The sequence below is a fragment of the Oryctolagus cuniculus genome, chromosome 5 (genome assembly GCF_964237555.1).
Source record: "Oryctolagus cuniculus chromosome 5, mOryCun1.1, whole genome shotgun sequence".
Taxonomy (NCBI): domain Eukaryota; kingdom Metazoa; phylum Chordata; class Mammalia; order Lagomorpha; family Leporidae; genus Oryctolagus; species Oryctolagus cuniculus.
This window is the reverse complement of record NC_091436.1, coordinates 168,506,420-168,648,470: the sequence shown is the minus strand read 5'-3', so window position 1 is coordinate 168,648,470 and position 142,051 is coordinate 168,506,420. Positions and strand designations below refer to the sequence as shown.

The following is a 142,051-nucleotide window of genomic DNA, read 5'->3' as shown; positions in this document are numbered from 1 at the left end:
GGCCGTTCTGCCGTGCTCCTGTTCTGCTATGTTGCCATTCTGTTTTCATAGTCATGGGTGGTGGGCAAGCAACCACTCCCTGGCAATGCTCCAAAGAATTCTTTTTAAAAAACAGATTTATTTATTTACTTGAAAGGCAGAGAGAGAGAGAGAGAGAAAGAGAGACAGAAAACAAAAGAGACAGAGAGTGATAGGGGGAGAGAGAGATCTATCAGCCGGCTCACTCTCAGACAGCCAGAACATCTGGGCCTGGCCCAGGAGCCTGGAACTCCATCTGGGGCTCCACGTGGGTTGCCGGGACCCAAGCCCTTGGGTCATCGTGCACATCAGCAGGGACATAGATCAGGAGAGGAGCTGCGGGACTGGAGCCAGCACTCTGATGGGCTGTTGGCATCACAGCCAGCAGCGTAACCAGCGGAGCCACAGTGCCTGCCCCGAAAGAGCTCTGAGCGAACCCCTCCCGAACCAGTGCCTGGGGCATCTGACAGAGCAAAGAGCCTGCAAGTGTGTCCCCCACGAGCACTGGGAGGAGTAAGGAAAACACCTCACCAGCCGCGAAGCCCACACCCCCAGGCCCCAAGACGAGCTGCCAATCACAGACGCCTCCGGAGAAAGAGGATTCTTTTTTTTTCCCCATTTCTCGCATAAAGCACTAACAGTTGAGACACCATATGTGGAGCCCTTGGCTTCGGAGCGCCACGCTGAGCCAAAGCTGCCTGCTTTCTTCGTGCAGCCCCTCGCGGCCACAGCCAGGGAGCTGCTGAGAGCTGCTGTCATCTCAGACGGCGCCTCTGTCAATGACAGTCTTTGGAGACGGCTTCCACGAGCCTTCGGTCCCGGGAGGCAGGGCAGGTGAGAGAGAGAACGCGAGCTCACATAGCCGCACAGCCCTCTCGCACCGAACAGGGTCTCTCCCAAAATGCAGTCCTTATGGTACCTAGGGCTGAGGTTAGCAATTCGAGAACTGTGTTTGGCGTCCTACAGATCACGATGGTCCATCTCCAGGGTCATCCCATTCGGGGTGTGTTGCATTTAACCAAAGAGGACAGTCCTCTCCCGCCACCTGCACTCGTTGGTTCTGAGCTGTGTTGCTTGCCAGGAGAGTAGGCAGTAAAATGAGTCTCATGCTGTTTATTCCACCTGTATTTCTTGTGTGGCAGAAGCAGAGCCTGGGCTGTGCAGGACTCAGGTGTCTGTCTTCAGTCTCCTTCGCTTGTGATGTCGCCAGCCGAGCCAGTCCCTGCTCAGGGTCACACTCCGCCTGGCCTCTCCCTAAGCAGATGTGGTCCCTCCAGTGGGACTCTGGGCACACATAACAATGACCCCAGGAGCAGTGCTTGGCAAAGGAGAGACAAGGAAATCTTCCCGGGAAACGTTGTCTCTGCTGAGATGTGAAAGGGAACAGGAAGGACTTACATGATCTCCAACCTCCGGATGCCGCCGTGAGTGACGTCATCACCCAAGCGGGAGGCACCTCATCGTAGCTGGTTGCATTTGGAAGTCTAAGATCCCCACGTCTCTCCTGACACCACAACATACGAGTGCACAGACACACACACATGCAGGCACACACGTCCCGTGAGTCCATCCCAGTGGGCTCTTCCTCATTGCCAGCAAGTTTATTTTCTGACCCTCACTGGATGGAAAAATCTCTTGAATGTTGGGATTGGTTCCTTTTTCTGAACTTACAAACATTGCTGGCTCAACTTAGCACCACCCATCAGAAGGAAATGGTCCCGAGGTCTGGTTCCAGCCGCCACCGGTGTCCTTGTCAGGAGTGAGCGCAGGTGGCACAGGGAGGGGGGTGGAAGAAAAGCTAAAAAAGGAAAGGTCTAAAAGCCCAAACAGACTAAAAATAATTCCTGAAATTATCTTTAGAGCTGTTTTCACCTACGTTCCCTGCAGACGTACGCCTTGCCCGCAGCTGCTGGAACTGCAACCTCTCTACCGCAGTACAAAATAATAATGATGATGATAATAATAATAATAATTACTCCCAAGTTGGTTGTTCTCCTGCCCAGCTGCAGTTGATCTCAAGATACAGAGCAAAATTAAAAGGGGCCAAGTTTTCAGAGAAAAACATCGTTTGCTAAGCCCTTTCCTGGGCGTCTGCGACAGAAGGAAGCGATCACACACCTCGGCCCTTCTCAGAGTCCAGCCAGCGGCCAGGAAGCAGCAGGTGAATTCCTGAGACCTTGGCGGGAAGCTCATCCGACTTCCCACTTCAGTCGAGCAGAGAGGTGAGACCCGGACGACTGCAGGGCTCTGCTGCCGGCCCTGAGCTAGGACTCGAGCCCTGGTTTTCCTGGCTCCTCGTCCTGGACACGCCGACTCCCAGGGCTCAGAGGGATGGCCCTGCAGCGCTGGAACAGGTACCAGGTGCAGACCTGGCGTGACGGCGCTCTGGCTTCCCGTCCTGCTGTCGGGCAGCTCCGAGCGCTGCGGGGTGTCCTGGTTCTACCCGGTCCCTCTGCCCTGTGCGTGCCGCGCCCTCAGAGTCGCGAAGGCCGAGTCCCCTCCTGTGTCTCTGTCTTTCTTCTTGAGGCACAGCCTGTGCCCGCTGCACAATCCGACACTGGCTTACTGAGTTATTTAAAAATGAAGAATTAGAAAGACCTTTTGATTGCATGTGATGTCGCTGAGAAATTCTGAAGTCAATCTTTTTGGCACGGATTTGGGAAACATTTATCAGAATTTCAAGTACCCATACTTAAAATTTGACTCAGAAGTTCAGCTTTCAGCAAATTACTCCACCATAAATGATTGTACAAGTGAACAAAGTCTATATTCAAGAACATTTTCTATAGCATTGTTTATAATAAAAATAACGGAGCAACTTCTTATATTTATTTGGTAACATTTTGGTAGAGCCATATAATCTCTTATGCAATCATAAGAACACTTGAGCTTAACTAGAAAGATTTTGCCATTTTGTTGTGAACAAAGAGGGCTACACGCATTCTATTGGTGTAAAGATGAAACTCACAGGGCGAGTACTGCGGCAGAGTGGTTAAGCCACCACTGGTGACACAGACGTCCCAGACCAGAGTTGGTTTAAGACCCAGCTGCTCCACTTCCAATCCAGCTCCTAGCTAATCCCCCTGGGAAAGCAGAGGAAGATGGCCCAAGTGGTTTGGCCCCCCGCCATTCATGTGGAAGAAAACCTGGGTGGAGCTCCAGGCTCCTGGTTTCAGCCTGGTCCAGCACAGGCCACTGGGGGAGTGAACCAGAGGATGCAAGTTCTCTCTCTCTCTCTCTCTCTCAAATAGATAAAGTGGATCTTTGTAAAAAGAATAAACGTGTGCATGCATGTGTATGTGCGTGTAGTCATCACTTTTTTTTTTTTGACAGGCAGAGTGGACAGTGAGAGAGAGACAGAGAGAAAGGTCTTCCTTTGCCGTTGGTTCACCCTCCAATGGCCAGTGCACCGCGCTGATCTGAAGGCAGGAGCCAGGTGCTTCTTCTGGTCTCCCATGGGGTGCAGGGCCCCAGGACCTGGGCCATCCTCCACTGCACTCCCTGGCCACAGCAGAGAGCTGGCCTGGAAGAGGGGCAACCGGGACAGAATCCGGTGCCTCGACCGGGACTAGAACCCGGTGTGCCGGCGCCGCAAGGCGGAGGATTAGCCTAGTGAGCCGCAGCGCCAGCTTGTCATCACTCTTTCTAGCAATGACTAGGAAGGGGAAGGGGACCCCGGCCGCCTTAGGCAGCAAAGACAAAGACTGATCAGGTCAGCAGGTGCTGGGAGAATTCCTTGAACCGGTCAGGGAACCACCCACCACCCTCCCAACCTCTAGCCCACATGCCTTCGTTCCTGCACAGGGATGTTATCACGCAAGACTGGGCCAAGGGCCTTGCTGGACACCCTGTGGCTGCAGCATTTCCTGACCTGCCAGTCCGGTGGCCCTGTCTAAAGAAACTGCATTTGCCTTATCGAGACGTGCACTTGGCTGTGCACCACCACTGCCCTGCCGCTCAAGCAAATATTGACCACGACGCTCCTGCCCCGCGTGCCGACCCTCCACCTACAAGCCTGGGAGCACCCAGCTGACCGAAAGCAAGGGGTGCCCAGGAGTGCCCAGGAGAGCCGAGGCTGCAGGCTGACCCCCAGAGCTCACGTGGGCCCGTGTCCCGAGGAGCCAGCTGCCTTTGCCTCATGGATTCCTGGAGGACACAGGGTGAGCAAGGGAGCCCTCTCCAGGGCTGCAGCTCGGAAGATCTCCGAGCAGGCTGGGCACTGGGTAACTGTCCACTCTGCACTTCTGGGTTCAAGTGCTCAGGCCCTGCCCATCCTTCAGAATCCCTCACCAGCTCTCTGGAACAGGCTCTGGCATCGCCTGCGTTTGGGTCACCTCGCGTCTCCCCTGCGGGCCCATCTCCATCTCCCCACACAGTACCCACGCCCCACTCTCTCAGGGTCAGCTCTACGAACTGACACCGCAAAAGGACCCCAGCACAATAACACAGCCCTGTCCGTGAATTCCTACCCAGCAAAGACGCCCAACCAACCCCAGGCCCAGGGACCTGCCGCCCACCCACCAATGTGCCACTTGTCAGTCCCCGTGGCCTGTGATGGCGATGTAAGGGCCCTCTGTGTTTGCAAAGCCACAGAGCTTCCTGACCAAAATGCCATTGCAGACCTGCAGCCCGAGGCTCTCTCCATGGCGTCTGGCATAAATATTATTTTTGCTGTCATTCCTGCCTCTGTAGGTGGAATCACAGCCAGGAGGCAGAGACAACGAAGCCTCCAGGTGTTGCTGCTCTTAAAAAAATCCTTCAACAAGTAGCTGAGGTCATTTTCAGAGGCAGCTATTAGAGAAGGCTCCTGTGTAGGGGAGCCTTAAAGAGACACTGGCCAGTTTGGCAGCCCCAGGACAAGAGTGACCGCTGTTAGGCTCAGAGAGACCAAGCGCGACGTCCGTGTATCGGATCCAGTGGAGCGGAACACAGTCACTGCTCTGCTCGCTTCCAGCAAATAGAAGGTGAGGCTTAGAATGCAGGCAACACTCAGCTCGCCATGTGCGTCTCTGACCTGCCCCAACCCTGCACGTGGCGAGCACACAGTGAACTGCTTCCTGGCCGCGCCGAGGCCAGACTCCACATTTGGGGAATTCAGTCAAGGTTGCCAGACTCATTAGCAGAAGAGGTAGGTTTCTTTTATTTTGATTTTTTTTTAAATCATTTATTTGAAAGGTAGAGTGACAGAGAGACAGGGAGAGACAGTGTGGTCCTCCACCCACTGATTCACTACCCAGATGGCCACAATGGCCTGGGATGGGCCAGACCAGAGCTAGGGCCTGGAATTCCTGGTCTCCCACACGGGCGGCAGGGAACCAAGTGTTCTGGCCAACTTCTGCTGCCTTCCCAGATGCATTATCAGGGCGACGGGTAGGAAGCAGAGCAGCTGGGACTCCACGCAGTGCTCACACGAGACGCCGGCACTGCAAGAGGTAGCTTACCCTGTGCCACAACACCGACCCCTAAACCCAGGTTTCTTCAATACCAGACAGACTTTCTATGGGATGAAGATGGAAGAGCTGTAAGCCAGACCCACACAAACTTGCACATGGCCGGGGGTAGTCATTTAAGCACTGGGACTCTCGCCTCATCTGCACACTGAGAGTCTATCTCTTGGGAAGGTGGTGAGAACTGGAAACAAGGCCTGCAATGTGCTTGGCTTGAACCGGTCACCCCACAATTCTGCAGATTCTCTCCAGCTTGGTCCTCCCTCGCCGCATAATGGTCTTGCCAAGTGAGCCCCGGAATGTTCTCCTGAGTGCGCCTCATGCCAAGCACGCTGAGGCCTCACCTACTTTGAAATCAGCGTCTCTTTTTCTAAGATTGTTATTTTATTTGAAAAGCAGAGTTGGAGAGAGAGAGAGAGATGGGGGTTGGGGGGTGGCGGGAGAGAGCAGTGTCTTGGTTCACTCCTCAAGTGATCATAATGGTCAGGGTTGAACTGGAACAAACCAGGAGGCAGGAACTCCACCTGGATCTCCCATGTGGGCAGCAGGGGCCCAAGCACTCGGACCTTCTTCTGTTGCTGTCCCAGGCCCGTGGCAGGGAGCTGGGACATTAGTGGATGAGCTGGGACTCTACCAGAGCTTACATTGGATGCTGGTGGAGGCTTAACATACTGAGCCACAACACCCACCCCACAATCAGCAACTTAAAAACCCTGCTGGGGGCCAGCATGTGGCATAGCCTCCGCCAGTGATGCCGGCATCCCATGTGGGCGCCAGTTCAAGTCCTGGCTGCTCCACTTCCAATCCAGCTCCCTGCTATGACCTGGGAAAGCAGTAGAAGATGGCCCAAGTGCCTGGGCCCCTGCACCCATGTGCGAGACCTGGAAGAAGCTCCTGGCTCCTGGATTCAGAGCAGCCCAGCTCCGGCCATCGCAGCCATTTGGGAAGTGAACCTGCAGATGAAAGATCTCTCGATATTTCTCTCTCTCTCCCCCACCCAACCCCGCAACTCTACCTTTCAAATAAATAAATAATTCTCTTTTTAAAAAAAAATACAGCCAGACTTTAACCCCCACGAGGGCAGGCACACATTTGATTTCCAGAACCTAATACAAAGCTGGGACACATTGGCGCCATGAAAATCACCGACCCAGTGAGTGAGTGAGCGAGGAAGCATGAGGAGTCCTGCTCCAGGAAAGCAACCCGATGCTTCCAAAACGTGAGTCACCCGGCCTCCTTCCTCCGAACGGGCGAGTGTGTGTGTGTGAGTGTGTGTGTGTGTGTGTGAGTGTGAGTATGTGTGTGAGTGTGAGTATGTGTGTGAGTGTGTGTGTGTGGGTGTGTGAGTGTGTGTGTGTGTGTGTGAGTGTGTGGGTGTGAGTGTGTGTGTGTGTGTGGGTGTGGGTGTGAGTGTGTGTGTGTACATGTGCATGTGTGTATCGTTTTGGTGGTGGTGCTTGTCTTCCCCAAACTCTTCTTAGACTTTTCCAATCGAATTCCACTTTGTGAGATTCAATTCCTCCCTCTTATATACAGATGTTCCTTGGTTTATGACGGCTCACGTCCCAGAAGAGCCATCACATGCTTAGAATATCTGAATTGGAAATGCATTTCATACACCCAACCCACACAACACCCTGGCCTCATCCTATGTTCACCTACAATTGGGCAAAATCATCTACCACCAAACCTCTTTCCTAACAGAGCCGACTCTCTCCTGAACTTAGGGAACACTGCCCGGAAAGGGAGAAGCAGCACGGTCGCGTGGGGCGGCCTGCACACTTTCATAAAAGCTGGAACCATCGCGCTGACCACGGAACTTGAGGCCCTTCTGCATAAGGGAAAAGAGCCTTGGGGAGTTAACCCTGCATTAGGTGTAGAAGCAACACTAGCTTCCATCTCCACACCGCACAAACCAAAACCAGTTCCTAATGTTCTTAACCGCGTGTGCCAGGGAAACCGTGCCTTTCTCATGAGCTTCTCTCCCAGGAGAGGGTGCAGAAACGAGGCCGGGCCAGCAGAGCGAAGCTGCAGACGGAAGTGGTGGCGAGCCCCGTGCTCGCTGGCGAATCTTAGTGCCCATGACCTGGGCGAAGCTGGCCTCAGCTGCGACACTCAGCACGCGCCCCTGTGCTCAAGTAAGTCACAGCTGCTTGTTTCTCCACGCAATTTTAAGAACAATCCATGCCCAGGGAAGACTTGGAAAAATTCTGTTTTCTGTCTCATCCCGAACGTCTTTAAAAACAAATCTAAGGCCAGCGCCATGGCTCACTAGGCTAATCCTCCACCTTGCGGCCCCGGCACACTGGGTTCTAGTCCCGGTCGGGGCGCCGGATTCTGTCCCGGTTGCCCCTCTTCCAGGCCAGCTCTCTGCTGTGGCCAGGGAGTGCAGTGGAGGATGGCCCAAGTGCTTGGGCCCTGCACCCCATGGGAGACCAGGAGAAGCACCTGGCTCCTGCCTTCGGATCAGCGCAGTGCACCGGCCGCAGCGCGTGGGCCGCGGCAGCCATTGGAGGGTGAACCAACGGCAAAGGAAGACCTTTCTCTCTGTCTCTCTCTCTCTCACTGTCCACTCTGCCTGTTAAAAAAATTTTTTTTTAATTTTTAAAAATCTAATTTTGTCTTCCAAATTCCTCGTAGCTAAGCAGCGAGGCGCTCCTGCGGCTAGTGTCTTTACGACGGCAGTTCCTATAGAGGCCCCGGGTTTGAGTAAATGCACGTTGCCCATTCACCTAATGGGCCAGACAGTGACTCAGGAGCAGATTACATAAAGACTATTACACGGACTCAGTGTGCTGCTCCTCTGACTCACAGGGCAGCTTGTTTGTGTTGCATTTATGGGCAGAGGTGGTTTTAAAAAAAGCTCTGTGTAGGGCAAGAATTGTGAAAGAATACCAGTCACTGAAAACCTCTGCCAAAGGGGGGTGGCTTTTCCAGAGAGAGGCAATGCTGGAAGTGCCATGAACACCAAACGGCTCTCTAAGCTGCCCGCCTCGGCCTGGCCCTCGCCCCGGCCCTCGCCCCAGCGCCAGAGCTAATACCGGGCACCAAGAGAAACCGCTGCGTGAGAAGTGGCCCAGCTTCTCCCAGGGCACCCCTAATGCCAGGTCGGCGAGAGTGACAAGAGTGGCAGACTTTATCCTATTTATTCCTGGTTGAGGAGCCAGGATGCCTGGGATGCAAAGGAACTGTCCCGGGCTTTGGTGGGGAATTTCAAAGACACAGTGGCCAGTGCTGTGTTTTTGGAATTGTGGCACAGCACACATCACATACACTGCGTCTTCAGGCACGTTCACATCACCGGAACCTCTTCAACTTCCCAAACTGAAACTCAGTGCCCGGTAAGCACTAACTCCCTCTTCCCCCTCCCTCGGCCCCTGGAAAACTCCTCCTGCCTTCTGTCTCTACACACTTCCCTGCTCCAGGTGCCTCAAGGGAGTGGAATCAAACAGGATTTGTCGATTTGTTTCTGGCTTGTTTCATTTAGCATCATGTCTTCAAGGTTCATCCACGGAGTGCCTTGTGTCAGAATTCACTTCCTTTCCAAGGCTGTGTAATATTCCACTGTGTGCACGTGCCTTCTTGGTTTATATGTGTCGATGGACTCTTGGGATGTGTGGAGGGAGGGACACTTTTTATCTTTTTTTTCTCAGTGCTTTTATGCAATTACCGGTGTCTGAGCTGTGGGCCGGCGCCATGCAATCCCCTGCCTGCTGGTTACTGGGCCTCAGCTGTGTTTGCACACCACAACCTCCAGACAACATGGGCAGCTCACGTCTGCTCAACCTCCGGCTCTCTCCTAACTGTGAGATGACGGGCATCGCAGGTGTTGACCAGGTGTGTTGGTTCCAGCACGAGGTTAGGGACCTACAAGGGCAGGAAACTTTCCACCCAGCTACAACGTGAGGCTGCCATGTTATCATCAGCTGTGCTCTGCGGTGGGGAAGACAAGGCCATGAGTACTGAGACCCAGGCCCGTCCCCAGCCCCTTCATCAGACGAAGTCACGCTGCGGCAAGCATCATGTTCACAGAATGTCTGCACACCTGCCACAGTTGCATTTGGAATTTCTTTGTGACTACAGAAATGCCACCCTCCCGTCTTTATTTCCTCCAGGGAATTGGACAATGGGCCAGGAGGTGGGAGCCCGAGCTCAGTTCATCCGGTAATGCCTACCAGAGAAAATCCCTATTCACTCTCGGAACACGTTGCCTGTGCTAACCTTCCTAATGGTAATTTTGTCCTCATAGACTAAAAGTGAAATTAGCATCTGCATTGCATTTCTAAATTAATTAGTGAATGAAGAGACACTCAGCTAAGTAGAGGAAAGGCAGCCCAGGCTTTTTATAAAACTGGGAATGGCTGGAATGGAAGCCCACTGGGTTCTAGCTCACCTCCTCCCCCAGAAGCAGACATCCTTGGAGTGCACCTGCTCGTCGGGAGCAGCATGTCCCTGACAGCCTGCACACCCTCACACTCATGCACACACTCCCACTCTCACACAGCACTGGTTTTTTAAGATTTGTAGACTTATCTGAAAGTTGGAGCTACAGAGAGAGAATGAGAGAGAGAGAGAGAGAGAAAGAGAGAGAGAGATCTTCCATCTGCTGCTTCACTCCCCAATGGCCAGGGCCAGGCTGGGACAAAGCCAGGAGCCAGGAGCTTTTTCCAGGTCCCCCATGTGGGTGCAGGGGCCCAAGTAGTTTCCGCTGCTTTCCCGGGTGCATTAGCAGGGTGCTGTATTGGAAGTGGAGCAGCTGGGACTCGAACACACGCATACACACACCCACACACAGATATACCCACAGTGATTTTCACTGGGTGCTAATGTGTGCCAGCTTTGCATCAGTGAATCTGGAAATCAGATGTGTTCTTGCCCTTGTGGAGATTAAAGTCTGGCTTTTTCTTTTTTAAGATGTATTTATTTGTTTGAAAGGTAGAGTTACAGGGAGGGGGGAATATTGAGAGATCTTTCATCTGCTGGCGTTGTGGAGGAGTGGCTTAACTCGCTGTCTACGATGCTGGCAGGCTGTCGGGAAAGCAGCAGTTTGAGTCCCATCTGCACTGCTTCCAATCCAGCTCCCTGCTAATGCTCCTGGGAAGAACAGCAGAAGTTGGCCCAAGAGGCTGGGCACCTGCCACCTACCTAGAGGACCTAAATGGATTTCTAAGTTCCTGGCTTTGGCTTGGCCCAGCCCTGGCCATTGCAGCCATTTGAGGAGTGGGCCAGTAGATGCAAGATCTCTTTATCCCCATTGCTCTCTCTATGCCAATCTGCCTTTCAAATACATAAAAGAAATCTTAATGTTAAAAAAGAAACCACTGGGGCCGGCGCTGTGGCACAGTGGGTTAACACCCTGGCCTGAAGCACCAGCATCTCATATGGGCACCAGTTCAAGACCCGACTGCATCACGTCTGATCCAACTCTCTAATGGGGCCTGGGAAAGCTGAAGAAGATGGCCCAAGTCCTTGGATCTCTGTACCCACATTGGAGAGAGACCTAGAAGAAGCTCCTGGCTCCTGGCTTCAGATCGGCGCAGTTCCGGCCGTTGAGGCCAATTGGGGAGTGAACCATCGGATGGAAGACCTCTCTCTTTCTCTCTCTCTCTCTCTCTCTCTCTATCTGCCTCTGCTCTCTCTGTGTAACTCTGACTTTCAAATAAATAAATAAATCTTTTAAAAAAAGAAAAAAGAAGCCACTCTCCCTACTCCCCCAAGTCCAAACATGCCAGTCAGCCCCTCACCCTCTCAAAAAATGCCTGCCCATGCTTCTAAGTTGCTACCCACACTGAAACCTACATAGCCTCCTTGACACATGCGCTTCATTCTTAAATTTACAAATCTTAAAAGACTGCCCCTCCCAGCAGTGGAGCAGAATGCATTTCGGCCTCTTCGCTGCCAGCCTGAGTCCTCCCGCGGCTCCCTGTTCAGTGATGAGCGCCGTCCGCTGCGGGGCACCCAGAAGGGAGCACGGCACAGGGACGACCTCCCGGCAGCTCTGGTGTGGGCCGCAGGCCTGCACGGAGTCCACCCACAGTCGGAGAGCGGGAAGGAGATGGCCTCGATGCTCCAGTCTCCGCCAGGCTCCCTTTGAGAAGGAACCGCATCCTTGTATTCAATTAAGTTCATCGACTGAATTAATTTCAACCGATTTTACGAAATTATGTTCAAAACCTTTAAGCAGTCCTTCTTCCATTTCCGTGTGTGTATGTGTGTGTGTACGTGTGACGTGTATGCATGTGTATAGTGTATGTGTATGTGTGTATACGTGTGTATGTGTGTACGTGATGTGCATGCACGTGTATAGTGTATGTGTGTGTATACGTGTGTATGTATGTGTATACGTGTGACGTGCATGCACGTGTATAGTGTATGTGTGTATGTGTGTATACGTGTATATGTGTGTGTATACGTGTGACTTGCATGCACGTGTATAGTGTATGTGTATGTGTATATGTGTGTATGTATGTGTACGTGACATGCATGCACGTGTATAGTGTATGTGTGTGTATACGTGTATATGTGTGTATACGTGTGACGTGCATGCACGTGTATAGTGTATGTGTGTGTATACGTGTATATGTGTGTATACGTGTGACGTGCATGCACGTGTATAGTGTATGTGTGTGTGTGTACGTGTGTATGTGTGTATACGTGTGACGTGCATGCACGTGTATAGTGTATGTGTGTATACGTGTATATGTGTGTATACGTGTGACGTGCATGCACGTGTATAGTGTATGTGTGTGTGTGTACGTGTGTATGTGTGTATACGTGTGACGTGCATGCACGTGTATAGTGTATGTGTGTGTATACGTGTGTATGTGTGTATGTATGTGTATACGTGTGACGTGCATGCACGTGTATAGTGTATGTGTGTATGTGTGTGTATACGTGTGTATGTGTGTATACGTGTGATGTGCATGCACATGTATAGTGTATGTGTGTGTGTGTAAGTGTGTGTCTGTGTCTGTATGTATATGTGTGTGTCCATAAGCATCGGGTGGATGAGCATGACTCTTTTTTACAAGGAAAGAAAAAGGAGAGCAGAAATTTTCTAGCTAAGTCAATTTAATAAGAATAAAAAATATACATATAATTATCAATCCTGTTCCACGGTTTCTAGCTTCCTCTGTCAACCACAGATTCTTTTTTCTGTTTTTAAGATTTATTTAATTTATTTTAAAGGCAGAGAGACAAAAAGACTAAGGGAAGCAGACAGAGAGAGAGAGAGAGAGAGATCTTCTACCTGCTGGTTCCCTCCCCAGGTGGCCGTAACAGCTGGGAATGGGCCAGACTGAAGCGAGGAGCCAGGAGCCCCATCCAGGTCTCTGACACGGGTGGCAGGGCCCAGGTACTTGGGCCGTCACCTGCTGCCTTCCCGGGCACATTGTCAGGGAGGTGGATTGGAAGCAGAGCAGCTGCGACTCGAATCAGTGCTCCGATATAGGATATTGGCCTCACAGACACTGGTTTAACCCACTGTGCCACAATGCCGAGCGGTTTGGGTAGCAAGTAATCAACAATGCTAATAGCTTAGCAGGACAAATACTCATTGGAGGAAATGAGAGCTCGATGAAATGAGGAAATGAGAACATCGATGCATTCTGTATCAGACAGTGTGAGTGGTGCTGCCTCCACGTCTCCCTGCCACTGTGCCACAGAGGCACACACACCCCCCAGAGTTAGCCATGCATGGGACCACGGAGAAGCCTTCATGCCTTTGCCAGCCCCTCACTAGGAGAGCAGGGTGGAGAGAAGAGGAACACAAGGTCTTCCACCCACATTTGGGGCACCGAGGGGGAGAGACTGCCTGACCACAGGAAGGAGGGCAGGCCTGTGGCTCCACCTGGGGCCCTAACCTTCCACTTCTCACAACAGCACTGCCTCCACCACAGGGGCCACAGCCGTGCCTCTGCCTGAGCAAACAGGCCCCACTCTTCAATGAGAACAAGGTAAAGCAGACACACGCAGGTGCTACGTGCAGTGGAAAGCACACTGCGGAAGTCAACTGGAGTCGCGTTTCACAGCCCGCCCTGTGTGAGTGCCCCAGCCTTTCCCACCTTCTTTCTGGAAAACGCGTTTTCTCTTCTAGACTGGGCTGGCTTAACAGGGCCCTCCTCTGAGCTCTCCCTGGAGAGCGCTCCGTATCTGGGGCTCCCAGAGCCCCACTTTTGAGGTGCTGGCTGCGTCTCATTGTGACTGTTTCACTGCACTGCAATCCAGGCTGTTTGGAAATGGCACATCTCCCCTGCTTGCATCCACAGCTCCATGCCTGGTGCTGCGCTGCTAAGGAGACGATGCTGCTGAACCCAGGCCTGAGTCAGCCATCGGCATCTATCTGACTTTCAGCAGCGATTCTCAGGTCTCCGACTGGACAGACAGACGCTACAGGCGAGGGAAGAATGAGTTGGGGCTGTGCTTGTTTTCTGCAAATAGCTCATAGTTTTATTGGGAAAACACCACATGGTATAGGATACTATACCAGGCAAGAAAAGGCACAACTGGATGGCAGATTGTGTAAGAACACTTCAAAAATTCAAAGAAAATAAAATAGAAAGATAAGTCTATTTTGGTGCAAAAAAATTTTGAAAGCCAGGCATAAGAGAATTCATGGAAAACATGTGTTATGAAAAAGCTATGTATAAATTTCAAATTTTTCTTAAGGATTTTTTTTTAAAGATTTACTTATTTATTTGAAAGGCAGACTTATAGAGGGAGAGAGAGAGCCAGAGAGAGAGAGAGATTGAAAGAGATGGAGAGAGAGAGAGAGAGAGAGGTTTTCCATCTGCTGGTTTACTCCCCAAATGGCCACAATGGCTGGGGCTGAGCTGATCCGAAGCCAGGAGCCAGGAGCGTCCTCCAGGTCTCCCACATGGATGCAGGGTTTGAAACACTTGGGCCATCCTCTGCTGCCTTCCCAGGCATATCAGCAGGAAGCTGGGTTGGAAGTGGAGCAGCTGGGACTCAAATTGGCATCCATATGGGATGCCAGCACCACAGGCAGTGGTTTAACCCACTAGGTCACAGCACCAGTCCCTTAAAGATTTATTTATTTATTTATTTGTAAGAGTGACAGAGAAAGAGGAAAAACAGAGAGAGAGAGAGAGAGAGAGAGAGGGAATATGAATCTTCTACCCACTGGTTCACTCCTCAATTGCCTATAACAAGCCAGGCCAAAGCTGGAAACCAGGAGCTCGTTCAGTTCTCCCACAGGGATAGCAGGGACTCAGGTCTTGGGCAACCATTCACTGCTTTCTCAGGCACGTTTGCCAAGAGCTGGATCTGAAGCAGAGCAGTAAGACCTTGAACCAGTAGCCCGTGTGGGATGCGGAGGTCATGAACAGCAGCTTAACCTGCTGTGTCACAATGCAGGCCCAGATTGCAAAATGTTTTTAGCACCAAAATTAATTTCTCTCTCTCTCTCTCCCCTTCCTCTCCTCTCTCTCTCTTTCTCTCTCTCCTCTCTCTTCTCTTCTCTCTCTCTCTCTCTCCTGCCTCTCCTCTCTCCCCTCGCCCCTCTCGCCCCTCTCGCCCCTCTCTCCCCTCTCTCCTCTCTCTCCTCTCTCTCTTCTCTCTCTCTCCTTTCTCTCTCCTCTCTCTCTCTCTCCCCTCTCTCCTCTCTCTCTCCCCTCTCTCCTCTCTCTCTCTCTCCTTTCTGTCTCCTCTCTCTCTCTCCTCTCTCTCTCCCCCCTCCCTCCCCTTTCTCTCTCCTTTCTCTCTCCTCTCTCCCCCCTCCCTCCCCTTTCTCTCTCCTCTCTCTCTCTCTCTCTCTCCCCTCTCTCCTCTCTCTCCTTTCTCCTCTCTCTCTCCTCTCTCTCTCTCTCCCCTCTCTCCCCTCTCTCCTCTCTCTCCTTTCTCTCTCCTCTCTCTCTCCTCTCTCTCTCTCTGTCTCTCCTCTTGCTCACCGGTTCACCCCTCAAGTGCCCACAACAGCTAGGGGACCACAGCTGAAAGCCAGAAACTCAATCCAAGCTTTCCACAGAGGTGAAAATCATCACCATTGCCTCCCAGGATCTGCACTCTCGGGAGACTGGAAACAGGAACCGAGCTGGGAGTGAAACCCAGGCTCTCTGATGCGGGACCCAGGAGTCCCAAGTGGCCACACTTCTGCCCCCTAAACTTATCTTTCCATTCCATTCCCCACAAACTTCGTAAAGTTCCATTTTATACTTTAGACAACTTTCTGGAGTGACCCAGAAGAGGCAGATAGAGGCGCTACCAGTCAGGGAAGCTTCATGGAAGACAGAGGACTTGGGAATGGGAAACAGAGGCAGGACAGAGAAGGCACAGGGCTGCGCAGTGAATCCACTACCCCGTCTCCAGCATGGACTCCTCAGGGAGGGACGGCATTTATCACTTCACTCCTGCATGCAGAGATAGCTGACCTTGACCCTGGCTTCAGCCCTAAGATCTACCCTTGACCATGGCCTTCAAGGAGCAAGCAGGGTCCCCGAGATAATCCCCTCGTGGTACTACCAATGCCTGCCTCTCTGCTCTCAGGCTTTGGAGCTGGAGAACTTCCCAATGGTGACGTCTCAGAAACTGTGGAAAAAGTAGGCTACAGCTTAAGCAACTGACATATAAGTAACTGGACGAGCACTAACATAACGCCCTCAGGCTGCATATTATCAGATACTTAAGACAAACTTGAAAGAAACTCAACATGGCCTTATTTTTCTACACTCTGTTTTGCATGTGCAGAAAATGCACACCTGGATATAAAATTGTTCTTGCAAACTAATTGCACTTGCAGTTGACTAATTGGAGGGGCAGAGTTCCAGCCGTGCTTGCAATTAGGCCGTGGCTGTTGAAACTCCTGTACTGGGAGCAATGATCCTTTTCAGATAGCACTCACAGTGTTTTGAGTAGGTTATAGGCATCGCAGAGTTACTCTTCCAAGTAGCCTCCCACGCCACTCCCATGTAGCAGATGGCGGACTGAGCAGGGAAAGAGCGCCATCAAACCCATCGCTGTCTTGTGAGGTCTCCAGCTGTGGCCGTGTGCAAAGCAGGAACAGTGAGTCCTCAGGTAGACAGCACCCTTCACTCCTGGGCTTAAAGTCAGACTTATGCCCCCAGGGCCACTAAATAAAGGCCGGCTTCCTTAGAAAGATACATGAGGGGACTTCAGGAAGTCAGAGTGTGTGTTGAGAGGGGGAGTTGGGCGGCATTGTGCTGCAGCAGGCTAAGCCACCGCTTGACACACTGCAGTCCCATATCTGAGCACCAGTTCAAGTCCCAGCTGCCCCACTTCTGATCCAGCTCCCTACCAGTGCACCTGGGAAAGCAGCGGAAGAAGGCCCAAGTGCTTGGGCCCCTGCCACCTGCATGGGAGACCTGGACGGAGTTCTTGGCCCCTGACTTCAGCCTGGTCCAGCTCCAGACCAGGGGCCACTTGGGGAATGAACCAATGGATGGAAATTTCTCCCTCTCCCTCACTCTTGCCTTGGTTCTCACTTGTTCCCTCTTTTTCTCTGCCACTCTGCCCATCAAATCAATAAAAGTATAAAAAGAGCTGGTGGAAAAATAAGTTTGCATTGCTGCTTAAAAGTTGTAAAGTCCATGCAAAGTTTTTTCACGATATACATTTCCCGTGACATTTTAAAGATCCATGTCATGCATGGTTTTCAAAAAGTCTTCCACCAAAATCAATGCATCTTTTAACTCCAGTTCCCACAAACTTTTGGAAGGACCATGGTGTGAGCTCTCCCCGTCAAGCCCAATGTCCTTCTTTTGTCTCATTGCCCACTCCTCCTCATCCTCCGGAAAGCACCCTGGGTTCTGGCCACACAGCTCTGCAAACCAGCCTCCCCTGACGCCCCAGAAGTTGGTCATTGCCAGTCTGGTGTTCCAAGGCAGCACTGTCTGTCCAACATATCATAGCCGAGCTGCACCGCACGTGTTGGCCTTGGCGCTCAGACAATGCACCTGTCCAGGTGCGGAATTGTTTCTCTTGCACCGTTGTATTCTTCCCTGTCCCTAGGAACCAAGCATGTGTGGCAAGACGAGGAGTGGCCCTGCCTCTTCTCCCTTTGATCCCACAGTGGGAGCAGCCAAGGAGACTGCAAGCCTCGTGCTGGAGGGGCTGGGGTCTGAAACGGGGGGAAAGGGGCTCGCAGGCCAGAGGGCGGCACGGGCCAAAATGAGCGGTGCCCTCCCCACCACGTGGGCAGAGTGAGGCAGGACTACACGTCCCAGGAGGCCTCGTTACGCTGTCTCTATCATCCCTACCTACACTAGTGAAATACCCACCAACTGAACATGGATTTCTGCCCAACAGTGGCTTGGTCCACTTGCTACAAAGTCAGGGTTCATTCTGAAATGTTCTAGCCCGAATCAAAGCAGCACCACTGCTGCCCCAAGTGCCCAGGCTAGCGTGGACACTTCCTCCCCACTCACCTTCTGATGGCCCTTCACATGCCTTCCCAGGGGAGACGGTCTGATTTAGTGGGCGTGCGGGCGTACTGCTGGCGTGAAGCCCAGGAGTGGTGTGGGGACTCGCTGATGCCCCTCACAGTGTCAGACCGGCCACGAGGTGCGAGTCCTGCCATCTCCCCTTTCCTCTTGCATCTCCTCTTCGGACCCTCATCACTTACCCACATCTCCACCTCACCGCCCCGTCACCTCAAAAGCTCCTGAACTTAAGCCAAAAGCCCCAGTTGGTGCCCATTTCACACAAGATAAAGTCCAAGGTCTGCACCTGACATTGGACGACAGCGACCCTCCTGTGTCTCCAGGGTCTCTCTCACATCCTACAAGGCCAGCCCCTCCCAAGGTGCACCAGAAGACACATCCTACAAGCCATGTTCCCTCTCACTTCCTGTGCAGAACCAGAGACGGGGGACACTGAGCCATCCACATACGGCTTGAACACTTGCCCGTGAGATCGCCCTTCCTAGGAAAAGCCCTGCTGGAGAGACCCTGGGCTGTCTGTGTGACTTAAACATTGTCTGGTGAGGAGGAGTTCATGAAAATATGGCTAACTGAAATACAACATGTGTCAAAAGAAATTGTTCCTAGGGGCTGCCTTGTTGCATAGCAGGTTAAGCCACTGCCTGCAAGGCCAACATCCCATAGGACAGCCCATTTCGGTCCCGGCCACTCCACTTTCTATCCAGCTCCCTGTTAATGCCCATGGGAAAATAGGAAAAGATGGGCTAAGTACTTGGGTCCTTGCCACCCATGTAGGAGACCCAGACACAGTTTCAGGCTCCTGAATTTGGCCTGGCCCAGCCCCAACCATTGTGGCCATTTGAGGAATGAACCACTGGATGAAAGAGCTCCCTCATTCTCTCTCTCTCTCTCTCTCTCTCTCTCTCTCTCTAACTCTGCCTTTTTTAAAAAAATCTTTTTTTTACAAAAAATAGTTCATGGAAAAATGGAATCAAAAACTAAGCTAAAAAAAGATAGTGTTCAATAAAAAATTATAGCATACTGCTTCACACCTATTAGGATGCCTACTACCAAAAAACGGAAATAGAAAATACCAGCGTAGGCAAGGACGTGAGGAAACCGGATCCTTTCCCGTGGGTGGCAGGAAGCTCAAACGGCGCAGCCATTGCAGAAAATAGACAGAGGTTCCTGCTATTTTTGTTAAAGAATAATCATAACTTAAGCAAATTTTTTTAAAAAGTGAAAACTAAAAAAAGAATAAGGCTAAACATAATATTTATGTTTATATACATTTATAATATATGTATGTTATACATAATATGCATATAGATAAAATATGTAGATATTGTACATCCTTTAAAGGCTTAAGAATATCAATAATTTTGCTTTTAATGCTTTACAAAATATGATTTGTTATGATTAAATGGCTACACAAATGAAGAACTACTGTATCTAAAAGAAAAAAAAATCATCACAGGATCTGGCAATCCCACTTCTGAGAATACACCCACAAGACTTGACAGCTGGAAGTTGAAGAGATGTTTCTACACCCATGTTCACAGCAGCAATACTTGTAACACCCAAAAGACGCTGGCAATCTCCAAATGTCCATCAGTGGGTACATGGAGAAGCGAGATGTGATGTATACACAACATGGAATATTATGCAGCCTTGAAAAGGAAGCTAGTTCTGACCCGTTCTACAGCGTGGGTGAACCTTGAAGACATTATGTTAAGAGAAATAAGCCAGACACCAAAGGAAAAGCTCTGACTCCACTTACGGTCAGAGACACACTGAACGGCCTTTGCCAGAGGCTGGGAGAGGACTTCCTGAATGGGTGCCGTTACGATTTGAGACGGCAAACACACTCTGGAGTTGGACAAAGGTGGCTGGTGCCCAACAAAGTGAACGTGCTCAATGTCACTCAAGTCTGCACTTCACGATGGTTACAATGGTGGCTTCCGCGTCATGTAGGCGTTTGTGGAGCGAGCTAACAAATGGAAGATCTCTCTCTCTCTCTCTCTCTCTCTCTCCTCTCTCTCTCTCCTCTCTCTCCTCCTCTCTCTCTCCTCCTCTCTCTCCTCTCTCTCTCTCTCTCCCCCTCTCTCTCTCTCCCCCTCTCTCTTTCTGTGTGTGTGTATATGTGTGTGTCCTCCTGTCACTCTGCCCTTCAAGTAAATGAAAATAAATACACATTAAAAAAAATTTGTCTCTTAAAAAAAAAAGCCATGGAGCCAGGGAGTGTCAGAACAACAATGTTGGCCGTGAGTGGGAAAAGAAGAAACATGAGGAGGTAGGGACAGGGAGGTCTGAATAAAGCCCCCCAAACAGAGTAGCGTGGTGGGAAACAGCAGGTGACAGGCGTGAGAACACGCAATGTTCTCACTGTGTTCTCTGAGACCTCAAAGGTCCAACTATTCCAGGTAATAGCCAAGGACCTGGGCTGACCCTGGAAACGGCAGCCTTAGTGGGGCAGAAGCTACTGTCACTGTTGAGGAGGAGGTCAAAGAACTGATAGGCTAGAGGCTGGTGTGGTCACTCACAGGGACACTGGGGACATTCAAGGTGCGGAAGACCTGTGCGTCAGGTGCCGAGAGCCCAAAGGAAACCATCTGTGAAGGAAGACGACTCACTCAGAGCCCTCCACGCATCACGAGAAAAGAGGAGTTCATCCAACACGCTTTTGTGTAGACCTATGCTGTCCAATGTGGTAGCCACCAGCCCTGCGGCAACTATCTAAGTCTGAACTTGAACTAATTATCATTAAGGGAAGCTAAGAGGGCTCAGCCACCAGCTCCGCTTCCAGAGCTTACGAGCCACCTGTGGCCTGTGACTACATACTGGACAGCCCAGGACCAGAACCCTCCCTGCCTGCCAGGAAACAGCGAGACGGCGCGGCCCAGATACTCCTAGAGGGACAGGCGCAAGGAGCTCTTCCAGGCTTCCGTGCGCTGGCACTGCCTCAGCGCCACGGCTTTCCAAGGAAGGGTTGTGGTCAGTTCTTCAGAACAAGACTGCCTGCATGTCTCTTCCTGGGCACAGAGAAGAAGGACCACAGCCAGGTGGGGCCACAGGGCATTCGGCCTGAGAGACTCCTCCTAGGTGAACCCCATCATACAGGAAGTTTGAGTCCTGGGTCCACTCTGGGATGAATGGGAACACTGTTGGGACTCTGCTGCGGACCCCCAGTAGCCTGGGGTGGGCAGGTGACCACGTGATCATTTAGCCTAATGGTTCTCAATGCAGCCTACACCTAAGAACCCTCCAGTGACGCCTGGGCTCCCTCCCGGACCAATGGAATCAGAATCTTGGAGGCAAGGCCAAAACGCAGAGCATGTCAGAGCTCCCTGGGGATGCAGATACGTATGACGGTTCCTGACTTAATGACAGTCCGACTTAGGATTGTCTAACTTTACAACAGTGAGACAGTGACACACATTCAGTGGAAACCACAGATAGGGTATTGGGCTGATCAGCAGTGAGTTAGACAAAGAACTCTAGAGCAGAGACCTTGAAAATCAGAATCCAGCGACCTCCTTGTAGAGTGCAGGAGCCGAGGGGCTGCCCTGGGGAGCTGGTCCACGCTAGAGCTGTGACCGGACCCCCTTTCTCACCTCCCAGCCCCTGAGCTGCCACACAGAGCAGGAGGAGGGTTTGTGCTGCCTTTCCTCGATTTCATTCTATTTTGAGAGTGAGACAGAGAGAGAGAAAGCTCCCGGTCACTGGCTCACTCCCGATGCCTCCAACGGTCGGCACTGGTCTGAGGCCAGGAGCTGGACATCCCATCCGGGTCTCCACGTGGGAGATGCAGCCCAGTGCCTTGGCTATCACCTCTGTCTCCCAGGGTCTTCAGGAAGCTGAGTCAGAGCCAGGGTCAGGTATCCAACCCAAACTCGATGTGAAACAAGGGCGACCTAGCTCGCATCTTAACTGCAGAGCTAAACACCCACCCCCCACAACTCAATTTTAAAAGTAAAATTATGAAGTCTTATGTAGAACCACCCTGCCCATGTGCTTTTAATGCAAATGGCAGTTACCAGTATCTAGGGCCAGGCAGTATGTATGAGCACACGCGTGTGAGCATGTGTGTGTGCTCATTCCAAAGTAAACAAAGCTCAGAGTTTTGGGCCTTGATACCACTGCTCAGTCCTCTGCTCAGACAGTGCAGGGTGATGACAGTGGTCCCTTCCTGCACCTCAGGCCCTGTGGTAAACCCCTCCCTACCACGACCGCACTCAATCCTTGCCGTGGTCCCCCGAGATCGCCACTTGACTACCCACGTCGTGCAGTTCGCAAGATGGCCGGTCAGCAACCCCATGGCCACCCAGCTTCAAAGGGGCAGAGCTGAGCTCCGTCTGCTTTCTGTGAGCCCAAGCTGGGCGTCACCATCACTGGTCACTCAGGAGTCAACCCTAGAAGACCATTTCCTAAAAGCCCTCCGCTAATCCCTGCACATCAGCATAATCTCTCGGTTTGGGAGCCCTCTACTGCACCACAAGTCTTACACCACCACCACCACCCCTTCAAACGCTTCAGACCGCATTTCGCAGGCCCCTCCCCTCCAGTGAGGACCGTCTGCTCTCTGCTCCTCGCAGCCCCACGCTGTAATCCCGTTTCTTGTTTTATGGAACTATTCTGGTAATCAAATTAGATCATCGCCCAGAGAGCCCACAGCCTGACTCGGGCCCAGCCCGCCACGCCGGCCCATTAGCTAGGATGACGGCACGTCCACCCAGCCAACCGTCCTCCACACACCTCGGCCTCCTCCTGCTGTGAGTCCTGGACCCCACAGTGACCACGTGCGTCACAGGAATAAACCCTTCCTGCCAGGCAAACCAAGGCTCCAGTCTGTGCCCACCAAGAACAATTCACCTGGAGAAACTCCCTGCTCTCCCTTGCCATCCCTCAGGTGCAAGTCTAAATATAACCCCAGCATCCGCCAGCTGCATGTTGACAGAACTGGTTTAGTGCGGTCTGGAGAAGCGTGGGGGTGCTCTCTTTAATCATTACACGGCTGTTCTGAACAGAAGGCAGGTTGCACGGAGGACTTCATTTCCATAGGGAAGCAGGGTCCTGCAGCAGCAGAACAGACTTGCTCAATGCAGTCTCTCTGTACCCGGAGGAACCTCCTGCCCCGAGAGCCCTCCAGCAACCAAGGACCATGTTGTACCTCCAAGGACGTCCCCAGAAGGTTTTGCGTTTCAGGTCCTGCAAACGCGAAGTGAATCACTCTCAGGGTCTTGCTAGGCGACTCTGAGCGAATCAACACCTAACGCCTTCCATTTCATTCCTTCATTCCATCATCTTTCCTTGATTCATGCTCTTGTGCACACATGCGTGCACACACACACGCGTGCACACACACACACGCGTGCACACACACACACGAGTGCACACACACACACGAGTGCACACACACACACGCGTGCACACACACACGAGTGCACACACACACACGTGCACACATACACATGCACACCAACACATCCAAATAAACACAAGGTGCCCAAAGTCAGCATCGAGTAAGGAGAACAAGTATCTCACAGAAACACATAGAGGGAGCACACCTGTAGGAGCACAGAGGAGAGACTGAGTCCATCCCAGAAGCCGCTCCCCAGAGACGTGCAATGGGCTGGGTGTTTGCTTGCTTCTCCCCAAATCCATATTCTGGATTCCTAACCCAACGTGATGGTGACAGACAACAGAGCAGTTAAGCAGTTAACAGAGCCATGAGGGTGGAGCCCCCAGTGAATGGGGTTGGCCCCCTTATAAAGGGGACTCCAGAGAGCTCTCCTGCCCTCCTTCCACCATGTAAGGGCCGGGGGAAAAGCAGGCCCTCACCAGCCCTTGGCCACACAGTACCCTGATGGCAACGCCCAGCCTCCAGAGCTGCAAGAAATACATTTCTGTTGCTTATAAACCACACAGTCTATGATACTTGGTTGTAGCAGCCTGAAGGGCTAAGACAGAAGGAAACATCTGAGGTGTGCCTCTTACGGGCAACACACAAGGAAGTTCATTAAAAATCAGTTGAATAAAGGAATGTATCCACAGAGGAGTGATGGGACCAAGGCTAGAGCAATGACAACAACTGTGTCACTAGGTGCAGGGGTAAGGACAGCTTCTTATTAATAAAGCACTAAGACAGAGAAGAATCCTGCAGAAACTCGGCTTGCATGTGCATACTGCTGAGTGAGCCTGTGAAAGGGAGATGGGGGTGGAGGGTGGGTGGGGAGATCAATGGATCAAGGAAGTGTCAAGTGGCAAAAAGTGGGAAGTGGTGTTTGGTCCAGATGCGAAGCACACCTGGATGTCCTGCCTGATGAACGTAGGCGCCCACCTCCCACACTATCTGCAAGTGTTGGTTGAAACACATAGTAAATTTCTTGGCAACCTTGAATTCTCCCAAGCAAGCACATTAACGGGGACTTCGGGTCACCCTAGGAATGTAGCCTTGAGCTGTTAGAAACTTTGTGAGTGTTTTGTTCAAGCATTTATAGGCCAAGGTCAAGGCCAAGTCCAGAAAGGGCTCAGAGGAACCTGGATAGAGTTTGGTCAAGGAGGGGTGTCCACAAGAAGACCCTTCTGAACTCAAAGAGGGTCTCCGGAGGAGAACTGAGGGGTGCCCAGCAGAGAAAGTACCTGCACAACAGCCCAAGACAGAGAGCTTGGGGTGTTTGTGAAGGAGGGGACAACAGCCAATGGGGGAGGCCAGATGTGTGTATCAGGTCACAGAACATGGTTAGCCAGCAGAAGAATTTGGGTTTTGTTCCAGATGATGGGGAGCCAGGTACAGGTGATCAAGTCAATGGTTTGTGACTCTGCCGGTTGTGATGGTGACGTGGCAGGTGGCCTGGGGCAAAGAGCAGTACACCACGTCTACCGCAGTAACTCCAAAAGAAATGACAAAGGTCTGATGGAGGACCATTTCCATGGGCAAGCGGCAACTCAGTTGCATTACTTTCTGAAGTGCATATTTAAGGGACTGCTAACTTGGATGAGTAGAGGGAGAGATACACCTAAGATGACTTGCACTTTTCTCACGGGGTGGATGGAACGGGTGCCCTCATTAAGACAGGAAAGCCAGGAGGAATCTGACTGGAAGGTGATGAACTGCATCTGGTGTGCTGAACCTGACGCTCCAGCTGGAACATCTCGCGACGGCCGTGGGCTGCGTGGTCGCAGGGGAAGGCTGGGAACCAAAAATCCCTCTGCACAAGTGTGTTCGCACTCTAGGATTTAGCCACTCCCAAAGCACATGCCATCTGAGGTCATCTGCACTTTGGTGAGAAGAGAAAATTTTAAGTGAAGACAAGCTCATTCCCAAATTCCCTGGGACGGAACTCTGAGCTCTTGCCCTGTCTTAGCCGCAGTGCACTGTGCCCCCAGGGAGCAGTGGGCTTCCTCTTGTCTGCCTCCTGGCTATTTCTGTGCCATCTCTGTTATCTCTCATGCTCTTAATGATCAAGGACTAACTGACATGAGTAAGCACAGGTGATGGGAAAGGTTGGGAAGGCAGCTGGCTGAGGGGTCTGGCAGCACATCCATAACCTTTCCCTCACCAGCACCTACAGCCGAGCGGGTGACAGACAGATGGCAGCAGGTGTTGACACTGGCCACCCCCAGCCCACCCCTGACCAGCAGAAGCCTCCAGGGGTCAGGGCTCCCGCTTGGAGCCATCTTTCTTTCCAAGGTGCCAGTTGTAAACACGGATGCCACTTCTTGAACATCTGCATCTTGCTGCGCTTGGGTCCAAATACTGGACACCCATCACCCGCCCCACACTGCCCTGGGCGGGGGGTTGACACCCATCACCCACCTCACACTGCCTTGGGTGGGGGGTTGACACCCATCACCCACCTCACACTGCCCAAGCCCTGGGCAGGGGGTTGACACCCATCACCCGCCTTACACTGCCCAAGCCCGGGGTGGGGGGGTTTGACACCCATCACCCGCCTCACACTTCCCCAAGCCCTGGGAGGGGGGGGTTGACACCCATCACCCGCCCCACACTGCCCCAAGCCCTGGGAGGGGGGGTTGACACCCATCACCCGCCTCACACTGCCCCAAGCCCTGGGAGGGGGGGGTTGACACCCATCACCCACTGCCCAAGCCCTGGGCTGGGGGGGTTGACACCCATCACCCACCTCACACTTCCCCAAGCCCTGGGAGGGGGGGGTTGACACCCATCACCCGCCTCACACTGCCCCAAGCCCTGGGCGGGGGGGTTGACACCCATCACCCACTGCCCAAGCCCTGGGAGGGGGGGTTGACACCCATCACCCGCCTCACACTGCCCCAAGCCCTGGGAGGGGGGGTTGACACCCATCACCCGCCTCACACTGCCCCAAGCCCTGGGCTGGGGGGGTTGACACCCATCACCCGCCTCACACTGCCCCAAGCCCTGGGAGGGGGGGTTGACACCCATCACCCGCCTCACACTGCCCCAAGCCCTGGGAGGGGGGGGTTGACACCCATCACCCGCCTCACACTGCCCCAAGCCCTGGGCGGGGGGGTTGACACCCATCACCCACTGCCCAAGCCCTGGGAGGGGGGGTTGACACCCATCACCCGCCTCACACTGCCCCAAGCCCTGGGAGGGGGGGTTGACACCCATCACCCGCCTCACACTGCCCCAAGCCCTGGGCTGGGGGGGTTGACACCCATCACCCGCCTCACACTGCCCCAAGCCCTGGGCTGGGGGGGTTGACACCCATCACCCACTGCCCAAGCCCTGGGCTGGGGGGGTTGACACCCATCACCCACCTCACACTGCCCCAAGCCCTGGGCGGGGGGGGGGAGGGGTGTTGACACCCATTACCCGCCTCACACTGCCCTGGGTGGGGGTTGACATCACTCGCCTTACACTGCCCTGCAGGGGGGGTTGACACCCATCACCCGCCTCACACTGCCCAAGCCCTGGGGGAGGGGGGGGGTGGACCTTCCTTTGACTGAAGAACACATGGAAGCTTCTAGAGATCAAGTAACTTGCCCAGGACCGCACAGCAAGTCTGAGACTTAGATCCCAGTTTAGAGTGACTCCAAGTCCTTATTAACAACCACAGGGGACCACTTCCCTTTGTCTTTGTCCCTTCCCACCTGCCTCCTACCAGGCTCGTTCCTCCCATCCAGCCTGGAACAGGACACGGGACAACAAAGCCTGTGACGCAGCCTTCCACCCACCTACCTAGTTCTGTTGGCTGTTTGGGAGCAGAGTCTAAATTTCTGAAATCTAAATCCACCTGAAGTTTTTTTTAAAAGATTTATCTATTTATTTGAAAGGCAGAGCAACAGAGAGAGGGGGAGAAAGAGAGAGAGAGAGAGATTGAGAGAGAGAGAGAGAGAGAGAGGGTTCACTTCCCAAATGGCCACAACATACAGTGTTGGATAAGGCTGAAACCAGAAACCAACAACTCTATCCAGGTCTCCCATGTGGGTGGCAAGAGAACCAGTACTTGGGCCATCATTTGTGACTTTCCCAGGCATATTAGCAGGACGCTGGATTGGAAGCAGAGTGGTCAGGACTGGAACTGGCAGTTGAGACTCAAACTCAGGACCCATAGCAGCACCACACTGGGCCCCCACCACAAAGGTTTCACCTAGCACCCACCAAGTCTCATTTAAGGTTGGGGCAGTTAAGTCCCAGAGATAGAAACGGAGGCTGGCCCCCTAATGTGAGTTCTACCCTACTCCTTTAGGATAACACCCCAGTTCTTAACCCTTGTTGCCCTGAATGAAGATAGCTTGTCTTGGACTTCTCTGTGTAAGTGTGACCAGGTAACTAAATTCTACCCAGTGGCATTCGAACAGAACTATTGTATGCAAATCTTGGAAAATATGGCATGCAAGGAAGAGGGAGGCCCCTGTCTTGTCTGTTCCTCTTCCCAGCAACTGCAATGCGGACCTGTCAGGAGCTCAGTCACCCAGAGCGGATTATGAAGACTTGTGAGTGGCAGAAGAGAATGCTGGAAGGAGCCTGGGTCTTTGAAGACTTTGGGAATCGCCACCAAAAGCCAGCACTGCCTACCTCCCAACCTCTATGGCGTTGCGGCAAACCTGTTTGTATTTGAGCACTGTTCATTTGACTTCTCTCGCAGTTATAACTAATGTTATCCTTACCTGATGTAAGAAATGACATTGTGGAATCCATAACCAAATCAGAAATTGAATCAGTAATAAAGACCCTTCCAACAAAGAAAAACCCAGGACTGGATGGATTCATTGCTGAATTCTACCAGACATTTAAAGAACTAACTACAATTCTTCTCAAACTATTCAAAATAATTGAAAGAGAGGGAATCCTCCCAAATTCTTTCTATGAAGCCAGCATCACCTTAATTCCTAAACCCGAAAAATATATAGCAGAGAAAGAGAATTACAGACCAATTTCCCTGATGAACATAGACGCAAAAAATCCTCAATAAAATTCTGGCCAATAGAATCCAAGTGCACATCAGAAAGACCATCCACCCAGACCAAGTGGGATTTATCTCTGGTATGCAGGGATGGTTCAACATTCGCAAATCAATCAATGTGATACACCACATTAACAGACTGCAGAAGAAAAACCATATGATTATCTCAAAAGATGCAGAGAAAGCACTTGATAAAATACAGAACCCCTTCATGATGAAAACTCTAAGCAAACTGGGTACAGAAGGAACATTCCTCAACACAGTCAAGGTAATTTATGACAAATCCATGGCCAGCATCACACTGAATGGGGAAAAGTTGGAAGCATTTCCACTGAGATCTGGCACCAGACAGGGATGCTCTCACCACTGCTATTCAATATAGTTCTGGAAGTTTTAGCCAGAGTCATTAGGCAAGAAAAAGAAATTAAAGGGATACAAATTGGGAAGGAAGAAGTCAAACTATCCCTCTTTGCAGACAAGGGGAAACAAAGAACTCCACTAAGAAACTATTGGAACTCAGAGAAGAGTTTGGTAAAGTAACAGGATATAAAATCAATACACAAAAATCAACAGCCTTTGTATACACAGGCAATGCCATGGCTGAGAAAGAACTTCTAAGATCAATCCCATTCACAATAATTACAAAAACAATCAAATATCTTGGAGTAAACTTAACCAAGGATATCAAAGATCTCTAAGATGAGAATTACAAAATCTTAAAGAAATAGAAGAGGATACCAAAAAATGGAAAAATCTTCCATGCTCATGGATTGGAAGAATCAATATCATCAAAATGTCCATTCTCCCAAAAGCAATTTATAGATTCAATGCGATACCAATCAAAATACCAAAGACATTCTTCTCAGATCTGGAAAAAATGGTGCTGAAATTCATGTGGAGGCACAGCAGACCTCGAATAGCTCAAGCAATTTTGTACAACAAAAACAAAGCCGGAGGCATCTCAATACCAGATTTCAGGACATACTACAGGGCAGTTGTAATCAAAACAGCATGGTACTGGTACAGAAACAGATGGATAGACCAATGGAACAGAATAGAAACACCAGAAATCAATCCAAACATCTACAGCCAACTTATATTTGATCAAGGATATAAAACCAATTCCTGGAGCAAGAAGAGTATTCAACAAATGGTGCTGGGAAAACTGGATTTCCACATGCAGAAGTATGAAGCAAGACCCCTACCTTACACCTTACACAAAAATCCATTCAACATGGATTAAAGATCTAAATCTATGACCTGACATCATCAAATTATTAGAGAACATCTGAGAAACCCTGCAAGATATAGCCACAGGCAAAGAGTTCTTGGAAAAGACCCCAGAGGCACAGGCAGTCAAAGCCAAAATTAACAAGTGAAATTGCATCAAATTGAGAAGTTTCTGTACTACAAAAGAAACAGTAAGGAAAGTGAAAAGGCAACCAACAGAATGGGAGAAAATATTTGCAAATTATGCAACTGATAGAGGATTTATAACTAGAATCTATAAAGAGATCAAGAAACTCCACAACAACAAAACAAACAACCCACTTAAAAGGTGGGCCAAGGACCTAAACAGACATTTTTCAAAAGAGGAAATCCAAACAGCCAATAGACATATGAAAAACTTTTCAGGATCCCTAGCAATCAGGGAAATGCAAATCAAAACCACAATGAGGTTTCACTTCACCCCAGTAAGAATGACTCACATACAGAAATCAACTAACAACAGATTCTGGTGAGGATGTGGGGGAAAAGGCACACTAACCTACTGTTGGTGGGAATGCAAACTGGTAAAGCCACTATTGAAGACAGTTTGGAGATTCCTCAGAAATCTGAATATAACCCTACCACACAACCCAGCCATCTCACTCCTCGGAATTTACCCAAGGGAAATTATATTGGCAAATAAGAGAAGGAGGATATGTACAATTTGGGACGTGCTCAAGCTGACTGGCCCCAAATAGTAGAGTTAGAAATGTGCCAGGGGATTCCAATTCAATCCCAACAAGGTGGCATGTACCAATGCCATCTCACTATTCCAAGTGATCAATTTCAGTTCACAACTGATCATACTGATAGATCTAAGAGTCAAAGGGATCACACAAACAAGACTAGTGTCTGCTAATAATAACTGATAGAATAAAAAAGGGAGAGAACAATCCAACATGGGAAGCGGGATACACGGCAGATTCATAGAATGGCAGATGTTCTAAACAGCACTCTGGCCTCAGAATCAGCCCTTAACGCATTCAGATCTGGCTGAAGAGCCCATGAGAGTATTTCAGGCATGGAAAGCCAAGACATTCTGACAAAAAAAAAGAAGACCTAAATGAAAGATCTCTGCAAGTGAGATCCCAGTAGAAAGAATGGGCCATCAAAGAAGGAGGTACCTTTCTCTGAAGGGAGGAGTAAACCTCCACTTTGACTATGACCTTGTCTAAATAAGATCAAAGTCAGCGAACTCAAAAGGCTTCCATAGCCTTGGCAACTCATGACAAGAGCCTAGGGAGATTACTGACACCTTGAGTACTCTTGATAAACAAGAATGTCAATTGTTAAGTCAACAACAGGAGTCACGGTGCACTTACTCCTCGTGTAGGATCTCTGTCCTTAATGTGTTGTCCAATGTGAAGTAATGCTATAACTAGTACTCAAACAGTACTCTATAATTTGTGTTTCTGTGTGGGTGCAAACTGTTGAAATCTTTACTTAATATATACTAAATTGCTCTCCTGTATATAAAGAGAATTGAAAATGAATCTTGATGTGAATGGAAGGGGAGAGGGAGCGGGAGATGGGAGGATTGCGGATGGGAGGGAAGTTATGGGGGTGGGGAAGCCACTATAATCCATAAGCTGTACTTTGGAAAATTATATTTGCTAAATAAAAGTTAAAAAAATAAATAAAATTATTTTGAGCAGAATGATAAAAAAAAGAGCTATCTGCACCTCAATGTTTATTGCAGCTCAATTCACAATGGCTAAGACATGGAATCAATCTAAAGCCCATCAACAGAAGACTGGATAAAGAAATTATGGGATATGTACTCTATGGAATACTACACAGCGGTAAAAAAAGAAAAATCCAGTAATTTGCAACAAAATGGAGGAATCTGGAAAACATCATGCTTGATGTTAAATAAGCCAGTCCCAAAGGGACAAATATCATATGTTCTCCCTGATTGGTGACAACTGAGCACCTAAAAGGAAACCTGTAGAAGTGGAACTGACACCATGAGAAGCAATGTCTTGATCAGCCCTTGTCCTGACTGTTGAGGAACAGCTTACCATTTTATTCATTTTAGTACTTTTTTCTACTTAATACCATTGGTTGAACTGTTAATTAACACACAATTATTCTTAGGTGTTAAAATCCAACTGAAAATTGACCCCTATTAAAAATAAGAGTGGGAATAAGAGAGGGAGGAGATATACAGTCCAGTGCACGCTGATCATAAAGATAAGATTAAGTGTCAAAGTGATCATATAAATAAGAACAGTGTCTGCTAATACTAATTGATAGAATTAAAAAGGAGAGAACGATCCAACATGGGAAGCGGGATACACAGCAGACTCAAAGAATGACAAATGCCCTAAACAGCACTCTGGCCTCAGAATCAGCCCTTAAGGCATTCAGATCTGGCTAAAAAGCCCATGAGAGAATTTCACGCATGGAAAGCCAAGACACTCTGGCAAAAAAAAAAAAAAAGACCGAAATGAAAGATTTCTGTGAGTGAGATCCCAGTGGAAAGAAGGGGCCATCAAAGAAGGGGGTACTTTTCTCTGAAAGGAGCTGAGAACTTCCACTTTGATTATGGCCTTGTCTAAATAAGGTTGGAGTTTGGAACTCAAGAGGCTTCCAGAGCCTTGGCAGCTCATGACAAGAGCCTCGGGTGATTACTGACACCATAAACAGGAGTGTCAATTGCTGAATCAACAACAGGAGTCACTGTGCACTTACTCCTCATGTAGGATCTCTGTCCTTAATGTTTATACTATGTGAATTAACGATAAAACTAATCTTCAAACAGTTCTTTATACTTTGTGTGTGGGTGCAAAGTGTTGAAATCTTTACTTAATATAGAGTTGATCTTCTGTATATAAAATAATTAAAAATGAGTCTTAATGAAAAATGGGATGTCAAAAAAAGAGAAAAATGAGAAAGGAGAAGGAGTAGGAAATGGGATGGTTTGTGGGTGGGAGGGTGGTTATGGGGGGAAGAACCGCTGTAATCCAAAAGTTGTACTTACGGAATTTATATTTATTAAATAAAAGTTTTATATTAAAAAAAAGAAGAAATGACATTATGGAGAAGCCACAGCTTTTTCTCTAATTTTTCTTTAAATTTAAATTATTTTTCTCTAAATTAAACATTTGTCACCTACTGAGTACCTCACGCTGATTCTCTTAAAACAGCAAAAGCTGCCTATGCATCGGGGAACACAATACCCGCCCCCCGACACCGCCGTTGCTCTATCACGGGGGAAATGACCAGAACAGGAAGTAGTCATTTTTGAAGCTGAACAAAGGGCCCAGTCCCAATCATTTGTGCCCTGATTGCTCATGGCCTGTTAATGGCTTTTGTTCTACATTTTAGATAACAACCACGCTCCGTTGGTCTTCTGGCCCGCACGCCGTCCAGAACCTCTACAGGCCATGAAATCGCTCTCCCTGTTCAGACAGCAGGGGCTGGTTGCCTAGTGGACACCCTGACCAATGGAACAACCCCTTGTCGTGTTCTAGAATCTTCATGCCTCAGGGCACTGACTCTACTTGTCACCTTTCTCCTCTCTGTTGACTGCTCCGAGGCAGAGCAGAACAGGGGCAGGATTCTGGACAGCGCTGGCTGGACAGGGCCCCAGCTTACCCTCCAGGCAACGACGCAAACTGTTCCGACACAGACCCTCTCTGACCATGCCAGGCTGTCTTTTCAAGTCATCTATCTCCTGTGGCTACAATCTCACATGGAAGTCAGTCATTCTGCAGGTGCCTTTGGCATTAATTGTCTATGGTGTTCTCCAGACTGGCCTAGGGTCTTAGAAGACATGGCAGGAAACTACAAAGTGGTCCCCCGACAAGAGCCAAGAGCCTTTCCTGAGGATTTTATGCAAAGCACAGAATTTTACATTTAAAATATGTATTTAGTTGTGTTAGACCAGAAATCAGAGTCAGAAATGAGACAGCTGTTTAAACTAAAATGCAGCAATAATAAGGCTCCGCGCCCACGTCCTTGTAGACCAAGACTCTCCGCTGAAGACTCATGGCCGCACTGAGATTACTAAGGGTGCTCAGATTACTAAGGGTGCTCCAGACTCCTGTAATACAGTACATAGCAAACTGCCTGTTCTGAAAGAAGTTGAGGCAGCGTAGTGGGAAAGGCACGAGATTTGGCATGACCATGTAGATGTAATTTCAGCTCCGCCCGTTACACAGCCAGCAACCCAGGCCAAGCCGCTTACTTTCCGAATCTTCCCCTGCAGAAGGGAGGTAGGAATGCGGACTGCAGGTGCTGCTCAGAGTTGTACAACACGGGGGGGGGGGGGGGGGGGGCTAGCACAGCGCTGGACAGGTAGAGGCTGCTCGGCAAGCCTAAGCCGAGGCTGAAGCTAGACTTGATGCTGCCGTGGGTACTGAGAAAACGCCGCATCAGTGGTTAACCATACGCTCATGGTCATTTTAAAATGTACTGTTCGTGAGCGAAACAGACGTCTTTTCGTTTGGTTACTATTTACAGCTCTTGCCATGCCTGCTAAACGAGGGCTCCTTTATCTGTTATTTGTTGAGCTTTTTATTTAGTGGAGCAGTATGCCTTTGACTATAATGTAAATTAAAAATACATTATTGGAAAAATTAAAAAGAGAGAGGAAGGCAGGGAGGAAAGAAGAGAGGGAGGAAAAGAAGTATCAGCATGGTCTTAGAATTATATGTATGAACTACATTTAATACGTTCTCTGCATTAATTAAAATTAGTTAACCTTGTGCTCTAAAAATTCAAATGAAAGAATGCAACCTGGCACTGAATGCAGATGAAGTCATACAGTTCATGGGTAGAGTTTCTAAATGAAGTTAGCACCCAATAACAATAAACATTCATTCAACATTTGCTATGTGCCAGACACTTTCTAAGAGTAATCCTATCTGATCCTAACAATTACCGCTGGTAAGGTTTGGCATCCCCATTGGGTACAGATCTAGAACAAGCAATGGCTGCACCAAAGATGAGCATTTAAAAGCCAGAGTGCTTGGCTCCAGGAGGCAGGGAGACCCAGCCCCTGGACAAGGGCTAGAATCAGCTGCCCCTGGGGGTCACCTTTGTGTGAGTCCTGCAGGATAAGTGTCAGAGGGGCTCAGGTGTCAGACAGCACAAATGGTAATGTATTCGATAAGAGGGAAACTTGCGAGGTGTTTAGGAAAGAGAATGGAAGAGAAGGGGCCAGCTTTGTGAAGGGAAAGCAGACAATGGGGAGCACTAGGGAATCCAGATAAAGATGAGTAGGAATTCTTCATTGTGAACCCACTCTGGTCCCAGCCTTCAATTTCAGACTACAAGATCTGAGTCAATACCCCTTGCAGGCTTTGGCAAAGGCACTGGCTTTCGCGTCCATGAAACCCAAGGCATTTTGTGCGATTTTCTCTTGTGTGTGCATTTTTATAAGGACACAGTTCCCCGTGTTCCTCAGATCCCCACGAGAGCTGTGAGCTGAAAGATTAAGAACTCTGCTCCCGACCTCCCTGCTGAGAGCCAGGTGGCACCTCCACGGGGAGGCAGCTCGACTTGGAGCCCACTCTCCACTGGCTGAGCCGCTTCTGCCTCCAAGGAGCCCTGGGAACAAGGCTGCAGCGCAGTCCTTGATTGCTGGTTGCCTAGGGATGGGGTACGACGCCCCTTGCACAGGCTGTGAGCAGGGAAGCTGTGTTCCCTCCTGGAGACCTCCCCAGGAACAGGCAGGGAAACTTAGAATCGGACTTACCAGCAACAAAGTCACACCTCAGCGTTCCCAACGCAGTCGTCCCCCACCGCCAGGCTGGTGCTCAGCAGGAGCAGAACCGAGACGCTCCCTCTCAGTCTGCAGGCCCCTCTGCCCAGCCACCCTGGCCTTTCTGCAGACTCCTTCCAGCGCATCTCAGCCCCCACGTGCTGGCTCACCTCGCCACGGAGGGCCAAGCCGCCCGGCTGCCCCTGTGCACACGGCTATCCGGATTATCTCCCGCTGTGCGTTGATGCCACAGTCAGCAGGAAGCAGCCCCCGTGTGCCATAAAATCAGCTCCCTGAGCCACAGGTGGCCTTTTCGTCCTTTTTTGTGCCTTTTTGAGAGAGAATGGAATGGGCTAGGATGGAATAGACTGACACATATGTGACATTTGTGGCAGTGACTCCTTGAAACATCTGTCTCCGTCCATAAACATGGGTGAGGGTGGGAGTGCAGGATGGCAATTTAAAGTGTGCGTCTCGGGTAGAAAACAACTCTGAAAGATCTGTCTAGGGCCACTGCGGGGCTCATGCGTGTTGTTGACGGGCTTCTGAAGAGCTGTGAAGTCAGAAGGGAAACCAAACCAAAACCAGAGGGGATGGAGGACTGGGGTTCAGGTGCTGAACGTGCCTGGCCCAAGCCGACTTCCATCATCTCGGAGTGCTTTTCCCTGTGTGCAAAATGAAGATAGAGAGGCTCGCTCTGCCACCTGGAAGGACTGCTGTGTGGTTCAGCTGGGATCCTGTGACCTGGGATCCTGAGATCCTGTGACCTGAGATCCTATGACCTGGGATCCTGTGACCTGGGATCCTGTGACCTGGGATCCTGAGATCCTGTGACCTGAGATCCTGTGACCTGGGATCCTGTAACCTGGAATCCTGTAACCTGGAATCCTGTGACGTGGGATCCTACTGGCCTGGGATCCTGTGACCTGGGATCCTGTGACCTGGGATCCTGTGACCTGGGATCCTGCCAGCCAAACGCAGGGTGCATAGAAGGACAAGGCTGAGGCGAGGCTCTGTGAAATTCTCATTCAGTGCGAAGCTCAGGCCAGGAAGGTAGGAGCCGAATTGCGGGGCTGTACCACAGGCACTGAGGGCATGCAGCATGATCCACTCCTCCAGTCACCTCCCAGTTCCCCGCGAGGGAACTAGAGCCACCCAGCTACTGCCGCAGGACTCCTCCTTCTGCAGTGACTCCAACCAGCACAAGCAAAAGCAGTCTCCGTTGGTCTTGTTTGAAGAGCCATTGGCCTGAGGGCTGGTGTCTGATGGCACCTGAACACGTAAGCTGTCGCGGTCCCGTGGCTCATCCTCCCCTTGCAGAGCCACAGGAAATCCAAGCGATCTCTTCATCGTGGACAAGCGTGTGCCTCTTCCTGGGACGGACAGTTCCATCTTGTGGCACGCTGCTGTAAAACGTTGCTTCTAATGTCTTCTTGCGTGAGCCAAGACTGAAGAATGAAGAAATGCTTCTAAGTGACAAGGAGGGAAAGAAGCAGAGGGCGAAAGCTGTGAGGAAGGGCTCTTGCAGCTCAAGCCCACGTCAGTGGACACGAGAAAAGCCAACATGCAGATCTCAGTGTTAGGTGTGCCGCTACAGGACAGAAGAAAAAGCCCGTTCCTTCCCCCTTTGCTGACTGTTAATGGACCCATTACAATCATATAAGAAAGCTAATTCCCAAGAACAATGTCACCAGTGTAAAGTCCATTTTTCCCAACTTGTTCCTCACACTGAACACCCAGGTAGATACACACAAACAGAGAGACACACTGTCATTCTGCAGCCCCTATTTGTTTAGCAGTCAATACAGCTGAGCTTTCTCCAGGATCAAATAAAGATCTAGAACACTGGTGTTAGGAGCTGTAATCTGTCACATAGAACACTGGTGTTAGGAGCTGTAATCTGTCACATGGAACACTGGTGTTAGGAGCTGTAATCTGTCACATGGAACACTGGTGTTAGGAGCTGTAATCTGTCACATGGAACACTGGTGTTAGGAGCTGTATTCTGTCACACAGATGGAGGAGGCACAAGTTTATCGGTGAACTTCAGGGAAGGACATTGAAGTTTCCGAATTCTTGCTTCCATGAACAGTGCCAGGGAAAGCATGGCTCTGTATTCCTAGTTGTGCGTGTCTCTAGTTCTCTTCCTGGGATGCCATGGGAGACAAAAGGTCCAAAGTGACCTGTGTTTCACATGCTAGCACACATCGCCAAACTGCCCTGCAGAAGTTGGTGCCCAGTCCCATCACCCTGACCACGTGCAGGAGAACCTTCCCCGCATACCCCACCAGCAGTGGGTCTCACTCACTTTCCCCACCTTTTATCTAATCTAATAGGTAACCAACCACATGTCCCTCCTGTTTTATTTGTGTTTCCTTGGTTTCAGTGAGATATGACACCACTGAAAGTCATTATCCGTGCACATGCACTACAAACAAGGTTCAAGCCGAGGTGTGGGGAAAGCTTTGCAAGAGCCGGGTCCTGCGCTCAGACTGTGCAGGACTGTTTCCTTTACTCCTCACGGCAGCACCTCCAGGCAGACACACGGACATCCCCGGTTTACAGACTGAAAACAAAGGCCTGGAAAAGTTCACTTGCTGAAGATCATGGTAAACAGTGGACCCAGAACTCATCCCAGGTGGGTCTGCACACAAAGCCCATACCATGGAGCAGAGCATCACGCATTCATGTCTCCATGTGCACATGTGTGCATTCCATGGTTCTTCCATGTATGTTTTCACATGTGCATCTGTGTGTTCATGTCCTTTACCCATTTTTGTAGTTCCGTCTTTTCTCATTAATTAGCAATAACTTTTATATATTAAAAATATTGATTGTCAATTTTGCAAGCACTCTGTGTGTTAAGAATATTCACTGTCATTTGTGCAACAAACGTTTTGGTCAATGGAATGTATTTATACCTAGTTTACTTTCACTTCTATTCTTGATTAATATAACTATGTAGGTAATGGCCACCATACACCCTTAAACCTGAGATAGTATTCCAGAGGCACAGCTGAGCCCCAGCTTAGCCACACTGATGGTGTCCCAATCGTGGACACTAAGAGATTTGGATAAAAGCACACGGCAGGGGCCAGCACTGCAGTGCAGTAGGTTAAGCCTCCACCTGCAGCGCCAGTATCCCATATGGACACTGGTTTGAGTCCCAGCTGCTCCACTTGAGATCCAGCTGCCTGCTAATGGCCTGGGAAAGCAGTAGAAGATGGCCAAGTGCTTGGCCCCTGCATAGAGAGACCCACATGGGAGACCCAGAAGCTCCTGGCTCCTGGCTTCGGATTGGCTGAGCTCTGAGCATTGCAGCTCTATCTATAACTCTGCCTCTCAAATAAATGAATAAATCTTTTTTAAAAGTAACAAAGCACATGGCAGTGGAGAAGGGGGAGAAGTAGCAGAGGGGGCCGCACTGTGGCAGTGGGTTAAGTCACTGCTTGCGACACAGCGTCCTATGTCACAGTGTCAGTTCAAGTCCCAGCTACTCTACTTCCCACCCCGCTCCCTGCTAATGTCCCTGTGAAAGCAGTGGAAGATGGACCAAGTAGTTGGCTTCTGCTACCCATATGGGAGACCAAGGTGGAGCTCTAGGCTCCTGGCTTGGCCTGGCTCATCCCCAGCCACTGTAGCCTTTTGGGACTGAATGCTCGCTCGCTTGCTCACTCGCTCTCTCTCTCTCTCCCTGGCTCTCTGTCATTCTGCCTTTTAAATAAATAAAACTACTTTCTAAAAAATGTTCAAATAAAAATAAAAGCGAAGTAAGAGAGAAGAGGTAGATGGCACCCCACAGTTGCACCCCCCCTCGTGAGTCTCTGCAGGAAATGGTCCCTTTCTGAGTGTGTTTCCACTGCAGGATTTTTCCCACCATTTCTCCCCTTCTATCATCATCCCCTAAGGACTGGGGCTTAGAGAACTCAGCAATCTCTCCTTCTCATACCCAAACTGCAATCACCCTCTTACGGAAGCAAACCAAGCTGTGGCCACAGAAATTACGTGAGAAAATGTTTGTCAAGCACAAAGGCGTTGCAGGTCTCCGAGTGCTCAGTGCACAGCCCCTACCCAGGGTCTTGAGATCCCGCACGCCACAGTCCTCGTGAGCTCCCCGCAGAGAAGGGATTGCTACCCAGCGGCCCTGCTGCTAAATCGGAACCTCGGTTCATGCATCTGCAAAGCTTCCCGGAGACACTGCCAGAGCCCACAGCAGGAGCGCACGGCTGCGGGAGGACGCCCCAACTCCAGTCTGCATCCACGCTCTGTGCAGGCACACAAGCCCATCCAGGCCGCCTGACACTGCGGTCTACCAATCTCTGCCTCTGCGGGCTCTTCACGGGCCCCAGCAATCCATCTTTGGGTTATAATTTCAACAAAATAATACGAGGACACATTCAGACACTCAGAAAAAAGTTCCCCGAAACATGTGAACTTCTTGGAAGTAACAGATGTGTAAGCTACTCCCAGGGCTCAGCCAATTCCTCCTTGTTGCCACCTACTTCTCAGTCCCCGCCCCCGCCCTGCACCACGCTGCTGCTGATTCTACTTTTCCTTTATAAAGCATCCCTCGGCTTAAAGGAAATGGGCCCACGCTGTGCTGAGCCCTGCTCGGCCCAGCCCCTCAGACCGCACCCATCGTCCTCACAGCGACCCAGGTGAGCCGCGTTGTCACCTGCGTCACAGAGGAGGAATCTCCAGTTTGGGAGATGGAACAGTTTCCAAAGCCTCAACTGCCCAATGACCACAGTGCAACTCAAACCCAGCTGCCTCTGCCTGCAACGCTGTCTGCGTCAAGCCCTGGCCCTTTGCCCTTGACAATGCACTTGCAGGTTCATTTGCTCCTGGACCCCCCACTCCCCAATCTCTCAAAGTAGCCCAGCTCCTGCTGTCTGCATGTACTCACCTGAGGTTGAAAGAGGCTGTGGGTGGGATGCAATCCCACCAGACCAAGGGGGATGTGACAGCTCAGGAAACAGGGCCCACAGGGGCTGACATCCCACAGCCGAGCCTGGGATCGGGAGTGAGCTCCAAAGTCCTCTGAGGAAGGAAGACCCAAAACACTCACCTTGGAAATGCTCAGGGCATTTCAACAAGACCTACGTGAACTTGGCCTGACTCCTCGGGGAACCCTGAGTCCTGAGGTCCTGGCCTCCCACTCCGCAGGCCTCAGGCCTCCTCCAAGGTGCTCACTTCGGCTTCTGCAGTAGGGACTGTTCCCACCTGCCCCCACCCTTCCATCCCCACCATCAGCCTCCTCCTGGAGGGCATTTCCGGGCCTCCTTTGAGACTTTATCAATACAAGCAGCCTCCCAGGGCCACAGAGTGAGAGGGAACACCAAGCAGAGCTCTTAAGGAGCAAGAATCCAAATGCAGCCAAAGCAAATGCTGCCTGAGATGAAGGCAACAAGAGAATAAAACAACAAGAACAGCTGGCGTCATGAAGGATCATCCCCCACATCCTTCAGTGAGAATGGGCAGCAGGGAGAGACTGTCAGCGTGGCCAGCCTGCAGCATGTGAACTGGATTTCAACAAGCAAGCATAAGCTTCGGAACTTGCATGCTGGAATCATGGACGTTCACACTGAAAGGGATCGCGGGTAACCCACCCCATGCCAATACTGAATAGTTAGTGGAACTAAGTCCAATAGGCCCAAAGGCTTGCACAGGATTGTATGGTGCTCAGTAACCGGAAGACGACCCAGAGTCAGGTGACTGGGCTCCGGTAGCATCTTCATACACACTGTCAGCACTCACAGGAACTTAGCTCCCAGCTTTCGGCTCTCTCCTGCTGTGTGTGTCCCACACACACACACACACACAGCCACACACACACACACACACACATGCTTTACCCAATGGCCCAGACTTCATAAGCTGCCCCATCACATCCCGCCCTCTGGACATCCAGGCAGGAACGTACTGAAGAACTCACAGACCATCGCGCTTCCCTGGAGGGGCCCTGTGCAGCAGGGGCCTTGCCTGCCCTCAGCCTAACCCGCACACCAGTCGGCCACTGACAGCCAGGCCAGCAGTGTATTGCCCTACCGGCCTTCTATGTGACCGAGTGGGAAAATTCTCACCAAGGGCTCTGCATGGTGTCTAGTGCTTAACACACCCTGACTCACCTCCTCTGGGGTGTGTCTTCCTTATGAGGCCGGAGAAGACCTGAGGGTCAAATAGCAGGGGCTTTGCGGTCAGCCTAACCTGGGCCCGTTCTGCCCTGGACTTTGGCCAGGTTGCCCACCCCTGCCCAGCTTCAGCGTCCAGGGATGGTTGGCAGGAGGGCATGAGGCGGTGCACAGCAGCTGTCTGACTCCGGGCCAACAAACAGAAAGGCCGCCGCCGCCGCGATGTGCACGTGGTGGGGTCGTGCACCACCCGCCTCTTCCTCTCCGAAAGCCCAGCTCCAGGTTCCCCCTCGAGGCTGAGTTCTGCAAGCCTGCAGCGCCACAGCACTGGGTGCATCCGGAGCCGGCATTCAGGCCACTTCCGTAGGAGGGAACTTTCCGCAAAACCTTTTCCAAGCTCACCTCATCGGGAAGTCTGCCAAGGGAGGCTGAACCGCTCCGACGGGCCTTTTCCTAGTAGACACCCAAGCGCTGGAGCTCCACGTTGCTGTCCGCTGCTGTAAGTCACTCGCTGGGCATTCGCTCTCGTTCCGCCTCGCCTCGCTCTTCCCAGACGCATCATGACGTCCTGGAGGGCAGCGACCGGCCCTGGTCAGCTGAGAGAACTCGCTGGCCCAGCAGGAACCCAGTGCTGCGGCGGGACGAGCCTTCCTCCCACCCTGGCCTGCCCTCGGCTGAGGCCTCGCAGCTTTCCAGAGACGCTGCTGAAGTCACTGTTCTGAGCAGCTCAAGCGTGTGTTCACAGCCTGGGAGAGGGCACGGGGGGGGGGGGGCATGATTCCTGCCCCCCACACACATCCTGGGAACGGGCTCCTCTTCGGTGGCCAAGTGCACAAGGCCGGATCCCCCAGCAGGAGCAAGGCGGATGCATTTCACAAGGGCCTTGTCTCAGAACTCAGGGCCTCTTCAACATCCACACACACACACACATGCACACACATGCACGCACAGGCACACATATGCACACACGCACACATGCACACACGCACATACATGTACACATATGTATACACACGTGCAGACCTGCACACACATGCACACACATACGTGCACACAGGCACACACATGCATGCACAGGCACACACATGCACATACACACATGCGCACAGACATACACACATGCACACACGCACACACATACACGCACGCACATGCACACACATGCACGCACACGTATGCACACATATGCACACATACACATGCGCACAGACATACACATACATACATGCACACATGCACACACACGCAGACATGCAGACATGCACACGCACACATATGCACACATGCACACGTGCACACATACACATACATACACGCATGCGTGCACGCACACACATACACACACGCACACACATACATGCACACGCACACATGCACGTACATGCACGCACACGCACACATACACACATGCACACAGACATACACATACATACACACATGCACACATGCACACACATACGCACACACATGCATGCACACGTGCACATACACACATGCACACAGACATACACAGACATACACACATGCACACACGCACACACATACACACACGCACACACTGCTGCAGATGTGAAACGTCTGTTCCAGACATTTCACGCAGCCTGGGCACGCTCAAGTTCAAATACAGAGATCATGGAAGTGACCCACACTAGCATGAGGTCTCTAGCGTGGGGGGGGAACCACAGCTCAGTGACTCCCTGCACCCCTCATAGGAAAACACAGAGAACTGCCAAGGGTTCGACACTTGACAACCAGGGCTCCCACGAATTAATTACCCTCTTAGCCTCTATCTTTATTTATTGAGCAGTGGTCTCAGGGTAAGAGTTTCAGGACCAATATCCCATTTCATTCAATCCTCGCTGTCACTCTTGTGTCTCCAGTGAGAAATCAGCCGAGAGACTAAGCCAGTGGACAAGATCACGCTGCTCGTCAGAGGAGGAGCCCACGCCTGGCACTGGGCACCCCAGCAGGCCAGCGGCCCCTCGCCATCCACCTGCTGCGCTCCCCTGAGCAAGCTCTTGGAGCTGTCTTCCCTGATGTGTAAGCTGACAGATCACGTCGACATCCGCATGGGGTTGTTTTTAAGGCTTGAACATATTAAAAGACACTGATCAGCCCGTGTAAATGCGCAGTAAACCACCACCTCCTGACTGTGCCATTTGCTTTCCAGCGCTCCGTCCCGCCCGCGCCAGCTCACCCTCTCCTCCCCTCTATCGGATCCTGGGGCAAAAGCCGCTGCCTCCACATCAGCACTCACACACACCCACTGCTTCCCAAGAGCGACGGGCTCTTTCTCTGGCCCAGGTGACTGTCCCCGCGCGTGGCGCAGGTGACTGTCCCCGTGCGTGGCGCAGGTGACTGTCCCCGTGCGTGGCGCAGGTGGCTGTCCCCGTGCGTGGCTCAGGTGACTGTCCCCGTGCGTGGCGCAGGTGACTGTCCCCGCACGTGGCTCAGGTGACTGTCCCCGCGCGTGGTTCAGGTGACTGTCCCCGTGCGTGGCTCAGGTGACTGTCCCCGTGCGTGGCTCAGAACGCCGTCTGCGGACACTCCTCCCCCCTAACTGTGCTCTGACCACAATTAAGCACCTATGCACAAACACCGGAATACAGTGTAAGTGCCACCAAGCAGCTCTGGCAACCTTTATGTGGCCTGTGAAAAACAGGAACAGAACCAGGGCCAGCATTGTGGTGCAGCAGGTCAAGTTGCGGCCTTCAATGCCAGCATCCCACACGAGTGTCGGTTCACGTCCTAGCGCCTCCACCCTGATCCAGCTCCCTGCTGGTGCCCTGGGAAAGCAGCAGAAGATGGGCCAAGCATTTGGGCCCTTGCACCCATGGGGGAGACCCGGATGAAGCAGCCATCTGGGGAGTGAACCAACAGGTGACAATTTCTGTGTGGGGGTAGGGGGGTGGGTGTGTTTCTTCCCCTCTCTCTGTAACTCTGCCAAATAAATATTTTTTTAAAGAGTAAAAGAAAAAGATACTGAGGAGAGTCCAGGTTTTCTGGAATTAGCCACATCCCAGGTGAGCCAGGAAGCCCCTCGGAATCATTGTGTAAGTGTGCATTCACCCCCAGCTTCCCCGGCCCCAGCCAGGGCGACACCGGACATGTAACTGAATGTAAACGGAATGCCTTGGAGGAGGCTGTTGGCAGCACTCTCTCCCCCCCAGGAAACACCAGACACCTCCCGCGGCACCACTGAGACCACCTGAGCCCTCCTCGTTCGAGCTTTGCCCGCCTCTCTCCCAGGCTCTCCTCTCATTCCAGCCTCTACAGTCAGCAGCTCCGTGCAGGTGCAGCTCAACAGCACCTAGTCCCAAGCCTTCTCCGACATCTCCCTCACACTGGAGCAACTTGGAAACCAAGGGCTCATCAGCCACTGGGCCACCCTTGACCAATGGAAGATGCAATCATGGACAAAAGCTTCACCCTTCTGGGGAGAAGCACCCCCAGTTCCAAAATCCTGCTCTTGGAGATCCGAGGAAGTCTCTTGGGAGCGTTCCCACCCTGCCCCCCTCTCCCTGCCCCTCTCGCCTGCTCCCTGGCTTCACTCCCCAGCTAAGCCACCTGCAGGCAGTCCTACCCTCAGATCCTGGCCCCTGGACACCCAGGCGAAGACAAATCACCCCCTGCAGTAAAGTCAGTGGGCAGTTCTGCAACCAACAAACGGGACCTCGCAGAAGATGTCTCTGCTCTGAGTTCATGGAGGCAGGCAGCCAGTGAGGATCAGACCCCACACGGAAGTGCACAGGACTCCAGCGCATCCCCTGGTGCGGGAGGCGTTTGGTCAGGACACTTGCAATAGGGATGGCGCCCAAACCTGGAGTGTGTGGCCTCTGCACCGCTTCCCACATGCTGAAAATTCTGTTCAGCTTCGCTTCGCTCAAGAGAGTAAAACAAAGGAGAACAGCAAGCCTTGTTTTGGCTGTAAGCCAAGGTCTGACCACATCAAGGCTAAGAGGTTGTCACCTCACCTGAGTTGAGATGATGAAGGGGCTTTTAAAACATAGTTTCCAGAAAGTTGAGACCAAAAAAAAAAATCTCACACTAAACAAATACTTGAACTGAGCGAAGAGAAGGCTGCCCTCGAAAGTGTCCCTGAAACGTGATGGAGGAAGGAACACTAATCCACAATGCATCAGAAACAAACAGCACAGACCCTGAGAAACCAATGTTGCACCCTCCCAAACATGCAAAGGATCTTGGGAACATTCCAGAAGGACAAGGGTTACCGCAGATGAGTATGAAGAACCAGACAGACTGCCTGCATAGCTCAGAGCTGCTCAGAACACGCCTACACACCGGACTTATCAAGCACACCAGTAACGATCAACTGACACACTAGGAAAATGTGCCAGAGTTTCCAAGGCATTGCAGAGGGGTGGGAACTGCCTCTCTCCTATCATGGGAAATGAGTTCAGAGCAAGACGAAGGCAGGAGGCCTGCAGGGACTCCACCAGGAGCTGCCAGGAAAACCAACCCGTTGGTTGTTCCACACAGACGTGCCGAGCAGGAGCCGGAAGCCATCTGCCCCACCGAGGCCCAGGGCGTGCGGCACAGGTGTGAGCAGCCGGCAGCCTGGAAGCAGGGAGCCAGGGCTCCACGGGTTTCTCCAAGTCCCCGGATCCTCCACACCCCAGCTTTCAGGTCTCACAAATGTGGGCTGATACGCTCAGAGAGGAAATCCCGAGGAGGTCCAAGAGCTTCATCTAAGTCACTGCTGGGCCGAGACAGACACCGTGGGCCGGAGGACCCCGTGTCTGTCCCTAACAGGTCAGCCTGTGGCTACGCGAAAGACAACACAGCCGCGGCCCAGCACCCACCACGAGCCACGGCACCCAAACCCCTTCCGTAAAAGGCTGTGGCGTGTGCATGGAACCCATGCATTCTCCCCATATATGAAGATATTTCAAAAAGTTCATGGAAGGCCGGCACCACGGCTCACTAGGCTAATCCTCCGCCTTGCTGCGCCAGCACAGCGGGTTCTAGTCCCGGTCGGGGCGCCAGATTCTATCCCGGTTGCCCCTCTTCCAGGCCAGCTCTCTGCTGTGGCCTGGGAGTGCAGTGGAGGATGGCCCAAGTGCTTGGGCCCTGCACCCCATGGGAGACCAGGAGAAGCACCTGGCTCCTGCCATCGGATCAGTGCGGTGCGCCGGCCGCAGCACGCCGGCCACGGCGGCCTTTGGAGGGTGAACTAACGGCAAAAGGAAGACCTTTTTCTCTGTCTCTCTCTCTCACTGTCCACTCTGCCTGTCAAAAAAATAAAAAGAAAAGAAAAGAAAAAAAGAAAAAAGTTCATGGAAATGCATGTCACGAAATAACTATTCAAGAAGTTCACCAACTGTTTGCACCTGTTTTTCTAATCATTTCTTTCTCAGGGTGGGGGCGGGGGACAGAACGAGAACTCTCACCTTTAGTTCACCCTCCCAAATGCCTCCAACAATGGTTGGGGATGGGCCAGTGCCGAAGCCAGGAGCCGAGAACTGAATCCAGATTTTCTGCATGGGTGGCAAGAGCCCAACTTGCCTTGAGTCATCACCACTGCCTTCCAGGGTCCACCTGAGCGGGAAGCTGGGGTCAGGAGCCAGAGCTGGGGTTCAACTCAGGTACAGCAACACGAGACAAGGGCATCCTACCTGCATCCTAACTGCTGGGTCCCTAACTCTGCCTTTTAATTCCGTTTTCCATGAACAGTTTTGAAGTCCCCTCAACGTTAAACCATCTCTGGATTACTGTTAATACCTCATACAATGTAAATACCATGTAAATAATTGTTACACTGTGTTGTTGGGAGAACAATAACAAGGACCACATGTCTTTACCTGTGCAGTACACATGCAATTGTTTTTTTTTGTTTGTTTGTTTTTGTTTTTTGTTTTTTGGTTTTTTTTTTGACAGGCAGAGTGGACAGTGAGAGAGAGAGACAGAGAGAAAGGTCTTCCTTTTGCCGTTGGTTCACCCTCCAATGGCCGCCGCGGCCGGCGCGCTGCGGCCGGCGCACCGCACTGATCCGATGGCAGGAGCCAGGAGCCAGGTGCTTTTCCTGGTCTCCCATGGGGTGCAGGGCCCAAGCACCTGGGCCATCCTCCACTGCACTCCCGGGCCACAGCAGAGGGCTGGCCTGGAAGAGGGGCAGCCGGGACAGAATCCGGCGCCCCGACCGGGACTAGAACTTGCGGTGTGCCGGCACCGCAAGGCGGAGGATTAGCCTAGTGAGCCGCGGCGCCGGCTCTTGTTTTGTTTTTTAATTTTTACAGGCAGAGTGGACAGTGAGAGAGAGAGACAGAGAGAAAGGTCTTCCTTTTGCCGTTGGTTCACCCTCCAATGGCCGCCGCGGCCGGCGCGCTGCAGCCGGCGCACCGCGCTGATCTGAAGGCAGGAGCCAGGTGCTTCTCCTGGTCTCCCATGGGGTGCAGGGCCCAAGCACTTGGGCCATCCTCCACTGCACTCCTGGGCCACAGCAGAGAGCTGGCCTGGAAGAGGGGCAACCGGAACAGAATCCGGCACCCCGACCGGGACTAGAACCCAGTATGCCGGCGCCGCAAGGCGGAGGATTAGCCTAGTGAGCCACGGCGCTGGCCATGCAATTGTTTTTTAATTGTCCTCAGTATACGGAATCTGAGAATTTGAATGGGCAGACACAGAGTTGACTGCAGTCAAACAAGTTTACACACAGACAGCTTTTCCACACCCTGGGCACTACACAGGCAGCGTTGTCTTACGGCTGAGTGAACAGCCGTTCTTGTCTCATCAAAGGAGACCTGCGAGCGCCTCGCTCCTACAGCCCCGGGGAGCCGGCCTGAGAACCAGCCTCAAAAGTCACGTCAGGATGGGTCACGCTGGCTGGCCTCCTCCAGTTGCTGAGAGTTGACCAACTTTTCCTAGAGCAAGTTAATAAATATTCCACTCTTTAGGGGTGCCCCAATCCATCATTGTAATCGATCTTTTGAAACCAAGTATGTGGCTAGAAATAATAGTGCCATTTGCACAGTCCAGAAACCCAACCGGCTGAGGCCCAGTCTTGTGATAGGTTAGCAGATTGCAAGAACTCTCCGTCGTCACAGAAAGGTCAGGACTCGGAGGACAGCACACTGAGGACCCCAAGGCCGCCGGGCCTTACCTGGCTGGTCTGACCTGCTTATGGGCAGTCATAAACTTGAGTGAAAAATCAACCTATCTCCTTTGGTGCCAAAGAAATCTGAGCTCAACTGAGCCAAAATATTATGCTCCAAACAGGAACACCTCTGAATATATAAGATAGACAGAACTCACTATGCAATGTTTTTTGAAGAGAGAGAAAAAAAATGGAGAGAAAGAGAGAGGGTCTCTACCTGCTGGTTTACTCCCCCAAATGGCGGCAACAGCTAGGGCTGGGCCAGGCCAAAGCCAGGAGCCAGGAGCTTCTTTTGGATCCCCCACATAGGTGCAGGGGCCCAAGGACTTGGGCCATCTTCTGCTGCTTTCCAAGGCACATTAGCAGGAAGCTGGATCAAACATGGAGCAGCCAGGACTCAAACCAGCAGCCATGTGGGATGCCGGCATCATAGGTGGAGGCTTTACCTGCCACGCCACAATGCTGGCCCCACTATACAGGTCTGAACACTGGCTACCTGGTTGGCCTGGCTTCTTTACCAGAGGTGGGGACCCTTGTTTCTGCCAAGGGCCACTGGGGTATTTGCAACATCATTTGTGGGCCATACGACATGATCAACTTAAAAATCAGCCTGCCACAGACCCATTGAACTTCAAGTCCCACCTCTGTGTTTGCCTTGGCAGGGCCTGACCTAGTGGTCTCAGTGGCTGTAGATGGCCTGCTGGGCAGACATTCCCACCACTGCTTTCAGTGGAAGCGTGTGATGGGCTGAACCGTGCCCCTCCTCCCCACTTTTATAGGTTAAGCCCTAATCCCTGAGGCCTCAGAATGCAACTGCACCGGAGACTGAGTCTTTAGAGAGGTGATTAAGTTAGAGGAGAGCTTCACAGTTATGGTGTCCTTGAAGAGACAGGAAATGTGGACACGCAGAGGGAGCAGGCCTGCCCACGTGCCCAGGGAAGGCCACGCCAAGCACACAGGGAGATGAGAGCTCTGGTCAAGCCATAGAGAGAGGCCACAGGGTAGACGAATCCACCCACCTCTTGAGAAAACAACTTCTGTTGCTCAAGGCCCTGGTCTGTGACATTGTGCACAACAGCCCTAGTTTTACCTGACAGTTACAATAAGCTACAGAAGTGACAATGTAGGAGAAGCGAGGATGAAACTGAATTCCACGATTATGCCTCAAGTGACAGCTCTGACTTCAGAACCCAAGTCTATACCACATCACTGTTAACCAAGCGGAACATGGACGAAGCAAACATAGAGCAAAACGCACCAAATGATGCCAAGTGAACATCAAGTTGGTGGTTTAAACATTACAGACCAAAGTAATCTCAAATTACGTTAGACTTTGGTCATTTTGGCTGTGTAGGTACCAGGAAAAAACAAATCAAACAGAACCCAAAAAAACCAGCAAGTAAAACTCACATGGTTTTTAGTTATCATGTGGTCAGTTATAAAGCTGGAACTGTGACCCTGGAACAAAGAGAGACTGAGATACACACAGATAAATAAGTTTGGTAAAAGAGAGAAGTAATTATACTCATGATATTTGCCATCAGAAAAAGAAGTGGATTAAAAAATTTAAAAGGGGAAAATTTTGTAATCATGTAGTTGAATTGGAAATAGTATATATTTTCTACATATTTTTTCCTCCTGGCACACTGTCCACTGCAAAGTCCTGGAAATGGTGACCAACCCAGGGGCAGTGAGCACCCCTAGAATGCTGATTTTGGTCTGCTACCTGTGAAGACACGGGTCTCCTTGAATACAGAGCTAACTGTGGGCTGAGGTGGGCAGCATGAAGTGAGCCTGCGGTGCCTGTCAGACTTCAAGCCCAGGAGACTACGAATGGAGTGAGCAAGCGTGTTAAAACCCATGAGTTCACTGCCACACTTCTAGGAATGTGTTGGGGAGTACGTTACCATTGACACGTGTGTTACCATTGACACGTGTGTTACCATTGATACATGTGTTACCATTGACATATGTGTGTGTCCTTTGGAGTATTCAAGGAAAAAAAATTATTTTGAAAATTCATCGAACTGTTTCTGTGCAAGTGTGTTTCCAAGGAAGAACTTGGAAGCTGATAGGTAGAAGTTTCTCTTTACAGGAGTCTTCCAAGGAAAGATAAGGTTGTGGAATGAGAATGGTACCCCTTAGCACCCTGATGGAGTACGAGCTGCAAGGCAACCATCATTAGCAGTGCCCAAGCCGTGAGGTGAGATGCTGCCAGGAAGTCCTGTGACAGAGGAGTCGGGCTCAAACTCACGGTCACCGCTTCGTATTCACCTATCACAGGGGCGGGCACTGTGGCGCCTGGGCAGCTGCATCCTGTGTCAGAGGGAGTTCTGTCTTCTACTTCCAATCCTGCCCCTGCTAATCCATCCCGGGAAGCCACAGAAAGTGGCTCACGCCCCTGGGTCCCTGTCACCACCTGCGAGACGCAAATGGCTTTGGCTTGTCCCAGCCCTGACTGTTGCAGGCATTTGGGAAATAACCCAGTTGGTGGGAGATGTGTGTGTGTGTGTGGGTGTGTGTGTGTGTATGAGAGAGAGAGAGAGAGAGAGAGAGAGAGAGAGAGAGAGAGAGAGGGAGAGAGAGGGAGAGAGAGACTGCCATTCAAATACATACATACATTCAGTTTTTAGGTGGATGGTCAGATACACAGGTAATTACCTCCATGGCTTATCACAATCTTTCCCACACAATTTGCTATATGGATTTCACTCCCCCTGGGTAACTCAACTGTGCAGTCACCTCTTGCCCAACTTCTGAACAGGGACTTACTCCAGATTGAACAAGCAGCTTCTGATTCTACTTTCAGGAACACTGGCTAAGATGCTGTCCACAGACTACGAGTAAATGGCCCCAGGAATTTTCCCATCATTCAGAGACTTCTTTTATTTTTTTTTTCACTTTTCCAGTTTTCACTTGAATACTCTACATGGCTGATTACTGCCAAGGAGTGTGCCCATCCAAGCTGTCAGTCGATCGCACCTGAAGTATGAAAGGCAACGGGAGAAACAAAACATGTTTAATAAGGGCCTGGAACCTAGTAGTTCAATGTTTGAAATCTTCCAAAGATAAGAATTTTAGATTTAAAAATTTTCTTTGAGGAAAAAAAAAAGTAGGCGCAGTAACAGCAGTGGTGGAGCAGGGGTACCCCAGGGCTCTGTCTCCAAGCCCACACCTGCCCAAGTGACAGCACTGCCTTCGCTGAAGGTAAGTGAGAGGTCACCCCGCACCCACCCTGTGGGGAGCAACTCGGACTAGACTAAGTTACTGGAATTAAGACTTATTCTATGCATCTGCTCTCCCACAATATGGTGCTGGGAGAGGAGTAAACAGCTTCTACGTAGCTGCCTCCAGTTCAACCAATAAACTGCAGGACCTGCTTCTGATTGGAGGAGAGCAGCGTACTCGGCGTGTGGGTAGCAGAGTTGGGATTGGTGGAAGAGGACTATAAAGGAGGAGAGAGACAACATGCACCAGGAACATCTAAGGGGAACGAACATCCGATTAACATCTGAGCAGCCCCCGAGAGAGCCGGCCAGCGGTGTGCCGCTCCCCCGCAAAAGTGGGGAAAGTGGCAGGGGGCACCGCCCTTCCACGGAGGTGGAAGGGACGGTAGCCAACCCGGGAAGAACCAGCAGCAAACCCGGGAAGGGCAGAGCAGACAAAAGAACAGCGCAGGGTCCTGTGTCGTTCCTCCGCGAAGAGGGGGAGTGACACCACCCCACATGCACAAACCTCGCCCGTGGGTGCAGGTGCCATGGGAGTGGTGAACTGGCCAACAAGGCAGAAGGACAGGAGACCCCACCCCAGCCCCCAGGTTTGTTTTGGTCCATCTTGGCGTTTGTACACCCAAGGGTGCTAACGAGGTCTCCTCTGCCTGGATTTGTGTGCACAGTGACGCACAGGCTTCCCGGAGGCTGCTGCAGAAAGAGGGTCTCCTTCCCTAGACAGACATCAGCCAGGGAAAAGTGCAGTCAGGTAAAGTGAGAAGGAGAGCGCTGGGCCACAACTGCCAAGGGACGCTAACTCTTCCTCGTTCTGCTTGTACCCCGGTAGAAGGTCCGGTCACGGGAAAGCTGTAGGGAAATACAGCTGGCGTCCCTCCAGTCTGGTGGGCTCAGAGGAAGCGCTGTCCGACCCCGCTGTAGCGCCTGGTGCTCCAGGCTCTGCAATTGCACAGGCAGCGCTCCCGTGGCACGATTCGGAGTCACAGAAGCAGGCAGCACCCCAGGATCTCTAACCCCTCTTGCACCGTGGACGCACTCCTCTGCCACTCCCCCTCCCCAGGAGCCACCATGTAGAAAGAGCGTCCTTAGTTCAGTGCCTTTCCCATCAAGAAGAAACCATCAGCACATTGCACCTGACCAGCAACACCCAGAGGCCTGAGCCTGAAATTCTTGGATTCAGCTATTCCTGTGGGACCAGCGAACCAAGAGGAGACCATTGACTAGCAAGAGAGCCCAGTCCTGTGAAAGCAGTTCTGGAGAGAAGTGGAAATGGGGAAACCTAAAAGTGCCGAGATTCAACCAACTGCTCCCGTGCCCACCACATCCCCGCAGGATTCTTCCAGTGTGTGTCAGGCAGACTATGAAGATTTGGGTTAGAACAAAGTGCTTTTTCTTCCCATGCATTTTCATTTATTTTTATTTTTAAGATTTATTTATTTAAAAGTCATTTATTTTAAAGAATGAGAGAGAGAGGGAGAGATAGAGAGATCTTCCATCCACTAGTTCACTTCCCAAATGGCCAAAATGGCCAGAGTTGGGCCAGGCCAAAGCCAGGATCCAGAAGCCTCACCAGGGTCTCCCCCATGGACACAGGGGCCAGCCTTGGGCCACCCTCTGATGCTTTCCCAGGCGTTAGCAGGGAGCTGAGTTGGAAGTGGAGCAGCAGGGGCTTGAACCGGCGCCCACATGGAGTGCTAGTCGTCCACTTAACCCGCCCCCTTCCTGCCCATTTCCACTAAGAGAAAGGGCAAGGAGGGGCTTGGCTTTATCTTTGTAGAGGACCTTCCCTGCCCCCTGAAATCCAGCCCCCGAGGGGGTCCCTCTCAGCACACCAAGAGAGGCTGCACAGATTCACAGCCGTGTATTTGGACCTGGGACTCTCAATGTTAGCCTGTTCTCCAACTGAGCTAATTTTTAAAGATTTATTTAGGCAGGTTGACAGAGTGAGACACATACACACACACACACACACACACAGAAAGAGGGGGGAGAGAGAGAGAGAGAGAGAGAGAAACAGATACTTCCCAACTGGCTACAAGACAGGATCCGGGAACTCCATTCTGGTCTCCCATTAGGTGGCAGGAACCTAAGGACTTGGGCCATCTTGTGCTGCTCTCCCAGGTGTCTCAGCAGGGAGCTGAATTGGAAGCAGAGTGGCTGGGTCTTGAACCAGCCCTCTGATATGAGAGGCCAGTATATACCCAGCTCTGCCTTAACCTGCCACACCCCAGTACTGGCCCCGGAGCACCTCAATTCTTAACGTCTCAGTTCTGCTGCAGAATTGCCCAAGTCCCCAGGGTGAGACAGCTCCAGGGTTACCTTCTCTTCAGATCCAGAGGTCGACAGCACGGGGCGGCTGGCAGAGTCGAGCAGGGGCAGGCAGAAACTCAAAGCTTCGCGCAGGCTGCTGAGCGAGCATCATCAAAAACGGTCCCGTCATTCCCTTCAGAAGGGAAGTGGTATGCAGGGAGAATCGTCCGTCTGTCCACCGGCAGTCCCCGGCTCAGGGTACAGAATCACCTGAGGTATGTTAGGGATGGAAGACTGGTGTTTAGGAACGGGGGCACTGAGGCGTCACGAAGGATTTTCAGACAGTTCCCATCGAGAACCGAGTTAATTCTCGGGGCCTGCGGATATATGCACTACCTTCCTTTGCCTGTGACCACTTCAGAGAGGCCCGAGACGGGGGAGCGTGAACTTAGCCTGCGCCATGGTGTTCACTTACGTCCACAGAATAAAAGGGCGAAGGGGAGACTGAGCTCATGGGTCTTTCTCACCTACAAGCGCTTGGTCAGGCTCCGCACACAGAAAGTCAGTACTGATACGGGCATTTATCATTCACCCAGAGGACTGGGTACTAGGCAGCGAAAAATCGCCAAGCATTTCCGAGAAACTTGCGAAGGAGTGAAATGAGGCAGCTGGCGTGTCTGCAGCGTGTAGGTGCTTAGACCGGCCCCGGCTTGAGGGTGTCCTGGAGAGATGCTGAGGACGGGCGCCCTTTCTCCACGCAGGCCTGGGCTCTCTTAGGTCTGCAAAAGACGAGTGATTTCCTGGCTGTGAAGCCACAGCTAAAAATAACGATCTCAACACCAGCCTCAAGGGAAAGAGCAATTTTTATTTCTGATTTTGACTGCAAACAAATAGTGTGGCATCAGTAGGTGTGGCATAAGTGTGGCCTCAGTAAGTGCCCCACTCAGAGGGCAAGGGTGGGGGGATACAGCCACAAGCAAAAATGCCTGCCCTGGTGCAGCTTCCGTTCTGGCCCTGGGCGACTGTGACCATTGCAGGGGGCTCACCTCCTGCTGCTCTTCCCCAACCCCGCTTAGGTGGCCTCGCAGCTCTTCACCTGCCCAACCCAGAGTCACTGTGACGCAGAGAAGTTGCGCCTGCTGAGAACTGTCACGCCGGCTCATCCCAACACCATCCGCGGCCCCAGACCTGCAGACCGGACGGCAGCCTGCCCGTGGGAGTGACAGGTGAGGCAAGCCCCTGCTTTGCTTGAGCTAGAAGATGCCGAGAGCTGGGTGAAGACGGGGGCGGCTGGACCAGAGCTGGGGCGGCTCCTTTCCCTGGCTACCGTCAGACCACACTCCTGGCAGCAACACTGCCTAAACAGGGGACCCCACCTAACCCCCACCCTGGGCTAATCTCCCCCATAAAATAGGTATGGGCCCCCCTTTCCTGCCACGCCCACCCCCCAGTCCAAGCATCCCCTGCTAAATCAATGCCTTCTCACCTGTGAACTGCTCCCCCCAGCCCAATCCGGGGACCCCCTCTAAGGCAGCTGATGGCTGAGTAGAAGCCCTTTCCCACAGGCCGCGCAGGCGCACACACCTAACAAACCCGAGTCTAATCTCCAGATGAGATCATCCCCTCAAACACAAAAATAACAGAGCCATCAATGGGCCTGCCGTGGTCCACCCACCCCATTCCGAATGCCTTCAAACCTCGTTGAATGAAGATAAGAGAGAACTGTGTACGTTTGCTGCACAAATGGTGGAAAGCAATAAAATAAACATCAAAGATGGGCTCCCACGGACTCGCGGCCGCGTCGCTGTCTGCAACAAAGGCAGGAAAAAGGAGCCAACTTAGAGTGGGAGGGCAGAGGGCTAGACGTGCACCCTTCCCCGGGGAGCAGCGATACCGCGAAGGCGCCAAGCGTGCGCTTCGCGGGCCCAGGAAGGGTCCCCCGCTTCCCGACCCCCGACCCGGTGCCCGTAAGGCCACAGCGAACATCCGAGAGGAAGGGTGGGAAAAACAGGGCCGTAGCCAGGCGGTGCGCTTGGCCGAGCCCTCGGGGCAACCTGCGCTCTGAGTCGTGCCCGTGGCTGCCAGAAGTGGGGAGAGCGTGGCTGCGCTCCGCCGGCCTCCGCAGCCGTCCCCCAGGCGAGGGCAGGCGCAGCTCGGCACCCTGTGCCAGACACAGCCGCCCCAGGAAACGCACGCTGCCGCCCTCCCCCAGGAGCCGGCCGACAGGTGAAGAGGAAAGAAAAGCGAAAGTCGGGGTGCCGCTGAGTGAGCCAGGGTCAAGGTTACCCAGAAAGGCTCCTACCCGGGCAAGCTCAGTGCTTTTTCATTCAAAGAAAAAGCAGAGATAGTCCTTGCAAGATCAGAGGGAGGGGCACACAGCACGGGCTTCCCGCGTGGTCATCGCGATTTCGGGGGCTGGGCACCTCGGCGAAGCCCTGGACAGCGGGCGCCGCTGTCCCAAGAAGCGCCGATTTCGCTACGGGGCAGGCAAACGCGCGAGGGCCGCAGGCCCGGACAAACGCCCCGCGCGCCCGGGGCGCAGCCGTCTCGGGGGTCCGCCCGCCGAGTGGCCGCTCGGGACTGCAGCGCGCGCGCACGGACCCCTCCCAGGCGGCCGGGCTCGGGTGCTCACACCTGAGCGCAGGAGCCGGCGGGCGGGGCCGCGCGCGCGCACCCGCCAACTCGCCGCGGCGCGCACACCCCCTGCCGCGCGCGCGCTCCCCATTGGCGGGAGCGGGAGGGCGGGGCCCGCCGGACCCAAAACAAACAACCTGCGCCCAGCGCCTCTGCGGCCGCGCCGCCGCGTGGCCTCGGCCTGGTGCGCGCCCGCGGGGGAGCCGCGGCCACCTTGGCCACCTCGTCCCTCCGCCCCCAGCCCTGCGCCGTCGGCGCCCAGGCCCCGCCCCTGCCGGGCGGCCGCCGCGTTATATTGGGACGGGCCGAAGGTGAAGGCTAGACGCTGCCGCGGCCAGCCGGCGCGGAGATGCTGCCCCGGAGGCCGAGCGCGGGAAGGCGGCTGCGGGCACCGCCTCGAGGACGCGGCTGCACGGGCGCGCGAGGCTGAAGGCGCCCGGCTCCGCAACAAGCGGTGGCGCGCACCGGATCCCTCCCCGCGTCGTGGCGCCCCCCGGACTCCCGTCCCGGACCGGGGACCTCCGCTTTAGGAACCGCTCCCGGACTCGTTAGCGGAGAGCCGATGCGCGCACGGCTTCGCTCGGGCAGGAACTCCTTGTAAAGCCGGCGCCCTGCGTGCGGCAGGGGCGGGCCCGCAGCCCCCCGCGCGCGACCGCCCCACAGTGTCTCATCCTCGAGCCGACGACAGCACCCGCACCACCACCGACCGGCGGCTGCCTCTCCGCCCTCCCGGCGTGCCCGCCACACGCGCGAACCTCCCCGGAACGGACTCTGCCACCGAAAAGCGCCTCTGGGAAGCTGAGGAGCGCGAGGCGAGCACTCGGGGCAGGGACCGCGGCGGCGCCCACGACGAGGGCCGGGCGCGGGCATGAAGCTGGAGGTGTTCGCCCCGCGCGCGGCCCACGGGAACAAGCCGGGCAGTGACCTGGAGGGCGCGGGCGCCAGCGACGCGTCGTCCCCGCTGTCGGCTGCCGGCGACGACTCCCTGGGCTCGGACGGGGACTGCGCAGCCAACAGCCCGGCGGCGGGCGGCGGCGGCGGCGCCGGGACCCTGGCAGGAGGCGGCGGCGAGGGCAGCGCGCCGGGCGCCGAGGACGAGGGCGCGGCGGCGGCGGCGGCGGGCGCGGAGGGGGGCGCCGCGGGAGCCGGGGCTGGCGGCGGCGAGGGCGCGCGCGGCAAGCCCTACACGCGGCGGCCCAAGCCCCCGTACTCGTACATCGCGCTCATCGCCATGGCCATCCGCGACTCGGCCGGCGGGCGCCTGACGCTGGCCGAGATCAACGAGTACCTCATGGGCAAGTTCCCGTTTTTCCGCGGCAGCTACACCGGCTGGCGCAACTCGGTGCGCCACAACCTCTCGCTCAACGACTGCTTCGTCAAGGTGCTGCGCGACCCCTCGCGGCCCTGGGGCAAGGACAACTACTGGATGCTCAACCCCAACAGCGAGTACACCTTCGCCGACGGGGTCTTCCGCCGCCGCCGCAAGCGCCTCAGCCAGCGCGCCGCGGCCCCCGCGCCGGGGCTGCGGCCGGAGGAGGCGGCGGCCACGGCCGCCCGGCCCGCAGCAGCCGCCGCCGCCGCGCCCGCCGCGCCCGCCGCGCCCGCCTCTCCCCGCGCGCGCTCGCCCGCCCGCCGCGAGGGCCGCGCCAGCCCCGCGGGCAAGTTCTCCAGCTCCTTCGCCATCGACAGCATCCTCAGCAAGCCGTTCTGCAGCCGCCGCGACCGGGACGCCGCCCCCGGGGCGCCGCTGCCGTGGGGCGCCGCCGCCTGCCCGCCGCTGCCCGCGTACCCCGCGCTGCTGCCCGCCGCGCCCGCGGGGGCCCTGCTGCCGCTGTGCGCGTACGGCGCGGCGGAGCCGCCGCCGCTGCTGGCCGCCCGCGGGACCGAGCCGCCGCCGCCGCCCGCGCCTCACCTGCTGCTCGCGCCCCTGCCCGCCCCGGCCCCGGCCCCGGCCAAGGCGTTCGGAGGCCCCGCAGCCGGCGGCGCCGCGCCCCTGTACTGCCCCCTGCGGCTGCCCGCGGCCCTGCAGGCGGCCTCGGCCCGCGGCCCCGGCCCGCACCTGCCCTACCAGGTGGAGACGCTCCTGGCCTGAGCCGCGCGCCCGGACCCGCACGCGTGCGCGCGGTCGGGGAGACGCAACGCAGGCCCCTTGGGGCTGTGTGCACTTTTCTATCCAAAGGAAAAGAGACTTTAAAAAAAAAATTCTTCTTCATCAGACGTGCCTTAAACTCTAAAGCATTTTGACAGGAGGGTTTTTACTGAGTCCGGAATGTTTTTTTGTCTTTATAACGTTCCGGAGGACCAAGGCAATTCTGAGTTTCTTGGCCTCGCCTGCCCCCTCCTTCCCCCTCCCCCATCCCTACTTTTTTATTTTCCGGCCGCTCCTTCCATTGGTTTATTCCCCACCCCTTAAAAAAATCTACATCAGGGATTCATTCCGTAAGAGAGATGACTACTGCTTGGGGTCTCGGGGCCCCGCTCTGTGTACGCATGCGGCATTTACAGGTATGACTGAGTGTGAGAGAGGTTTCATGGCCAGCAATGCTTCACTGTGCCAAAAAGAGAAAAAAAAAGTTGGGTTTTTGTAATTAAATTATTTATCTATTTTTGAAACGGAATTGAAAGTGTTGCAGGCAACGGCTACAGCTTTATGAGCGGTTCTGACTGTGTTTTCTGCCAAGGGAAAGTTAGCGCTGTGTGGGGTGCCAGCGCCACGGCCACGGAGAGCAAGTGTGATTTTTATTTTTAATATTATTTTATTTGTGTCTGTGTACGTGTTCTTGTATAAATTTTATGGAACCCAGGCATAGTGCTTATTTTTTAATAAAACTCACAGACGTGCACATCTTGTGGTGATGGCTTGAGGGTGGAGGGGTTTTTGCCCCCACCTTCCGGAAAGAAAAAAAAAACGGGTTTTGGTTTGGGTTGCAAGGAACTTCCTTCCGAGCAGCTCTGCGGTAGAAGCAGCTGGTGGGGCTGCTGGCTCTCCGGACGTCCAGAGCTGGCCTTTCGCTGATGCCACTTCTGGAACCTGAAACTCGGCAAGTGCTCATGTAAGTCAGCAGAGAGCGAGCCTGGCTCCTGGAGAGCCCGAGCGAGCGGGCAGGTGGGGCTGTGAACAAGCTTGTTGTCAAGCGTTGCCAAGGAAATTAACTAATTTGGGGCCAAAACTTGCTGGAAGCCTCACCTTGGCAGGAGACGTCTCACACAGCAAAGATGACTGCAGGCAGTTTTAAGAGCAGCAGATTTGTCAAAACAAACCCACCCACCTTTTTTGCAAATGCAAAAATTCATGTGGGTGTGGACCCACCAGGAGTGGTCCCCCCCCCACTCTTCTCTCCTTTGTGAAGATGGAGTTTGCAGGGTAACAGAGGTCTCAGGAAGTACAGAGGCGGTGGGGCTCTTAACACGGTGTGGCTTGCTGAGGTCTAAAGAGAGACACCTGATGCTCAGACTAACCCTCTTGTCTTATGTAGATCCCAGGTTATCCAAGACAGGAAAGATGTTACGGGCAACAAGTCATGAGGTGGGGAAAGTTACTTCCGGATGTTGCCGTTCAGCTGGAATGCCAGGGAGAAAGACCATCCCTAAATCTAGCTTAAAAGGAACAAGTCCTGACTGATGTGGGTGACTTATGGTCACCGAGAGTGATAATGCTGGAGTTGAACTGTGAGGAGCGGGAGACCACGAAACCAACAATTAGACCCCAAAACACAACGGAGGCAAGTGGGCTAGGGGACAGCAGGTGCACCGGGTGGAGAGGGTCTTCAATCCTAGCGCCTTGTTTGCTTGTGTGACCAGAGTCAGCAGGGAGTCCGCAACAGCTGGGCTCCTCTCCTCCAATTCCAGCCACCCTGCTCTCTCCAGCTGCGGAGCCCAAGCACTTTCACCTCTTTTCCCATTCCCACATGGATCCCTGAAAAGGCCAGACAGCCCTACAAATGGCGTTCACCACCACGGCTCCTCCCAGTTCCCTAAAATCAGGGAAAGGCGGTGTCTAGACAATCACAGCCATTCTCCCCTCCCCTCAAAAACAAACAAAAATTCTCCCTTCCTAAGGATCACCCCGGATCCGGGTGGACTGGGGCCTCTGCTCTGACTTCAAGGTTTCCCATGGATGTGCGGAGCGGGGGGTCCCCGATCCCTGCGCCCCTGTACAGCGCTCCCGAAAAAGGTCCCAGCTGCTGTGCCCTGACCTCAAGGGCAGTCGTTCTGAGCGAGCCGGGAGGGGCGAGGCGATGTCCCCCTCTCCCTGGGATTCCCATTGCTCGGTGACTGCGGAAGGCTGGAACGGCGCAGGGACCTCTCAGGCCCGGGCCTTCTAAGTCCAGGCTCGGTCCTGGACCCGAGCACTCCAGGCCGCCTGAGCCACCCCCAGCCCCGCCAAACGCCCAGAAAACAGAATCCCTCGCTGGTTCTCCGAACCCCGTCTGGGCCCCATAAGTCCAAGGACAGGGCAGAGTCCGCCCCTCCTGCAGCTCTCCGTCCACTCCTGCCCCAAGCATCCCCTTCCCAGCTCCCAGCACACCCCTCCTGGGCCAAAGGGGTCGCCGCCCAGCTGTGCAAACCCCGGGGCTGTCCTTGGGCTGTGGCGGGGGGCGCGGGGCTGCACGAGGTGGGCGACGGGTCTGTTTGGTTTGGGAAACTCCCTGTGACACCTGTCAGGCCTGCCTGGGGCGAGGGCCGCGGGACGAGGGTTTTAGAGAACACCCGGGCTGCAGCGGGCTCTCTGCGCAGGCTTCCTGTCCCCCCTCCCCCGCCATCTCCGCCGAGACAAACCCTGAGAGCCCTAGGCACCACCTTGAAGCAGGTTCCTGCCGGCTCCGCTGACCGGCCATCGGCCGGCTGCCGTGGGGGGCTGGAAACCGCCTGGCACGCACGCTCTAAGCAGTGTCCTCGGCTTGTAGCCAAGTGGAACACTGTTCTCACGCGTGCGGGAGCACGGGGTGGCGGAGAACGCGCGGGGGCACCCACAGGGAAGAGCCCGCTCGCCCCATACCCTACACGCGCCTCCGCCGCCCGCCAATGGCGCAGGGATGGAGAAGACCTCCAACTTCGCTGCCTGCGTTCTTGTCTAAAGAAAAAACCAGAGCGGCCCACCGCCAGCAGGTCGAGATGCGGTCCCCTAGGTGCACCCCAGGGTCGACCTTACTGACTCGGGAGCAGGCTGGGGAGACTCGCCCCCGTGCACTCTGTTTGCACTGCCCACCACCTTGACACACTTGACATTGTGCCAGGGCAGAGAATGTGGCTTCACACCCAGAATGCAAAGCTGAATGCAATGCCTGTCTTGAACAGTCACGCACGTCCCCAGGAAGTGAGGATTCCTCTTTGTATAAAGAGAAATTGGGGCGCCCACTGTGTGTTTCACACTGCTCTGTAGCACACCTGGGGCTGGAGCTCAGAGGTTCCTTCCTGCTGCCGTAACGCGGACATTTGCAGCAGGCTCTGGGCTGACCATAGCTGAACTCTGCAGGTAACTGTCACAGCTCACTTCCACCACAGCGTTCAGCCGAGCTCCCATCCAGAGCGGGTCCTTCCACTGCTAAGCACGTGCCCCCTCCCCTCCCAGAACTGTCATTTTCTGGAGGAGGCCACAGCTACCCCTCGCCTGGGAGACCCAGACGCAGCTGTCCGGGACCCGCTGTCTTGGCTGCAGGAGGCGGCCTGCTTTCCCTCAGTCTGCACAGTGTCAGGTGTGTAACCCTATGTTGGGGGGGGGGGGTGGGCAGGAGCTGGCAGAATCCTGCTCGCAAACAGGGTCAGGTAGGGACGGGGTGTCTGGGCTAAGCTCTCCTACAATCCCACACGAGGCCCCAACAGCCAAAATGACCTCCTGCCCACCTCACCTTCCTCCCACGTAAAACTTCTTACAGTACTTTGTGTTCAACGTAAAACTGCTGGTAGGACTTACGTTCCTTTTTTCACTTTAAAACAAATGCGACTCGATGCATGACGTGACCGAGAGCTTTCTTAGGTATTAAGGGGCCTTGCCGGCATCCAGTGTGCAAAGACCGTCCCCCTCTGCCTTACTACTTTTTGATTCTTTTGACTACAGTGTGAGCTTTGCTTTAGTTCTAGAAACTAGACCCCAAAGAGTCCTTCAGTGCATGGTGTGCATAGTTCTTGCTTTCAAACACTGTATTTCTCTCTTAAGTAACACACTTTATAGTCCCCTAATGAAACCATTAAGCGTTTGTTCTGCCTTAACAACATAATTTGTTAATTCTTAATATTGTCAACAAATGGGCGTCGTAAGTATCTTCCAAGCAGAATCATGACCAAAAACATTAAAATGTAACCCTCCGTGGGTTTGAGGGGCTCTTTCACATTGGCCAAGGCTTCGGTGTCACGAAAGGCAGGGCATTGTGCAACAGGCCCTGCGCTGTGTCTGTTCGGCATTATTAAGACGGATGGATGATTAGAAGCAAATGTTGTTCTTGTCGCTGGCCAGCTTCGACGCAGCCTGGAAGACAGAACTGTATAGGCCTTCATTTTCGGTGAACCACCGCCCAGCATAAACACTCACTAATACCACAGTTCCCTCGCCATTCCTGGGCCTCTTTTCAGGAGCAGTGTCACTTCGAAGACTGGCCGTAATTGAGCCATTTTATCACATCTGGTTGAGGCCCAAAATAATATACGGACTCAAGATCCTTGACATGTATTTGTTGTTTCTAATGGCCGATTTCTAGCCATCAGGAACAGAAAGGGTAGAAAATTGTGCAAACTGTAGCTGGCTCTGCCCACTGTAGTTAAATGTCTGGCAATGCTCAAAATCACAGAAGTAACCTATTCAAGAAAGAATTCGGAATGAAAATGCCAAGAGACCTGGATCCGAATTCTAGCTGCATCTCACACAGCTGGCCGAGCTTCTCTGACCATCAGCAGGACAGGGGCTGGCATAGAATGTCCCTCACGTGACTCCACTAGCATTTCAGCCCCATGGAAACGCTCATCAAATGTCAAAATGACACACTAATGGGTTGCTTTTTCCTTCTCCCTACACTCAGTCAACTTGTGATTAAGTGTGTATTACAGAGACAAGTTTCATTAAAGCATTCTTGAGCATAAAGTACTCCCAGATACAGCAAAACACAGTGGAGACATTAGGTTCAGTGGATATACACAACTTGTCATTGTGATGGTTCGTAACGTACTTGTCCAGTAACATTTCCTCCCATTGGGTTGTTGACAACTTAAGTAACTCACAACATCCAGCTTGCAGAATTGGGCACCAAACGCTGGTGGTGGACCACAGACTCGGCCCCTGCTGGCCGGTCCCACCCCTGAAGCTTGCGTGACGCTGAGAGGTTGGGCTGCTGCCAAGAGGCGCTTTCCTGGGTCCCTAGTGGCTCTCAGGCCAATGCCCAAACCCTGGACGAAGAGGAGAGATCAGTCTTTCATTTGTTTTTTTTTTAAATGCAAAGGCCCAAATCCATTTCCCTAGTTAGCAGAGTGGATCCCCTCTGAAGATGCAGCTAGCCGCAAGCCATGGAAACAAAAGCATGGGTGTGGCAACAAATACAATATGATAATGAAAATACTAAACAGAGACACTGCAGGGAGAGAAAGGTGGAAACCAGAGAAACGGCCTGAAAATGCCAACCCACGTGCTGGTCAACACTCTGATGTGTGTTCCAGGTGGGTTCTGGGTCTCTGAGAAGCACGGCTCACAAGTGTTAACGTAATGGTCCCTGCAGACAGACCCAACCCCCGTGTGGGGCAGCTGGGGCTTTTCCAGGAGAGCCCACATTTGTGTCTGGCATCTCTCATCCTCAGCTCCCAGCATCCTGCTCCCTCACTGGCATGCCGCTTGCTGGCGGCCCACACAAACAGGACCATTCATCCCCAGCGCTCTGACCCCCAAGCAGTGAGTCAGACATGACTTGGGTTGATTCGTTCCTGACGCCCTAATGAAATGTCCATCAGAGGCAGGTGACTGGGTCTCTGCCACCAACGTGGGAGACCTGAGTTGGCTTCCGGGCTCCCAGCTGGGGTCTGGCCCAACCCCAGCTGTTACAGGTATCTGGGGAGTCAACCACTAGATGAGATTGCTCGCTCGCTCGCTCTCTCTCAAATACATTTTTTAAAAAGAAAGAAATGGCCCATCAGGCCATCAGGCCCTGCCCTGGCCCTACCCTTCCTGGAGAAATCCCACTGGAGTCTCCCTGGCTCGGAACCGAATGTGTCTGCTGTTGGTAACACCCTCTCCTCCCTGAGGGTCGGCCCTGGTGCTGCAAATGGAGGACGCAGAGTAAGGAAGAAATGGGAAGTGGAGGTCGCTGCTCTGCCACACGGCTCTCCCCTTTTCCAGGGGCACGAAGGGTGGGGGCTGATGTTCTGCACATTCCAAGGATGCGGGACAACACTGAGGCCCCCCTAAGGTGTCAGCCGAGTGGAAGTTACATCCCTGCAACCACAAGTCTGGAACACTCTGAAAACAGATCAGGGGGTGCCAGGGCTGGGAAGGACGTGCGGCAAAGGGCAGCAGGGGGCTTTGGGGGTGATGAGAGTCTCCCACATTTTCATTGTGACGGTGATGTCGTGATTAGATATACCAGACTGCACTTAGTACTATACACCTAAAAGTGCAAGTTTTTGCTGTGTGCAAATTATCTCTTAATGACACTGCCTTCACAATCATGCTTATAGAGAAAGAATGCCAACACTTACTGTATTGTCCAAATCAGGGATATTTCCCAAAGACAGCTTGTGCTAAGGGAAGACAGCCTTGTGTGTGGAATCTCCATTAACTGGAAGTAGTCAGAGGGAGAGGTGCACTTCTCAAGTTGTGTGCAGCTCCTCACAGCCCCTTCCCACTGCAGGCAAGGGTCCCTAAGGCACAGGTGCCCACGGCACTTCAACACGGAAACCGTGTCAAAGACCACCGCCACAAAGGGATCATTGCTGTGGTGTAGTGGGCTAAGTCACTGCCTGTGGTGCTGGCATCTCATACGAGGACTAGTTCGAATCTCAGCTGCTCCACTTCCAATCCAGCTCCCTGCTAATATGCCCAGGAAACTGGAGGATGATCAAAATGCTTGGGCCCCTGCCACCCACGTTGGAGATCTGGATAGGGTCTGGCTCAGCCCCAGCCATTTGGAGAGTGAACCAGTAGGTAGATCTCTCTCTCTCTCTCTCTCTCTCTCTCTCTCACACACACACACACACACACACACACGCACACACACACTGCCAAATAAATCAATAGGATAGCATGCAAGCACATGGCCGGACCTTCCTCTTCCACAGTTACCACACTGTCCTCCCCGACGGTGCGTCGGCTAACAGAGGACTCAGGGATGCAGAGCCAATGGCCCAGGTGGACAGAAGCAGTATTTCTGCAGTGCCACCTGCTCCCAGGGCCCGGATCCCTTCACAGAGCAGCTCCTGGTTGTGCGTATGTGTGTGCGTGTGTGTGTGAATGTGTGTGTATGTGAATGTATATGTGTGTATGTGTATGTATGTGTGTATGAATGTATATGTGTGTGTATGTGTATGTATGTGTGTATGTGAATGTATATGTGTATGTATGTGTGTATGTGTGTGAGTGTGTGTGTGAATGTGTGTGTATGTGTGTATGTGTGTGAGTGTGTATGTATATGTATGTGTGTGTGAATGTGTATGAGTGTGTGTGTGAATGTATATGTGTGTGTATGTATGTATGTGAATGTATGTGTGTGTATGTGTGTATGTGTGTGCGTGTGTGTGTGAATGTGTGTGTATGTGTGTGTATGTGTGTGAGTGTGTGTGTATGTGTGTATGTGAATGTATATGTGTGTGTATGCATGTGTGTGTGTGAGTGTGAGTGTGTGTGTGTACTGCCAACATCTCAGAACAGAACCCCCACTAGGAAGATTTCCCCACAAAGGAGACCCAAGATTGAACTAGCAGGACCGCGTGGCACTACCCAAATGATGGGCCATCCTCACCAGGGCACACCAGCTCACAGAAAGCAAGCCCCACTCTGAAAGGGAAGTAGTGAGCACAGGGCCTCCTGCTCCCTGACCCCTGCCTGCACCCTGATTCTGTAATCACGAATGTCCGAATGCCGGGAGAGCTTGAGCAAGCCAGGCACTTCTGACCCCTGGAGCGGTTCCACGTAGTCAGCAATTTGCAACAGGATAATTATTAGTTCTCCGATTTATTAGGTGAACCTTTTGAGTAACAGCCTTGGGACACATTTATAAATGCAATAAAAGACCTCATCATGGTTAAGGGTGCAGCGACGTGGCGCGTTCTAGACTCTGCCCGAATCAGAGCCTGCAGCCCAGGTAGTGCCTCTCCTTACATGCCACAGGCTGAGGGCCTGTTCCTACTCCACTGCTGTGCACGGTTGCAGCTTCTGCTTCAGCAGGACTTGGCGAGCCTGCTCGGGGCTCCAGCCCATGAGATACAGAGGCAATGGAAAGGAATCTGCAGCATGCATGACGGGCTCCATCAGGGGCAAGCGTTTGGCCTGGCTGCACTGGGCTCCTGGCCTGGCTGCACTGGGCTCCTGGCCTGGCTGCACTGGGCTCCTGGCCTGGCTGCACTGGGCTCCTGGTCTGGCTGCACTGGGCTCCTGGCCTGGCTGCACTGGGCTCCTGGCCTGGCTGCACTGGGCTCCTGGCTCCCAGGATGATTTGGGACTGAAAAAGAGGCCCGGGCCCCTCGTCCAGGTGTATTCATGAGCAAAGCTGAAGTGCTTGAGCCAACACTGGAAACCGACCTTGCCCAGCAGGGCTCTCTCCATGAGTCACAGGAAATGGAAACTACCCTATCTTTAGTCATCGTTGATTCAACAACATCAAGACCCAGCCCATATCCAGGCTCCACGCCGGTTGCTTGCCCAGAGTGGTTCAGAAAGGGAGCCAACCTTCTCTGCTGGGTGGGAGCTCCTTCCCTACACTTTCCCGTTTGCCTCATCAGCCCCTGACCCCAACCCCAGCACACTCTGTTGCCTGCCATGTCACCAGCTGGGTCACTCTGTTGAGTTACATCACAAAAACGAGGGCACAGGTTCCACCAAGAGGGACGAGACGGGAGAGTGTGCTGGGAGGTAGTCATTGTTATTGCAAACACAACTTCCCCTTCCACACACCTGCTGGTGGACGCATGGTCTATGTGGAGATGCATCCGTCCACAGCCAGCACAAACCATGAAGTCCCCTCCCCCTCTAAAACAGCCTGGGGCCTGTCGTACGCCTTTATCTTCTATAGAACTCTGATTGAGACAATCCAAGCACTAGTGAATTCAATTCAGACAGCCAATCAGATGTTAGCTTCCGCCACCTGTAGGCCACGCTTTCAAGTCCCCTGGAGGGGATTTGATTGTGGCACATTGTGGCACAGCAGGCTAAGCCACCTCCTGTGAAACTGGCATCCCATATGAGTGCCAGTTCGAGTTCCAGCTGCTCCACTTTCAGTTCTGGGAAAGCAGCAGCAGATGGCCCAAGGACTTGGGCACCTGCCACCCGCGTGTGGCCATCTGGGGAGTGAACCAGCAGACGCAAGATTCTCTCCCCACGCTCTCTCTTTGAAATAAGTAAGTGAATCTTTTTTAAAAAATCCCCTTGGGGCTGGCGCTGTTGCACAGCTGGCTAAGCCTCCGCCCGAGACGCCGGCATCTCATACAGGTGCCAGCTCGAGCCCTGGCTGCTCCTCTTCAGATCCAGCTCCCTGCTAATAGCCTGGGAAAGCAGTAGAAGAGGGTGCAAGTGCTTGGTCCTCTGCACCCGTGTGGGAGACCTGGAAGAAGCTCCTGGCTCCTGGCTTCATGTCAATCCAGCTCCAGCTGTCACAGCCATTTGCAGCATGAACCAGCAGATGGAAGACCTCTCTCTCTGTAACTCTGCCTCTCAAATAAATAAATAAGTAAATCTTTTCAAAAAGTCCCCTTGACAGATGATTTTGCTCCTGCCTACAAGATTTCACCGAGGTTGGAAAGCAGCCGAACATGCAGTCTACGTTCAGAACTCAGGCTCCAGGCTGCAGAGAAACTGGAGTGGTGAGAGACGGACATGGGAGCTGGCAGCGATGGAGAAGGGTCTCCTGCACACCCCTGCAGCCCAGCCCTTGGGTCACCCTGGCCCCACAATTCCTTCCTTCACTCCTCTTGAGAAAGAAAACACATGTGCAGCACAGGGCACGCCCAGTAGCCAGAGACAGGCATCAGTGCTAAGTCAGAAGCAACCTGGGTGATCAACAGGATCATGGGAATCAAACCTGGGTGATCAACAGGATCATGGGAATCAAACCGCTCAGCTCCTAATCTCGGTTTCCTGCCAGGCCCGGGCAGCAGCCGTTCAAACACAGCTACTCAGGAGCACCCTGCCGGAGAGGCCTCAGCCCTCGCTTGTCCCGGAGGGAGACCCAGGGACACCCGCTCTGGGGCCGAGCGCCCGAAGCCTCTCAGCCGGGCCCAGAGGGTGACAGAGAGTTCATGTCACGGCTTTCCTTGGGGGCCCCCTTTAGACCCTACCCATCTTCCTGGATACAGAGGCACCCCCGGCCAGCCAGAGGCCACCAGCGGTACAGAGGCCACCAGGCGGGGCTTAGGAAGGCAGGAGTAGTGATGGCAGGTGGGATCTCACACCCCCAGACTCCAGCAGCAGGGCAGAAATGCCCCAGAATAAGTTCCTAAAACAAGGAGCAAGAGGCCCAGGAAGTGGTGATCGCGGATCAAGCCGGGTGCACCCTCGGCTGTGAAAGGATCCCCTGCCGTGGCCCCCTCAACCCGCTCAGCCCCTCTCTCAGCTGGGTGCCCCCAGAAGTACAGTCTCACAGAACCGAAGGGCAGGTTTGTGTTGTGGGTTCGAGAAACAGCAGGGAGGAGGTGAGCTGGTGGAGAGAGGGCAGTGAACCCAGGGCGAGGGAGCCACCAAGCCAGCCGCTGCACCGAGTAGCAGGGCTGGGGGCCACGAGGAAAGCCCCCAGGAAAGTGTGAAACGCCCACCTCGGAATGACCCCTGTGGCCGGCGCCGCAGCTCACTAGGCTAATCCTCCACCTGCGGCACCAGCACCCCGGGTTCTAGTCCCGGTCAGGGCGCCGGATTCTGTCCCGGTTGCCCCTCTTCCAGGCCAGCTCTCTGCTGTGGCCAGGGAGGGCAGTGGAGGATGGCCCAAGTGCTTGGGCCCTGCACCCCATGGGAGACCAGGAGAAGCACCTGGCTCCTGCCATCGGATCAGTGCAGTGCGCCGGCCGCAGTGGCCACTGAGGAGTGAACCAATGGAAAAGGAAGACATTTCTCTCTGTCTGTCTCTCTCTCTCACTGTCCACTCTGCCTGTCAAAAAAAAAAAAAAAAAAGGAATGACCCCTGCAACGAGGGGGGCTCCAGAGGGCCGTGGGTTCAGAGGCCTGGGGATTGATGGGAGCTGCGAAGTGTTGACTCCTTGACACATCTGAACTGCCAGGCATTGGGCTAAGTACTTCTTCCCACGCCTTCGAAGAGAACCTTCAACAGACCGCAACAGCTGAAAGCGTCCAGTGCCCCTGCCGTGACCCCAACCAGCCAGTTCAGCTGAGATTGGACCCTCCAGCAGGGACACTGGCTTTGTAGCATTTCCACCCCCTGGATACTTGACCATGGGCAATGGCAAGCTATTGGGTCTTACGCTGGATACAACACCCCCAGGCTCTAACAGTGGACCAGAGCCGTGAGCTGAGCTGTGAGCTGGCAGGAGCCTGCCCCAGCTCACTCCTGGGACTGACACAGGGGCCACCACACCTGGGGGCTCAGGTGTGTTGAGTCACCGGTCTTAACCTCATCAGTTGCCATCATCTGAGGCCATCAAACGTGTCTCCTGCTCTCAGTCCTACAGCGACATCTTCAAGCCCGCAGTAGATCTTGTGTCCAGAGCTGACTTCTAAGGTTTCAAAGGTTGCCTGTAGACCAGAGAGTCTACACAGTAAAGAAATTAAGATCACGGATTCGGAAGCCAGATTGCCCAGGATTGAATCCCGACTCAACCACATATTATCTGTCATAACCTTGGGCAGGTTACTTAACCTCTCTGTACCTCAGTCTCCTCCCCTGTGAAATGGGGATAATGAGAGTCATGGCCTCACAGGTGCTTGCGAAGGCTAAGTGAGTGGCCACATGAAACGAGCTAAGAGCAGTGCGGAGACTTGGGGTCAGCAGTGGCTATCCGGGGTGGAAGCCAGGACCCTAAGAGCGCAGTAACCTTGTCGCGTTCCCCCTGAAGATGCTGAAGTTCCACCAGCTGGGGGGTAGGCTCAGACTTAATTCCGGGGGAGAGAGAAAGAGAGACAGGGACTGGCACCTTTGTAAGAGAAATTCTCCCAACACAATCAAGGAGGCAGATCTTGAAAACCCGAGCCCCTCCGTGTTTGACAGCTTGCACCAAGCTGTGCTTAAACATTTGTTTGCTTGTTTTATTGTATATATTACAGTGTACAAAGTAGCGATTTAGTATACACACAGAATACATTGTGCAGTGATAAAAATCGACCTAATTAAAACAGCCATCTCCGCTCATGCTAATCGTCTGGCGTTTCACTTGGTTCATCCGTGCTGACGTGAACAATGGAATTCCTTTCTTTTCGTGGCTGAAGAGTATCCCATTGTGTGTGCCCACCACAGCTTTACCCGCTCGTCGGGGAATGGGCACGCAGGCTGACTCCCCGCCCGAGCTGGGGGAACAGCGCTGCCCTGACCGCGGGCCGGGAGGGCGCCGATCCTCTTCCGCACGGAGCTCCTTTCTTTCGGATGCAGGCCCAGAGTGGGATTCGGGATCAGACAGCAGCAGTTCTGTTTCTAATTTCGAGGCCACCTCCATGCCGTTTTCCACACAGGCTATGCTCATGGACACCCCCATCACCAGTGTGCAAGGGTTTCCTTCTCGCCATATCCTGGCCACTTGTGTTTCATCCTTTTGTAATCAGATGAGGTGGGATTTCATTGTGTGTGTCCGCCTCGCGTCTCTGAGGATAGAGGTGTTGAGTACTTTACCGATCCATGTGGGCCATCCGAATGAATGCTTCCTTTCAGGGAATGTCTGCGACTGCAGCCCATCGTCCATTTCTTAAATCAGGTATTTTATTTCTTTCCTATCGAGTCCCTGGTTTCCTTGCGTATCTTAATAATGTATTGATGTGTCTCTGATGGGGTTTTGGGCCTATCGTATGTTTCAACGAAATAAGGAGGTGCCCATTGAATCGTCAGAATGGGAGACCTGAGGGTAAGACGAGGTCACCCACAAACCTTAGTTCCTCTGCAAACCTCTGCACGCACCTTCCGCAGGCCAGGCACCGCAGACTGACCAGCAAAGACACAACAGCCCCTGCCACCAGATCCGCACAGCAAGCACGGGGCTCCCTGGAGGGCCGTCCCGGAGGTGGCTCTGGGAGGTAATGTGGCTGTGTAAGGTGCAGTGTGGAGGGCCGTCCTGAAGGTGGCTCTGGGAGGTGATGTGGATAGGGGGTGCAGTGTGGAGGGCCATCCTGGAGGTGGCTCTGGGAGGTGATGTGGATAAGGGGTGCAGTGTGGAGGGCCGTCCTGAAGGTGGCTCTGGGAGGTGATGTGGATAGGGGGTGCAGTGTGGAGGGCCATCCTGGAGGTGGCTCTGGGAGGTGATGTGGATAAGGGGTGCAGTGTGGAGGGCCATCCCGGAGGCGGCTCTTGGCGGTGATGTGGATAAGGGGTGCAGTGTGGAGGGCCGTCCTGGAGGCGGCTCTGGGAGATGATGTGGCTGTGTAAGGTGCAGTGCTCTCAGCCTCCAGGGACGTACTGAGGCTTCCTGGAAAGCCTGGTATTTACACTGAAATCTGAGCCATGGACAAGCAGGAGTGGAGGGGCCAGGGAGTGGACAGGAAGCTTTCCAGGTGGAGGGAACGCTATGTACCCCGGCACGGGGCCAAGAGACAGCACGCACATTCAGGGAGGGCAAACCCTGAATGTGGGATACGCGGCTGCTCTCGGAGGGAGGGAAGCATCCACTGGGTCATGAAGAACCTGCCTGCACTCTGAGGATGCTGGGATGCCACCAGAGTGATCCTGTAGCAACGCACTGAGATGTCGCCCCAGACGCAACCATGACTCAGGCCGCTCTGAGAAGAGAGAACAGAGGAGGACACAACCAGAGGCAATGCTGGACGTTGCTACAACGATGTGGGCGGAGCAACATGGTCTGAGCCACGTGACGTGGTGGGCTGGGCACAGGCAGGCCTCAACAGCCTCCGAAAGTGGATCCCCAGGACTGGGAGGTCAAGGTCTTTGGAGGACACTGGGTGGGCAGGGAGGCCATTCAGGCAGCCAGGACAGCAAGGGATTGACTGTGTGTGTGTGTGTGTGCAGTTGTGCAAGTCCTTCATGCTCTGTATAAGCCACATGGTGTGCCATTCATATCACAGTTGAAATACTTGTGTCCATCAATTGCAGAGTGTTCCGAGACAAGAATGCATTTTTGTAATTCACAAGCCAGCCTGGCGCCACGTGCAGTGCAGAGCTGGGCATTGGAGACGGGGACTTCGAGTTATGGAAAGCACGTCTCAGTGAAGCTGTTGGGAAAGTAGCTGCACCTGGGGCCGGCGCTGTGGTGCAGTGGGTTAACGCCCTGGCCTGAAACGCTGGCATCCCATACGGGTGCTGGTTCTAGTCCCGGCTGCTCCACTTCTGATCCAGCTCCCTGCTAATGCACCTGGGAAAGCAGTAGAAGATGGCCCAAGTGCTTGGGCCCCTGCACCCACATGGGAGACCCGGAAGAAGCTCCTGGCTCCTGGCTTCGGATCGGTGCAGCTCTGGCCATTGCGGCCATTTAGGGAGTGAACCAGCAGATAGAAGACCTCTCTCTCTCTCTCTCTCTCTCTCTCTCTCTCTCTGTCTCTCCTCTATCTGTGTAACTCTGACTTTCAAATAAATAAATAAACCTTTAAAAAAATGAAGAAAGTAGCTGCATCTACGAGGGCGCCTTCCAAAAAGTTCATGAATTTTCAAAAATCTTGCACAGAAATGAACTTCCCCCTAAAGTCCACCTTTCCATGAACTTTCTGAAGTAGCCTTGTGTGTGTCTGAAGTTCAGGGAAGATGTGGGGTGGAGACGTAGAGGGAAAACCTCAGCAGGGAGACAGACTCTACAACCTAGGGGCATGGGACCCCGTCCAGGGGAGCGTGGGCTTTGCAGGGCTCCTGGCTTGGGGGTGTAATGGACTTTCAGATCCACATGAAATAACACACAAAGATGTAGCATACATCATGCTGTGTGCAAACGGGGGAGTGAGGCAGGGGAACTAAGACTCCCTGGTGTCATTAACAGCGAGCGTCACGGGTGTGTGTGAGACACAGTAGAGCAATCTGGAAAGGAGAAGGCTTGGAGCAGCAGTACCGTGGAAACAGGAGAACCACGCTTCCGGCAGAGGTGCCCACTCGGGTCCAGTGCGGCACAGAAGTCCAGGCATCAGTGCAGGGCCAGGGCCGAAGGCAGGTAGGGCTGGGGCAGGTGCCGTGGGCACTGTGATGAACTCTAGTTTTCTTTTTTTAAAAAATTAATTTATTTATTTGAAAATCAAGTTAGAGAGAGAGAAGAGAGATCTTTCATTTGCTGGTTCGCTCCCCAGATGGCCACATTGACCAGGGCTGGGCCAGGCCGAAGCCAGGAACCAAGAGCTTCAGCTGCATCTCCCACGTGGGCACAGGGACCCAAACACTAGTGCCATCTCCCAAGGCTCTTCCCAGGCCATTGGCAGTGAGCTGGATCAGAAGTAGAGCGGTGCGGGGGTCCGGCCCCGTGGCACAGTAGGTTAATCCTCCGCCTGCGGCGCCAGCATCCCATATGGGCACCGGTTCTAGTCCCGGCTGCTCCTCTTCCAAACCAGCTCTCAGCTATGGCCTGGAAAAGCGGTAGAAGACGGTCCAAGTGCTTGGGCCCCTGCACCCGCGTGGGAGACCTGGAGGAAGTTCCTGACTCCTGGCTTTGGATCGGCGCAGCTCCAGCCGACGCAGCCACCTGGGGAGTGAACCAGCTGATGGAAGACCTCTCTCTCTCTGTCTCTTTCTCTCACTGTCTGTAACTCTACCTCTCAGATAAATAAATAAGATCTTTAAAAAAAAAATAAGTAGAGCAGTGGGGACATGAACGAGCCCTCCTATGGGAGGCAGGCTTCGCAGAAGGTGGCTTTACCAGCTACACCACAAGGCTCGAATCCTTTCAAGAACCTTTGCCATGAAGGGAGCAGACAGATTTAGGAAAAGATGGCAAAATGCAGAGGGTCCCTTTAAATGCAAAACAAACAAACAAAAACCCATACAAATAAAACAAAACAAACAAAAAAACCTTGAACATTCTTTTTAACATTTTATTTCAGAGAAGTTTTTTTTAAAGATTATTTATTTAAGTATTTGTTTGAAAAGCAGAGTTACAGAGAGAGAGAGAGAGGAAGAGACAAACACACACAGAAAAAGAGGTCTTCCATCCACTGGTTCACTCCCCAAATGGCCACAATGGCTGGGGCTGGGCTGGGCTGCAGCCAGGAGCCAGGAGCTCCATCCAGGTCTCCCAGGTGGGTGCAGGGGCCCCAGCACCTGGGCCACCTTAGCAGGGAGCTGGATCAGAAGTGGAGCAGCCAGAACACGAGCTGGCACCTGTATGAGGTGCTGGTGGCATCACAGACCGAGGCTTTACCGGCTACATCACAGCACTGGCCCCCAGACAGTATTAAATTTGCCAAATGAGAACTGTTGAGGTGGTGATGCAAACCGTTCCCGCAAACCCCTCCCTCTTCCCCCATTAACGCCTTATATCAGTACCTTTGGCAGAACTAATGAACCGGACCCGACTTTCATTATGTTTGTCCCCAAACTTGCTCTATGCGTCCCGTGCCCCAGCCTCCAGTTGTCAACGTTCGGTGTTCAGATCCGTGTCTGGCTCTGATCTACCCTGGTCTCATGCGCGGTATTTGTCTTTGTTTTCCTCAACATGGTGTCCTCCTTTGCCACCTATTTTACTGCAGTTTCACTTCCTTGAGTGTTTCTGGAACTAAGCAGAAGAAAGCAGTGGAAAGCGGTCATGAGGTGGGATGAGGGGGGCAGCCATGGTCACAGCATGGGGGCCCTAACAGGAAGCCCAGGCATGCGCAGCACCCCTCACCACCCCTACCCCCACTGCTGTCTGAGAGCCCTGTCCAGACTCTTCCCTCTGCTCCCCTGAGCCCCACTTCAGCTGAACCAAAGGTGGCCAGGCCAGGCCAGGAGAGGCGCCTTGCTGTGCCCAGAACGCCGCAGAGACAGCAGTGCGATGGCTGAAATACCGGAGAGGCCGGCACGGACACTCTGAGTTAGAGAGGTGGCTAACTAGATCTAACTAGATCTCTAACTAGATCTGAGTTAGAGGTGTGGCTTCCATGGTAACAGGCAGATTGCAGCCCTGAGGAAGGAGCGGCTGGGAAACAGCGTGCGATAGATCTTGATTCCTCGTGCTTCTGGACACTTCAACTCCACCTGCGAAGCTCCGGTCTCTCACTGCGGTTGCACCTGTCTGCCCGAAGGGACGGAATGACACCGTGGGAGGAGCTCAGTGTGGAGTCAAACAGTCTGGGATGAGAGTTCAATGCTGTGCGACCTCACTCTGTGTCCTTGCAGTCTCGACCCCTCTCTCCTCATCTGTAGCATGATCACAGCAGAGCCAGACTGGCGGCCCGGAGGGAGGCCTAGAAACAAAGTGGAACATACGTACAGTCTGCCCTGCATGTCCACAGCCCTGCACCCAAGAATGCAACCAACTACAGGTAGAAACATCCCCCAAAACTGCCTCTCTACTGGAAATGCATAGACTTGTTTTCTTTTCATTGTTCCCTAACAGCACAGGATAAGAACTGTTTGCATATCATCTGCATTGCATTAGTAGTATAAGTAATCCAGACATGACTGCAGCTATACAGGAGGATGTGTAGCAGGTTATATGAAAGGAACCTGAACATCCATGGATGTCAGTATCCTCAGGTACCCTGGAACCAAAGGGACAAATCGTGCGTGCGTGTGTGTGTGTGTGTGTGTGTGTGTAATACAATATATTTACAGTACGTGGCACAGAGTGTAGATTCAACAAATGGGAACAGTATTAGTAGCAGTAATATTATATGTCAGCCTTAATGATGAAATAAAATCCTCACGAACCCACTTACGATTATTACACAAATCACACAATTTCCTGTGAGGCAGACACTTGGGAGAAGGAGACCCTCAGTGCCTTTTAGCTCAATTACCTGGAACCTGAGCTACAGGACTGTTACTTATGTTGCAAATCAGAGTGACGTAGGGCCTTGCCACCAAGCATATCCGATTGCTCCTGCCAAGAAGTAGGAGCCTCTAAAGTTACTGATTGCGCAATTAGCTTATTTGGTCTTTAAAGGACAAATACGCCGCACATGTGGAACTGTGGGAGGAACCTGGGCCATATACTGCATGAGATGTCTTGGGTCTCGCAGAAGAGGTTTCATCCGTTCAACCAAGACAGTACACTGTAGAAATATGGTTGAAGTGAGACTAACAAAAAATGTTCTGTGTTCCTTGTTCCCTCTCGAACAGAGCGAGGTGAGCAAAGGATCTACTCAGAGTATTTATTCAGCCTGGTATTTGTCTTCTACGTTCATACTGTGGAGTTAGAAATAGGCCTTGTTGAAACTCAACAATAAAACAAACAACCCAGTTAAGAAATGGGCAAAGCCTATGAACAGACACTTTTCAAAGGATGAGATACTAACGGCCAACAGATGTATGGGTCACTAGCCACCAGGGAAATGCAAATAAAATGGGGCATCACCTCATCCCAGTTAGAAAGGATCTTACTCAAGAATCAAAAGGCTGCACAGCCTGGTGAGGCCGTGGAGGAAGATGCTCCTTAATACATTGTTGGTGGGGTGAAAACTGGTACAGCTATCATGGAAAACAGCCCAGAGATTCCTCAGAAAACTACAACTAGATCTTCCACAGCACCCAGCTCTTCCACTCCCAGGAATACATCCAAAGTGAAATCCGCGAACCAAAGAGATGCCTGCCCTTCCATGTTCATAGCAGCTCGAGTCACAAAACCAAAGATGTGGAATCAACTCAGATGTCAATCAACTGATGATTGGATAAAGAAAATGCGGTGTGTAGACACACGATGGAATATTACTCTGCCATAAAAAAGAACTAAGTGCTGACATTGGCAACAATGGACGCCCCAGAGATCATTATGCTAAGTGAGATAAGCCAGACTCGGGAAGACAAGCACACATTTTCTCTTATTTCCAGAAGCTCATATAGAGAGCGAGTGAGTATAAAAGTTGTGTGGACGTTACGAATATTGATTCACTGACTCTATCATATGATAATATTACTCTTCCTTTCCCACGGTGTGAATGCTGTCACGACTCCTTCACTTTGTGACGTTAATATCTCTGTTTTCAAGAAAAACAGTGTGTGTAGAAATATAATGCCACGTTTGAAGTGAATTTGACAAAATGTCAAAAATTGCTAAATTTTAAAACTAAAAACATAAACCTATAATTTAAACAACTTGAAAGCCATATTGCGCCTATGGCTGTAAGTTATAATTCCTACCCTTTGGTTTTCAATAACTATTTTAAATAACTCATTTTTATTACAAAGTGAAACACAGGCCCCACTCTCTCTAAGGTGGATCCACACGAGCGATTGAACTCAGCTTCAACTTTGTTCCTCCCTTCCCGCCGGAAGCCCTCAGCTTCCCATTTTCTCTCAACCTTCCTGCCATCTGCACCTCTAGGGTTTGCGGTTTCCTTCAAAGACCTCCAGGGATGCTCCTGACTGGGAAAGGTCAGAATGTTTAGTCCAAGAGAAGAGCGAATGAGGCCGATTCCTGCCTGGAGTCTCTGCTTCCCACAGGGACACACCTCCTTCACCGGCAACGCCTCACTGTAGCTGACAGGTTCATTCCCAAAACCACCTGGTCTCAGACCGAATCCCTACCTCGCTCCACGCACCAGCGTAAATGTCTGAAATGACAGAGATTTGCATACCCTGAGAGACCAGCAGAAAGCCAGGGTGAGCTTCCAGTCCTCTGTGGGAACTGGGTCCTTTGACATGGCACAAGCCCTGCAACGCTTACAAAGAAGAAGCAACAAAGCCTGAACCCATAAATACTGTTAACTTCCCCTGTGGAAAAGACAGACAGACACGGAATCTATGTGTGGCCCAGCTGACACACGAACACTAATGACAAAGCTTTCGCAAATCAGTTTTGTTAACTCCCTAAAACCCAGTAGGAATGAACAGTATTCAAGACCATCCATCGTCTCCACAAAAAAAGGCAAATAGGCCATAAATATGTGAAAAAGGTCCAGTCTTTCATTATTAAAGTGCAAATTAAAGCAATAATGACTTGCCATTTGTCTTTTAGGCGAAGATCTGAAGGTCTGATAGAACATGGAGCTGGTGAGTGTTTGAGGAAATAGGTGGTTTGTGTCCTGTTAATGGGGTTGTAAACCGGGCAGCCTTCTTGCTGGGCAGTTTGACAGTATGTATTAAAATGTAAAATGCACATACCCTTTGACCCAGCAATTCCACTGCTAGGAATGTCTCCCCAGGGTAAGTTCTCTCAACCGTGCAAAAGTGCATGTGTACCAGGATATGTGCTGCTGTGCTGTTTGCAGTCTCCTCCAAACTCGGGGGAAACTCGTTAATACCAATTGAAAGAACAGGTTAAATTAATTAGCATGCACACCCAGTGGAGTACTAAGCGGTGAGGAGGTGCATGGGTAGGCCTTTGTGTGTTGTGGAACGGTGTCGAGGGGAGGCTGCTACACAGGGAGAGAACCAGGTGGTAGAACAGTGCGTTCAGATGATTGACAGGTGGTAGGCAGATGATGGATACAGACAGACTGACTGATGACAGAGGGATGCATAGGCATGAACGCTTGCAGAGGACTTTAGGAAGGGTTTACATTGTAGCTACCTCGGGGTAACTGGTAGGGCTGGGAGGCCCACAACAGAAAATACGGGTTTCCACCTCTTCATTCTGTTTGGAAGAAATCTTAACTTTTTTAGATTTATTCCATCTACTTGAAAAGCAGAGTGACACAGAGAGAGGGACAGACCGAGGGACAGACAGAGGTCTTCCTCTGCTGGTTCTGTCTTTAGGTGGCCCCCACAGCAGGGGCTGGGCCAGGATGAAGCCAGGAGCCAGGAGCTCCACCTGGGTCTCCGACACGCATGGCAGGGCCCAGGTACCCTTTTCATCACTAATGTGCTTTATCTTACATTTGCAACAAATACAGTTGCTAAAAAGGAGAGAACGCAGAGGGGACGGAGAAGGGGAGAGAGGGAAGGCAGGAAGGAGTGAAAGGGGGAGCAGAGGGAAAAGTCAAGAGAAGGAAGCCGTCACCCCGTGAGAGAAGGCCCTGCCCCGTGCAGCCCACCTACAACGTCACGTTCAGGACCCCCCCGCCCAGGGAGCGCCGGGCTGCAGGCTCTGTCCACGGAGTCCCTGGGAGGAAACGTTCGTTCACCGCCCAGGAGGGCCGGGGACGCCTGGGGGCCGGACAGCGCTCCCTCGCCTCACACTCGCCGGTGTCCTGTCCCTGTGCCTCCGTCCAGAGGACACCTGACACCCTGACACCGCCAAGACGACACAGACAGCTGGAGTCGGGGGGGGGGGGCAGCCTCTCGCGGGGCAGGGATGCAGTGGCCGCGTCACGCCGGATCCATGCTTGCTTCCTCCCCTGGCCAGAAGCTACAGGACAATCGTGTTTGTTTTTTGTTACTCTTGAAAGTTAAAATCCTATGTGAGGTCCATTTCCAAAGACCACGGGTTACAGCCGAGAATTATTTTGTTTTGTTTTGTTTTGTTTTGTTGAGTGACTTTAAGAGGACTTTTATGATTTTTATCCATTCCTGTGGGCAAAGGAGGAAATTTTATTACCTCTCCCCCAAGGTCAGGGGAAAAAAAAAAAAACACAAAAACCCTCTAAGAAAGCCAGCCCTGGTCCCTCAGCCCCTTCCCGGGGCCCTGCCCGTCGCGGGGTCCCTGCCCTGAACCCGGCACCCGTGGCTGCGGCTTCTAACCAGCCTGGTGCTCCTCCTCAGTTTAAATATTAACAGGCACGTAAGCTGCTGGGGGCAAGAGGGGGCCTGGCGGGAGAGGCAAGCCCCGGCTGGCTGCGCAATTACCTCTTACGCAAGCCCTGGCCGCAGTCAGTCCCAGCTCTCCAGGCCAGGCTTGCCTAAGCCTCCTCATAGCCCGAGAGTGAGTCACCGGGAGCGGAACAAAGGGCCATTCTGGCGAGGTGGCTCCCTCAGCCCTCGGCAGAGCTGCTCTCAGGAAAAATCCCACTTCTCGCCCGGAGGACAGAGAAGGAGGCGAATCCGAGAGTTCACGGCAGATCCCAGAGCCAGGGGGATTTTCTCTCCCTGCAGTAGCACTTCCGCTTGTGGGTGCTGTGGGTGCTCCCAGCAGGTCCCTTCTGAGGGCTGCAGCCATGGCTGACCACTGTGCTGAAGGCTGCTGGCTTATCCCCGGCTGTCTCCTGTCAGCAAAAGCATCAAATATTTTTCAGTAGCAGCGTTTGTGCATCCAGAGTCCTGCACTACTGACACCCTGGTGACATTTTTTTTATGTGAAAGTCAGAGAGAGAGAGAGAAAGAAGGGAGGGGGGGTCTTCCATCTGCTGGTTCACTTTCCAAATGGCTGCAACGGCCAGAGCTGAGCCCATCAGAAACCAGGAGCCAGATGCTTCTTCTAGGTCTCCCACTACTTTCCCAGGTGCATCGGCAGAGAGCTGGGCCAGAAGTGGAGCAGCCGGGACCAAGCCTGTGTCCGCATGAGATGTCCGTGCCACAAGTGGCGGCTTTACCCACTGTGCCACAGCGCTGGCCCCTCAACCTAGTAACTGTAAAGAAAACATATACATAAAATCTGAACTCTAGAGGTGGAGAATTAGCCTTAGGAATGATAAGACTGATTCCACAGATGGAGAAACTGAGGCGGGGTGCGCTCTCTTGGGAACGTGACGGAGCCCTGATGGAGGTACTTGGCGCTCACAGCTCACCTGCAGCCTATGTCTGCTACACGAATTCACTGTCTACCTGAACCTCCACCCAACCTGTTTGTACACTCGGAAAACCCAACGAGAGCCCGGGCTCGGGAGATCCTCGTGGCAACACTGCAGCCTGCAGGTAAGTGTGAAGATAGCAGTACACCTGCTCAGAGCTGTCCGTCAGGCGGAGTGACAACACAGGGTGCGCGTGGCCTCTGGCAGCCTCAACCCCTGGAGAGGAAGTTGCTCCCCAAAGAGAAGGGGTAAGGTGAAGGGGCATGCCTTGGCTTTGGGCTGGAACGGCTGGGTCAGAGCAGTGGTGTGTTATTCAGAATTCATTTGCCAAAGTTGGCTGGGGAAAGAAGTTAATTTCTCACAATGTTGCCAAAGAGGATTGAGTCTTAGAATAGAGATTTCTTATGAATCTTGATGTGAATGGAATGGGAGAGGGAGCAGGAGATGGGAGAGTTGTGGGTAGGAGGGAAGTTATGGGGGGGGGGAAGCCACTATAATCCAAAAGCTGTATTTTGGAAATTTGTATTTATTAAATAAAAGTTAAAAAAAAGAATAGAGGCCGGCGCCGCGGCTCACTAGGCTAATCCTCCGCCTAGCGGCGCCGGCACACCGGGTTCTAGTCCCGGTCGGGGCGCCGGATTCTGTCCCGGTTGCCCCTCTTCCAGGCCAGCTCTCTGCTGTGGCCAGGGAGTGCAGTGGAGGATGGCCCAGGTGCTTGGGCCCTGCACCCCATGGGAGACCAGGAAAAGCACCTGGCTCCTGGCTCCTGCCATTGGATCAGCGCTGTGCGCCGGCCGCGGCGGCCATTGGAGGGTGAACCAACGGCAAAGGAAGACCTTTCTCTCTGTCTCTCTCTCTCACTGTCCACTCTGCCTGTCAAAAAAAAAAAAAAAAAAAAAAGAATAGAGATTTCTTAAAAAATTTAGAAATAGACTTGCCATATGATCCAGCCGTCCTGCTACTGGGTATAAACCCAGCAGACATGAAATCATTCTATCAAGCAGAGGTCTGCCCCACCGTGTTTATAGCAGTACCGTTCACAATAGCCGAGATATGGAATTAATCAAGGTGTCCATCATCAGGTAAATGGATAAAGAAAATGTGATACACACTCACACCCACACACACACTGGAATATTATTCAGCTGTAAGAAGAATGAAATTCTGCTATTTGCATCAAAACTGATGCGAGCGGAAGACATGGTGAGTGAAACAAGCCAGATACGGAAAGACAAACACCACATGTTCTCCTTAGATGTGGGAGCTGAAATTTAAAAAAATCAAAAAACAAAAACAAAGAATGACATGCCTGTATGTATCAGTACTGCTGCAAATATAGTTTTGTCAAATTTGTAAAATATCTTCATCAAACCAATTACTAGTTTTAATGATCTGTGATTATTTCAAGATCTGCTGTGTATGAGTGAAATAGACATCTTTTCATTCGATTACTGTTGTAGCGCTTGCCTATATTCCTTTTTACTTGTTTATTTAGTGGAGCATTAAGCATTTGACTATAATGTAAATTAGAAAGATGTTATCGCCAAAATTAAGGGAGAGGAAGGAGGCAAAAAAGAAGAGGGAGGGAAGGCAGTATTACATTCTTAGAACTGTGTCTGACCGACACTGAATCTGTTCCCTTAGTATTGACGTCACGTTAACATAACAGACACTGAAGACTGCTGCCTGTGCTCTCTAGAGGAAGCCTGGAAGATGGGAAATCGCCCCTCGCCCATGCCCACCTCCCCTTCCTCTGCCCACAGCGGCCTCCACTCCCCAGTCTTCCCACTGGGTAGTCCAGCTGACATGGGGAAATTAGTGTTTTCACACATTTTATTTAAAAGGCAGAATTAGAGAGACAGAGCGTGTGCGCGCACATGTGCAAGAGAGAGAGGGAATATCTTCCATCCACTGATTCTCTCTGCCAAACGGCCTCAAAGGCTGGGACCAGTCCAGGTCAAAGCCAGGAGCCTGGAGTGCCTTCCAGGTCTCCCACGAGGGAGCAGGGCCCCAGCACTCGGGCCGTCTTGCGCTGCTATTCCAGGCACATCAGCAGGGAACAGGATGGGAAGAAGAGCAGCCGGGACTCAAACCAGTGCTTCCATAAGAGATGCCGTTGTTACAGGTGGTCACTTAACCCACTGTGCATGATGCCGCCTCCCTCTCGATGTCTTGAAGTATCTAAGAACAGCAAAGAGGGGCCGGCGCTGTGGCATAGCAGGTAAAGCCACCACCTGCAGTGCCGGCATCCCATGTGGGCACCGGTTGGAGTCTCAGCTGCTCCACTTCCGATCCAGCTCTCTGCTAAGGCCTGGGAAAGCAGTAGAAGATGGCCCAAGTCCTTGGGCCCCTCCCTGCACCCACATAAGAGACCAAGGAAGAAGCTCCTGGCTCCAGAATGGTGCAGCTCTGGCCGTTGTAGCCAACTGGTGAGTGAGGCAGCAGATGGAAGACCTTTCTCTCTCTCTCTCTCTCTCTGCCTCTCCTCTCTCTGTACAACACTTTCAAATAAATAAATAAATCTTTAAAAAAAAAAACAGTAAAGAAAGGCTAGAGAATTAAATTACAGAGAAATGTCACAGATTAATTCATGTAGACCAAATGTGCCAATTAATGGGTCAACATGGACCTCTAGGGAGCGCTCTAGGGACAGACGGAAACATTGCTTTTCTCCATAGTTTCCAATGAGTCGGACAGAAACATCTTCTGATCCCTGCCCAAATGCCACCATTTCCTGTAGGGTTTTCTAGACACGCTATCTAAAATCGCAATAGATCCCCCGTGCTTCCTCACCATCTCCCCTGCCTTGTTTTTTCTCCTTGGCACTGGACATTATCAAATATACCACACCTGTCACTTACGTCACTGGGTTTAGTGTCTGTCTGCCCACCAGAATGGACGCTAGGAGAGAACAGACGTTGCTCCTGTCTGTTCACTGCTGCGTCCCCGGAGCTCAGAACGGTGCCTGGCACATGGATTGGCCCGCAACAAACAGTCAGGGAAAGAATGCCTAGATGGGGCTCACATGAAGATAACATAACCCAGGAGGATTAAGGAAAATATCAGACGGCAGAGTCAACAACCAGCATTATCTTGATGGGTGAGAACAACAGTCAGAGCTAGCAAGGTGGAATGTAGCAGGCTATGTAAGTCAACCCCGCACTTAGATTTGAGAAAAACAATTGCACAAGAACAAGATGCGAAAGATAACGAGGCTAAATCACAGCACGTGCAAAAAATGACAGGGTCTCGGATGGCCGCCAGCTCAGTCTGACTCAAAAAGTAAAGGCAGCCTGTCCAAAAAGGGTGCTCTCTGATGCCATCACTGATGGCCACAATCATTGTTTTCGGTACCCGGGTGTGGCCTGTGCATTCCTGCATCTGGACTCACATCTCTTTTTGTCTCCATGCACCTTCCATGTGAACCAGGCAGCTGAGTTTGGAAGAGCAAAGATGAGAAACACCCAGACTCCCATCAGTAGGGAACTGTTTCAACGCCTGACGGAAAGCTGTACCCTCTGTGTGACACAGCCTTCACGTGAGAAGGAGGACACCATGGATGTACGGGCTTGGAGCATCCCCAAGGTAAGCAGGCAGGAGAGCGCCGAGAGGGAGAGGGAGGGAACCAACACAAAGGAGAATCACTGCCAAGCTTCCTTAGAGTTACCAGTCACAGGGGAATCACTCAGACCGAATGCATGTTTGACTTCATAATTTGGCAGAACAGAAATCAACTCATTCAAAATGGCTTGGGCCAGCGTTGAGGCATAGCGGGTAAAGCCACCATCTGCAGTGCCAGTATCCCATATGGGCACCGGTTCAAGTCCCGGCTGCTCCACTTCTGATCCACTCCCTGCTGTGGCCTGGGAAAGCAGTGGAGGATGGCCCAAGTCCTTGGGCCCCTGCACCCACGTAGGAGACCTGGAAGAAGCTCTTGGCTCCTGGCTTCAGATCAGCCCAGCTCCAGTTGTTGTGGCCAATTGAGTGAACCAGTGGATGGAAGACCTCTCTCTCTCTCTCTCTCTCTCTCTCTCTCTCTCTGCCTCTGTGTAACTCTGACTTTCAAATAAATAAATAAATCTTTTTTAAAAATGAAACAAAATAAAATGGCTCATGGATTTCCACACATACAGGTAGCCTCAACAAAATCTTTGGGAAAGGAAAACAGGGATTTTTCCTTAGAACACAAGGGATGGAACATCTGTAAACAATGAATAAATAATTGTTCAAGCCTTATTACCTGCTGAGCATGGTGCTAGAATTTTAGATGCATCTCTCATCTGTTGATTGATTCTTTCATTCAGTGTGTGTCTGTGGAGAAGCTATGCCGATCCAGGCATACAGAGCTTAACTCAGTGCACAGTGCCAGCCACCGCATAGGGCTTTGGCAACAGCTAGAGAAATGTCAAGCTTATAGCCTAGTAGCTGGCTGGAGTGATTTACTCACATTTTTCTCAGCATCTTTGGCATAAAACTACAGATGCAATTGGTACATCATTTTGAAAAATGATTATGGAGGTGCCTCAAAAATTAAAAATAAAATTATCCAAGGAAATGGAATCAATATGTCAGAGAGATAGCCTCCTCCCATGTTCACTGCAGCATTATTCATAATAACCAAGATGTACAAACAACGTAAGTGTCCACCAATTGATAAGTAAAGTGCTGTCTTTTACTTATACACAATAGAATATTACTCTGCCTTCAAAAAGAAGGAAATTCTGCCATTAGTGACAACGTGGATGAACCTGGATGTTGTGTTAAGTGAAAGAAGCCATCCAGAGAAAAGGCAAGTATACTAAGGGCTCACTGTCATGTAGAGACTGACATGGTAAACTCGTAGGGACAGGGAGCATAACGGTTTCCAGGGGTTGTGGGGTGGGGGAAATGGGGAGATGTTGGCTGGAGCGTACCAACTTGTGGTCACAGAGTACTAAGTTCCGGAGAAGTGACACCGGGTTTTGCAGAATTCTCCTTGATTAACTCAGAATGTCCCTGGCTGAGCTTACGCCAATGGCAGCTGGTTTTGCTCAGCCCAGTTCTGCATATTGCAGGGCGGGTGAGAGCCATTGGCTCCTTGGTGACACTTGCCTGGGTCAGAACATCTGCTGTGCCCAATCCCTGCTGGCTGGGGTAGTTTTCAGCGCTAACACTCAAGTGTTGAGCCCAGCTGGTGCAATCCCAGCCTCAACGGCACCTTCTCCTCCACGGATACACAACAGGCAAGGGTAATCTTAAAATCAGCCTGGGGAAGGCAGGCGCCGTGGCTCACTAGGCTAATCCTCCGCCTTGCGGCGCCGGAACCCCGGGTTCTAGTCCCGGTCGGGGTGCCGGATTCTGTCCCGGTTGCCCCTCTTCCAGGCCAGCCCTCTGCTGTGGCCAGGGAGTGCAGTGGAGGATGGCCCAAGTGCTGGGGCCCTGCACCCCATGGGAGACCAGGAGAAGCACCTGGCTCCTGCCTTCGAGTCAGTGTGATGTGCTGGCCGCAGCGCGCCAGCCGCGGCGGCCATTGGAGGGTGAACCAACGGCAAAGGAAGACCTTTCTCTCTGTCTCTCTCTCTCTCACTGTCCACTCTGCCTGTCAAAAAAAAAAATCAGCCTGGGGGGTCGGTCCAAGATGAAGTGCAGTAGCAGGACAGCACCCCCACACAGAGCTTTTGCCGGCCCCTCTCCCCCTTCAGACCGGGGATGTCGATGCAGACTCCCCTTCCTCTGCCTGGCCAGTCTCACCCCTTCATCCTCGCCCTTCTCTGCCTCACACCCAGCCCTAGAAACAGGCACTCAGCAACCCTGACCTTGTTGGGATTTCAATGCTAGAAGCACTGCACAGATGCAAGCGTGAACGAAGACCCTGCCCTTAGGTTGTGAATATGGGGTTTGGGTGGGATTTTGTCCCCTACAGACAGCAGTCGGAAGGACCAGGTCCGCATCCCTCACGAGATTGCTGGGGTGTTGGAGCCTCCTACAGGACTGCAGCCTGGTGACTGGAAAGCCCCGTTCTGCACACACGCTCTGCTCTTCAGCCCTTTATCTCCTTCTGCCCCGACACCCGCAAGGTGTATGTTTAGGTGGGAAAAGCCAGTTGTAGGACAGTCTGTGTGCAGAGCGCTGCTGTGGTCGGGTGGGGCGGTAGAGCACGTGAGCACGTGTTGCATGCTGGGAGCAGCCCTGAGAGAACACACACGGACGACTCAGCTGACCCCAGGGACTTGGTGATGGGGAACAGCAGGCACAAGCAGCCGTAGCGCCACACCCCCTTGCTCCTTTTGGAGTTGGCACTGTGTGCAGCACCCTCATCAAAAGACATAAGAATACCGTCTACCTCACTCACCACATATAACTTTATGTTTATTTAACCAGGAAAACCATGTCTGTGCCAAAGAAAGGAGTATCATGTTCTTGACTCTTGAGGTCGTCAAGATTTCCCAGCCTACAGCATGTTTAAATCTAAGCCCTATGGTTTCAAAATTGTACTCGACATTTATATAATAAAAACACTTCCCGATGTGGCCTTCTCCTTCAAAACAAGAACCAGGCCAAGGAAGCTCAGCTCCAAGGTGTGACTATTTGCAATGTCAGCACGTCTGCATGTCCTCCTGGTCTGGGAAGCACTCATCTCTATGCACTTTTTACAGCGCCACTGTCCTCTGTTCCCACGAGAAGACCCTGCACCAGCAAATGGCAGCGAAACACAACACAAAGTCCTAAGTACACATTCAAATAGTAAAAGTGCTTGTTAGCAATGAATTGTATTCATTCACCTTATTAGAGCTGTAAGTGGGGGGACTTCCAGTTTCCAGTCCGGCACCCAGAAAGCATAGAGCCTATCACTTCTGACCTCAAAACAAGGACCAAGCCAAACCAAATGAAAATCAACTACTCTCCTCTTCACTCATTCCTGATAGGAACGCAAAATGGAACAGCCACTTTGGAGGACAGTGTCACAGCTTCTTAGGGAGCTAACCACACTCATCATTCAACTCAGCAGTTGCTACTTACCCAAATGAGGTACAACTTTTCTCATCGCATAGCACCTGCACATAGGTGTTGCCAGCAGTCTGATTCACACCTCCAAAACTCGCCTACAGCAAGGTCCCTTCGATAGGTGAATAAGCAGTATTACATCATTACTCAGTGATTTAAAAAAAAAAAAAGCTGAGCTATCCCACTACAAAGACATGGAAAAAGCATAAGAGCATCTTTGCTAAATGCAGGAAGCCTGTCTGAGAAGGCTACACGGTGTGTGACTTCACCCATCTGACATTCCAGGAAGGTAAAACTGCAGAGACAGGAAACTGGTCAGGGGTTTCCAGGGGTTGGAAATGTACAAAGCAGGACAAATGTACAAAATGTAAGCTGCAGGACATTAATAATACAGCAAACTGAGAGAGGGCAAGCAGGAAAATGGGAACTTGGTTAAACTTGGATATAATGAGCCATAAAAAATAGTAAAGCAGCATTCTCAAAGCGCCCAGCGACTGCGCATCTGGGTATGGACCCAGAAGTCCCAACAGCAAGGGCTCAGAGATACCTCAGCTCCACTGTCACGTCAGCATCATTCCAAAGAGCCCAAACATGGAAGCAACCCAAGGGCCCAGCCAGGGATGAAGCCATAAACAAAATGTGGTATGCCCACGCAATGGAATACTACTCAGCCAGAAAAGGTAAGGAGGAATTCCTAACACATTCTACAACTACTACCCGAACAGTGCTCTATACTCTGTGTGTCTTTGTGGGTGCAGTCAGTTGAAATCTTCACTTAGCATATACTAAGTTGGTCTTCTGTATATAAAGATAATTGAAAATGAATCATGATGAAGAATGGGATGGGAGAGGGAGTGGGAGATGGGATGGCTGTGGGTGGGAGGGAGGTTATGGGGGGGAAGCCACTATAATTCAAAAGTTGTGCTTTGGAAATTTATATTTATTAAATAAAAGTTTAAAAAGGAGGAAAGTGGAAGTTAGTAGATAAGTATGTAAGTTCAGTTTTGTGAGATAAAAATGTTCCGGAAATGGGTAGTGGTGATGGCAGCACAACCATGAGAATATACTTTTAAAAAAAGATTTATTGGGGCTGGCGCCGTGGCTCACTTGGTTAATCCTCTGCCTGCGGCACCAGCATCCCATATGGGCACCGGGTTCTAGTCCTAGCTGCTCCTCTTCCAGTCCAGCTCTCTGCTGTGGCCCAGGAAGGCAGTGGAGGATGGCCCAAGTGCTTGGGCCCCTGTACCCGCATGGGAGACCAGGAGGAAGCACCTGGCTCCTGGCTTCGGATCGCCGCTGTACACTGGCCATAGTGGCCATTTGGGGGGTGAACCAACAGAAGGAAGACTTTTCTCTCTCTCTCTCTCTCTCTCTCACTGTCTACAACCCTACATGTCAAATAAATTAAAGAAAAAAAGATTTATTTATTTATTTGAAAGTCAGAGTTACACAGAGAGAAGAGAGACAGAGAGAAAGAAAGAGGTCTTCCATCCGCTGGCTCACTCCCCAGTAGGCTGCAATGACCAGAGCTTCGCCAATCTGAAGCCAGGAGCTTCTTCCAGGTCTCCCACGTGGGTGCAGGGGCCCAAGGACTTGGGCCATCCTCTACTGCTTTCCCAGGCCACAGCAGAGAGCTGGATCAGAAATGGAGCCGCCAGGACTCAACCCAGTGCCCATTTGGGTACCAGCACTACGGGCAGTGGCTTTACCTGCTATGCCACAGCGCCAGCCCTGAGAATATACGTAATAACACTGCACTACATACTTAAAAGTAGCTAAGAAGGCGGCATTAATGTTTCATATATTTTACCACAATAACAATGTCAGAAAATAATAAGACACTAAATTAGAATATTTGGCATAAAAAATTTGTTTATGAACAAATAATTCCTGAAAGAAAACACAAACACTGACACCGCAGTCACGTCTTGGGAGGGCTGTGGACAAAAGCAGCAGATTTTTCATGCATTTTGAACTCACAGCATTTCTTCATTTTTACTTTATCACACGCACTTCCCAACCCAGTTTAAAAGGCAGGAGGGAGCTTCCCAACAGCTCACACCTCTCTTTCAAACAGAAGCAGGTCGTTCAGAACCAGACACATGATTTTTCAAACGAAGATGCTACATTAGTGCTTAATTCTGTTCTTTCCACCACTCCGAGTGAGACATTCTCAAATATTGAGAAGCAGGGTCGGTGCTGTGGCGCAGCAGGTAAAGCCACCGCCTGCAGTGCCAACATCCCATATGGACCCTGGTTCAAGACTCTGCTGTTCCACTTCCAATCCAGCTCTCTGCTGTGGCCTGGGAAAGCAGTAGAAGATGGCCCAAGTCCTTGGGCCCCTGCACCCACATGGGAGACCCAGAAGAAGCTCCTGGCTCCTGGCTTTGGATTGGCAAAGCTCTGGCCATTGCGGCCAATTGAGGAGTGAACCAGTAGATAGAAGACCTCTCTTTCTCTCTGTCTCTCTTCTCTCTGTGTAACTCTGACTTTCAAATAAATAAATAAATCTTTAAAAAAAAAAAAAAAAAAAAAAGAAGCCACTCATTCACAGGGACCCACGTTTACAGTCCCTGGCATATGAATGAACCATGGGTCCATCAGTGACCTGCTGTCTTTAATAGCAGTGGTGGATTCTGACATTTAACCTTTGCCCTGGCCCCCAGGGCTTGGGCCCAAGAGCAGCAGTCACTGATGTTTATTGAGGACCCATGTTTCTTTTTTCCAGGAGTAGTTTATTTGAAAAGTAGAGTGAAAGGGAAAGAGAGAGAGAGAGAGAGATCTTCCATTTGCTGTTTACCCCCCCAAATACCCACAACAGCCGGGGCTGGGCCCAGCCAAAGCTAAGGGGCTGGAAACTCCACTGGGTTCCCCCATGTGTGTGGCAGGGACATCATTCCTTGTTTCCCAGGCGCAATAGCAGGAGCTGGACTGGAAGCAGGATGGCCAGAACTTGGACGAGTATTCCAGTAGGGGATGTCAGGGGCCAAGCGGCAGTTACAGCCTCTGCACCAGGGCACCCATCTCAAAGGCGATCTGGTTCTTAAACTCAGTCTGTAGTTCTTTAATCTGATCAGCCTGCGGTCTCCACACAGCGACCAGCTCCAGTTCACGTACAAGTAAAACTTGGGCAGGAACCTTCCAGACTTGTAACATTTCCAAGGCTTTCCCTCATGAGTATACAGTTTTTGCATCCACTTTGCTACTAATACAAAGCCTGTGTATGAGACCACCGTGCCCTGCCATGAGGCCAGCAACAGCTTTGCAGAGCGGGGATGGAGTTAAGCCACCACTGGGAAACCTACAAGCTGGCCTCCGCCTTGCTCCTCACAGCACCCCCAGCACACCACACAGCACCTAGCACAAAGTACTGTGACAGTGCGAGAAGAACCCAGCATAAGGCCCCTGGTGTTCTGGATGTCTAAGTGTGAAATCCCGCAGACCACCCCCGTAGTCTGGGGGTCTTTTTAATGCCAGGTGCTCAGGCTAACCAGCAGGATATTCTAATGCCCGAGAGACTTGTATAACCCCACCGTGTGTTACCAAGGTGTGTTCTTAATCAGTTGTCCCAGTAGATGAGAAATTACTCATCACCCACATAAAGCCAAGGCAGCCCTTGAGTGAGTTGCCAAGTATTTCAGCAAATGGTGTTGACTTCGCATGCTGAGTGGAAGGACAGACTCGCCACTACCTTTCCACAGAAAGGGTCCAAAGTGGGAGCCTCTTCTGGAAGGTGAAGGCTGCCATCTCTTGCCTCTCTCGGCCTGTAAGAGACAGAGCCCGGGGCCAGTGCTGTGGAGTAGAGGGTAAAGCTACTGCCCGCAACACGGCTCCTGTCCCAGCAGCGCCACTTCCGATACAGATCTCTGCTAATGACGTAAGAAAAGCAGCAGAAGATGGACCACGTGTTTGGGCCCCTACCGACCACATGGGAGACCCAGGAGAAGCTCCCGGCTCCTGGCTTCAGCCTAACTCAGCCCTGGCCATTGCCACCATCTGGGGAGTGACCCAGCAGATGGGAGATCTCTGTGCTCTCTCTCTCTCTCGCTCTCTCTCTCTCTCCCTCTCTCCCTCCCTCTCCCTCTCCCTCTCTCTCTCCCTCTCCCTCTGTCTCTCCCCCTCTCCCTCCCTCTCTCCTTCTCTCTCTCTCTTTAACGTTGCCTTTCAAATACATCAATACATCTTTTCAAATTATCATCATCACAGTTGTTGGACAGGTGTCTCTGACCACGTGTCTGTCCAAGTTGGCTGAATTTGAATCTTACGAGGGGTGGAGTTTCATGCGCTGGATTTGTTCTCCTTCTTCTGGGTCCTCACTGCTCCACAGTTACAACTCCTGCGTCTCACCGAGTCCTTCCGTGGCTACACGAGCACCTACAATAAAATGAGATTTTATCCAGAAGCAAATAAGACAGTCATTCACGTGACAGGGCAACGTGCTGGGTATTTTTCCCCTGGGTGACTTCTAAGAGGAACCGAGTGAACATTCATGGCTTCCGTACTTTGTTACAGACGCGTGAGTGTTCACGGGGGACGTTTACAATGCGCAGGGTTACGGAAGAGCTACGACCTCGTGGTTGTCTTGTCGCTGGGTGCCCACGGTGGCCACGGCCGCCCTGCCCCGACGGGGTGTGAAGCTGAGCTGCCGTTCTCACTGTGCTAGGGCTCCGGGAGGGCAAGCGTCACGGGGGTTCTCGCCTGGTTGTGCCGATTCTTCCAGTGGTCAGTCAGCAGCCAGGAGAGGTAACTGAGGCCGGGGCCCACGGCGCAGGTGTGCACCTCCATGTGTGGTGCACACACAGGTGCTGCAGTCCGGGTGTTCTTTCAGAGCAGTGCAGAGTAGGGTTCAAATGTGGTTTACAGGGGCTGGCACTGTGATACGGGGGCTTCAGCCACTACCAGCAGTGCTGGCATTCCATATGGACACAGGTTCAAGTCCGGGCTGCTCCACTTCCAATCCAGCTCTCTGCTAATAACCCTGGGAGAGCAGCAGAAGATGGTCCAAGTGCTTGGGCCCCTGCACCCACATGGAAAATCCAGATGGAGTTTCAAGGTCCTGGCTTCAACCTGGCCCAGCCCTGGATATTCAGGTATCTGGGGAATGAACCAACAGAAGGAAGACCTCTCTCTCTCTCACTTGCGCTCGCTCTTGCTCTCTGTAAGTGTGCCTTTCAAATAAATTAATAAGCCTTCTGAAAAATGTGTGTACACACTAGTGATACTTTTCATAGCTATGATCACAAGATAAAAATTTACCTTCCCCTAAATGGAGCGTGATCTATTTGTTGGATTTTTTTTTTTTTTTTTTAGATTCTACCTATAAATGATAGTTTGCAATTTGTAAAAATGTGCGACTTGCAGAAGTGGAGAGTAGAATGGTGGCTCCCAGGGTCCTGGGGAGCGGGAAATGCTTGACCAAGAGATACAGAGGTGGGGTCAGCTGTGGCGTAATGGATTAAGCTGCTGCCTGCAGCACCGGCATCCCAGATGGGTGCCTGCTGGAGTCCGGCTGCTCCACTTTCAATCCAGCTCCCTGCTAAGGTGCCTGAGAAAGCAGCGGAAGATGGCGCAAGTCCTTGGACCCCTGAACCCACGTGGGAGACCCAGAGGAAGCTCCTAATTCCAGGCTCCAGATTGGCTCAGATCCGGCCATAGTGGCCATCTGGGAGTGAACCAGCGGATGGAAGACCTTTCTCTCTCCCTCTCCCTCTCTCTATCTGTAATTCTACTTCTCAAATAAATAAATAAAATGTTTTTTAAAATTTTGCTAAGGGGATAGGTCTTAAGTATTCTTACCACATACCACAAGGTAACTATGGGAGGTGAGGGCGATTCTGGTTTGGTTGTGATATTTCGCAATGTATACTTACATCAAAGCACTGAGGAGTACAGCTCAAATACACAGGTTTTAAACTATGTGTTTACTCAGGACACAGAGAGCGTTCCCATCCGCTGGTTCACTCAGCACATACAATGGCCAGGGTGGAACCAGGAGCTGGCAGCTCGGTCTCCCACGGCGAAGGAGGGGCCCAGCCACGTGAGCCACCCACTGCTGCCTCCCAGCGTGTTCATCAGTAGGAAGACGGAATCCAGAAGCAGAGCTGGGGATTGAACCCTGCACTCCAACACGGGATGCCGCAGTTAACCGGCGTCTTAACCATTGAGCTGAACACACTCTCCACAGGTAGTCTTCGGCTGTCAGTCAAGATAGAAAAGATACACAAATAAACGGACTGGCAGTGGTTTAGCCCCCACCGCTCCCTCCTCACCCTCTCACACCATCACAGCCCTGTGGGAGACGCCCCAGGGAACATAACGAGGTCTTCACTCTCCCACAGGCACAGTCAGGACACACCTTCTGGTACCTTCATTGTTAGGGGACTTTGCACTCACACCCACCTGGATGGTGCAGGTCCAGCCCTCGGCATGTCCTCCCGGGGCAGATAAGCGATGTGGTGACCACGAGGTGGACCAGGCAGCCGCCGGCGTCCCACAGCACCGCTTCACGGTTTGGGTTTTGCAAGTAGTGGAGTACCCTCTAAAACAGAGATAGGAAGTGGAGTGCAGCAAAGCTGTAAGCCGGGGACACAGTTGTTCATCCTGATCGAGACGGTGTGCGGGGCCGGCGCTGGGGAGTAGGAGGTAGACATCCGCCTGCAGTGCCGGCATCCAATATGGGCGCTGGTTCAAGTCCCTGCTGCTCCACTTCCGATCCAGCTCCCTGCTGATGCCCTGGGAAAGCAGCAGAAGATGGTCCAAGTCCTCAGGCCCCCGCACCCACATGGGAGACCCAGAAGAAGCTCCTGGCTCCTGGCTTTGGATTGGCGCAGCTCTGGCCATTGCAGCCTATTGGGGAGTGAACCAGCGGATGGAGGACCTCCCTCTCTGTCTCTCCCTCTATCTGTCGGTAACTCTACCTCAAGTAAGTAAATAAATCTTTAAATAGCAACAAGAAAGATGGTGTGCACAGCATTTTATACGACTGGCTGCACGGTAGGTCTGTTGTAACTGACATACCTGCACTGTGGCACATAACTGCACTGTGAAACCAGGACAGCCGTGATGTCACTCAGTGATAGGCACCTCCCAGCTGCTACGGTTCCCAGGGGCCCATCGCTGCCGCCCATGCAGTCTGTCACCAGCTGACACCTTGATATTCATGCACCAACTTCAGCACCCTTTGTGCTGTAACAAAAAGGAATGGGCCAGCTGAGCTTGGAGAGACAAAAAGACACGGAAAAGTGGCAGGACAAGCAACACGAAGCAGGAGTAGCACAACCATGCCCCCAGACACAAGCACTGAGCCCCGCCCACAGTCAGGAGAACCACAGGGCATCCTGCCCCTTGCAGATGGCTGTGTGGCCGGGAGTTACCATCACTGTTAGTTGCTGTCTAGGGAATCTTGGGAGAGCAGAGTGTGGGAGGGGCTGGCACAGAAGGAACCCAGCACCTGTGCTGAGGCTGTGGGGGCTCCCAGAACCACTCCCTCACACACTCCCCGGGGCAAGTCCTCCAGCCCAGGCAGGGCCCCAGCAAGGGGAAGCTGGACTTGAACAACCGAGGGCTTTGAACATCTCCTGTAATCTCCTCTCAAAAGCCAAGAGCATCTCCAAAAGTCTTGGGTGGCTACAGATTGCAGAGTGGTCTCTGGAGTGCTGGGTACCAGAGCCAGGCCGGCAGGGAGAGCGCGCCCTTCCTCGCGTCACATGCTGAGGATGGCTCGAGATGGCAGGAGGAGAGGCCTGCAGGGCCCTGCAGTCGCTCGGTCCTCTTCCTGCTGTCCTATGCACAGCTGTGCCTCCTGCATCCACTGAACACCCATCTCCCTGGAGTCTAAAACAATCACCCTAGCAATCGTGCGGAGTGAGTGTGAAATTTGATTTCTGAAATGATGAAGTCTTCTGGTGCACATGAAAAATAAGAATACACACGGATGCTGCGACCATGAAAATATTGATATGACTATCGAAAGTGAAGGAAACAGAAAACCCTAAGGTGAAATTCTTCAGGATTGAAGACGAAGGAATGGTTTTGTCTCCATAAGTATTTCTGAGGGCAATACCATCTTCAGAAATGACAATGCAACATATGCTTGCCATACACTCTGAAATAATGCAAATAAAATAGAAGCTGAGGCGCTGTCGTCACTGTCTCTCCAGATGGCTATGTGGCCCTCAAATGTCACTCCATCGTCCCTGGCTCACCGGTGCTACCCCTACCCATGTGCCCATGCGCAGAGGAAGGCAGACACAGAGGGGCTTTGGTTGTGCTGTCTGTGGACAAATGGAAGATACATACCTACCCACACACAGGCACACACACATCCTCTCCTTCCTAGAACATCACAGCCGCCCTCCAGGCCACGAGACATGACTGAAATGTCTTCCTTTCGGTAGTGTCACAGTCGTGCATGATACGGATGCCCCGTGTCATCCTAAACTGCCTTGTTGATGAACCATCAAGTTGTCAGGTTGTTTTCGGGTTTTTGCTTAACAGCAGCACAGACCTCACTGTGAAGAGCATAGCAATGACCTCCAAAATTCCTCTTCTCCATAATCGCAAAAAAAAAAAAAAAGCACTGGAAAAAATGGTCATAATCAGCTTTTCTTCACCTCTGGAAATTAACCGAGCCATGCAATAGTCCAGGGACCCTTTTGTCAAGTAGAACAGAAGCTTTGTGGCGTTCAACTTGCTCTGGTCCCACCTCCTCCTCCCTAGCTCCTTGGTAGCCTTGAAAAACAAGTCAGCAATAACAGCAAAACTAGCAGTGCCGGCATCCCATATGGGCACCAGTTTGAGTCCCTGCTGCTCCACTTCTGATCCAGCTCCCTGCTGTGGCCTGGGAAAGCAGTAGAGGATGGTCTGGGTCCTTGGGCCCCTGCATCCATGTGGAAGACCTGGAAGAAGCTCCTGGCTCCTGGCTTCTTCCAATCGGCTCAGCTCTGGCCATTGCGGCCAACTGGGGAGTGAACCAGCAGATGGAAGACCTCTCTCTCTCTCTCTCTCTCTCTCTCTCTCTCGCTGCCTCTCCTCTCTGTGTAACTCTGACCTTCAAATAAAAGAATAAAATAAATCTTTTAAAAAAAAGTATTTGAAAGTCAGGGAGACAGAGTCAGAGAAATAAACCGAGATCTCGCATGTGCTGGTCCACTGCCTGGCTGGGTCAGGCTGCAGCCAGGAGCCAGGGACTGAACCCAGGTCTCAGGTCTCCTATATGGGTGGCATGGACCCAGGCACTTGAGCTGTCACCTGCTGCCTCCCAGGGTGCCCACGTGTGGGAAGCTGGGACCACAAGCAGAGCTGAAGCTCCAATATGAGGGGCTGGTGTCCCAGTGGCATCTTAACCGCTGTGCAAATCTGCAGTCTTCAGTCTACCAAGAAGTGGAACCAGAAACTGAGAATTCTGGATCACCAAATACAGAATGTCAGTAAAGAGACTGAAGTTATCTTTCAAATATGAGCAAATGATCATCCTGGGATAAAAACTACGAAAACTGAAATGAAAAGTCATCGTAGGAGCTCATCAGCAGGCTTGGGCAGGCAGAAGAAAAGGAAAATCAGGACTTCGGGAAATAGGTCAATGAGGTATCCCCTGCAAGGCACAGAGAGAAAAAGAAGGAAGGAAAATGCGCAGGGCCAACGAGGCCTCTGGGACACCATCAGCACGTGGACACACAGGACAGCGGCCCAGGAGCGAGGAGGAAGGGGAGCAGCCTTCCAAGAACCCCGACCCGAGCAGTCACAGCACTGGGAAGCAGCGATCTGTGCGTCCAAGGCTCAATGAACTCCTCGCAGAGTAAACACGGGGAAAGCCACGCCGAGACACACGGCAGCACACGACAGAGACAGATCTTCAAAGCTGCAAGAAGCAAGCAACTCGTCACATCAGAGTCCACAGAGCATTAACAGCGACTGCCTGCCAGAAAATACGCGGGTCGTGAGGCAACGGAAGAGACAGGCAGACAAGAATTCCCATCCGGCAAAACCACAGCTTAAAAGTGAAGGCAAAAGTAAGGCTAAACAAAGCCAAGAGAATCCACGCCTGCCTGCTTTACAAAACACAGTCTAGGGATTCCTTCGGGCTACACTGAAAGGACACTAGACGGCAATCAAATCCAGATGAAAACATAAAGAGTACAGGCGTGTCGTTCATAAATAATGTCACTCCTGGGTGACTACAAAAGGGAGTATGAGTGGCTTGGTTTGTAATTCCTGGTCTATTTAATTTAAAGTCTTCATAAAACAATACAGATAGCTCTGCACTGATGGAAATGCAACGTGCAAAGGTGTGATCTGCATGACAACAGCAAAGGAGGGGAGTGAGGTGCACAGCAGGAGGACTGGCCTGCGCCCCGTGAAGCTGTCTGGTATCAATCCAGAGAATATTACTGTCATTCACGACTCTGGTTATGGTCTCCAAGGCAAACACAAGATAACAGCTTAAGACAATACAGGTTTTTTAAGAAAAGACATGGGAATTTAAACGACTCAACAGAAATGTAATACAAACAACAGTGGTACTGGTATAATAAAGGAATAAAAAGACATAACACTGGTCTCCATTCTAGTCCCGGCTGCTCCTCTTCCCATTCAGCTCTCTGCTGTGGCCTGGGAGAGCAGTGGAAGATGGTCCAAGTCCTTGGGCCCCTGCACCCACGTGGGAGACCAGGAAGAGGCTCCTGGTTCCTGGCTTCCGGTCTGCGCAGCTCCGGCCGTTGCGGCCATCTGGGGAGTGAACCAACGCATGGAAGACCTCTCTCTCTCTATCTTTACCTCTCTCTGTAACTCTGTCTTTCAAATAAATAAATCTTTTTTAAAAAGGCATAATGCACACGGACAACGATGAAATGGTAACATAAATTCTAACATCATTAATTGCATTAAATGTAAATGTACACAATGTTTAACTGAAAGAAAAGACACAATGATTTACAAATATGATCCCACTCTGTGCTATCTGAAAAAGACACACTTTATATTCAGACACAAATAGCTTTTAAGGAAACACGTGGGAGAATATGCAACATGTGACAACCAAAAGGGACCTGTAATGACTGCACATTCTCCAACAAAATGCACTAGAAAACCAAACAGTTATTAGAGATAAAGAGGCCATTTTAGAATGATATAAAGGCCAATTTGCCAAAAATACGTAACGACTATAAATACATGTGAATTTAACATAACATATGCATCTAACAACAGAGCCTCCAAAATACACAAAGCAAAAATCGATCAAAGTGAATGAAGAAGTTAATGGATTAACAACAAACGTTGGAAACTTCAGTACCCCCTTTCAATGTATAGAACACCTATACAGAAGGAAAGAGAAGAATTAAAACAACCAGACCTCACAGAGTACCCAAGAACAGCAGAATAGGAGAGAACTTCAAAAACTACAGGGACATTCACATTGTGAATAAATATATGCATAGATTTTAATTTTTCACATTAAAATGAACTATCATTTAATTCAATTTTCCTGTGAGCCTTTTGAAGCATTCTCATACATAATTTTCTTCTCAAACACACCTGGAACTTTCTCCAGAATGGACCATATGTTAGTGAATAAAACAAGTCAATAAATGTAAAAGAACTGAAGTCATACAAACTATGTTTTCTCAACAAAATGCAATGAAATTGGAAACAACAGAAGGCAGTTTGAGGGATTCACAAATAGGTGGGAAATAAGGAACACATTCCTAAATAACCAGTGAGTCAAAGAAAAGATCACAAAAGAAAAACTTTAATTTGAAAGTCAGGAGGGACTGGCGCTGTGGTGGAGCAGGTAAAGCCACTGCCTGCAGTGCCGGCATCCCATGTGGGTGCCGGTTCTAGTCCCGGCTGCTCCACTTCCGATCCAGCTCTCTGCTATGGCCTGGGAAAGCAGTAGAAGATGGCCCAAGTCCTTGGGTCCTTGTGGGAGACCTGGAAGAAGCTCCTAGCTCCTGGCTTCAGATTGGAACAACTATGGCTGTTGAGGCCGTCTGGGGAGTGAACCAGCAGATGGCAGACCTCTCTCTCTCTCTCTCTCTCTCTCTGTCTCTGTCTCTATCTCTCTTTCTCTCTATCTCTCCTTCTCTCTATCTCTCTGCCTCTCTGTAACTCTGCCTTTCAAATAAATAAAATAAATCTTTAAAAAAAAAGAAAAGAAAGTCAGAGAGAAAGAAAATATCTTCCATCTACTGGTGCACACTGCAAATGCTCGCAATAGCCAGAACTGGACCAGGCTGAAGCCAAGAGCTAGGAACCCCATCCAGGTCTCCCACATGGATCACAGGGACCCCAGTACCTGAGCCATCACCTGCTGCCTCCCCGGGTGTGCATTAGCAGGAAGCTGGATCAGAAGCCGAGGGAGGGCTCCATCCCGGATAGGCCAGTATGGGATATGGGTTTCCCAAGTGGGGATTTTTAACCTGCTATGCCACAACAACTATTCCAAATAATTCAATTTTGAATTATGTGGACAGACATTTCTCCAAACATATACAAATAATACGCCCATAAAAAGAGGCTCATTGTCACCATTCCTTGGGAAAATGCAATGCAAATCAGAACCACATTTACACCCGCTAGAATGGCTGGAATCAAAGATAGGCAATGACACGTGTGAGTGAGGATGGGAGGAACTGGAGCCCTCATGCATTGCTTGGGGGGATGCAAAATCGGAGAGCCGCACTGGATAGCACTTTGCACAGTGTCGTGGACAGAGTTACCACGTGACAGAACAGTTCTACTCTTGGTTGTATATCCAGAGAACTGAAAGCATTAAGAATTAAAAATGCCCTGAATGCTCATGGCAGCACTAATTATTTATTTGTTAAGATTAATTTTATTTATTTGAAAGACTGAGTTACACAGAAAGGTAGTGACAGAGAGGAGAGATCTTCCATCTGCTGGTTCACTCCCCAAATGGCTGCAATGGCCAGGGTTGGGCCAGGCCAAAGCCAGGAGACAGGAGCTTCTTCCGGATCTCCCATGTGGGTGCAGGAGCCCAAGGACTTGGGCTATTCTCCACTGCTTTCCCAGGCACAGTAGCAGGGAGCTGGATTGGAAGTGGAGTAGCCAGGACTTGAACCAGCACCCATATGAGATGCCAACACTGCAGGCTGGTATCTTTAGTCTGATGTGCCACAGCGCTGGCCCCTGGCGGCACTATTTATAATAGCCAGAAGGTAAGGCAGCCCAAACATTGATCAAATGATACATGGACAATCAAAATGTGGTATTCTCGCTTAAAAGGCAAATTATTTGGTCAAACGGGCACAGCATTTCTCATTGATGTGTTGAGTATGTTTAGGTTGACGGCGGTACAACTGTGGATAAAACTCATTGGAATGTGTGCTTTTAATGGGTACATTTTGTGGAAGGTGAACTGTATTTCAGTAAAAGGAGTAAAAGCAGGAAATACTTCTGTGTATCTACTGTCACATGCAGGAGACTTTCTCAAACACAGACTTGCAGGGGCCGGCGTTGTGGTGCAGCCGGTTAAGCCACAGCCTGTGACACCGACATCCCGTGTGAGCCCCAGTTTGAGTCCTGGCTGATCCACTTCCGATCCAGTTCTCTGAGGATGGCCTGGGAAGGCAGTGGAAGACGGCCCAAGTGCCTGGGCTCTTGCACCTAGCTGGGAAATCCACAGGAGGCTCCTGGCTCCCGGCTTTGGCTTGGCCTTTTGGAGACTGAACTGGCAGATGGAAGATTTTCCTCTCTCTCTCTCTCTCTCTCTCTCTCTCTCTCTCTCTCCTTTCTTGCCCCCCTCCCTCTCCCTCTCTGCCTCCCTCTTTCTCTGTAACTCAGCCTTTCAAATAAATAAATAAATCTTTTTTTAAAAGAGTATGGGATTGCTGTGTCAAAAACATATGATTTTTTTCTAATTTTAGATATTACCAAGTTGTTTTCCAAAGGCAGCACAGTAATTCACACAACTGATTTGAAAGTCTCATTTCTCTGAATTCTTCCATGCTTTCAAATTTTTGCCAAGTTGATGAGTAAAAATGACATTATTCTTTCAACTGTGCTTCTATTTTTCACTGCAGTTCTTCATATGTTTGAGCATAATTTGGGCTTCTCCAGTTGTCAATTACCAAATGGTGTTTACCTATATTTTTATTAGGTTGTCTGCCTTTTTCTTAACAATTTATGAAAGCTCTTGTACATTCGATATATTAACCATTTATTTATCCATTACAAATTTTATTCCCTTTAAGTAATCTTTTTTTATATTTATTTTTTATTTGAAAGGGAGAGCTACAGAGAGGCAGAGGCAGAGAGAGAGAGAGAGAGAGAGAGAGAGAGGTCTTCCATCCACTGGTTCACTCCCCAAATGGCTGCAACGGCCAGACCTGAGCTGATCTGAAGCCAGGAGCTTCTTCCAGGTCTTCCCACGTGGGTGCAGGGACCCAAGCACTTGGGCCATCTTCCACTGCTTTCCCAGGCCACAGCAGAGAGCTGGATCGGAAGTAGAGCAGCTGGGATTGAACCGGCAGCCATATGGGATGCTAGCACTGCAGCCAGTGGCTTTACGGGCTATGCCATAGAGCCAGCCCCTAAGTAACCTTTGAAAGTCCATTCGAAGTATTAAAGTATGCTTGAGTGATTTGAAAAAGCAAAAACTAACCAAGACTTCTGGGGTTGGCATCATGATGTAACTGGTTAAGCTGCTACCTGCAGCACCAACATCCCATATGGGCACGGGTTTGAGTTCCAGCTGCCCCACTTCCCATCCAGCTCTTTGCTATGGCCTGGGAAAGCAGTAGAAGATGGCCCAAGTACTTGGGCCCCTGCACCCGCATGGGAGACCTGGAAGAAGCTCCTGGCTCCTGGCTTTGGTTCAGCGCAGCTCTGGCGGTTGCAGCCAATTGGGGAGAGAACCAGTAGATGAAAGACCTCTCTCTCTCCCCACCTCCCTGCTTCTCCTTTGCTCTCTGTGTGACTCTGACTTTCAAATAAATAAATAAACCTTTAAAAAAAAAAAGAAAGAAACAGCCCTGGCTGTTGCAGGCATTTGGAGAGTAAGCCAGCTGGTGGAAGCTATCTCCCTCTCTCTCTTCTCCTTTCAAACAAATAAATTAACCTTTTTTAAAAATTAAACTCCTTTTTTCTTTAAACTTTGAATGACTGGTTCAAGAATGAAATCATAATTTAATAAGAGCACCATGATACAATGTGGCGTTTTGTCTTGTGGCCTAAGACACAATGAGGTAACTTCTCAACATGTATAGTGCTGAGGGGGAACCAGCTTGCATCACAATCTCACTTTCTGTGTATGGCTTCACCCAGTTTCTGTGCGTGCATGTGTGTGTGTGTCCCTCTCTCTATAACTCCGCCTTTCAAATAAAATAAATAAATCTTTACCAAAAAAGAGAAAAAGGAAATTCCAGAAAACAAAAGAATGCACAAGTGGACATCCCATCAGCCATCGGAGCAGCGGCATCTTCGCACGCCACACGGAGCATGGACAGCCCGGCTATGCTCTCATCTGAACAGGAGATACGGTCTTGGCGGTATCATGAAGATGGTTTTGAGCTCTTGGGCTCCCTCAAAGGGTCACAGAGACCCCGGGTTCCACAGAGCACACTGGCTGCACCACGTTCTGCATAAGTCCCTTTGGAAGCTTCTGGAAGGCTGGCAAGCACTGGCACTGAAGAGGCAATCCGGGAAGGAGAGGCAAAGAAGCAGAGGCATGGACGCCTCGGACTTTCCTCCAGTGTGCAGGGATCCTGAGAGGCTGAGGGGCCGCCACTGCTTGAGCAGGAAAAACCTCACACCCGCCCGGGCCGCTGGGCTTCTCCTGTGGCTGCAGGATTCCAGACAGAACAGCCTTCAGGGACAGCCCGCACGTCACTGTGCCTCTCCGCTGCGTCTCCCTCCCTGTCCCAGGGTGAGTGTCCAGACCGCGCCGTCAGCCGCTCACATGTGTGCACCATTCTGGAGCTGGGTCATAAACATTTGAACTACATTGGCTCAATAACGGGGACATTTTGGCTCCAGTCTGTGCTGAACTTTGTCCATTCCAGAAATAACCCGTAAGACATTCCCAAGGCACTGAGTGATGCAAACCACATTTAGCCACTTAGCATGGACAAAAATGTGACTGCAAAGCAGAACCTCGGCTTCTTCCCAGCTAGAAGAGATTATGTGCACGGCGCTTGCAGCTCAGAACCCGCCTTCCCCTCACTGGAAGACGGCCCCTCCGTGGCTCGTGTCGGAGGCTTGCAGGGTTAGGACCGATGCTTACAATCAGTACCAAGCCCCTCCTCAGCACGCCACCCCTAAGCATGGAGGTGGGACCGAGCCCAGCAGATGGTGCCTCTCCCACGCCTCTGCAGTTTTGAAAGCAGGGCTAATAGGTGTAGAAGCCAAGGCAGCAGTGATCCGTGTGCCTCCATACCCCAGGCATAGTCACCAGGCACTAGCACTTATTTGACACGGGCTTTTTTATTTTTTAAAGATTTATTTTATTTATCTAAAAAAGCAGAATGACAGAGACAGGGGGAGACAGAGTAAGGGGTCTTCTATCCACTGGTTCATTCCCCAAGAGGCCAAAAGGGCCAGGGCTGGGCCAGGCCAAAGCCAGGAGCCAGGAACTCCATCAGGGTCTCCTGCATGGGTGCAGGGACTCAAGCACTTGGGCCATCCTCTGCTGCGTTCCCAGGGGTATTAACAGGAAACCTGGGTTGGAATGCTGGCATCCTGGGTGGTAGCTTAGCCACTGGGCCATAATGCCGGCCCCACTGACACACGCTTTTCTTAATTCAATGTTCGATGTGCTCCTACGACAAGGTGACAGGGGCTGAAATTCGAGCCAGGACCCTCATGCACGATTCCTCGGTCTAATGCGTCAGGGAGCCTTTTATCTCTATGGGTCTGTTCTGATCACCATGAAAAAAAAATGGTGGCACAAGCTGGGCACTTGACACACAGGCCTGAGGCTGGAATCTGGGACCCAGTGCTGGCAGGCTCGGCTCCTCCTGAGGCTTCTCTCCCAGGCTTGCAGCCAATCATCTCCTGACTGTGTCCTCACATGGGTCCTCCTCCATGTGGGGCTCTGCCCCCACCTCCTTTTCTTAGAGGGACACCGGTCAGATGCACCAAGGGTCACCCAAAGGCCTTACTTTACATCAGTTACCTCTGTTTAGTGTAGAATCATACGTTTTTACTCATGTGAGAGGCAGAGAGAAGGAAAGAGAGAGATCTTTTGCCTACTGGTTCACTCCCCAAATTCCTGTAACACTGGGGCTGGACCAGGTGAAAGCCAAGAGCCAGGAACTCCATCCAGGCCTCCCATGTAGATGGCAGGGGCCCAAGCACTTGGCCCATCACCTGCTGCCTCCCCCTGCGTTAGCAGGAAGCTGGATTGGAAGCAGAGGAGATGCTCTGATACGGGATTCGGAGACCCCAGGAAGAGGCGTTTCCTATTGTGCTACAGTGCCCACTCCCTTAATTCTCTCTCATAACTCTGTCGCCAACTCAGCCAGATTCTGCCGTCCTGAGCGTCGGGAATTCAGCGTATAAATCGTGGTGCACAACTCACCCTGTGCCAGCACTCACGCTGCCATCCTTCTGTCCTCCTTCAACTTGCCCTCAGTGGCAGGAAAGCAGACACATCCACCTCGCTCACCTCCAGTTCCTAGCAGAGGTTCCGGAAGGGCAGCAATGTTTCAAACAATTTTGCTTCAGTATTAAAGTTTTATGAATGTTCACTTGTAAACTCAGAGGTGTCATAAAGATGAAAAAATATTAAAACCTAAAAACCCTATGCTGGAGGGACTCAATCACATCATTTCACACTAACTAATAATATTTGTTCTCACATGAAGGACACCAAAGCATTAGACCCAAAAGATTATTACATGATCTTGATGCAATTATTAAACCTTAAATGATTTCCTGAGAGGAAATACTCAACAATTCTATGACTTACTTAATGTCTTTGCCTCATTTTAAAAATAAGACATTCAAATAATATCTTTTTTATTTATTTATTTGAAAAGCAGAGTTACAGACCAGAGAGGGAGAGACAGAGAGAGATCTTCCATCCACTGATTCTCGCCTCAAATGACCACAAATAGCCAGGGCTGGGTCAGGCTGAAGCCAGGAGCCTGGAACTCCATCCTGGTCACCCACGTGGGTGCAGGGGCCCAAACACGTGGGCCACCTTCAGCTGCTTTCCTAGGCACATTAGCAGGGGGCTGGGTCAGAAGAGGAACAGCCAGGACCTGAACCAGGGCTCCTAAGGGATACCTGAGCTACAGGCAGAGGTTTAACCAGCTGTGCCACAACACTGGACTCGTGCGATCTTTTCAGAACGAGTGCCATGTCATGAGGAGAATTTAAATGATGCTGTCCAGGGCCCTCGGGGCTGAAGAGCCGGCCTCCCACGCCGCAGGCTTCTGCAGCCACAGCGTGTGCGGAGTCCAGGACATTGCTCTTGGGTCGCAGACGCTATCACGTGGTTCAGCTTCATATGTAAATGAGCTCCTTTACAGCACAATGTTTAAAGCAGGAAATTAAGCAAATCTGGGTTGTTACGGGTTTGTTTGTTGGTAATTTTTTCCCCTTTCTCTAAATAGAAAAACGAAGGCTTTTCCAGGCAGGCAGCAAAGTCAGAACATTTATGTCTTCTGCTCCATGAACTCACAAACATCTGCATTTGCATCTGGAGTTAAATGGCCTGGGCAAATTATTCATCAGGAGGAAAAGTATTGCAAAATGTCACTGGCCTCTTGGGGGCCAAGGCCAAGTTCTTTAATATAAAGAAATAAGTAAATGAGATAAAATAAAACCTTGTTCTGAAATCCACAAAACTGACCGGAAACTTAAGAAGCCCAGGATTTTTCTCTGGTGTTGTGAGTCTTCTGAAATACCCAAGACCCCTAAAATACCTTCCCTGGGGCGATAGAAAGAAACAGAAATAGCAGCATTGTGTGGGCCTCGTGAGCGCCCCGTTCACAGCGCACTCTGCAAACAATCTCCTGTGCCACATTTAGGGAAAAGCACAATTTTAGGAAATCCAAACAACCTGACCTACAGATAACCTATCCGGCAACAATGAAGCTTGAAAAAAAGATTTCAGTTCAAAAAAGTAAAGAGGAAAAAAAAAAGTTTCCTTATTTCAGGAACTAAGTCAATGAAATCTCGGATTTTTCAGGGCCTGGCCTCGACGGGTCTGCCCTGGTTTTGAAGTCTTGTTGAGGTCACTTTCCTGCGATAGACGAGTGGCTTTGGAGTAGAGCTCGCACGCCGACTGCAAAGAGCAGGAAAACACACCCACACAAGCAGTGCGGGGCAGGGGTCTCCAGCACACAGATGATCAGAGACTTGAAGTCCCAGTCCACTAGGCACTCAACCACCCTAGCACACAGCTACCGCGGAGCCCAGAGCCCTGGCTGAGCTCAGACTCCCGTCTGTGCAGCACAAGGTAGGAAGGTCCAGGCAGGGACAACCCCTCCCTCTCCTTGGTGCAAAGGCTGAGGCCGACTCTCAACGCAAAACAAAAAGCTCTGGAAAACCTCGTTCTCCCATTCAAGTCATGATGACGCTGTGGCACCCAGGACCCCACCCCAGCAGGAGTTCACCCCACAGGGAACCAGCAGCAGCTCTGGGCGGGCAGTTTTCTCTTTCACCAGGAAGGTAAAAGACCATTTTGTAATCATCGGATTGCACAACACAGACCTTCTGATAAGATTTTTCAATGAGAAAATTATGAAGCTGGATGGAAAAGAGAATTCCTGCCTCCGCCACACTCACTCCAAGCAGCTTAGACGTATTTTGTGAACAACAGTCACCCTATGAAACGGAACCATGAAATGACCCCATAGTCCCCCCAACTGATGAGAGTTGAGCTGTGAGTCCCTTCACTGCCTCCTAGATGCCAGCAAGACTCCATGAGCTCCGAGAAGTCCCTATCCCAGCTCTGTGTCCCCGGGCCTGGCTCTGTCACAGCCAAGCTCAGCGGCAGGAAACCCTAACACTTGGATTCTCCGTGTGCGTTCCTTTCCATCAGCTCCAAAGTGAAGCTCCCCCCAACCCCCACCCCACTCTCAGGAAAACTATGTCTTCTGTTCTAGTTTCTTTGAAATCTTGCAATCTCTCCAAACAAGATACATAAAGACGAAGAACAAATACTTCATCACTACTTCCCGGGGCTCCTTCCATCTATTTTTTTTTTTTTTTCAACTTCAATGTTCTTCAGTTGTTCAGATAAAATTCCCTATTTGTCCAGGTTGGGGACAGAGAAGGCAGAAGACACCAGACGTTGTCAGTGACCTGAGAGATCGGCTCTTAACTCTGCCACCCTCTTAGATTAGGACTGCACGTTTCTGAAAACCACCCCGTGCCCACAGCCCAGATGGAGCACATGTATATACACCAGGTTCTGTGCCTTCGGACTGCATCTCGGGGAAGGGACAGGAATTACTTAGACTGTGAACAAGTGGCCCCCTTGCAGACAGGGGAAGGCCAGGAAAGGTTTTATAGTAAGCTTTACAATAGAGCAGTGTGGCTGGGATGGGCTACGTTCAGCCTCGGGGTGTACTGCTAATAAAAGCGCTGGCTCGCCCTCTGTTTTTAAGTGCCCTAGACCTATGATGTCAGAATTCATTATGCATGTAGGGGCTATTTACTGCTTCATAAACTGGAAGACAAGGAATGGCTGATGAAAAAAATGGGTTCCAAAGCTTAAATGCAATCACTCAGCTGTTCTCCCAAAGACCACCAAGTCCAAATCCAAGGACCTTTCTAGCCAAAGGCAGAGTCCCGTGTCCAGAGCCATAAAAGCCCTCCTGGCCTGGATGGGAGCTGGGCTGGGTGGCGGAGAAGGCTGTCTTGAGTAGATCTCTCAGGGAGAGATGCTAGTGTGTGTCCCACGGCAATGGCCAACAGCCATTCATCACGGCTTGGGTGAGAGAGAGCTAGCAGGAAGGGACCAGAGACAGAAACCCCATGCCATTCGTCCTCCGGGCATGGGGGACGCGAACAGCCCTACTTCAAAGCTGACTCTTCAAAACTCAGCTTGGAACGAAGGGATTTACTAAGCACTGCCATATGCCAAATGCTGGGAGAGGCCCAGCACCCAAAACTGAGCCTGGCACATAGCAGGCACAAAAAGCCCTGCTAGATGAATGACAAGCACAGGAGATTCCATCGCAATTCTTCAGCTTGGGGTAACAGTGATAAATAAATTCACCCTTTTCCTACCCAGTGCAGGAGCAGGGCTTTCGTGGGAGTGTTAGGAAGCCTCTCTCATCCATCAAAATATCATCTGCTCACCCACCTAACCACCGAGCACTGAACTTTCTCTGCTTTGAGAACCTGATTCCTTCATATACAACATTCACTTCTTCAAGTCAGAAAAGAAATAAAGAACTCTTATTTAAGGTAATAGATAATATATTTATCTTGGTTTCATGCTAACATAATGACGAAATACTAGGAACATTCCCCATAATTCCCACTATTATTACTACCATTTACTGCTGCCTAGACATTCAAGCCCACACAATAAAACCTGGAACAAAAATAAGAAATGGACAGGCCTTGTGGCACAGCAGACTAACCTGCCGTTTGGGGCACCCAAGTCCACATCAGAATGCCTGGTTTGAGGCTCAGCTGCTCCGTGCTTCTGCTCCAGCTCTCTGCCAACGCCCCTAGGAAGCAGCAGGGGATAGCCCAAGTACTGGGGTTTCTGTCGCCCGTAAGGGGGACCCCGCTGGAGTCCCCAGCGCCTGCCTTCAGCCTGGCCCAGCCCCGGCTGTTGCAGTCATTTGGAGAATGAACTAGCAGATGAAAGATCTCTAGGGGCCGGCGCCATGGCTCACTTGGTTAATCCTCTGCCTGCGGCACCTGCATCCCATATGGGCGCCAGTTCTAGTCCCGGTTGCTCTTCTTCCAGCCCAGCTCTCTGCTGTGGCCCGGGAGAGCTGTGGAAGATGGCCCAAGTGCTTGGGCCCTGCACCCACATGGGAGACCAGAAGGAAGCACCTGGCTCCTGGCTTCGGATCAGCGCAGCTCCAGCCATAGCGGCCATTTGGGGGGTGAGCCAACAGAAGGAAGACCTTTCTCTCTGTCTCTCTCTCTCTCACTGTCTAACTCTATCTGTCAAATAAAAAGAAAGATATCTCTGTTTCTCTCTTCCTCTCTCTCTCTTTCTCTCATTTGCTCCTTCCCCATCCATCTGTCACTCTGCCTCCCAAATCAATAAATAAATGTTAACAACTAAAATAATAGCAGGTACAACACTTCGCAGGGTTTTCCAAAGCATGTTCCTTGGAACACTAGTTTTCTGGAAGGTTGAACAGAGCTAAGCAGTTTGCTTGCTGTAGGATTTCTCAGAGTCTTAAATATCTCATTGTCTTCCATGAGTCTCCAAGAGAGGAAACATTATCTGAGGTTCCCAGCTTCTTTAACACTACATTGTTTTTTTCCCATAGAGTTGCAAAGCCCTCATGTTCCTTGAAACACTCTTTGGGAAACGCCACCGACATCTGTTTTTGATCTTCAGATATTTTAATTTATGTATTGAGCCAAATATATCCATCTTCTTCGAACTGAAGCAGTAATAAGAATAAGGGCTTTGGAATCAACAACCTGGATTTGACTCCTGCATCCTCTGTGGGCTCAGGGCCTGGGAAAAGGGTCCTTCACGTTTCTTGATCTTCAGTTTCCTCATCTGTGAAATGGGGGTTGTGGAATCTACCTTACAAAACGCAAATATCAGATTACAACCGCAAGTGAAATAATCGAGGATAGACATGATGCGAGGGATGAGCCCTCTCTCATCACTGGGACTGGGGAAACTGTCACAGCTGACAGAAAAGGTAAATTAACAGTTTAACAGAAAGTCTTTAAAGCATTTGTACATTTTCATCTAGTAGTTTCACTTCTAGGAAACGAAAGTCTGACAAAGATGTTTCTGGAAGGTGTTTTATAATCACAACATACGGGAACTATGTAGGTGTCCACAACAGACAGTTAGTGACATCACTCACAGGACAGGGGTGGGTGTTTGCCTGGGGCGGCTGCCCTCCCTGGGGTATCTCCTAGTGAGTGTGTTCTTGTGGGGGGCAGTGTCTGCCCCCCCAGGAGCCCAGCGGGCAGGACCTCTCTTCTGAGTGCTCAGGCATCTAAGGCAAACCTGCCCACTCACTGTCCCCATCGCTGTGCTTCTGGTCTCAAGTGAGGCGAGACAGATGGGTTGATAACTTCTACATCCTCTAGCTATGTCCCGTTCTGCCTATGTTAAACTCAGTGTTGTCCGAAGTCTCACCAGAGAGGAGTCTATTTTATGATTCGTTTCAAAGCAACATCTCTTGGTGCTGTAAATTATCTCAATAATGCAGGGGGAGGTGTCAGTGTCATCCATTTCTGCCATTATCTTTTTTTTTTTTTTTTTTTTGACAGGCAGAGTGGACAGTGAGAGAGAGAGACAGAGAGAAAGGTCTTCCTTTGGCCGTTGGTTCACCCTCCAATGGCCGCCGCGGCCGGCGCACAGTGCTGATCTAATGGCAGGAGCCAGGAGCCAGGTGCTTCTCCTGGTCTCCCATAGGGTGCAGGGCCCAAGCACTTGGGCCATCCTCCACTGCACTCCCTGGCCACAGCAGAGAGCTGGCCTGGAAGAGGGGCAACCAACCGGGACAGAATCCGGCACCCCACCCGGGACTAGAACCCGGTGTGCCGGCGCCGCTAGGCGGAGGATTAGCCTAGTGAGCTGCTCTTCTGCCATTATCTTTATCATTTCCTCCCTTCTTCATCAAATTTCTATTTACTTGAGAGGTAGAGAAGAATGGAGAAAGGGAGAATGCTCCCATGCACTGACTCCCAAATGCCCACACGAAGCCAGGAGCCAGGAATCCAAGCCAGGTCTCCCACAAGTGACAGGGAGCAAGCCACACTTCTCGGCAGCAGGAAGCTGCGATCCAATCCCCTGGGCTGACGTATGAGGCGTCTTAAGTGCAGGGCTGAATGGCCACCCCATTCCCTTCCTTACCGAATGCTGACGACATCGCTTGCCAGGCACTTCCACCCCCACTCCCATGTCTTGAGAATTTTCTGTATGATGAGTTCTGTCTCCGAAGGTAGAACCCAGGAACTTGCCTTCCCAGCCTCCTTTATCAAGAGTTCACACATGCAACCTGCACTCTGCTCGTGAGACCCACTAAGTGGGACTTCTGTTGTGAGAGCCTGGCTGCACTGGGGCCGGCGCTGTGGCGTAGTAGGCTAAGCCTCTGCCTGTGGCACCAGCATCCCATACGGGCGCCGGTTCTAGTCCCGGCTGCTCCTCTTCCAATCCAGCTCCCTGCTAGTGGCCTGGAAAAGCAGTGGAGGACGGCCCAAGTGTTTGAGTCCCTGCATCCCCGTGGGAGACCCAGAAGAAGCTCCTGGCTCCTGGTCGGATCAGCCCAGCTCTGGCCATTGCAGCCATTTGGGGAGTGAACCAGCGGATGGAAGATCTCCCTTTCTCTCTCTCTCTCTCCCTCTCCCTCTGCCTCTCCACCTCTCCGCCTCTCTCTGTAACTCTGCCTCTCAAATAAATAAATAAATCTGAGAGAGAGAGAGAGAGAGACGCACATCTCATATTGCAGTGCCTGGGATTGAGTCTAGCTTCCTCCTAACATCCCTGGGAGACAGCAGATGAAGGCTCGCATACTGGGGTTTCTGCCACCCACATGGGAGACTAGGACGGAAGCCCTGGTTCCTGGTTTCCTCCTGGCCCAGCCCCAGCTGTGATTGAGATTTCTCTCTCTCTCTCTCTCTCTCTCTCTCCCTCTCCCCCTCTCTCTCTCCCCTTCCTCTTCTGCTTCCTCCTCCTCCTCTTCTCCTTCTTTTCTCTGTCACTCTGCCTTTCAAATGAATAAAACTTCAAAAGTTTTTAAAGATAAAAGTAGAGAACCTTTATCTTATTCTTGCAAGGAAAAGGCCTTTTCCCCATTTCTCTCAATACGGACACAAACACTGCAGTACAAGCACATAATAACTGCATGTACTTATGGGCTACTCTCTGCGATGACCAAGTCTGGGTAATTAACACACCCATCACCGCACACCTTTATCATTTCTTGGTGGCGACAGCATTCACAAACCTCTCTTGTGTTTGGAAGTACACATTACTGCTGTCCAGAGTCACCCACTGTGCGGTAAAATGCCGTTAACTTCCCTGTGACTGCACGCACTGTCCAGCATCGCATAACCACTGTCCTGCTCTCTACCTGTATGAGGCTGACTGTTGCACAAAGCACGTATGAGTGAGATCAGGTGGCATCTGTGTTTCTGTGCCTGGCTTTCCCCACGTAACACGACGCTTTCCGATATCACCCACACTGTCACAAGTGCTGGCACCCATCCTCCTTTATCATGTGTGTATGACCATCTAGACACAGTAGCACAGACCTGAGACTGTTACAAATTGTGGCTGTGGTGAATAGTGCTGCAATAAACAAGGGCGTGCTCATCTCTCGGACTTGCTGATGCCTAAGAGTGGGCTTGCTGGATCACAGAGTCGCTCTATCTTTAATTTTTTGAGGACTCTCCAAATGCTTTCCATAATGGCTGAACTCATTTACATTCCCACCAACAGTGTGCTAGGATTCTCATTTCTCTGAATATCCTCTCTTATCTTTTGGATAAGAGCTATATTTTTTTTTTTTTTTGACAGGCAGAGTGGACAGTGAGAGAGAGAGACAGAGAGAAAGGTCTGCCTTTGCCGTTGGTTCATCCTCCAATGGCCGCCATGGCCGGCGCACTGCACTGATCCAATGGCAGGAGCCAGGTGCTTCTCCTGGTCTCCCATGGGGTGCAGGCCCCAAGTACTTGGGCCATCCTCCACTGCACTCCCTGGCCACAGCAGAGAGCTGGCCTGGAAGAGGGGCAACCGGGACAGAATCCGGCGCCCCAACTGGGACTAGAACCTGGTGTGCTGGCGCCGCAAGGCGGAGGATTAGCCTAGTGAGCCGTGGCGCCGGCCAAGAGCTATTCTTAAAGTGAGTGGATTGAGGTTGTATCTCATCTCAGGTTAGATGTGCATTTCCTTAATGATTAATAATGTTGAGCATTTTTCATATACCTATTGTCATTTGAAATCTTATTTTAAAGATTTATTTATCTGAAAGAGTTACAGATGCAAAGGCAGAGAGAGAGAGAGAGAGTGAGAGAGAGAGAGAGAGGTCTTCCATCTGCTGGTTCACTCCCCAAATGGCCACAATGGCTGGAGCTGATCTGAAGCCAGGAACCAGAAGCTTCTTCCAGGTCTCCCACGTGGGTGCAGGGGCCCAAGCACTTGGGCCATCTTCTACTGCTTTCCCAGGCCATAGCAGAGAGCTGGATCAGAAGTGGAGCAGCCAAGACTCAAACTGGTGCCCATATGGGATGCCAGCACTGCAGACAGTGGCTTTACCCTCTCTGCCTCAGTGCCGGCCCCTTGTGTGTCTTCCTTTGAGAAATATCTGCTCAGGTCTTTCTGTCAATTTTTAAATTGGATTGTTTGGGGTTTGTGCCATTGGGTTCTTTGAGTTTTGCATATATGCTGGATATTAGCTCATCAGATGTATGCATTGCTATAGGCTGCCTCTTTAGAGTCTAGTGTCGTCCCATTTACCTGCTTGTGCTTTTGAAATCCATGTTATACAAAGGACTTGAGTGTCTGAGAATCCTGGTATCCATGAGAGGCCTCAGCACCAAGCCTCCATGAGCACTGCAGGACCACTGCTAGATTTTAGAAAATTCCTTAGATATAGCAAGGTATATACATCTATATTGTATCTTCCCATGCACTGCTCTCCTTAAAAATCTCAGCTATTCATGAAAATGTCGAGCTGTGTTGAATTCGGGGTTTACTATGAATCTTCCAAGGATCCCATTTTCCTAGTTTCAAAAAATGAAGATGATGTTGACTTCTTTCTCTTATTTAAAATAATAATGTGCATGTTAATAGACTCAACTGCTTGTCCCTCTTCCCTGGAAAATGAAGTGAATCACACATAAATGCAATGTAGATTATCACATAAAAATAAAAGTGAAAGTTAGAATATTTTATAATTATTTACATTTTCTAAGTTTAAAAGACAAAGCGAACTAGTTTAAGAACCAGCTGTAAATGGCAGACTTCACTGAAGCTGACCTTAATGATGTCAATGAACTTCACGTTCTTTGAGTTCCAGGATCCCTTCTGCTCCCATCAACTGAAACTCCTCTATTAACTCAGAATAAATTTCAGTTTGCCATTCTATCAGAAAAGGGAATGAAAACTGGAGGAGAAAAGACAGATAGTACAGCCAGAAAAAAAAAAAAAAAGTGTCTCAGCAGTGCTACCTACACCTGCCAGCTCCAGTCTCCTTTCCTAGAGACGTCCAAAGTCAACCTCAGATTTGAGCTCAAATACTTTTCTGGTTAGAAAGGCATCCAGAATACACAGTAATGAATTCAAGGTACTCAACACTGCTTATTCCTTTCACATTAATAGGAACTCATCGTTCTGATGCTAGAAAACACAAGCACCACAGAAAGAGTGAATTGATTCTCCAGTCCTGTGCTCTTGGTATGTGTGACTTAGCAGAGTGCCTCAAAAAAATGTGTGGAAAATGGAAGTAAAAGGCATGCTTATTTAGGTGCCAGAAAACTGAAATTGTATATATGAGAGGTCCTCCAAAAATTTCATGGAAAGTACATATTACGGAAAAAAACATAATGGATTTCAACTTTTTTGCACCCAAATAGACTTATCTTTTAATTTCATTTTTCCACAAACTTTTCAATCCTTTCTCTTCTTATTAAATCTCTGCGGCCATAGAACGCACAGCTCCGTTTCGTTGCTTGTTAACTGATGCACAAATGCAAAGCTTTGCCGGCTCTGGTCTCCCCTGAGAGCCCTCCAACCGCTGAGAAGCCTTCCATGGGTGGAAACCGCAAAACAAAACAAGTTTTTTAAGTCTCAACACACACCTTCCACCTGGCAAAGCACCTTAGCAGGGACGGGCGGCGGGCTAGAAACCTGCTTTCCAGATGGCTCCACATCCCCTCACCCCCAGCCCTGTCACTTGGCCTCTTCCCGCCGCGCGAGCGCAGGGCCCCAGACGCACTCTCCTCTCTGAGGAGCGCCACCTGGCAAAGACCCCACACAGCCCCTGCCTCCTGCAGCCTCCATGCTCAACCCTGGCCGCCCAACTCTTGCCACACCCGTTCCCTCCAAGACACGGATCCTGGAGGTTGCATTTATGTTTTCAGGTCCCCAAACAGCCTTTCTTTTCAAGGGAGGGGGAAAAAAAATACTGTAAGAGCCTCCCCTCCCCCTTCGCTGAGTGAAAAGTTGACATATGGAAACCACTCACGGTTTCTCAGATTCTTAACATATTTTCACTCCGGAGATTTGAAGAGCAAATAGGTGAGTATCTGTCTCCTGGAGCAGGTCACGAATTAGTCGCAGCTGTGATTATCATCCCCCCCCAGACCCCGCCAGCTTCCTCTGCTTGCTCAGAAACAGCAAGGCCACAGACAAAAAGGGACTTTTGCCTCCCCCCCAAAAAAAAAAATCTATTACACATCCTAACGGGAAAGAATGAGGCTGGGAGCGGATCCCGCGTGGACGCGGATGGGGAAAGGCAGGCGGGACGGTACCAGACCGGGCGGCGCAGCCACGCACCGGCCGCCAGCCTGCACGGGGGACGCAGGCGGCCCCCGAAAGAGGAGCGCAGAGGAGCCGGGGTGCGGAGCGGATTTCGCGCCAGGTCGTTTTCAGAGTAAGGTTTTTGTGGGTTTTTTTTTTTCCTCCTACGGATGATTTATTTAAAGGGCTCTTAAACTGCAGAGGTGTTTATATATGTAAAATACGCACGCTGGAGGAAGTCGGCCGGTGGCTTCGGGTCCCGGGGGGAAAAGGCCCAGGCCAGTACCAATAGTCGGTCTACCGCAGAGAATTCTCCAGACCCCGAGGGCCTGGCACTCTTCAAAGCGCCTTCGGGCCTCAGGTGCGCTCTGCGCCTCTCCAGTTCCCTGTCCTTCCGCTTCTCCGCGGTTCAGAAAACTTCGCAGCGCATTTGCATTGGATGAGGTTCACGAGGTCACTTCCCCTCCCCGCTCCCCTCCCGGCCCCGCGGAGCTGCCGCGTCCGGACCCCCCTTCCCGAGGCCGCCAGAGCCGCCCGAGCGCTGGCGAGGCCTGCGCGGGGCTCGCGGCCACGGCCGGCCGCCGGATAGGACCGTCGACTGCCGGCCTTGTGGAGACGGGTCTATCGGAAAGGCGAGCCTGCCGGCCAAGGTTCTACTCGGAGGAGGAGGAGACACTAAGTGACGGCGGATACCCTCCAGCCGCCACAGGGTGCCCGCCTGTGCGCTCACGCGCCGTCCCACCTCGGGGTCGCCCCTGCGCACCGCTCACCCCCAACTCCCAAACCCTTCGGGGACTCAGGCGCCTCCGAGACATGCAGAGCCAGCGCTAAACCGACTTCCACGCACGCCACCAGGCCCCTTCCCGGAGAACCGGACCAGACCGGCCTCTCCACGCAGGAGCCCCCCGCTGCGCACCGAGCGGCCGGGGCGCCGCGCTCCCGCCCCGGCGCACCTGCTTCCAGCAGCCGCTGTAGCTCCAGGACTTCTGCCCGGGGGTCCTGCCCTGGGCTTTGCGTGCCTTTCCCCCTGCTGCGTGGCTAACTCTTTCTTCTCAGTGAGCCGCTACAACAAAGCACAAGAGTTTGGTTGCTAAAGGGACAAGCGCAGGCCGAAATTAGCCAGGCGAACGCCGTAATAGGGCCCCGATGTGGGCCAGCAGGGGTCCAAATTCAGACATCTACGCTGTGGATCTCGGGGTAAACCTTTAGAGAGCGTTTGCCACGTGCTGCGCGCGACGGTTAGCGCTTGGCTTGGATTAATTCGTTTAATCCTCGCAAGAATTCTTGTTAGCTGTTGTGATGGTCCCCGTTACAGGCAAGACAAAGCGGAGGTGCGGGAGACAAAGCAACTTGGTCAAGATTGTGCACTTAGTAAGCGCAGGTTGTACTGGAGAAGGAAGGGAGGGAGAGAAACACACACACAAACACACGCCTGCAATGGGCAAAAAGCATGTCCGACCCTTGGTATTTCGCTGTGCAGAGCCCAGTGGGATGCAGCGGAGGTGCCGGCAGCGTTGCCTGGAACTGCAGGGCATCGCGGCGAGTGTGGACCGTGTGGACCGTCTTCGCCTCCCAGCCGGCCGTGCAGAGCCGGCGTCTCTTGCAGAGACGAAATCCCCGCCTGGAACAAACGCGGGTGTTTGCTTTGGCGGCGGCCCGCGGCCGTGTGCGAGGAATACTCCCCCGCAAGCGGGTTTCTTTCGGTGGCGTATCCCCGGGTAGGGTCCCAGGCGCGTGTTGGGGGACAGGATCCTCCTGGGGAGAGAGCCCAGGACCAACAAAGCACTCTGCCCGCGCGCCCGGCGTTACCCCGCAGGCGTTTCGATCAAGTTCACTTTGATACGGAGGCTGGAACAAGTATCACTCTAGCCAGCTGATTTCTACGATATCAACCAGCCAGCGCGCAGACACATACACACGCACGCGCGCTCGCGCGCGGCCTGCGCCCTAGGTCCTGCCCGGAGCGAGCCTTCGGAGCGCCATCCAGGGTACTGCCAGTGCGCACGTCTGCCCCGGTTCTGCGAAGGATTGCATACCTCTCGGAGTCGCGAGGTCCAATCAAAGGAAACAGCCCCCTGTCAGCCTCAGAGGTCGCTCCTGGCTATGGCGCCAGGGGACCCCACCCACGGTCCAAACACCCGGGGAGCCGGCGCCCCAGCCTGCAGAGGGAGGCTTAGACAATGGACCCATCTTGTCCTCATTAAAGACCAAACCAAACACAGAGAAGTTGCTCAGTGAAGGAAAGATCCCTCTTATTCATGAACCGTACTGCGTGCCTTGAAACCAACCAGTGTTGTTACTGCATTGGGCCAAAAATAACAGTATAAATGTGTTTATGTCAGGACTTTAATTCCCTTTTATAACAATGGTTTCATCACCAGAGCCTCTGTGAGAGGGGGCATTTGTACTATTTTCTTAGTTTTATGTTTACTGTGACTGTCCTCCAAAGGGAGCAAGAGGGGGAGAAATGAACTGAAGCTTAGCGTCACTTGCCCAAGTCAGAGAGCAGGTGCAGTGATGGAAGTCTAGGGCTGTCACCGTTTATGCGCTCGGGGCTGCGTTCAGGGCGAGGGAAACACTACGAATGCTAATGTGCATCACCATGGGGGGCAGAACAGTCAGGTAAAGCCACAAGTCTTCGCAGAAAGTCCTGGTGTGTTCTGGGGTGCCGGTCAGGAATCATCATGCCAACCAGTACCTCCCCAGGACCCCGTCATCCCTCCAGCCACGCCTAAAATGCTCTTGGGCACCTTCAAACTGCGTGAAAAATTCATCCATGGCTACCCACTAAGATACAGGATTTGGTGATTACAGTCCAGGTGGATAAGGGTGCACACACATACACTTTCAAAAAACATGTGTGACCTGGTAATAAATTCCACAGCTGCGATCCAGCACGCATGTACAGAAGGCATGATGGAGCTAACTCTGGTGACTGAACAAAACACAGAACCCCTTTTCCCTGCTTCCAGCAAAAGCCTGCAGGGAGCTTGGGAGAGGGGACACTTGTCCGGCTTTCTAGGAATCCCGCAGCCAGAGGAAAGCGGAGAAACTGGGCTGCAAGTCACCGGTGCCCCAGGACAGAGAGGGCGGTGTGCACAGTGTGCATCCCAGTCCCTTGTGAACATCCCAGGGAAGCTGCCTGCTTGTCTGCACCGGGTTGGTGAAGGTATGAGAGAGCTGGAAGCGGAAGGTGCCAGGAGGCGACAACAGGTGCACCTGGAAAACGTGGGGCGAGAGGACACAGTGCAGCAGGGTGTGGCCAACGCCTTGAGAATGACCTCATTTCCAGCACAGGGACAGCAGGGCTTGGGGTTGCCGATCGGTGGGTGCACTGTGGGATAACCTCTTCCCTTAAAATGGATGGGCTTTCTTTGCACGTGACTTATCTGGAAAGCTCATGGGTAGAGGATTTTTAAAAGTCGGTTGCTATGGAGAACGTCCTCTTGCCTCACAGAGGCAGCCCAGGCAGGGGAAAGCCAGTGACAAGGTCGTCTCGGGCCAAGGAGCCCACCCCCGCCTGCTTGTCCCCCAAGCCCCTTCCCGCCTCGAAGCGAGCTGCAAGGGCTTTCCTTAGCTAAAAAGGGTGAAATCTAATCTAAGCAATAGCTGTCTTCCAGCCCCTGGAGACGCCAGGGTACGAGGAGCTCCGTCAGGGTGAGGCCGTCCAGGCCCAGAGGGGGCCGCGCCGCCCCCGACCCCCGTGGACTGGCTTGTCCCGCGGTGCCGGCGCCGGCGCTGGCATTCCTTTAAATGAAAGCTCAGCGGACGTTCCACGTCTTCAGCTCGGGCTCGAAGGGGCGCGTTCGCGTACACGGGACTCCGGCCTCCCGTTCCTCTTTAAGGTGGGCGGCTCGGCCAGGAGAACGCGCCTCAGGGTGGCCAATCTAGAACAAGGGTAGGCGGCAAAGCTTGAAGAAATCTGCCCACCTAGCGGGGGCCACCCGCCGGCCGGCCCTAGACTAGGACTGGAGCCTGGAGCTTGGGCCCGGGGGCACTGGGGGCTCCCGGGCCGCTCGCGCATCGTCGGGAGCCACGGGCAGGTGAGGTGCTGCGGGCTGGCGATGGACCGCGCGTCGGGCAGCGGCTGGACCGCGATTCCCGAGAGCCTGGCGCCACCCAGCGGGAGCAAGGGAGATTCCACGCATCCTACCACCGAAAAGCCACACCGGGGCCTTGCTAGGCTACTTCGGTGCGCCCGCCAGGGCACCGAGGCCAGGCCCGGATCGCAGAAGGGCTCGGCCCAGCCTTAACCCCTGCACCCCAACACCAAACGCACGTTCGCCTGCAACACAGTCTGCGCCCGGAGCAGCGCTCGCGCAGGACGGCCCTGATTCGAGGCCGGGCACGGATGTGCGCAGGGCTGCGCGGCGAGGGTCCAGGGGAGCCCGGAGAGCGCGCGTCGTTTGGAGGTAACTTTGGCCAGGGTCCCTGGAAAAAGAAAGGCCGCGGGATGGCTTTGCCGTGGACGGCGTAGCACCTCGCTGCTTCAAGTGCGCGCCCCTCCCCGCCGCGGCCCGTCTGGCGCGCGAGGATTGTGTTTGAAAGGGAAGGAAGCGCTCTTGAAGTGGCGGGTGATGGATTGTCTAAACCCTTCGGCGACGTTTCGGGCGGGGCTTTTGAGACAGCTCATCAATACAGACCCCCCTGGAGAGAGAGAGAGAGAGAGAGAGGCAGGCGGCTGGAGAGCAGCTCCACCGCATAGCCCCAGGCTCGGGCCCGGAGCTAAGTCCTCCTACCCCCGCCCCCCGGCGGGGATGGGGGGGGGGGGGCAGAGAAGTCCAGGAGGGCGTGTGGGCTCCGGGCAGGTGGAGCCTTGGTGCCCGCACCGTTCGCGCACTGCAGCCTTCCAGCTGGCCGCGTGGATGCCGTGTGTGTGGGGGGGGGGGGTGATTGGGGAAGGGAATTGGCCGCAGGAAGGGCAGCTGCGGTGACCGGCACCCTCTCCAGGCCCCTGGCCGCGCTCGGAGTATTTAACCTTTCCCTGCATCTCCTTGGGGCTCCCGCGAGCTTCTCCGCCGCGCGTGGTTTGCGGCGACGACTTCTTGTCAAGTTTTCCTTGAACAAAAACCTGGTTCAACTGGATAGCCGTAGGGATGAGGCGCTTAAAGGGCGACGACCTGATGGGGCAGCCCAAGCCCCCTCCCAGGCACAGCCGCTGGCGCTGGCCAGCTCCCCGCCGCTTATCCGGGAAACGCGGCGCTCCAAACCTAGACTCGTGTGGGCTCCCCTCGAGGAGCAGGCTGGCCTAGAGAGGTCAGGATCCCCCACGAGGCGCGGACGCACGGGGAAGCCGGCCTGGCAGGGGCAGCTCAGCAGCCCGAGCCCTCGGGGCAGGCTGCCCTTCCCCCTGGGGCCGGCCCCGAGGGTCCACGGAGAGGCCCTTTTCCTCCCTAGCTCCGGCACAGGTCAGGCCGCACCCCTAGAAGGGAATCGGGGCCAGGCCGAGGGAGGCAGCGGCAGGGGGAGCTCCCGAAAGGCAGCTCCTCGCGGGCGGCGTCTGGGCGCCCCGAGGTCCCTCGCCGGCCTGTGGGCGCCAAGCACGTTTTATTTATCCCCACAGAGGATGCTGGAGGACAAAAGAAATATTTGGACGTCAGAGCTGATTTATATTTTTGGAAGAGCTACGTTTCCTTTTCTGAAGAGAGGCGAGCGCGCCCCATATCCTGAGCTCGGCAGGGAGGACAGGAGGCGAGTTTTGATGCGCCAGGAAGTCCACCGACCGCCGCGGCGCGCAGGGCCCGGCGCCCCGCCGAGCCTGCCGCCCCGGGAGATATTTATTTATTCGGGGGGGAAGGGAGGGCACGGGGAGGGGAGGCAAGAGAAGCAAACCCGACCCGGGCTGGGCTGGGCAGGGACCTCCAGGGCGCGCCCGGTCCCTGCGCGCGCAGGCCCGCAGCTCTCGGGCTCCGTCCCTCCCTCTCGGTTGGGGGGCGTCGGGGGAACCACCTGGGACCTCCGGCAGCGTTCAGAGGCCTGCATGATGCCCGCCTCAACCCTCTCCGACCCCCGCTTTGTGCCCGGGGCGACCCTTCAGGCCCCGCGGGCGCCTCGCGTGTGGGTCCGGCCAGCCCTGCCTAGTGTGCGTGCGTGCGAGGCCTGGCCAGCTCCTTCCCAGCCCGGGAAGGCGGGCGGACGGCGCCGAGGCCAAGCCTCCGGAGGCCCGGGGTCGCAGAAGAAGGCACGCAGGGGACCCGTGGTAACCGGAGGCAGGGAGGGCGCAAGGGGCCGGCGCGGAGCTCCAGAGATTCCCCAAGGCGCCTGCGCCCCGGCCGGCTCCCTACAAAGGTTTCCAGCTCATCCTCAGGCACGAGGACTTTGTTCGCAGCCGCGCAGCTAAGGTGTTGTCGGGCACCAGAACCCACTGCCTGCGGGTGGGCGCGGCGCTCGCCCCTCCCCCCACTCATCTTGCCTCTCCGCTGGGAGCCCACTCTTCCTGGCCCCTTGGGACAAGCCAGGCCTTCCCCTCCCTCTGCCTCTTAGGCGGAGCGGCTGGTCCTGGTCTCAGAGACCCTCCTCTCTGGCCTCGTGGCCTTTCCACCCTTGAACGCAGCAGGCTGTAGGCGACGGCCTGAGAGGTACCCCGCCAGGAACTGCCGCCTCCGCACGGGCTCCGGGCCTTCTAGTCCATACGGGAACCTTCCCAAGGTTTAGGCCTCCCAACCAACAGCACTCGGGGCCTCGAAATCCGGGAAATGCGGAGGTAGGCAGAGGCCTCTTGGCACGGGAGTAGGAGGGACCCGCTTTCCTCCCTCCCCAAACGCACTCCGACAGGGCCAAGTGGGCCACCGAGGCAGGCCCACCGTCCAGCCATGGCGCTTCTCTCAGGAAGGGGGCTATTAACAGCGCACTGCCCGAGACACAGGCGTTAGGAGAGCGGAAGAATCTATCCAAATAAACACTCGGAATTGGGTGGCTGGAGTTCAAACCCGGAGGTCTGGGAGGGTTCTGGACCGAGGAAGAGAGCGGACGACAGGAACGGGGCGGGAGTCCCACCGTTCTCCCTCTCCAGTCTCCGCGTCCACGCACCCTCGTCCACCCAGCGCTGTTCCCCGCCGCTCTCCGCTGTCGAGGCTGGCAGCCTCCAGCAGGGCCTGCGCGGCGCGCATTGTAGAGGATCCTCCGTGGTCTCCTCCCTAGGCCCCCAGCACTGTCTACCGTCCCCATTGAGAAAAGCCTCGCGGGAGTTCGAGAATCCTCCACCCACCCCAAGCGTGCACCTAACCGACTGCGTGAAAAGAGTGGTCGCTTGCACCCAGAGTCGGGAAGAGGCCGAGCTGCGCCCGGGCAGGGCGGAAGGAAGGGCGGGGTGCGGCGGCGCGCGAAGTGCCCGGCGGCGCGCACGGCTCCGAAGGCTGTGGACCTTGCGGGCACCCGCTGCGTCTCTCCCGTCGGCAACTGGTTTAGACTGAGCCATTTCATGTAAAACCCACCAGCAGGGGAAGCACGCTAGGAACATAAGATTGAAACCGCAAGCATGATGAGATTTCCTAGAATAAAACGCCGATTACAGAACAAAAATGGGAGACACCCAAGCTTCCCCAAATTTACATTCCCTTGCGCCGGGGGAAGGCAGGGGTGGGACCCAGGGGTTTGGAGCGGCGGGAAGGAGCCGCAACCCAGCAGGAGACAGGCCAAGGGGACAGGAGGGAGGGCCGGTGGGCCCTTGGCCGTGCGTTTCAGGTTGACCGAGGAGCGCCGGGCTGGTGGAGAATCAGGGAAACGAATGGTGTTTTTTCTTCCCGTAAGGAGGAACAAAATCAAGGTTTTTGTTGTTTACAAACAGTGGAGGTCACTGTAGTCACCCCCGTACGAAGTGACCTGGAAGACCAGAAAGCCATCCTAAGCCAGGCAGGGTGTAGAGGCCAGCACAATTTTCCTTTGAAATTCTGCCTGCCACATACCCCCGCCAGGGATAAAGGATCGGGCACAATGTGTTATCACATGCATTCTTAGCCCAAAGATCTGTGTGCATCAGGGTTTAAAGCAAAGCTTTGCTGTGGGTAGGAGGAGGAGCCCAGGCTGCAGGCCAGCTGTGTCACTTGGCTAGGCGTGGCTCCTGGCAAGTCATCCAGCCTCTCCCAGGCCCCCTTTGGTCACCTCTGAAGGAGGAAGATGGCATCTGGGCTGTGCCACGGTGACCCCTTCCTGGGCACGCTGTGGCCGAAACGTGGCATTCTAGCCCTGGGCAGCTTCTGCCAGGGAAAGGTTTCCCCGGGCCCAGTGGGGTCTCCACAACGGAGCCCCTCCTGCTCAGATCACTTCAGAAAACCAGCACGCCGCCTCTCCCTCCTCTCCCGCTGCAGTGCAGGGGCTGTAGGAGGCAGAGCTGTGGAGAGAGCAGGCTCCACCCGGGCTCCACCTGATCTCCAGCACCCCAGTGCCAGGCTGGACCCCGCGACGCTTGCCACACTGTGAGTGGACTTCCTGCCAATTCAGAGAGTTTAGGTTAAATGGCTATCACTTGCACTTGGATGGACAAGGGAGCCTGAAACAATCCCTCACAGTCTGACCAGCTGAACAGTAGAAGCTAAGACAAAAACTAAGTGTTCGTAGAGTAAGGTGACTTTTTTTTTTTTATTGAGTTTCTGCAGACCATCTAAAATCCCAGGCAAGTTGGAATTTTTTTCTTCTTCTGGAAGCAGGTCCATATTCTCAAAGGGAGCCCTAACTCCCACCCTGGGCACTACTCAGGTAGAGGGTTATCCTGGCTTTTAGGGTTAGTGTCTTTTATTCTTCCGTCTCTGTCTCCTACAACCTTTCAGAAGCCAGCTCCTCTCAGAGCACCGATATTCACAGAATTCCCAGGTGCAGAAAATCCAAGGAGTCCCTGGCTAAGTGACAATGACGGTGACTGGCACAAGGAGCCAGAGGCCACTGCCCACCACCCTCACCTACAAATGAGACATTGTTGTGCTAAGCTGGTGCTCCAGCCACCCCAACACTCTCTCTCTCTCTCTCTCTCTCTCTCTCACTCACTGGGGCCCCTTTTCGATACTATGTCCTTGCCACTCTGGTTTCTATTTTAGTTACTTAATTTCTTTTTTCAGACACTTAGAGCGGTCAGTGAACACACTGGGCTTACCTCTACACTTAGTCATTTATCTAAGTTATCCTACATAAAATTACAAACGAAGCGAAGCGGAGGCGGGGATGAACCCATTAGGAAATAAAAGGGGACTGACCTGCTCCCCTCAAAACGTTCTCCTGTCAGAAAGAAAGTGGGAACCACGGCGAGCCCCTGCCCCAACCCAATCCAAACATCCCTTCCGGAAAAGAGCGACTTGTTTCTCTTTTCTCTTGGAAATGAGTGGTAAACTCAGTTCGGGTTGGCTGTGTTTTCTTAGCTGACTCTGGGCTACAATCAAGCCATTTTCGGACACATTCCCATGTAGGTACCAGCGGTGCTCTGGAGGAAGCTGTCGACGCCTGTTCAGCTAATTTAGGTTTTCTTTGTCTAATTACTGTGGAGCTTAGGGAAAAGGAGCCGGGCTCAGGGCAGTAAACTGACACTCGGGCTCTGTGGGTGGTATCCAGGCAGGGTCTGATGGAAAAAGCCTGCTTCCACTCAACTTCAGGTCACTGTCTGGGGCCAGCCCCAGCCCTGCACCCCCCACACGCCTCCCCCAGACCCACCGGCACACTCAACCCCTGTGCACTCGGGGATCCCCCCAGGGCTCCAGCCAGCCCCACAGGGACCTGCCTGCATTCTGTCGGTGGAAGCTCTTTGCCTGCCCTTGCAGACTCCTGCACAGTCCCCGCATCTCGCCCACCCCCGGGCCCCCCAGCACGCCCCCCACACCCACCCTTGCACCTGGGTCCTCTCTGGGTAGACACAGAGGTGCCTGCAGCTCGGCCTCCTATTTGGCCAGCTGGTCTCCAGGGCCTTCCCTCTGGCCTCCCCATCCACCCTGGTGCGGCCGGAGGCTCCCAGCCCCGTCCCTGGTCAGACCACACTTCCCTGCACGTGTAATCCAATAACCAACTGTCGACTCTCATTGCAAATGATTTCTCCCGGGGCACATCTCTCTTACTGAGCCAGGAACTGGCCACAACCAGGGCGGCGGATCAGGGCCAGAGCTGGCTTAGAGACAGCACTTTTCCTTTTTCTTTTTTGGGTCGGCCACGTTGACACCAAGCACGTAAACCTCAAGACAGCCCCAGAAGCCCTTCAGGATGGAGTAGAAATAAGGTTCTCTCTCTTATCTCAGGTCAGCCTTTTTTTTTTTTTTGCATTCCCCCCCCCCCCCCAATGAAGTGCAAGCAAACGCAAACACGAGGCCTGTCAAACGCGGCCTGGGCTCCAAGTTCCGCAAAGGTCCACGGTCGCCCGGGGGCGCACGCAGCCTTGGGGCGCCCCAGCGCTAGCAACCGTCGCGGAGCGCGCAGGCCAGAGAGAGAGAGAGAGAGAGAGAGAGAGAGGAGAGGCAGGGAGGGAGGGTCGGCACGTTACCTTTGGGCGTCTGGCACCCCGGCGTGTGGCAGAGGGCCGCAGTGTCTAAACGCAGCTGACAGATGGTGTCAGTGCGGCCCTGGAAAGGCGGCTAAGGAGTCTCCGGGCTGAGGAGAGACCGCTCGGCCGGGGCCGCGCCGGCAGGAGGAAGGGGGGAGGGGAGGAGGGCGCCGGGGAAGGGGGAGGGGAGCAGGGGGGTGGGTCCGCTCCGCGGGGGGCGGGAAGCGGGGGCGAAAGAAGATTTGGTGAAGTCTTAGGTGGTCGAGTTTGGCTGGGGTTGGGGGAGGGGAGGGGAGGGGACGGGAGGGGGCGGGGGGTGGAACTCCGCAAAATGTGAGTCGGTGCGCGATGGCTTCGTCTGCAAACCGGCGCACGGGGGAAAGGGAAAGGAGGCCGAGGGAGGAAGTGAAGGAGCACGGGGACCCCGGAGAGCGAGCGCCGAGATAAGAGAGGGAGCCGGCCGCCAGGCTGGGAGGGGCGCGGGCGAGCGCCGCGGCGGAGGAGGGGGCAGGGCGGGCTGGGGGTGGAGGGAGGGAGCGCGGGCGGCCGGGGGAGGGCGCGGGAGGGAGGAAGTCCCAGAGACAGAGCGAGCCGCGCTCCTGCAGGAGACGTCGGGCGCGTCCCCCGGGTCCCGGCCGCGGTCCCAGCTCGCGGGCGCAGCCGCCCGGCTCCCGGCCGCTGGGGCTGCGCGGCCTGGGCGGCCGTTGCGCAAGGCAGGGGCCCGCGCGGCCCCGGGGAGGGATGTGCCGGGCGTTGCCTCCGGCCCGCCGCCGCCGCGGCCAGAAGCCCCAGAGGAGCTGAGCGGGGCGGACGCCGCCGAAGCGCTGGCCCGGAGCGGCCACGGCTGCAGCCCGGGCGGCGGGCTAGGGCGCTCGCCGGGCTTCTGGGCCGACCCCGCTCCGGCGCCTCCGCTCGCGGCCCGGGGCCCGCCCCCGCGGCTCGGCCTCGCTCCCGGGTCCCAGATGACCACCGAGGGCGGGCCGCCGCCACCCCCGCCGCGCCCGCCGCCGGCCCCGCTCCGCCGCGCGTGCAGCCCGGCCCCCGGCGCGCTGCAGGCCGCCTTGATGAGCGCGCCGGCCGCCGCCGCCCTGGAGACCGCCGCCACCTCCTCGTCGTCGTCCTCGTCCTCGTCGTCGTCGTCGTCCTCCTCCTCCTCCAACTCGGCCGGCGCCTCCTCGGCCGCCTGCAAGAGCTCGAGCGGCGGCGGCGGCGCGGGCGCGGGCAGCGGGGGCCCCAAGAAGGCGAGCTCGGGGCTGCGGCGGCCGGAGAAGCCGCCCTACTCGTACATCGCGCTCATCGTCATGGCCATCCAGAGCTCGCCCAGCAAGCGCCTGACGCTCAGCGAGATCTACCAGTTCCTGCAGGCGCGCTTCCCCTTCTTCCGCGGAGCCTACCAGGGCTGGAAGAACTCGGTGCGCCACAACCTCTCGCTCAACGAGTGCTTCATCAAGCTGCCCAAGGGCCTCGGGCGGCCCGGCAAGGGCCACTACTGGACCATCGACCCGGCCAGCGAGTTCATGTTCGAGGAGGGCTCGTTCCGCCGCCGGCCGCGCGGCTTCAGGCGGAAGTGCCAGGCGCTCAAGCCCATGTACCACCGTGTGGTCAGCGGCCTGGGCTTCGGGGCCTCGCTGCTGCCCCAGGGCTTCGACTTCCAGGCGCCCCCGTCGGCGCCGCTCGGCTGCCACGGCCAGGGCGGCTACGGCGGCCTCGACATGATGGCCACGGGCTACGACGCCGGCGCGGGCGCCCCGGGCCACGCGCACCCGCACCACCACCACCACCACCACGTCCCGCACATGTCGCCCAACCCGGGTTCCACCTACATGGCCAGCTGCCCCGTGCCCGCGGGTCCTGGGGCCGTCGGCGCGGCCGGGGGCGTCGGCGGCGGCGGGGGCAGCGGCGGCGGCGGAGACTACGGGCCGGACAGCAGCAGCAGCCCCGTGCCCTCGTCCCCGGCCATGGCGAGCGCCATCGAGTGCCACTCGCCCTACACGAGCCCCGCGGCGCACTGGAGCTCGCCCGGCGCCTCGCCTTACCTCAAGCAGCCGCCCGCCCTGACGCCCAGCGGCAACCCCGCGGGCGCCGCGGGCCTGCACGCCAGTATGTCGTCCTACTCGCTGGAGCAGAGCTACCTGCACCAGAACGCGCGCGAGGACCTGTCAGGTAACGCTGCGTGCCCCTGTCTCTGCCCGACGGGCCCCGGGGTGGAGGGCAGCGGGTGCCGGCGGGGCGGGCCTGCCCGGGAGCGCAGAGTCGCCCGCGGGCGTCGGGGGTGAGGGCCTGACTTGGCTTTGAGGGAAGGCGTGTCTTGGCGCCACCTCGATCAGGGAGCTGTGTCTGGTTCCCCCTCGGCTTTTTTTTTGAAAAGTTGCCTTTGTGGTACTGCTGTCTAAGGGTGAAACACCGGGCGGTGCTGGCGTCTGGGATGTGGACTGGGGAGTCCCTCGCGGTGCCCACGCGGTGGGCCGAGAGGAGCTCGGGGGTGGCGTGGGGGGAGGCCCAGGGTCTTTCTCTGGAGGGCGCGGCCAGTGGACAGGGGTGCCCAGCTGGCTGCCAGCCCCCGCCCCTCGGGCCCTGCTGCGCCTCCCCTGAGCGCTGTGCCTGCGCCCCGGCGGCCACCGGCGAGGCTGCTTCACATCGCGCTGGTCGGGGACTTGGATGTTTGGCGGGTTTATCCGGGAAGCAGTGAAGGTCCATCCTTGCAGGCCCCCCTGGCATCCCTAGGACCAGCGGGGCGGTGATAGCGAGGCCCACGGGGGCAGCAGACGCTCAGCGCCCATGGGCAGCGCCTCCCGTACCCATTCTGACTCCTCGGTGTGCCTGCCACAGCAGCATCGGGGCACAGAGGAAGCCCAGAAATGGGCAAAAGATGTCGGCCTCCCGGCCCGGAGAAATTTCCCAAATAGGCCTTTTAAATGCGGGTCTCAGAGGTTACCTAAACAAAGTCTGGGTAGGACCACACGGGAGAGGATTTTAGCCTGACTTAACCCACTGAGAACAGAGTCTTGTTCACTTTTATGGGAATTTCAACACGTAACCAATACAGACGACCTCCCCTCTTTTTTTTTTTTAATCCCCTCGGACTGGCTGTCAATCACACATCGCCCCCCCCCCCCAGCGCCCGCGGCCCCTCGCAGGCCCGCCCGGCCGCCGGCTCTGTTCCCGGCCCCATTCAACTTGAACCCGGAGTCCGAGGCTACAAAGCCGCGGCGAAACACTTTTCCAGCCAGAAGTTAACACAGCAGGCGGGCAAGAGACTCCCGCCCGGCCTACGGGGCCACCCTCGTGCGGTGCCTCACCCTGGGCGACACGACCCGTTGTCCTGAGAGGCTGGGACCCGCACTGCCCGCGCGGGAGCACACAGGAGGCCTGACTCTCGACCCGGACGCGCTGCCCCTTCCTCCCACCCCGCCCTCCCAGGCTGGACCTGGGGTCTCCCCGGCCGCCTGGAGGCAGGGGCTTCTGAGGGAGCCTACCGGGAGCGCCCGGGGCCCTTCGCTTGGTCAGGCGTGGCCCCCGCCACTGGACGGCGCGGGGCGATCGGGCAGGGCCGAGGACATCCCCATGTCCCTGGACACAGCTCGGCACACGCGCGCACACACCCAGGCGGGCCGCGCCCGCCATCCCCCGAAACCCGTGACCCCGGGCAGCCTTGGGCGCAGGGAGGCCGCGGGCCGCGGGCCTCGCCAGGGCTGGGGGTGGCGGCGCGCCCTTCATTCCGCCGGGTCAGCCCTGCAAGGAGCCGCTCTGGCTTTTACCGTCTCGCCCAGCACATCAAAGTGCCGGCGGCTGCCCGGGTCGCGAGGCATGGGCGCTCCCCCCGCCCCGGGTCCCGCGGGCTTGTGGTGGTCTGGGAGCTGGCACCGCCAAGCGCCTTAACCCGGAGAGTGAACGCACCCTGTGCGCAGCGCCACGCACACAGCGGGGCGCATGAGCCGGCGGCGGCTTTCTTAGACTCACGTAGGCCGAGTCCCCCGCCACTGCGCAGCCCGGCAGCTCCGTGAGCGCCAGGGACCCGGCCGGGCCTGAGCCCCTCGCTGGTACAGTTTTCCTGCGCTGAAAGGCTTCATCCAGCCCGGCACGAATGTGCGGTGTGTGGTCCCCACCCTGTCTGGGTGACCAGAACAAAGACCCAGGCGAACAGGCCTCACCAGGCCTTGGTCCAAGAGATGCCCGGGCACCCCCACCGCCAGGCGAAGTGCGCCCAGGCGCCGCGAGGCGCAGTGAAAGCAAAAGCAAAACTGGGCGGCAGGTCGGCGCCTGAGCCCAGGACCCGTCCGGAGGGAGCGGGTACTGGGCCTTCTCCGTCCCCTGCCAGCCCGCGGCTCCCTCGGGACGCCCGATGCTGCGAGTCTCCCGCGACTGGAGGGCGCGTCTCTCCTCCTTGCTGTCCTGGCTTCCCTGGGGGGATCTGTGGAGGGGAAGAGAGAGCTTCGTCAGCCTCCCCCGCCCCGTCGCCCCGCGCTGCGACTGTGTGCGGTACTTCTTTGTCACAAAGAATATTGCTCCGCTGCCCCTCGCCCTGAACTGCTGGGGAACGGCGCACGGCCAAGCGAGTGGGGCTCTGGGGCACTTGGTGGCCCCTGCACCCCGGGGCTCACCCTCGGCTGACAGTGGTGGCCCTCTGTCTAGGGGGCAGCTGGCTCTGCAGCCCTGTGTGCACCAAACCAGCATCCCGGAGGGGAACGGAGACTCCCAGAGCTGGGCTTGTCTTTGCCAGCAGTGCACGGAGAGTCGCCGAAGCCCGCCGCCTCGGGGAACTGAGGGGCAGAATGTGGTGCCCAGGGCTCGGCTGGCGACAGGTTCTTTTCCTTTCCTCTTTCAGTGGGACTGCCTCGCTACCAGCCTCACTCAACTCCCGTGTGCGACAGAAAGGACTTCGTCCTCAATTTCAACGGCATTTCTTCCTTCCACCCCTCGGCCAGCGGGTCATACTATCACCACCACCACCAGAGCGTGTGCCAGGACATCAAGCCCTGCGTCATGTGAACAACCGGGGGCCGTGTGGTGGCCCCCACCCCACCCCTCCTCTCCTCTCTCCTCTGCAGCCAGGGGCGGACGGATCGGCGAGGACTCGCCCTTGCAGTAAGTAGCCCGCAGCCGCAGCCAGAGTGCCCAGGAGAGCCTGGGCCGCTGACACTCGCCTTACTCTTGCAAGGGGTCCAGGCTTGGCCAGGTGACACCGCAGGCTCCCTGAGGAGAGAGCAGGGGGACTTAGGAGCTGTGTCACACGGAAACGTTGCACGCTGGGGCCAGGAGACAAGGTGTGCGTGTGCGTGTGTTTCTCTTTGTCTCTGGAAACTTGTGTGCTTTTCAAAAAGGCCGTGCTAAGCACAGGAGTTGGAGAAAAATCCGCATGTTGCTGGCCAGCTGAGCCGGGGAGCTCGGTTTCACCTAGACACTACTACGTTAGGAGACAGGTGCCAAAGACAGCGATCGGGAGCTCGCTCGGCAGCCACGCGTGGAGCTGGAGAAGTGGTTTCGGTCTCGCGACAAGATGACGTTTTTACAAGGCTGTTTTTACACCCTGTTTTAGAGATATTTTTATGATCTTCGTCTATACTCTCACTTCGCTTGTATTTTCAAAGGAGGATATATTTACACGTATGTATACTTTTACAGTTTGCCAAAAATATAATTTTGATGTAAAATTTTTTTCAATAAAATGTATATAACAAATAGTTGTGTTAGGGACCCGGTTCCTCCCGCAGGCACCCGTGCTCCTCCCCCAGCCCCCGGTGCAATTCTACACTGTCCTCCCTCCCCCACCGGCTGTGTAGTTCACTTGGTGTGGGGCCTGTGCCTTGAAAAACACAGGCCAGGTCGGACGGTGGCCTTCCCTGGGCGAGAAAGGAGAAAGAGCAAGAGCGGTGCCTCTGCTTTCTTGCTGTGCGCCACCCTTGCTTTTTCTGGTCAAACAAAAACCAGAAGGTAAAAGGGACTGTAGAAGAAACCCTGGCAAGAAAGAGCAGCGAGGGTCGCACTTAAGGAAACTTGGTGCCCTCTTTGGCTTTTGTTCCACAGCCCAAAGACAGCTGGGCCCTTGTCTGTCTCCTCGCTCACCCCGGGGGGGGGGGTGACAAACATAGGGGCAGAAAGCCACCAGGGAGCAGGCCCTGCGTCCCCGTCCCCGCTGTAGGAGGCAGCTGGGTCCCGGCCCTCGACCCTTCCAAGAGAGAAAGGCACTAAGCACCAGGCCCTGGGCACTCCGCAAGCTTCAGGGCTGCCCCGATTTCTGGGAGAGGAGCAGCAGCTGGGGGTTCCCCATCAGGTGCTCTGTGGCTGCGGTGAGGCCCGCCTACCCCTCCCCAGGCCTCCTGCACCCCTCCCCTGTTCTCTCCTTTTTCTCCAGCAGATCTGGCCGGTTCTGGGGGGGATGCCCCCTTCTTCCTCTCTTGCTAGGTTCCCATTCCCTACTCTTGACTGTGACAGATCTGATGAGAGAGAGAGAGAGAGAGAGAGAGAGAGAGAGAGAGAACAGGTCGGCGAGGCAGGACACTGCTCTGTGCCATGAAACCAGTGGGTCTGAGCGGGCACACACATGTCCCTCAGCCACTGTCAGCTTTGCTCCACACTCAGGGCTGCCTTGTTGTTTTTGCTTTCCTGAATGGGGGAAAATAAAAAAACCCTCACCTCCAGTTCTCAGCCCTAGAAGGTCTTCCTCACGATCAATCCATCACTCGGCTCTGGATGCCACCCAGGAGACAGCTCCCGCGTGGGGTGTTTGCAACATCTCCCAAGTGAGACCATCACAAATCTCAACCCTCGTCCTAATCCTTGTTTCCTTCCTAGAGTTTCCAAGACGAAGCAGCGATTTAAACGTTTATTTGGTCTCCCTATTATCATATTTGCTGTTCAACAGGGCCGCTTCTTTTTTTCTTCTTCTTCCCTTTTTTTTTTTTTTTTTTTTTTTTTTTTGTTCTTTTATACCGAGCTACTCGGGGCCTGCTATAAATTACGAAGTCAGTTTCAGAGTTTGCTCCGACCACAGTGCTGTGTTTACATTCCTTCCGAGGCAGCCGGCATGGTCGTAATTTATATCCTAAACACTTGAACCTAACTTGTTTATACAGAGAATGACAGGGCCTCGAAGACAAAAACTCGGCCTCTGTCCGACCGGCCGCATTGGGAGGGCCAGCGCGCCCCCTGCTGGCTCAGGGGGGGCTTGCGCACGGGGATTCGGAGTTTCTGGAAGAATGGCTGAGAACCTGACAAACGACCCATTCTGTGAGTGCCTTGCAGACAGACGCCTTCTGCCTGTAGGGAGTACTTTCGCTTGCTTTCTACGGGACTCTCCTTGCGATTCCTATCTCGTCCTGGAGTTGGATCCAGGAGCACTGCCAGGCCCGACCACGTGTCATCAGTGCCCAAGCCCTCATTGGCATCCTCTGTGCTTCCTGTCTAGAGTTGGCCCACAAACAAGTCGTTGTTTGGTTTCCTTCTCTCCTGTCTCCCCTTCAGGCACACGCATGCACACACACACACGCATCTTTGTGCTGTTGCTGTTGACGTCATGCAGGTCCTTGCTCTGTGTGTTGCCCACGTGTACAATGCGTTCTAAATCAAGCCCAGCAATCCTTTCGTGGTGAAAAGGCATGAGCTAACCCAAAGAGCGTTAATGCCTCCACTGTTTTGTTTCGGTTGTGTGTGGGAAGCGTAGAGTTTCTGCTCGTTGGCAGAATAAAGTGACGTATAAGAAGCCACTGGACTGTTTGGTGGAAGAATTATTTTCTGCTTGTCCTTTTAGTTAGAGCTGTTTAGAGAAGGTAGGAACCGGGAAGCCCTGAGCTTCTCCCAGGTGCTGGCCAGCGTAGTTGTCTTGTTAAAGCCTCATCTGGTCCTCCGTCAGTGCCCCTGTGATCTGTGGGGATTCTGTTCCTGTTCACGCATCTGAACTGGGGGTCGTGACCTTCAGAGGTTTGAGCCACATCTTCTGATTTGGGTTTGTTTCTTGCATTTCCCCAAAACTGCTGGTGAGAACTGTGCGCCTGACACTGCGCATGTAGGAGCAGCGAGGTCTGCAGTCCAAGGCAGTGGCTGTCCTGAGACTTGGGGGTGCACCGGAACCCCTGGAGGGCTGCTGGCCCTCACACTGGCTGCCTGCAGCCCCAGTTCTGACTCCTGTTCAGTTCCCAGGTGGTGCTCAGGCTGCTGATAGGCAGCTGCTGTGAGGGGTTTCCTTGCAGGTTCAGAAGAGGGGTGTCCAGGCTAGCCCGCTCGTTAGGCACAGGTCCGAGAAGGTTTGGGGAAAGAGTTTGTGCACCCAGATGCCCCTGTCCTTGATTACTGGCCCCTGGAAAAATGCAACGCCCAGTTCAGAACCCTGGGCCAGGAAGTTGGATCTCCCGGTTCCTGTTCAAAAACAGCAGACCTCTTGTTTCATTGCAGTGTTGCAGAGGAGTCAGGTGGGCTCACTGAAGTCCACCTGCCTGGGGACAGCAGGGGGTTATCAGACCTTCAGGAAAGAGAGGGGTCAGGATGTTGGGCATACAATAGCCTAGGTCCCAGGAGGCAGGGGCCAGAGACCCTCAGAGAGAGAGGGGGGAGATGGAGAGGGAAGAGACACAGAGAGGGACAGGAAGCAAGTCGGAGAGAGAGGGGAGAAAGAAAGAGGTGAGTAGGAGGCTGGCGCCGCGGCTCAATAGGCTAATCCTCCGCCTTGCGGCGCCGGCACACTGGGTTCTAGTCCCGGTCGGGGCACCGGATTCTGTCCCAGTTGCCCCTCTTCCAGGCCAGCTCTCTGCTGTGGCCAGGGAGTGCAGTGGAGGATGGCCCAAGTGCTTGGGCCCTGCACCCGCATGGGAGACCAGGAGAAGCACCTGGCTCCTGCCTTCAGATAGGCGCGGTGCGCCGGCCGCAGCGCGCCGGCTGTGGCGGCTATTGGAAGGTGAACCAACAGCCAAAGGAAGACCTTTTTCTCTGTCTCTCTCTCACTGTCCACTCTGCCTGTCCAAAAAAAAAAAAGTGAGTAGGAAGAAGGAGGGGGAGAGGAGGGAGAGAAAAAAGAGGTGGATGGACAGGTGGGGGAAAGAGACAGGGAGTGAGGGAGGGAAAAGGCAGGGGGGAGAGGAGGCAGGAGAGAACTGGAGAGAGGAGAGGGCTGGGCCGCAGGGAGCAGCGGCCCTGGGGGCCGGACGCCTGCCCTCTGGGGCCACCGCGGTCTCCCGGGTCTCCAGTGCCCACATCTTGGCCAAGGGCCCGAGTGCTCCTGTTTTGCTTGGCTCCGGCTTGAAGTGGGGGGAGGCAGTGGCTTCTCTCGCTGTGCGTGCCCGAATTGCCTGAAGCCTGGAGAATGCAGCGGGAATCCTTGCGCCTCGCATTTGACCTCGAAAAGCTGAACTTCGCAGGCGCAGGGGTGGGGGACGCCTGTCTGGGCACCAGGGATGAGCTGCTGGGTGCCCCTGAGTGCAGAGAGCGGCTCCCTCCCCCAGGGAAAATCTCTCTCTGTAGCTTCCTGGATGCCTAATTACTGTGCCTCGTGGCAATGCATTGAAAACAGGCACTGGCTTACTTAGGATGGAAATGTATTTTAATATATTTTATCAGGACGGAAGTACATTTGACTAACCCTGTCTCTGTGAAACACTATCTTAGCAAGCAAAAACAGCGCCCATGTAGACATGGGGCCAGCGGGGCCCTGGCACACGGATATCAAGATCCTTGGGCGGAAGAATGAAAGGGCGGGAAGTTCTTTTGGAGTTCAGAGCGCCCGAGTCCACCCACGGGGACCCCGCAGGCAGGCACACAGCTCTGCCTTTCCCGGGGGTCCCGTGTGACATGGATCCCTGGTGTCCTGCCAGCTCTCCCTGCCTGAGGGCAGTCAGGGGGGAAGAGAGGAACGCGGAGGAGCAGCAGGGCCCTGGTGCCCCCTGGAAGGGCTCCATGCCCTCCTGCAGCCGGCCTTGGCCTCCTGGAGCACCCTGTCTCACGCCCCGGGAGCCTGGGCCGCAGCTGGGCACATGGCCTGGCACCACCTCCCAGCCTCCCAAGCCGCCTGTGCTTGGGGCGAGGCCGCCTTGGAGTGCGGGGAGAGGGGCAAGACCTGCTTCCCGTCTCTCCTGTGGCTGCTGGGTGCCGCCCCTCCCTTTCCCTCCTCGCCGGGCACCGGGCAGCCTGGATCCAGGGCTCTGCCAGCCTGGCCGCCGTCCTGCGGGCACGGGATCTTCTCCTAGAGCGGAATTGCTTCCCTGAGTTGGAATGCGAGGTTCCCAGGCCACGTCTGGGGGTGGGAAAAGGGACTCCAGGGACAGAGAGTCTGCTAGGAGGTGCTCACTGCGGAGCGCGCGGTCCCTGGAGGGCTCAGAGCTGGCTCCCAGGCCTTGTGAGTGCTGCCCAAGCAGGTGGCTTTGAGAGCACACAGAGGCTGTGGCCAGCGGTGCCCTGTGCCCCAGCTGCGGGGGGAGTGGGTGTGCCTGGGGTGAGCACCACCAGTGCCCCAGAGTGGTTCCTTGCTGACACTTCCCAGCCCTCCCTGGGGGACAGCAGGTACTGATGAGGATATGTATCACACAGACATGCACACATACAGCCATGCGTGTGTAGACATGTGGACACAGACAGACATGTAGACACAGACACACATGCACACACATACAGACACATAGACATATAGACACACACGCACACACATATAGCCATGCATGTGTAGACATATAGACACAAACACACATGCACACACACAGACACATAGACATATAGACACACACGCACACACATATAGCCATGCGTGTGTAGACATATAGACACAGACACACATGTAGACACACACACATGCACACACACATACAGACACATAGACATATAGACACACAGACTCACACACATATGGACACACACATGCACACAGACATATAGACACACACACATATAGACACAGACATACATGCACATAGACATAGAGACATATAGACACGCACACACAGACACACATATAGACACAGACACACATGTGCACACAAAGGCATACACATACACACACACACTCAGAGAGACATAGACATCCAAACATGCACATATATAGGCACCCAGACACGTGTAGACACAAACACTGACAGACACACACAGACATGCAGACACACAATCGACACACACATGCACACATGGGCATATACAGACACGGGGACACAGACACACAGATACACTCACACACACAGATGTGCACACACACACACCCCGTCTGTGCACTGCTGGCTCTGGCTCCCAGCATCGTGGGGGTATGCCACACCCGCCACCTTTCTCAGTCTCCACATGGACCACGGCACCTGCCATGGTCTCCTCCCAATAGCAGGACTTCCCCCACCTGCCACTCTAATCCAGAAACAGGAAAAAAAATAACCTGACACTTTTAAATTAAAATCTTCCTAAGACCACGCCAGAGGCCGCAGGCTGGAGTCAGGGTGCAGGAAGCACAGTGTCTCCCAGACTCCGACGGGGTGCAGGCCTGTTTCCCACACCGTCGGTGCAGAGGGCCTTTGGCTCTGTGTAGTGGCCAGGAGGGGGTGTGGCTCAGCCTGTGAACACAGGAGCCCCCCCCCCCAGCCCACCTTGAGAGCAGGTCCAGGTCCTAGGAGGACCCACACCGGTGTGGCCAGGAGGGGCGTACTCCCTCCTGATGTAATCTCAACCCCAGCGCACACTCACGATGCTCCAGCCTCCTGTCTTCCCTGGGAGAGGGCTCGGCTGCCGAACAAGGAGGCCCAAACAAGCCACTCCAGGCTGTAGGGACAGATCCGGCTTCTGCCGGCTCCCTGGGAGAGGGCTCCTGGACAGTGTCCTGGGCCATCTCAGGGGGCCGCTCCCATGTCAGCCCCTCGAGTCCGCATCAGCTGGCCGCCCAGGCACCGCCGTGAAGCTGAGCAGTCAGAGTGCAGTGCGATCCCAGCCTTGCCTGACGGCATCACTTCCTGTCTGTGCCTTGGTTTCCCAAACTGGGCCACGAGGTGGCTGACATCAACCTTCCCCGCTCAGGAGCTGAGGCTACGAAGCGGCTGGTGCCTGGCCTGACGTGGTGGGTGGTCCCAACCCCCTCCCCCGCCCAGTTCAGTAGGAGCGCTCACTGGAGACCTACATGGAGTCTTCAGTAAATGCCGGCGTGGCCACCGTGTGCGGCTGGCGGGGCTGAGGCTCCGGAAAGGTGTCCGCTGCTGTAAGGAACAGCAGAGCCCCCCAGTCCGGTGACTGCAGCAGCAGGGCCCACGTCCCCGTTCTCCGGGGTCTGCACTCAAGGAGGTGTCCCACGCCCCTCTCTGCGGCGTCTCCCCTCGAGACCTCATCTCACCCTGGTTACGTCCGCGAAGGTGCTCTCTCCAAATAGGTCGCTGCAGGCCAGTACTCCGTCTTTTAGGGGCGGGGAAGGAGAATGCAGAGCACTGGTCAACCCATAACAGGTCTAAACCGAGCTCCTGGCTGGCCGGAAACACACTTGACCGGCGAGGTTGCCAGCCCAGACCTTCGGCCCTGCGGGACTCGCTGAAGCACCCTGGTGTCTCGTCTGTCCTTGACAATGAGCAGCTGGAAGCTAGGTCTGAATCCAAGGAGCGCACATGTTCCCTTTGTGAACTGGGGAAGAGCTAGGGCCGCAAAGAAAAAGCGCTCTCTGTCCTGGTCTCACCCGTGCACAGGCTCTCTGCTGGCCAGTGTGCCCCAACTTGTTCACTGTCACACAGCCGCTTCCAGGGATGGAGGCAGCACCGAGCCAACTGCATCAGACTCCACACACTGGAACTGAGCCCCCACCCCGGGGGGCCACCTGGGCAGAGGCTTTCCACGGCAGCCACCACACTCAGCCTGGCTGTGCGGCTCGTGGGGGGACGTGTGTCCGTGCATTTCATGACTAGCCCCAGCCCTGGCCCCAGCCCCCACCCTCTTTCCACACCTGGCAGTGTGTGTGGCACCCAGGACCCCTCCCCTTGCCTTTCTCCTAAGGCCTCAGGAAAGAACAAGAGTCCCCAGGCCATGCCGCCATCAGCTTTGCCCCAGGTGGGAGCCAGCCACACCCAGGTCCCAGCCTGCGCCGCCAGGGAGCCTGGTGAGTGGGTGGGAGCTTGCTCTGAGCAGAGCCCAGCCACGGGTGGCTGTGGCCCAGCAAGAGCTGGCAGGGCTGTCCCAGCCGAGGGCTGGCCTGGCACAGGGGACCCTGTGTGAACAGCAAGCTCAGCGTCATGTGGGGAAGAGGAGGATGGGCCCACGGGTCAGAACACAGGAGCAGAGCCCACTCCCACAGGGCGGGGTGGGGGTGGGGGTGCACCCCACTGGGACACTGAAACCGCCGCCTGGGTCCCAGGGGGAGACAACAGGTGCCGGGCCCCATGGAGAAGGGGGACAGGGCAGCCACTAGGTAGGATGCAGTGTCCTGCACAGTCAGCCTCCATACCCGAATGTTCCAGGCCTGTGGGTTCAACCACGGAGGACTGGGGGAAAGCGCACCTGTCGGAACACCTGCCGACTCTGGCTTGCCCTCATTCCTCCACACACGGTGCAGCAGCTGTTGCAGGTTTCAGGAAGCCCAGCAGGTGCCAGGTGCCAGTCGCCCAGAGAGCACCCACAAGCTCCCGTGCAAACACAGCCCTGCTCTCTTCCAGGGACTTGAGCATCCGAGGACGTGGGTTTTGCTGGGATGGGGTGGTGTGGGGAGGGTCCTGGAACCAGTGCCCCTGGAACAGCCCTCCGCGCCCCAGGCACTCTGGAGTGCGTTCTGATTTCTCCTGCAGGATGCTGTGCCCCATAGCAGGGGCTGAGTCATTGCGGGATTTTAATTTGGAAAACAAGATGACAAAAGAAAGGAAGAAACCACAATTCTATTAAAATGATCTGCAGAACAAGGCCATGCTTGCAACTTTCCTTTTTCTTCCCCAAATGCGGTACTGACACCACACCAGGCTCCTCATTTTCCCAGCAGGATCTAGCCGCACGCAACAAACAAGAGGCGACTTTGGGATTGGGGGCTGGGGGTGGGGTGGCTGGTCGGATCCAGGACTTTTATTTCTGTTACCATCAAAGCCTCGATCAAATGCTTGGGGGCAGGAGAGACACCGAAAAGCCTTTTGAAGGCAGATGAGGGTCCAGAAATACAAAGAGAAACTCACCTAAATGCAAGCATTTTAGGTGAGTTTAAAACAAAACAAAAACCATGGACTCCTCAAGGTCATCCAGGGGTGTTTTTTGGACCCGGAGGAGGGGGAGGGGTCAGGACCACCGGGGCAGAGCTGAGCAGAGCCACAGGGCTGAGCAGCTGGGCACTTTACTTTCCTGTCCTCCGAGCCGGCTGCCCTGTCCCCGCCTCGCTGGATATTTTCAAATCCGGCCTGAAGCAGATGCTGGGGCCACAGGAGAAGAACCCTTCAGGGTGTCTTGTTTGGTTTGGAAATATTTAAATGTCTGCAGCATTTCCTCCAGAGAG

The 142,051-nt window shown here is 53.3% G+C and overlaps 2 protein-coding genes and 2 long non-coding RNA genes across 12 annotated transcripts; 3 read left to right on the top strand and 1 right to left on the bottom strand.

Annotated features, from left to right (window-relative positions):
- Positions 1-56,773: 56,773 nt before the first annotated feature.
- FOXQ1 (forkhead box Q1) lies at positions 56,774-59,453 on the top strand. The gene has a single exon (XM_051834685.2). It carries the CDS (start codon positions 57,479-57,481, stop codon positions 58,700-58,702), a length of 1,224 nt encoding a protein of 407 aa, XP_051690645.2. The 5' UTR covers positions 56,774-57,478; the 3' UTR covers positions 58,703-59,453.
- A 15,441-nt stretch (positions 59,454-74,894) lies between these two features.
- Positions 74,895-128,208, bottom strand: LOC103345145 (uncharacterized). Of its 8 annotated transcripts, none has more exons than XR_011389073.1 (7): positions 127,654-128,208; positions 95,621-95,788; positions 95,003-95,141; positions 93,106-94,798; positions 92,869-92,977; positions 80,739-81,094; positions 74,895-76,258 (listed from the first exon to the last, which is right to left on the bottom strand). It is a non-coding gene; the product is annotated as an uncharacterized lncRNA (long non-coding RNA). The 8 variants fall into 8 exon arrangements; XR_011389075.1 differs by lacking the exon at positions 95,621-95,788 and having other exon boundaries at positions 93,106-93,697; positions 94,474-94,798; positions 127,654-128,202; XR_011389076.1 differs by lacking the exon at positions 95,621-95,788 and having other exon boundaries at positions 93,106-93,581; positions 94,474-94,798; positions 127,654-128,201.
- On the top strand, positions 81,088-89,450 carry LOC108175525 (uncharacterized). Of its 2 annotated transcripts, none has more exons than XR_007915096.2 (3): positions 81,088-81,743; positions 85,049-85,204; positions 87,980-89,450. It is a non-coding gene; the product is annotated as an uncharacterized lncRNA (long non-coding RNA). The 2 variants fall into 2 exon arrangements; XR_001792274.3 differs by lacking the exon at positions 87,980-89,450 and adding an exon at positions 85,342-85,673.
- A 407-nt stretch (positions 128,209-128,615) lies between the features above and the next one.
- Positions 128,616-133,332, top strand: FOXF2 (forkhead box F2). The gene is made up of 2 exons (XM_008248492.4): positions 128,616-129,816; positions 132,479-133,332. The coding sequence occupies exons 1-2, from the start codon at positions 128,616-128,618 to the stop codon at positions 132,640-132,642; spliced, it is 1,365 nt and encodes a 454-aa protein (XP_008246714.2). The 3' UTR covers positions 132,643-133,332.
- Positions 133,333-142,051: the final 8,719 nt, after the last annotated feature.

Excerpts from the sequence above, each read along its gene's own strand:
- FOXQ1 (XM_051834685.2), top strand. The coding sequence starts at position 57,479 with ATGAAGCTGGAGGTGTTCGCCCCGCGCGCGGCCCACGGGAACAAGCCG.
- FOXF2 (XM_008248492.4), top strand. The coding sequence starts at position 128,616 with ATGACCACCGAGGGCGGGCCGCCGCCACCCCCGCCGCGCCCGCCGCCG. Across the intron at positions 129,817-132,478 it reads CGCGCGCGAGGACCTGTCAG|TGGGACTGCCTCGCTACCAG; the intron begins GTAACGCTGCGT and ends TTCCTCTTTCAG.